Raw genomic sequence first — 142,966 nt, 5'->3', positions numbered from 1 at the left:
TTTATATGGGATATGCAAAATTTTATAGAGAAGGTAAAAAAACTCTCATTTACTATTGATAAAAAAACTTTCAAAATCTTTATGTACTAAACACGCAAAGATTTAGGGGGCTACTGATGGATCAATATGTTGTCTTTACTTGAAACCTTTTTTCAAAAAAGACCAAAAAGAGGGTGATAACCTAATCTCTTTGGTCTTAGTCAAGCGCTGAACGTGAGCATACATGGGTTTGACGAGTTGCCAAACCCAACGTTTTTGGCCTCAGCCAAGCGCTGAACCCAGGCATATATGGATCTGGCAAGTTGCTAGACCCATCGTCCCTCGGCTGAGCCCAAGTATATTTAAGTCTAGAAATCTTAAGCTCCATGTTTGGACCAAGAGATATTTTATCCTTTGACACGTCATAGACGTTACCTTCTATAAGTCAAATATATTTTGCCTCGGACAATGAGTAAAAAATATTTCTTCCCTTTAGCCTCTCTTTTACATTAAAAGAAAGGTAAGCTATAAAAATGAGAAGGATCTCTTTTTTTAATATTTGACAGAGCATTTTTCATTCTCCAAAATATGAGTTTTTTTTTTCTTCTAAAAATATATTTATTTAAGCTTTAGAAAGTCTATAAATTCATTGAATGATATCTTTTATAAGTATTAGAAACCAAACATCGGCCATCATAGATAAAAAAAAATAAATGAAATGATGAGAACTAAAAGATTAACTAATTATCTACACACAAACATTACCCCAAACTTCTGGAAGTTGTTGAAGCATCATCAGCAAGTTTCTCGAAGTGTCGTCTGTCTGAGGAAGGTAACTGTCATTTGCTCTGCACAGTAATTGTAAATGCTAATTTTTTATGCCGAGCGGAGGAGAGGACAAAATTTCGTTCAACTTCTCTGGTGAAAAAATGTCCAGACGGTTTGGACGCCCTGAAAAAGATGAAAAAAATTCATTTGCCATAACGGCCCATTACTCTAGGAACATGTGGGGGACAAGTGCCACGTTGTCAAGCTTCAAGCAGCAATTGCAATTTGCGGACCAAATTAATAAACAACAAATAAACCAAATGAAGGGTATTAATTAATAGCCACAGGGGATCGGTCCCTCAAAGGCTCAAACCGTCCAGCCCTTTCTCAAGCAATTTAACAACCACAGGGGATCGGTCCCTCAAACCGTCCAGCCCTTTCTCAAGCAATTTAACAACCGCAGGGGATTGGTCTCTCAAACCGTCTAGCCCCTTCTCAAGTTGTTGGGGTCAATTTAACAACCACAGGGGATTGGTCCCTCAAACGGTCCAACCCCTTCTCATTTTGTCGGGGGTCAATGTCTAATCAGCACTTCATTACAACCCCAATAACAGCTAGAACTAATCATTTAAAATAAAAAAATAGATTTTCAAAAAAACACATGGACGCCTTCAAACAATACCTTCGTTAAATAACATTTGGATACTCATAAATTTTATGATGGGTACGCATGAAACGTCACTCGTACAAGGCACATTGAAAATAATTATTCTTTTAAATTTCCAGTACGGCACGCCGGCACGGAACTATTCATGGACTCCTGGGAGCGTTGAAAGGACAGTCAACAGTGGAAACACTGTTCCTGGAAGATGATACAGGGGCTAGGCTGTGGGTTCAAATGCAGCCTGTTCATGCCAAACCCCTTTCATGTTGGTTTGCCACAATCTTACCACCCATCAGTTCCCGAGGTTGCTAAGGTCATCCCACTCATGTCCCATAATTCCATCTGCCACGAAGTGCATTAACGAATTTTAACCGAAAAAAAAGGGGGACTGAACTTACTAACCCTAATTTTGGAGGTGGTAGTGAAGGGAGAGGAAGCAGGGTCACGTGACCCGTTAACAGGACCAGTGGCTAGTCTTTGACCACAGTAGTTCCATGAAGTGCATGCTGTGCCTTTGTCTAGCGTCGCAACTGGTTTCTCCATGTCTGAACTGAACACACAGAAGTTGCGCCGAAGAAGTCAGAGGTTACTGAATCATGGCTGCTCTTGGAGAGGTTTTGCTAGGCCCAGTAGATTCCAGGCTCTTGGGTGGAAATAAGATCAAGATTTTATATACACTGGTCTAACAAACCCAGGAAGCCCAGATATTCCAAATGGGAACCCAAACCTCTCTGTTTTTTTGTATCTGTACGTATTCCTCTATCAATTCAACGAATTCTTCAAAGTTTACGCCCAGATGTCTACATATAGTCATCGATCACGTCTCCACAATTACATCCAATTAGGCTTTAATAGTAAACGTACTTCCAAGTATCTTGTTAATTGTTGCTGAGGTAGATACTAGCAGCCATGTTTCTCCTATTTTTAATGATAAATAACATTCAAAGTGATGCCTAGCCCTTGAATGGAAGTGCCAGTGCTTGAACAAAGAGAGAGTCGACGAGGAGTAATGTTTTTTTTTAATATATATTCTTCTTCTTGTCTCGCTCCTTGATACACTAGAAAATTAACACATCCATTGTAAAATTCTACATTAAATCGAATATATGATTCAAACTCTAAAACTTAAAAACTTCCATTTTTATTGATACACTGCCATGCTTTATGCTTTGACTAGTACCGGAAATTACAAGTATTTGGTTAGTTCCAAACAATAAAAGAAAGAGAAGTTAATTAAAAACAGTAGATTGACAGCTTGATTTGGGTTTAGATCATGACGAGAAGAGAGAGATGGAGACTAAAGAAACAGAAATCATGTAGAGATAGAAATTTTGATATGTTGTTTATGGAGGTTTCTGATGTATGATAAATAAGAATAGTTTGACCTTTTATCTAAAATGAAAACATGTTCTCAATTTTTCTTCTCTTCTCTCCGCTAGAAATCAATTGCTGTTATAAATTTTATATCTTTAGATTACACACTTGCTAATAGAGACTCGTTTTACATTATTGATTTCAATAAATGTTAATGTTAATTAGTATGCAATTTTTTAATTTTTATTTTTTTTATTAACTTTAGTGTCCGGATCAGTTTGCGTGCACCTCGATTAATTTCACGGATCTTGAAGTTAACTACCATATAAGCCTCCAGTAACCATTATATTAGCAATCACATGGCTCGAACTTGAGATTATAGGGAGAGCAAACCTCTTGGTCTCAAACTTTTATTACTGGACCATCTGCTATATGGTTAATTAGTATGCAATTATTGTTTTGAGCATAAATGTCTTATATTTATAACTAATATATATGTCAAATCATAGAACTCAATTAATAAGAATTTTCTTGCAACTGTTTTACTTGTTTATATAGACTACTTTACTATATCTCTATTAATTAGAATGTTATTAGATTATTGGCTAGTATTCAATTGTGGTTTCGATTAATTTTTTAATATATAAAAATTATTGGATGATATAAACTTAAAACATAATGCATGCTGGAAGAAATTTTTTTAAAATATTAATACAATGATATATTAATATAATAAATATCAACCCTGGTTATAAATCTAGAACTAACTCTAAAAAAATAATAAAATAAAATTCTAAATCATCCAAATATTGAAAGATAGAATTAAAAAAATATAATAAAAAGAGGACCCAAAACAAAAGAAATATCAATTACAAGAATAAGGATTAAGTTTAATATAAAAATAATTTAAAATCAAATACTAAGAGATGAAATTAAAAATAAAATTCAATTAGAAAAAATGATAAAAACAAATAAACAACAATAAAAAAAATAAAGACTACATTTAATATAAAAATTAATAAAATCAAATAATGAGGGGTAAAATAAAAAAAAAATCAAATTAAATGGCACATTTATATTTTAGCAAGGAGAAGAGAAAAAAAAAGAAAAAAGTTCACCACAACCTAATCACCGTATACACACTCGACACCAATGAAAAAATAATAATTATGTGCTTCCAACATTACCTTGGAAAGAGTTGGTTAGACTTGAGACAATGCCTTATGCATTGCATACTCACTTACTCATATAAAAGATATTTTAAAAAATAATATTTTTATTAATTAATAGAACAAATCACCACCTTTCTACTTGTTTATTAAAAAAAAAACAATTTGAAAAGATTAAATTGCAGCACCCATTCAGCCTTCTAAAAAATTCTGTCTTAGAACAACATAGTCATTACACAGTGTATTTAAAAGATAAAAAAACTGCAATTATTTTCAAATTGAATACGATGATAACCAATAGATCAAAGACTGTTTATCTCCTATAAGAAGTTTATCGAACAATGGATTTACCATGGTTTTCATGTGTATATATATTTTTTAATAAAGAGCCTCATGGTAAATCAAGTGTGCTCCTTTCCTTGTATATGCATAGAAACAGTAGGGTAAATGTGGCCCCACAACTTGATGCATCAAGGCATGTTATTCCTGGGATTGACCCATTTTTTTTTATATATATATTTTTAGTGTTTGAAAATGCAGTAATAATTATTTTTTTAAGTGTATTTTTATTTAAAAATATATAAAAATAATATTTTTTATTTTTTAAAAATTATTTTTGAGATTAACACATCAAAATAATTTTAAAACAAAAAAAAGTTATTAATTTTAAAAAATAATGAATGTTTTTTTAAAATACAAAAATAAATATGCATTAATTTTTGATAATGATATGCTTGCATCCCCTTTTTTCATGTGATGAATAGAAAAATACAATCTCTTTGTACAGAGTAACTCCGCCTTCGTATTTGATTGCAAGCTTCAAAATAGCCCTCTAATTTCCATCTGCTAACATGGCCAGAAGCACACATAACACCCCCCCAGAATGGCCCTAAATGCAATCACCCATTCGAGCCAGGCCCAATAAACTTCCTAATTTTAAGGCCCGTTATCAGCCCATCTAGCAGCCCGCCGTCTCTTAGGGCATGCATCATCACTGGTAATGGCGGTGTATTTTAGTAGCACCAGAGAAGGGGTTAATTTCATGTGCGTGCGGGGTGAAGTGATTTATTAACCAGAGGAAAGAATTGAATGGGTCCTACTTGTTTTAATTGTATTGGCGACCGTTGGATATGCCTTGTTAGGTGAATGGGTGTGTGTGACAATGATGATGAGGTACGAGAGGAGGACACGTGGCGGAATGGGATGCACATGCCACCAGTGACTAGTTTTGCTTGTATCGTCCTCGCAGTATTCTATACATAGTATATTTCAAGAGTGTAAAATGAAATTAACCAAATAAAACGCAAGAAAAGCATCAATTTGATGGGAAAGGGCCAGAATAGTAGCACTACATTATCTGAGGGCTCAATAATGGTTCAATTTATTTTTATTCAATTTTCTATGTTTTTCAAATCCATTAAAAAAAAAAAAAAACTTCTGAGGAGTTAGGACCCTCCATGATAAATTGATCCACCTACCTGGAAATTATATGGAAGGCCTCCTAAATAATCTTATGGCCCACCTCACTGTTCGAGAGAGGCTGCTGTCATCAAGTTTTATAAAGACGTGGGACTGGGTTGGATCATTTCTTTCCAGGCTCAAGCTTGTTAATAAATGCAGGGTAAGTTTTTCAACGGTCCACATTTTCAAACTATTTTATTTTCTCTGACCGTGTGGTCACAAAAATAGGTCACGTGGATAGGAATTAGGAAGCGTACTCACTCCCCGGGTATGGGTAAATTAATATGCTTCGCAACGAAAATATACCCAGCTTCTCACCCTTTTAAAATTATTGAGTTCATGTTATATGTATGTATCCGGTCAGCAACATTACATGTGATGTACCCAAATAAAACTAATCAGGAAATCCTCCTAAATAGGTTAAAAAAAATTCATTGGACTCCGACTTGGCAGTCCGAGTCCATGCGCCGAGAGCACACATCAGTCACCACCTAGGCTTTCTATATCAAGTCACCAGACATCTTAACTATAGAGAATGAATCAGATTGCTTAAATTAAGAGATTAACTAATTATCCAACACATCAACCTTATTCCTAAAAATCTTGGATTTTAGAACTCATCAGTTGACATCGTTTGTGGGAAACTAATAAAAAAACCATCAGTTTCTAAAACTTATTTTTAGCACTTCCAGGTCATTCCATGGTATACAACCAAAACACACCTGAGTTAGGATGCATAACAAATCTACACGTTACCACGAACACTTCTACCAACCAGACCTTCAACAACTCACTAGTTAGGAGCGACTCCTAACTCAGACCGTATTGGAAACCCAAGATTAAAATCAGACATTGCCACCCCAATAAGTTTTGATACCCTTGGGAACATACTACGCGCCAATGCCACGACCAACAGTCTCACCTAGAGCCTGTAGATGAACACATAATTGTCGTTCCATGTCAAAATCCTCAGGATCCTAAGAGCCTAACATAAAAATGACTAAGAGAAGGTTTGTACATGAGTATACTCAAGAGAATGACTACAACCCCAATTAGTGGAGGGGTTGTTCCTTGTCCAAAAAAGTATTGAAAACTTGACTCTTCAAGGATTATATTTTCATAAAAATGAGCTTGGACAACTATGTTGGTCTGGCTGACCCAAGAGAGTATGTAAAAAATATGTGCGGTAACTTGGAGTTGTTCATATAGGATAATAGCTTAGTGTGCAAAATCCTCCCCACAACTTTCTGAAGGTCTGCACATATATGATACAATAATTTAGAGACAAAATCCATCAAAGAGTTTAATGACCTCTACGCTAAGCCAGTAGCATGTTTCAGCATTAGTATACCAGCCCATAAAAGCTCTATAAAGCTATTTGGTGTTACCTAACAAGAGAGTGAGTCCACACAAACATATTTAAAGAGATTCAATGAAGAGATGCTCAATGTGAAAGAATTCCTTGAGCTAGTAGCCTTAGAGGCCTTGATAAGAGAGGTAAGAAAATATGCCCTCTAGAAAAACTTTATGCCTTACCAAATAGAAGTTTGCTCAACATGAAACAGGTTATGGAAAATCATATACGGGTGGAAGAGTTCAATTTGTTACGACATGAGCCTCTTTATTCTTACATGGAAAACTAGTATAGGTCTTCCAAGCAAAATCATTCTCCTAATAGAAACAAAGGCTTGAGGAAAAACCATAAAGGACCAATTTATAAGCACTTGATGTAGCCTAAAGATTTACTACCCCTTTGAAACAAAATGGGATCACCAATTCAAGGCTATTATGGTAGCCAAGATGAACAATTACCAACTCCGCGACATGTTTGAAAAAATCTCCCCTATACTTAGCACTTAGATCACATTAGGACCATAATTTTTAGAGAGAATGTAGGTTTATTTTTGAAATAAAAATATTCTATCTGATATACATTTCTTATCTATAGATCTCCAATGCAATCTTGGACTGACACATTCTTCAAGTGATGTATAAAAACATCTCACCAATTCACTAGGGGTTGATATGGGATCCTCCATTCTTTAGGTGATGCCTAATGACCTCTCATTAATTCATCAAGGGTTGACATGTGATCCCTCATTCTCTAGGTGATGTCTAAGGATCTCTCACCAATTCATCAAGGGTTGATTTTGGATCTCTCGCCTCTCCAATATAGTCTCAGATTGGCACTACTGAAAGCCCCCCACACCAGAACTAGAGAGGTCACATACCTCTCACACTTTAGTGAAACTACTCTCTAAGGGATGAACTTGGTTTTCCTAGTACATTAAAATCACCCTCTTTGAGTTCCCCTTAGCCCTTTAGAAAATTTTCGAAGTATGGACGTCCTCATAGTTCACTCTTCTTGGGTTCCTTTCATCCTTTTAAAATATTTACTAAGTATAGGCTTACCCTCCATGGGTTTCCATCAATCACTTAAAATTTTTTCTAAATATAGGTTTCTTCTCTATAAGTTTCCCTGACCTCTTAGAAAAATTTTCTAAGTATGGAGTCTTTTATATCTCACCACACTCCTTTAAGAGTTTTTCTAAATATGGGTTCCTTCATGGTTTCTCTTTATATACTTAGAGATTTTTTCAAGCATGGTGCACGCCCCTACACACGGGCTCTCTAGTTTATTACCCAAGTTTTAACTCATCTTCTTATATGAAGAAAATTCGACGATCTTGTTATGGTAGCTTAATATTTTTATAAGTCTTTGTAGATTAATATGAAAAAGCCTTGGGAGGCTGCTGGTGGATCCAAATAATATGGACCTAAACCCAAAAAAAATAAATATACCAAAACAATCCTCCAAAATAAACCTAAAAAAGGGATGGGCTTGGGCTAGGGCTACCAAGCCCGAGCCCATGCTAGGATGGGTGTACATCCAGCATGTAAGGTGCTGGGAATGCATCTCAACACCTTGTGTGCTAGGTATGTGCCTTACACTTGGTTGGGCATGCTGCCCAGCACACAAGGTGTTGGGTGGAAGCCCAACAAAGGTGCTGGGCATGCACTTCAGCACCCTCTTGGGCTCGGGCGCGCACCTCGAGCACAACATGCTTAGATCACGGTAGCGCGTCTAGACCTATTTTCTATTTTTAATGAGCTCAAACACCTTGGCCGAGCCTAACACTCGCCAAGAATTTTTTTTGGGACCCCACGTAGTATTCTTCACTGATCCTATACATATTATTTTGAGTAAAATATAAATCAAAATATCATAATGGTGAAATTATATTTCAACCCCTACACTCCATATAAAGACAAGATCCATAAGCTATAAATACACCATGAATCCTTCAAACTCAAAATTTACAATCTCTTTATTTTTAACACTTTCTGCATACATATTTTCAAATCTTATTTCTCTAAAATATCATTACACTTTCGCTCTCTATAAAGATACTAACTTTACCATCAGAGAGTCCCTACGTCGATAAAAGAGAATCCTTTTAAAGTATCAACCACATTGGCTTACCAGGCATCAACTATTACTGGTATAACTACTAGTCATCTTGGCTAACTAGACATCACCTCCTACCACCTAGATTTTTTATATCAAGCCACCAGACACATTGACTAAATAGAATATATTAGATTACTTGAACTAAAAAATTAACCAATTATCAAATACATCAATTTTATTCCTAAGCATCTTGAATTTTAGAACTCATCAACATGAAACTTATCAATAGTTTTAAGTCAGCAAACAAGGTTAAGAAGTTTATGTTGTGAAGCATTTTTCAGTGTTAACCACCAATATTTGATTAGAGATTGTTTTAGATGAATTTACGAATTAATTGACTAGGTATACTTGTCAAATCACCAATATTTTTCAGTGTTAACCACCATTATTTGATTATAGTTTGTTGTAGGTGAATTTACGAATTAATTGACTAGGTAAACTTGTCAAATCATTAAATTTTCAAGACGCAAACTCATAAAATCAAAGAAATGAGTTAATGGCTTTGACTACTAGATCTAACTACCCTTTTAAGGCAAACTATATTGAAATTGATTGAAGAAAAACATGCAATACTGAGTTGGACATCACTTTCTATACGTGTTCAACTCAAGTTTATGTGATTAATTAAATTAGATAGAGTAATTATATTATAAAATCACTATTTTCGTTAAACAATAATGCCTTTTATGGATACAAATAACATTCCTAATTAATATTCGAATCCTTCTTGAAGCTTCATGATGTGGTTTGGGACAATTTAAGAAGGGAGATTATGCAAAAATGTTTCCTAAATATGGCAGCATGATTGAAGTATTAGGTTGGCCTGCCTTAATTGCCAGTAATGACTCCCGGCGGTATTAGACATTTATAAGCACTTTAAGTTTGTTTTCTTTCAATAAATTATCTGATTGTGAGTACTGAATTAAGCTAGCCAATGATCAGCTGCAAGGCAATGAAAATTGGAGGCATGCATCTCACGAATTTGTATTCTGCACATTTGATCAATTGAAACTCTCAGGCCCTTGAATTATATAGCTGAGACTCTCAGCTATATAATTCAAGGGAAAATCGAGAATAATATTGGTTCAAACTTCTTAACCACAAGATATTGACCTCATTAGCAACTTCACTAGTTATTCAAACCATGAAATGGTAAAAAATTTAAATTCTTAAGCAACATGGACAAAAAGATTACAAAAAGATGAATTAAAAAAGCCCTCCTAAAACATCAAATTCTCTATTATAAACACAAAAGTCTACAGCATAGAAGACATTAACTAATTAATATTCATATGATCTACAACCAGGTAGAGTGTTAAGCTCATGAAATACCGATGGAGGCGGCCGTAAACCTGTCGGATACAGTCTTTCTTACCAGTGAATTAATCTCAGGCGAAAACCCTCCAAAATCAATTTCAGGCACTTCAGGAATGGTTGTAAGAGCTCCGGACTTATCATAGATGACGTAGTATTCATCTTGCAATCGCTCTTGAACCCGAAACATGGTGCTAGAATTTTGTTTAGATTTGAACATGGATTTCAGGAATTTGTTGAGTGACCGCGAAATCTTTGATGGTTTCTTAGGTGGTGGAGGAGGAGGAGTTAGTACTTGACGATCAGGAAAATGAGGCATGGATAAGGTTCTTGAATTAATTGCTGAATCAAGTTGACGCTCGAAAGACTTAAGCTCAAAGGAGTCATATAGTGAGCTTCCACAATCCCATACAAGAGCCTTATTATTAGCTTGTAGGTTTTTTTGGTTTTGGTTTTGGTTTTGGTTTTGTTTCTGTTTCTGTTCTTGGCGTTTATTCTTTCCTTGAATCTTCTCCATAACGCAAGAACAGCAAAATACAAGCGAAGAGAGTGAGACAAATCGAAGGGGATGGGTATAACTAGAAGAGAAGATTTGAGAGAAAAAACAAAGAGATGGGAAGGTTGCAACTGCACTTGCTTTTCTAATGGTAGGTAAATAAGCAAGCGCGTTGGCTATGACCTGAAAAGAAAGCAAGAGTTACAATCTTCACGGCCTTCACACACGGACCATTGAATTTACCATCTTCCTAGTCTGCATTTATTGAATGATGGTCGCCTTTAGACTATCTTGGAGTTTTCTGTATATTTAATAGATTGGTTTAATATATAAAGCAACATTTAGTCACATTTTTAAGATGCTCTTGACGTGACCTTAATCCTGCCACCAAAAGTTAAGCATACAATTATAATATATAGTCGATCACATGATTATACATCCTTCTTCCAATATCTGCAGAACACAACACCATCTTGTCCTTTCTCGAGGTCTTGTTGGCTTAGTTTGATTTACGTTAGAAGATTTGTAAGGTATGATTTGATTATATGTGAGGTAGCTAGGCGGCTTAATAATTTTGATTTGCTGGGTGAGCTACGGTTGTACAAGAACTCCTGTGAATAAGGGGCATTTTGAGGGGGACTTGTAACCAAATCTTCAAAGATCTAACTTGGTTAATTATGTCTTAATGACTCTCTAATTAAATTATGGCATTGATCATTATTAAGCATGAATGCAGGGACTGAACAGCTGTTTTCTTTGTTTTTCTTAATCAAGGATGTGGATCCCCTGTTTGATCATGCAGATAAATACTGTGATATCCATTTAATCTTTTTTTTTCTTCATTTCATGCAATTCTGATGTGAATATCATATTATTTTTGCTATTCTCTGGTCAATTATTACTCTCTCTTTTTTGTTTATTTTATTTGCGTTCCATATAGTGGCCCTCTGGCCTGACACTAAGCCTTAAATTAAGCAAATTGTGTCCGAAGTCACTTGAGGAAAATAAAAATAAAAATTGAAACCTAGCTGGCACCGTGTGACAGTGAAAGCGGCTCATACGTGCATGGTTTAATCTTCCTCTCAAAATGGGAGTTAGGTAGGAAACAAGAAATGCTAGGTCTTATTTCAGCACAAGCACAAGTATATGCAACCTTAATTTGCCAGATCTAGTCAAAAGGATAAAAGCAAGGATCATCATAGAATAGCAAAATAACGTTACTCCTTATAACACCTTCGAATATTTAAGCATTTGTGAAAAAACTTCACATAAAAATTGAATTTTTCATGGGCTATGATCTTGAACCAAGGTGTATGGACTTCATGTGTGGGATTGGTTATATCCGGAAAAAACAAGTTTTTCATGGAACAAAAAAATCTCTTTTCAATACTTAAGTTAGTAAGCGTGGAAGAGAAATGAAAATGATATATAAAAGAAAATACGAAGAGCTACAAAAATATGTTGCATTTAATCGTTATATTTGAGAACCTATAATGTTTATCTAATGACCTAAAATATTTATTGATTTTGAACACATTAGCTTACATCGAAACATGAAGAATTATATGATTGGTTTAAAGGTTAGTGTCTATCATTGGTTATAGTTCATGCTTTGTTATTGGTGGAGAGTTGATAATTGACGGTATTATGTTAGCAAGAAATAATCATAGATGAGAAAAGAGGCACTTGCTCTACGTACAATATGGTGCGTGTTCGCATTGCGATCATTAACAAGAAATGTGATGCTAACCCCACATAAAAATGTGTACTTGCAAAGTATATGTCAATAAAGCATTAAATTGTGCCCGAGTATGATTTGTACAACATGTGTGGTAGTAGGAGATGAATAAAAGTGGGAGGAGGAAAGAGAATTTGAGCAGCGAGTCTAGCCACTTGGGCTTAGACCCAAACAACTCAAAATTTATTTAAAAAACCATGCACCATCATTTGCCCTCAAGTTTTATAAACAACATATTTAAAGGACTTATCTATCATGTGTACAGGGGAAGAAAACTTATTTTGTATCGTGAATGTGTCTGCACGAGGGTTATCCTTATAATTTTGTTAACATTTCTGTAAAAGAAATAAGAGTTTAATTGTCTTGCTTGTTAAGAGAAGCAATCTAATAATAAAAAAATAAGCATACAAATAAGTGATATGATTTGTGAATGAATTTTAGAGGGAAGTGTCCTATGAGTAGTCACATAAACTAAAGAAGGATACTTGATTTTTTTGGAGATACATGGTTACAGAGATTTAGATAAGGATATCTGATTTTTAAAGATAGATAGTCGTAGATAGAAACCTGGAGAAGGATATCTGATCCTTTTTAAAAATATTGTAGAAACATATAGAGATTTAATGAAAACATGGAGATTAGTTATAGAGATTTTGCATGAAGATATATTTATAGACATCGATTTTAATGAGGATTTTTGTTGGTGAAATTGAATATACGAAGAAAAATTAATGCTTTTAATTGAGCAATTCAAAATTAAATATATAATATAAGCAATTTTAAAAATATATCCCTCACATCATTTAAACACGCAAAATAATAAATTGAAATGTCAAGATTGTGGTTTTCCAATAATTTAGGTATACAGTCTCCTAGCATGTGACATATTTCAAAGGATCTGTATCAAATATTCTATAATCGTATAAACTTAAGCTTTAAGATGAAAAAATGCGAAGGGTTGACCTTTCACAACGTTTTCTCACCTTGTACTTCCCACCTTTTTAATGCCTTCTTTGACGGTTAGTTTGAGTTCTTTTTGTAACAAGTTATTTTGAGTTGACATGTTAAATTTACGTATTTTGACAGCGCATACAGTATACATTAACAAAAATTAGGTGATTAGTGTAGGATTTTGAGATTAATTTTTTAAAAAGATTCTAGATTTAAATCATGTGATTACTAATATGATGGTCACTAAAAATTTATATAATTATTAATTTTAGAATTCATATGATTAATTAACCTAAACATTCATGTTAATTAAAAAATAAATTAAACAACACAGGAGTGTAAAAAATTAATACTAACTATTAAAAAGTATTGAAGGTTTACACATTCAATTAACAAAAACAATAAAGAAACTCAAATAGAAAATATCATAAAATCTGCATGCTAAAAATATAATAATTCTCTACTAAAAATAGGAAACGAATGGGCTTCATAATAATGATTTAATTAAACGAGGAATAGGTCCTTTAGTATATGTAAATGGTAATTTTGTTGGCTGGTGCTAGATAGGATAAGTTTGATTCACCCCAAAGAGAAAACTCTCTCTTTCAAAAGCTTTTATCTCACATCACCGAGGGCTGGCCGTGACGCCACCGCCCAAAAAGTCGTCTTTTATTACCAAACCCACTGCGAACTTCATGAAATCCAAGAATCAATTACATGATTTGCGAACCCTTTAGAGGCTGAAACAATCATCTGTTTGGACACGAACCCTATATGATGTGACCGTTCCCTGCTCATGGAATAAATTTTATTTATTTTATAGAAACAAAGGTATTGCTGCCTGATTTTCCAAAACAATCATGCGGTAAGGATTAGTTTTTCTCCAGTTTCTGAAGAAACAAAGTACGTGCTTACATAAGCTAATGTCGTTCTATGTGAAAAATAATGGCCTGAGATCCTCACAGGGAACGATTTCAATTAGACCATGCTCTACGGCACTCTTATATATGCTAATTTGCTGTCGCATATCTTATCTCATCCTTTTTGGCTAAAATACTATGCCTTTTATGCAGTGACAGTATACAATTTATCAAGTTATCCAGCTACTGATTAGTATGTTTGGTGCTATAAGCTGAATGCCTTCACTTCAACTTTCTTTCATCACCGTGTAAATGATATTTCACTTCATATTGGCATGTAGCTGTGCACTTTCTGGATCTTGAAGCAGCTAATACCTGTTGCATTGGAGAGCATGAACACCGGTTTCATTTACTTTCAAGTTAATCTACGACATTGCTGCTAAATAGCTTGAACTTTTTGGCATCAAGGACCAATTTCCTTGTTGAGGAGAATGCACCCATGAGTCCTGCACCTGTAAAGACAACCATTATGGAGAGATTGAGCCAGTAGGTGAGGGATGATTTCGGAGGTTTGAAGGTCATGTTGTAGAGGAGCATTGGAAGTACGAAATCTAGAGGGATGAAACCAATAGCTCCTACGACACCATTGATGTCTCCAAAGAAAGGAAGCATAGCCGCCATAAATCCACAGAATATCATATAAAGAGTTCGAAGAACTATCCTCGGAATTAGATTCCTTTTGGAGAACATTCCTTGCTGGACATCAGCAGATTTCTTTTCCATGATCTCATATGCTACTTGAGAATAAACCTGCATTATGTTGGGGAAATGTTACCTCAATAGAAATGAGAGTCTGAAACCTAAAAAGAAATGGGAAATGGCTATTCAAATTTTCTATAGATTATTTGAAGAGTGAATCTGTGAACTTACGAGGCCAATAGCAAAGAGCTGAAGCAGAACAAAGACAACACCCATGCCAAGAACCCATGTTGGGGCCAAGGAAGGCTCCTCATCAGGCATTAGGCTTTTGAGAATGTTTGAGTTAGATTTGTTACCAAACACCCAGTATCCAGACATTGCAGTTGAGTAGAAAGTAACAAGTATTACAGTATAACACATCAAAAGGCCTTTTACCATCTTCCCAGTAGCAGGTGGAGCCAAAGTAGCCTGTATTCATGGCGTAGCAGAATTGTATCAATAAAAGCATGTATCAAGACCATCAAGTATTATTCATTTTTCTTATAGAATGATCCCTCAACCAAATTACTATTCACACAGAATTAACACCAACGGATAGGTCACACCTCATTCAGCGAGAATGATCATGCAATTTAGTTGAATCAATCAAATCTTATAGTCTAGTTGGTTCGAAAGTGTTCAACATAGGATTTATGAAGTATGAGCTGAAATTTACTTGTATTTCAGGCAGTATTCCATTCCCAAAGATTGCAGCTATTATGGAGATGGAAGTGAATGCACTGAAGACCCTTGCTGACTCTGAAGATTCTAAGGAATAGTCCCTCGGAGGGGCATTTTTTGACAGACCTACAAGGCAAATGCAAGGTGTGAAAAACATTTTCTTATTTCAAATAAGATTTAACTCTTGCAGGGTCATTTTAGTTTGTCCCCAAGATAACAAACACAATTTAATAAACTGAACGAACACATGCTGACAAGTTCAACTACTTCCTCTGGATAGTAGCCACCTGGAAATTATTAGGACCAATAGTTAAGGATCACAAACCAATCTACAAGTCAGGTTCCATATCAAAATTGGCCCATGTCTGGCCTAGCACCATTTCAATCATAGGTTGCACTTTCCAAGATGCACATCACCTATTCACTACACATTAGTAAAGGAGGGATGGCCTAGGATTTAATTCCTATCCTATTCCCAACGTGTAATCTTATTCATCTTTCATTTCATGGGTTCTGGTTAGTTTTAAAAACAGGATACGGTGGTTGCAGCTACTCCACGAGGCGAAAACAAGTCATAAATCACAGCTAGAATGAACATTAAATATCTATTTCATTATGGGATTTGAGTTGAAAGAATGCAATCAGGAATTCTGCTTTGCTTAAAAGTACATCCTGTGATTCAGGGAATGAGAGAGGCCTTCCTCTACTTTCACTACAACTGATTTATTTTTTTAAATACAGCGTCGAATGGCATTTCGCACATAGTTTTATTTGTTTTCATACCATCTAAATGCTTTTGATCAGGCAAATGACATAAATGAAGATTGAAAGAAAGGTCAATATACCTGCATGAATACAGGCACCGACAACAATGAAACTGTAGCCCAAACTGAGAAATAGTGAAGCCAGATTGATATGTCTGAGGGAGTGGAACGTTGGAAACTGAGAGAGAACTATCATCACCACTGTCACCATTGCTATGAACTCGTACAGCTTCAGGGGTCCATCAGGAGAAAGACTGGAGTACATGATCTTCACAACTCAAATTGGAAATCGGAAAAGGAACCATCAAGTTAAATTAGCATTAAAAATCCAGGATTACATTTAGCTGTAAGAACTACAAACAGGTGCAAGATGGTATTACGTCAAAAGTCGGCCAAAACCCTGTCATTTAAATCTGCAAGAAACTAATGATTCTCTATATTCACAGTTTGCCCCAAATAAACACATATTATTAATGAAGGTTCCTTCAAGTGGTATTTCCCTAAATAAGCAGTAATATTTGGATTTTGCTCAGAACACAACACGGAATCACTCGATGGAAGTGTCAATGACCTTTTTTTGTTTTTGCTGGGTGATCAAAACATTTCCAAATGTCTCCAAACGTTAATTCTGTGATAAATATAGACTGATCTAGTGTCAAAAATATCATGAAACTGAATTTGGCAGGCACTGATGCTTCAAATTCATACTTTTTCTATTGTCATCGTGTGAAATGAGAGTAATCAGATTCGAACAAAAACCACTACAGGCCCACAAATATGAATGCACTGGCCCACAAGTCCCCCACTAGAAAAGAGAAGCATAGATTGGCTTGCAGAAAAGATAAAGCCTGTCGCTATTGCAAGAAAAAGATAGGGTTTAGTCAAATATAACAAGCAAAATACCAAGACTATATTGGAAGGGAACATTTTCTATCAGTTTCTGCATTATAGAAGCATTAAGAGATTGAACAAAACCTGAAGGCATTCCCCTGCAAGCAATATTGCTCCTATACCAACTCCCGTATTGATGGCTGTTTGAATGACTATGACAAAATAAAACATCCATCCGGACCCTGTAAGAACATAGAAGGCAAAACTTCAAACTTCTGTTTTATTAGTTCTTAGGTTAAGCTTTAAGCTTCAAATGATTGACAAAGAGTTACATTCATCAAAAGAAATAAAATCACAAGAGTTACAATATGCTCGTTTTCCCTACTTGAAATACTGACATCAAAAGGAAGCAGCTATTCTAGACATGTAAACAAAAAGAGCACCAAAGAGAGTTTTTTTCCCCCGTCATTTTCTAACAGTTGCACAATCTAAATTTGATATACAACATGTTCTGTCATGAAGTCTTAAATCTCTATTTAGCCTTCTATGCTGAGCTTCAATGGAAAGAGTATTGCTAATTAATCTTGTTCTGAAATCACTTTCCAAAAAGTCTAATGCATTGAGGATGGATTCCATAAATCCAATGGTTAAAATTTCTTTAAGTGATTATGAGAAGAATATTTGGGTAAATTTAGCATTCCATTCATTAATAGTTCTCCAGTAGCAAGAAGCGCTGTAAAGAAACAGAGGACTGCTCTCCTATGTATGTCTTCAAGTAATTTCAAAAGAACAATAATCATCACTTAATTCATTACATGTTTTGACATAAAGTAAAACTAAATAAATTACTAATGAGAAAAATTCTAGCTCAGCGTGAGTGTCGTATGGACATAAGCGATGACAAGCCCTGTGAAAAACTGGACTTTGGCTAGACACATTGCTTATGGATATTCTGACCAAAAAGATCAGCTAGTACCCATGGCCGGAAAAAATGAAAGAAAAAGAAAACAGATAGCATATTGGCAAAGAAGTGGATGTTTCATTATCCTCCATTGAGTTTTTTTTTTTTTTCAGGATACCTCCAATGATTTTAATCATGCTAGATATTGCTTCCACTTATTAAGGCATCTTAGGTCCTAGAGCATCGTCTAGATTCCTCAGTCATTCCATTTCACAGCTTTATTGCAGGCGGAAGCAACAAGGGTAGCAGCAAACACAAAAAGAAGGAGAATGAGCGGAAATAGAGTTAAAATACATAAAATTCTAAAATCTTATTTTATTTCTGAAATATTAATCTAATAAATTTTGCATCTCTAGAGGTTTACAATGTTGAGATACGAGAAGGATTACTTGATCAAAAATTCTAGTATTTGCGGTTTAAAATCCTCATTGAACTAGTATTTAGAACCCTTGTTCATATAATATATAGTTTAAACTTATATTTATCCTATAACCTCCCAATAAAAATATGTGTCATGTATTCAGATTTTTAAGTGTGTGTGTTGTATATCAATGAATAAGAGCATGAGAGGTTAAACACTTGAGTGTTTAATATGTTTTCAATAATCGGTAGAAGAACTTGGAAGAAAAGGAGAGCAAGACAGCAAGGAAATTATTTTCGAACATCTACGAATGTTATTGAATGATTGGTTTAGGGCTAGTACTAAGAAAAAGAAATTTCTAACTACGAGGCCTCCTTTCTTTATATATACTGCTCAAGCAGTTTTTCCATTTAGAATCTTTATTGAACTAGTGTTTAAAACCCTTGTTGGAATATGATAGTTTGACCTTATCTTTATGTTATAATCTTCTTTTAAATATAAATGTCATGTGTTCAGAGTTTTATGTTGTTTTCTTGTAGATTTAGTTGAGATAAAAAGAAGTATGGGGAAACTGACCTAATTGAGGATATTTGCATAGTGTTGAAAGCCTTGTGAAGAAAGAAAAATGGAGATGAGATCTCTGTAAATGTTTGATTTTATAGGTCCATTGTGTTATCAATCGAGAATGAAAGATATAATTAATTTTCAATAGTTTCTTTTAATTTATTTTATTGAACAACAATAAGGGTTGTTATTCTTTATGCCTATTCTTCTTCTTCAGCATCTCCAACCCCATCACCTCCGCCAACATTAGAGGATTCCAGTAACGTGTTGGCTAGGTTAAAACAGCTACACCCTTGGCTCATCATTTCCTTGAAAACTATAAAAAATAAAATATTTAATTCATAGTAATGGTGATGCAGACAACCTTGCTGAAACTAAAAGTTTTAGATATTTGGACGAGCATATGCCAGAACTAAATAAAAATACGCCACAAATAAGAGGAGGTTTGGTTGTGTCAAATTGGTTGTGTCAAACAAGTGTAGTGGCTTAAAAAGACTATAACAAGAGATCTAATCGTTTGATTGGGTTCAAAGTTTTCTAAGTGATTCTACAGGCAGTTTCCCATTAAGAATCACTTTATTGTTCATCATACCATTAAATCTCCTGAAATTAATCCAAAAAGTTGTTGTTTAGACCAAATTTGTTATTTTTTCTAGGTTTGTTTAGATACAGTCACAAGTTTGCTAATGAGCTGGCACTGAACAATATCTCATTCCTGAAATGTGACTCGTCGATTAAGTGCTTGGCGGGCACTACATGCTTCATAAGTTGGGGACTAGGAAGCAAGCTAGGGATTTGCTCCTAGTCGATGCTCGATGCCGCGGCGAACACATAGGTCACGGTGCGGGAACTCACCATCAGCAAGCCTTCATTCAATTCGAGAGCTGCTCCTCGATTCAAGGTGTATGAGGACCCTATAACTTTGTTTTAATTTGAATTTTTTATTTATTTCCTTTATGCTTTTGAATTTTTATTTTTTTCTAGTAGAGGTAGGGTTTTTTTGGCTTATTTAAAGGTCTTGTAAACTCTAAGGAGGCACATATTACTAGACTTAACTATGAATTTAAAGTTTACATCTGCAGCTCAAAGAGGTTTCAAAAAAGGAATGGTAACACACTAGTATTTTCCATTCTACGTGTATCATCAAGAACAAAGTCTACAATATGATAAAAGATAATGGCAGCTGCGAGAATATAGTGTTCATGAAGGTAGTGAAGAAACTGCAACTACCAATTGAAAGTCATCCTAAGCACCATAAACCAACATGATTAAATAAAGACATTGCAATAATTATTAATAAGCACTATCTTGTTTCCTTTTTTATAGTACAAAAGTATTTTGATATTGTTTAAAGTGATGTGGTGTCGATTGATGCATGTTACATTTTATTAGAGAGGTCATAGTAGTTTGATAGAAACATGGTGTATGATGATAGAAAAACATTTATATCCTTAGCATTAAAGGGAAACGTATAGATTTGGCACCTATAAGAGAGAAGGTGGAGACGAAGACTAAAAATATAAAGAATTTGATGTCTTTATCATAGTTTATGAAGGAAATAAGGGGCGAATGAGTAATATATACCTTTATACCTAGTAGTAGCACACTTGAGGGAGAGAAAGATGATGCTAATGACAATCCTAAAATAAGTACAAGGCGTGTTGGCAGAATTTGCAGATTTGATGTTATAAAAGTTACATTAGAATTACCTCTCATGAGCTCTCTCTCGATCGAGAGAGAGAGAGAGATCGAGAGAGAGAGAGAACACCATATTGATCTTATGTCATGTTCTAGTCTTCCAAACAGTCTAATTTACCGACTTAGCTTTAAGAAAGCCAAAGAGTTACGGAGATAGGTGGTGAAGTTGCTAGAGAAAAGATATATCTAGGAAAGTATGAGCCTATATGTAATTCCAGCTCTTTTAGTCTCTAAAAAGAATGGATCATGGTGTATACGTATGGATAGTCGAGCCAATAATCAGATCCTAATAAAATATAGGTACCCAATATCATAGCTTGATACCGTGCCAGATTAGTTGGCAGGTTCAAAGGTGTTTTTCAAGATTGATCTCAAGTGGCTACTATCACAGTAGAATCAAGCTGGGAGATTAATGGAATATAGCCTTTAAAACACAACATGGATTATACATATAGATGGTTATGTCATTTGGTCTATCCAATATTCTTATCGATTTTATGACGTTCATGTATTAGGTATTGAGATCATTATATTCATAGACAATTCATTGTGGTTTATTTTATGATATTATTTTAAAAAATAACAAAACTTGAATATAACTATATTTCTGAATATCAGTTCTATACATAACCGTTATTCTAAATAGTAGATATTTAGTCATGTTTTAAAATTTATATCTTTTGAAAATTAATTAACCTTCATAAAAGTTAACCTAAAATTTTTGAAATTTTATTTTTTTTATTTTAAAGTATGTTTTTATAAATTTAAAAAGTTTTGATTTATTGATATCAAAAATAAATTTTAAAAAATATATTATTTAAATATATATATATATATATTTAAATAAAAAATATTAATTTTAAAAAATAATTAACACCGTAATCTCAAGCACTGACTTATTAAAACGAATGCAGCGGCTTGATTGCCGTCTAAAAAGGCGGAAAGCAACATGCTCTAATTATTAGATTCCACCGAACAAGAATGCTACATGTTGTCTGCTCTAGAAAAATTTAACGTAAAAGGGATTCGAATGATCAAGTAGCTAGGCTGGAAGAAACCTCGGCTAAAACAAGAAAAAGTCAATACTATAGTTTAGCACCTGCTTGGTTAGAAATGGTAGAACTTTCAATAACCATAAATTCAATTAATTCCACGGAAAACATGTAAAAAAAAAAAACAAGAACAAGAACGGCGGTTTATAGTTACCTAAAACGTCGGCTGCTAATTCCCGGAATCTGATATGCCGACGACCGTCCCTTTCACAATAGTCTAGCACCTTAGACATGAGATAATAAGCGTAAAAGGTCACCATTCCCATCACCGTTAAGCAGAAGAACCCTAAACCCCATCCTAGCCCTCTAAACGCATACGGTAACGTCAGTATTGTAGGCCCCACTATAGCCGTTGTCAAATGAAACCCGGCATGCCACCACTCCCCTGCAAAGAAGAATTATAGAAGTTGCAGGATCAGGCTCAATTTCCAAACAACTAAAAAAAGGTCACGCCAAGTGTTTTTGCATGTATTTTTCTTTTGTTTACCTTTGGATTCGAGGACGAAGACGGCACCGGCATCAACTTCACGTTCAGAGTCAGCGAGGAAAGGATCAGATTTTGGAGGTGGAGCCATAACTAATGCTTTGTTTGGTGGTGTGGATGTGATAAGCAAGAGACGTTCGGACGTAAGGCCGTCAATATTGGAGGCGTTGAAACCAAGCTAAAATGCAAGGGGCAGCATATTGCCGCCCACAGTGAAAGAGATAGATGTGTATAATGCGAGGAGAGAATAGGATATCAAAGTCTCTGATGGGTTACAGAAAAGGATAGGATAATAGTTTTAATTGTGTTTAATAATAAAAAAATCTTTTTAAATTTTGAATTACCTGTCTTTGGTTTCCAATGATTTTGTAAGGTGATTTAGGTAGTTAGTACCCTTTCAGGATTCCAGGAATTAAATTAAAAATTAAAAATTAATTAATATATACATATCATGGTTTCGCTTTAGGCCATGTTTGTTTCCCGGAATTCATTTTTCGGGAAACCACTTTCCAAACTTTCCTGTGTTTGTTTGCCATTAGGAAAGTTGGTCAACGGAAAACACTTTCCGGTCAACGGAAAACACTTTCTGGTCAACGGAAACACTTTTCAGTCAACGGAAAACACTTTCCAGTCAAAGAAAAATTTGGTTTGATTTCTAGGAAAGTGTTTTCCCTTTTGGCTGTGTTTGTTTTCAGGAAAGTGGTTTCCGGGAAACCACTTTCCAAACTTTCTTGTGTTTGTTTGCTATTGGAAAAGTTGGTCAACGGAAAACACTTTCCAGTCAAAGGAAAATTTGGCTTGGTTTTCAGGAAAGTGTTTTCCTGAAAAATTTGGGCGGAAAACACTTTCCGGAAGTTGTGAAAAATTTAGAAATGTCATTATTTGCTAATTATATCAAATTTAATCCTCAAACTTTTGATTGTTATATATAATTTGTTTTGAATATTTATTTTTTAATTTCATCTCTTAAAATTTAATTTTTATATTAATTTTGGTCCTTATTTTTATAATTGCTATTTGCTTTTTTCTTATCATTTTTTTATTGAAATTTTTTATCTATCAAATTTGGTCCTCATTCTTTTGATTTTTACTTATTTTATTTGAAATAATTTATAAAATGTTAATTATTATTATTTTAATTTCTTCACCTTTTATTTTTTTTTATTTTTTAGATTTGATCTCTATTATTTTGATTATTATTTATTTTATTTCAGATAATTTATGAAATTATATTTTTTTTTCAATTTCATTCTCATTCAACTTTTTAATTTGTAAGATTTGTTCCTCATTATTTTAATAAACTTGAAAAAATAAAATATTAATAAGTTATTTTCCAGCTCATTTTCCATAACATAACCAAACACTGGAAAGTGTTTTCCAACTTATTTTCCATTACACTACCAAACATCGGAAAATACTTTCCCGGAATTCACTTTCCCGGAATTCACTTTCCCCGGAATTCACTTTCCAAAAGGAAACTACTTTCCTGCAAACAAACGGGGCAGCCCTAGACTAAGTGCACTACATATTATAATAATCCATTTATCATTCACAAACAAAATTATTCGACTGTCTAGGGATAAGGATGATTCAATCTTTTATATATATATATAAAAGATGGTTAATTAGTCATTATCATATTAAACAAGGATAATTAACTATTTTTATATTTTTAAAGAACAGGAAAATGACTAAATGATTTTTAAAAACAAAAATTATTTAACTGATATTTAAGAGCTTTTTCATGTTTACTTTTTAAAAACACAATAAAATAATTAAATTATCATTTTAACTGACATCCAGGAGTTTTTTTATATTTTTACTAAAGTTTTTAGTTATAACCAAGTCGATCAAGGGATAATTTGATATTTCAATAAATAAAAAATATAATGAAAAAATTACGTTGAGCATCCTATAGCTTAGTCATTTTTACATTTTGTTTCCATACTTTTAAATTTACATTTTACATCTTGGTTCAACTCAATTTTTAAATTTAGATGAAAACATAAATTTACTCTCATATATATATATAACATAACATAACATAACATAAACAACTATAATTTTCTATTAAAAAAAACACTCAATCAATCAAAATGAAATTTATTTCTTCTCTCCTCTCTAAGAAAACAATCCCTAAACCCCAAATTAATTTTAAACCCTGGTTTTTCCCTTCAAAAACTTCAATCTAATCTATCACCAACCACCAACATGTCAAGATTAGATTCATGATGAGCCCACCAACTCCTTGGTAAGATGCCTAAGGTTACCAAACGCCTAACATGTCAAGATTCAAATTGTTCTTGGTCCTAGTTGGAGACCATTGTGTTCGCTTTAGCGGTCCAACAAATATGCGAAATGGTGGTCTCTTTCTCTACTATGGCTCTTAGCCTAAATGACTTTTCAGGAATCTTTTTTCATAAAAGACCGAGGCCGACTCAAGTCAGGATGAGAAGAAAAAGGTAGGCGACCACAAGCCGACCATTACAGGGGACAAGACAAAAGGAATGAATTTGATTCATCTCAAGGTGACCATTTTAGTCACTCATAGATCAACAAATTCGTTTTTTTCTTTTTTTATTCATTCTTTTTTAATTATTTAAGATAATTTTTAAAATTAATTTTTATATATATAATTTTATCTTTAATGTTTTCTTTTCAAATTTTATCATTATTCTTTTGATTACTAATTTATTTACTTTGAAAGATTTTTTAAATTAATATTTTTTCTCTGATTTTATTTTTTAATATTAAATTGGTTGGAAATTTATCTTCTTCATTGAGTCCAGATTTAGGATTTCATGAGTAATGAATTTAGAAGATTAACCCAAATTTAGGAGATTTTCTCAGGTTTACTTGGTTTTTTCCCTTTTTTTAAACTTATATTTTTTCAGTTTCATCATTCAACATTTATTTAATTGAATATTAAGCTCTGTTATTTTTTTTATTTGTTTTTTATAGGATCTTTCACTAATTTTAAAAATGATTTGGGTTATCTCTAGTCTTTTAATTGTTAAATTTATCTTTTTGAAAATAAGATTTTTTTAATTAAATTAATTTAATTGATTAAATATAAACATGAGATGCTCACTTCATGATATTTTATTTGGTTTGTTTTCCAAGTAGTTGCTTTGATGACGCATGTGATCCTTTTTTGTGTCGTCATATAGTTTTTCACAATGTTGTTAGAATCATCTCACTAAGCTTCTTCTGGTGGTGGGGTGGTGTCCATGGAAAAAACAGTGAGTCTCCAATGGATGTTTTCTTTCTCCTCCTCCCGAACATGATATTAACAACTCATTTTTATAATTAATTGTTGCTAATTTTATGTTCATTTTATTTATTGTCAATGTTGTTTTTTAATAATATTATTAAATTAACCAAGCTTATTGAACCCAATCAAGTCAATAGATCTCATATTTTTCTTACTTCTATTAAAACATTAACGTCGTTTGAACCTCTTGTTTTTATATTAGAAATAATCTAAACTGATTTGTAGTGTAGCATAAGCCACCTATATAGTAAACTACTAATAGTAGTTCCATAACTTAAATGCTAAACATACCAAAATTTTATGGCAAAACAAACAAAAAATGATTAAACCTATTTTTTTCCCTACTTCGCTTATCTATACGATTAAATCCCTTCTTACTAGTGCAGTTTGTATAGGAGAGAAAAAAGTTTGTTTGATATTGATGTGATCCAAGCAATACCAAGACACACGTTAGATGTTCTAGTTGATCTAGTGACAAGACTTAAGGCTAAGAGGTTTGAAGAGGCTTTCAATGGATTTTTTCAGGATACATGGGTTAAGGTGTACTTCAAGAAGATATTAAATAATAAAAAAACAAGTCTTGATTAATTTAATTCATATTCAAGAAGGACTTATTAGTGGGCATTCAAACATTATAAAAAAATGGAATAAGAAGATTCAAATATGTTAGTTTTGACCTTTTACTTTTTTAGTCATAATTGGAGCTACAAAAAGAATTTTAATGTGATTCTAGCTGCATTTAAGATTAGACATCCATGAATTTTCAGCGATATATGACACGCCTTCTAATTCATTAAGATAAGAGAGAACCATGCATTTGAAGTTGAACTTTGATTGTGCTAGCAAATTAAAAAAATGAGTTTAGTTTTATTTAAATTAGTTAAGATATTGTTTTATTTATCTTTTGTTCAATATTAGTTAAGATTAAAATATGTTAGTTTTATTTAAATTTAGGTTCATTGGATTATTATTATATATTAGGTTTATCCATATCCATTAGGTATATCCTATTCGACTTTGGATTCCTTATAGTATAAATATTGTTTTGTAGAGACTTTTTGAGGTTAGACTATTTTTAATAAATAAATTCGCATCTTTGTTATCTTTTGTGTGGTTGAGTAATTCTCATACTAAGTTCTTGATTGAACTTAAAATCTCTTTAGATGATTGAACAACTCCATTATGATTTTATATTACTCGTTCACGTCTCTTTATAAGTGTAAGGTACGAGTGATCATTACATATAACTTTGATTATTCAAGGCAAGTTCTTGTTAGGTCAAGTTTTAAACTATTCAAATTTGATTTTAGTGTATCTTGGAAAGAGTCTGCATCAGCTGGTATTAGAGTTTGTGCTATTATCAAATTATATCCCTTTAGTCTTTAGTTTGTGTCATTTCTTTTTTTTTCTTCCTAGTTTAGACTGGGGTCTTGTTTCTCTAAAAAAAAGAGTATATTATTCTCTTATTATTTCAAAGTTTGTGTCAAACCACGTACTAAAAAAATCATCTTGCTTAGATTCTTAATTTTGCCGAATACATCATAGAAAAATTATTTTCTTGATCCTTATCTTCTATATTTCTTATTTTGGCCTAGAGTAAAAAAAAAACCAAAGAAAAAAAATTCATGTTCTTGCCAAATTGTGTGGATAAAAAAAATTGAAGAAAACATTACAAGAATTGATTGAATTAACAAGTTATGGCTTGACCGAATACAAGCCCTTGAATTTTAGGGTTGGCTGGAATTTTCTTGAATATTTTCTTGATTTTTTTCAAATATGTACATACCAAATCTTGGTATTGCTGAATTGAATTCTTGTTTTTCTTATATTATCTCGCCTTGTTTTATTTAAATTTAGGTAGTATAGTTATTTATTTATTTTAATTGTTTACTTGAAATTCTTGAACTTGAGTCTTGACTTCTTGAATTAATTAGTTTTCTTTGAATCTTTAACATAAACTTCATTGCTTTTATTTCATGTCTTCTTTTTGTTATTATAGTTTGCATGAATTTGCATTGATATTCATAAATTTATTCTGGAGTTTTGTTTTGATTAGTTTCATATATTTCTTGATTCTTCATTATTATAAAATCATTATGTTGTTTTGATTGATTATTTGATAAGTTGTTAAGTTATCTTTAAGAACCTAAGTAAGGTAATAATGAGGTAAAGGCATAATGTGATTATTAGAGTGAAAAAACCCAATTAAATTATGTAGATAAGTTAGGGTGACTAAATATATTTTAATCTCATTCTCAATAAGGAGATATAAGATGAGGTTTTATGTAATGTTATTTCTATGCATGTTGCATACCTATTGTTGAGGAGACGTTGAAAATTTGATAGGAAAGCCAAGCATGATGGTTTTAAAAATAGGTATGCACTAGAAAAGGATGGAAAAACATACATGTTTGCATCATTGTCATATAGACAAGTGTATGAAGATCAGTTGAAGTTGAAGAAAGCAAAACAAGTTGAAAAGGCTTTGTTACAAAATAATGGTGAGGATGTAAGGCTGATTGAAAATAAGGTAAGTCATAAGTGTAAAACACTAAAGGGTAAAGTTTTGGCCATTAAAAAAAATTAAAGGCATTGACCAAAATAAAAGGGGGGGAGAGGTTGAATGTGGAGAGAAAATGAGTGGAGAAAGAAATAAAAAGTGAGAAAAGAAGTGTGTAGAAAAAATGAAGGAACACCTTGATTTTTATGTAAAACAAAGTGATCCTGCACATGCTTATTTTTCTGATATACCTATGATTTTACTTTTGTATAAGAAGGAATATTTTAACTCTAATGAACTTGATTCATGTGTTCTTAGTGTTTGTGTTCTTTATTACAAGAATTTAAAGATGCATTTCACGATGAAATTCCAAATGGATTTTCACCTATAAAAGGAATATAATATCAGATTGACCTAGTACCAAGTTCGACTATTCCTGATAAATCAGCCTGTAGAAGTAATTTTAAGCAAACAAAGAAACTTCAAATGTAAGTAGATGAGTTAATGTCAAGGGGGTACATTCGAGAAAGCATAAGCCCATGTGTTGTTCCTATATTTTTAGTACCTAAGAAAGATAATACTTAGAGAATGTGTATTAATTGTAAAGCAATCAATAATACAACGGTAAAGTATAAACATCCTATCTCTAGATTAGATGATATGCTTGATAAATTGCATGGATCTTAAAAATGGTTATCACTATATTATAATGAAATAAGGTGATGAATGAAAAACTGCTTTTAAAAAAATAACACTTTTGCATAGAAAATATTTTTTTTCTTTGATATGTTATTAGTGTAAAAGATATTGAGATGGATGAGACTAAGATTAAAACTATAAAAAAGTGGTCTACACCTAAGACAGTAAATGAGGAAAGAATTTTTCATGGATTGGTTAGTATCTATAAAAGATTTGGAAAAACTTTGGTACAATAATTGCTCCATCACCTGAAATTGTAAAGAAGACAATAGATTTTAAATGAGAAATTGAACAACAAAAAGCATTTAATTTGTTAAAAGAAAAGCTTATTTTGACCTCATTACTTGTTTTGCCTAACTTTACAAAAATTTTAAGATTGAATGTAATGCTTCCGGTATAAGTATTGAAGTTGTTTTAATGCAAGATAAAAGGAACATACCTATTTCAGTAAAAAATTTAATGGAGAAACTTTAAACTATCCAACATACAATAAAGAGTTGTATGCATTAGTAAGAACTTTGAAGACCTGACAACATTACATTTAGCATAAGAAGTTTGCAGTTCATACCAATCAACAATCTTTAAGACACTTGAAAAGTCAAAGTAAGTTGAATCCTAAACATGTCAAGTAGGTGAAATTTATTGAGATATTCTCATATGTCATCAAATACAAGGAAGGTAAGGAAAATATAGTTGTTAATGCATTATCATGAAAGTATGTTCTTCTTAATAATTTAAATATTAGACTTTTGAGATTTGAATATATGAAATAATTATATCTTTATAATATTAATTTCAGTGAATTTATTTACAATGTGAACTTATGACAACTAATGGATTTCTTAGGCATGATGAGTTTTTTATTTAAAGATAAAATATTATGTGTGTTATAATTGTTCAATGCATGAATTGCTTGTAACGGAAGCTCATGATGGCTGATTAATGGGACACTTTGGAATTATTAAGACTTTAGAAGTTTTACATGAATATTTTTATTGGCCTAACATGAAAAGAGATATGCAAAGAATTTGTGATAGGTCCATAACATGTAAATAAGTTATGTCTAAAGTGATGTCATGAGGGTTATATACACCTTTATCTATTCTTAAGAAATCTTGGGTTAATATTTTTATGGACTTTATTTTGGATTTATCTAGGTTAAGGAAATGAAAAGATTTCATATTTATTATTGCAAATAGATTTTTTAAGATGACACATTTTATATCTTGCCATTAAATTGATGATGTAACGAATATAGAGGATTTATTTTTTAGAAAGGTAGTTCGATTACATGATATTTTAAGAAGTATTGTGTTTGATTGAAATGTTAAGTTTTTGAACTACTTTTAAAAGGTTATGTAATGCAAGTTAAGAACTAAACTTTTATTTTCTACTACTTGTCATCCATAAAAAAAACCATTAAAAAATTAGGAATATTTTTTGTCATTTATTGAATTTGCATATAATCATAATGTGTATTCTATTATTATTCATCATTTAAGATTGTGTATGGTTTTAATCATTTAACACTTTAAGATTTGACTCATTTACCTATTAATTAAAGTGTTGGTCTTGATGGTAATAAAAAGCACATATGGTGAATAACTTAACATACAAAGATATGACAAGAGATAGAGAAAAAAATTAGCAATATGCATTTTAAAGCTAATAGAGTACACAAATTAATAAGGTTTGAATAAAGAGATTAAGTTTGGGTTTTTTTTGTTATTGGGTCAAGTTATAAACCATTAAAATCTAATTTTAGTGTATCTTAGAAACTGTCCTTGTTAGATTACTATGTTTTATTATTATTTTTATTATTATTATTATTATAGAGGAGAGGTTTGAACTAGAACTTTAGTTTGTAACTTTGTTACCGGGTATATGATATTTTTGTGCTAATTATATATTATGAGATTTTATTAGGAAGTTTGAATCGGGAATTTCTATGAAGTTGAGGTTACAAGATCAGAGAGGACCAATTATGCAATATCGTGTTGGCATTCTTAAAGGGAGTTCAATATTATTACTACGTTGTTATGTGGATGTTTTATTACAAAGCGAGGTAAAAGCAGTGAGAGCCTTCTTACCTGCCAGACTTGTGTATGATATCATTAATTTAATTTCTTGCTTGTATCAAAAGTAACTTGCAATTCCATATCCTTCAATTTCAATCTCAAATTCAACATCGAATGAAAACAACCAGAGACTAGTTTTAACTCCTTTAGATACTAGATGTTCAACCAACAGACACTTGAACATCATCATCATCCACAAAAGAGTTTGTGATTTTGACTAACTGCAGCTATCTATTAGATGAAACAAGCCTTTCGCTACTGCTGTTTGTCAATCTAAGTTGCAGCAACAGATTTGTGGTACTCCTCCAATTCCTTCTTGTATGCTTCCATGGCTTCAGCAGCCTTGCAGTTCCAGATTTGCTTCTCTTCTTGAATAAGTTCCTGCAATCCCACCAATACAAAATTACAAAATCAGACACTTGAATTGCTAAGCTGACCAATTAGCTCAACAAAAACGATGAATTTTACAAAATGAATACCTTCCACTTCACAGAAATCATTGCAGTTAGAGTGGAATTGTTAATTCCAGGGTGCTCATGCATTAAACTTTTCCTTGTTTCTTTGCTGCATTGAAGAAAAACAATTGCTTAGTAACTTTAATTGCAAATGCCTCGTTGTAGAGTGTGACTCCTCGAGAGAGGCTTTTTACCTGAACAGAAGGAATGAAGATGCAGGCTTCTTAGGCTTGTTGGGATCAGCATTCTGCTGCTGCTTCTTCTGGCGTTGCTCTTTGGTTTTCTGTACATTTTAGCCATTTAGCCACCAGAAAGGCTCCAAAAATAGCATTCAACAAACACTTTTAAAAGCAACAGATGAAAAACCTAACCTTGATAATGTTTTCAGTTTTCTCTTTCTTCTTTAGCAACTGCAATGCTTCCTGTTTCTGAAGTTTCATCAGTTCTTCCCCTTCTTTCTTGAGATTCATAGCTTCTTCATCCTTGTTCTGCTTGTAAGCCTCCATTTCTTGCGTGTACTTTTCCTTGTTCTTCTTTGCAATCTGCAATTTCCAAAGGCATCTAAGAAACCATACCGAGTAAAGAAGCTCCCAACTAAAAAGAGTATGTTGTGTGCAGTATAAACCTCTTCGTAAGGCCTCTTTTGCTTTTCTGTCATGTTCTTCCATTCTTCACCAGCAATCTTTGCCACCTCCAGAACATTCTTGTTCTCTGCAAGCAGAGCAGCTCTTCTTTCATTAGAAAACAAGAAAAATGCAGACAATGGATGCTTTGGTTTCAATGGATCCTTTTCTTTCCTGCAAATAAACAAAACAAACAAATAAGTACTTCTATAGTCAACAAAGTTAGGAACAGACACTAAGGAGTGTTGCTTCTGATTTACTTGGTCTTGTTCTTCTTGTTCTCTTCCTGACCTGCTTCCTGCTTGAACTGGAGGTATTGTTCAAGCAATTCCATAGCAGTCTTCTGCTTCTGTTCCTCTTCCAAAAGCTTCATTGCTTCACTCTCGCGCTTCTCCTTTGTCATCAACTTCAGATAAGCTTCTTTTTCAACCTGATACTTCTCCTCATAAGGTTTCTTCTCCTCTGCAGTAATGGTCTTCCACTTTGCCCCCAAAATGTGAGAGATATCTTTGAACTCTGCATCTGGGTTTTCTTTCTTGACCTGTACAACAAAACCCCTCAAATTAATCATCAAGATAGAAACAAAGCATGCTTAATTGAAAATACTAGAAGATATCACGTAGCCCAATTTCTATGTTTACCTCATTCCATTGATCTTTGCACCAGAGGGAGTAAGGTGGGCATGGCCTTTTGATTTCATTGCCACCCTTCTTTTTCTTCTTGTCTTGCTCCTTTTCATTCAATACTTGAACGAATGGGAGAGTCTGTGCAAAGATTCATTTAACAAAAACCTATCAATTCAAACCCTATAGAAATAAAAAAATTCAAACCCTATAGAAATAAATAAATAAGAATTCTAAATAATAGTCTTTCATGCTTCCTTTGTATTACCCAAGAAAATTAACAGCTCGAACCTAAAGTTCAACATTAGGTCAAATCATCCGGACCCTAAAACTCACATCAAGAATCAATCAAAAACATAAATCGAATCCTCAAAATCCGGTACAGTCCCCTATTTACCCAACCTTTAAGACAAGAAATAAAAAAATCCACGAAATCAAGAAAACTGACCATGATAGGCTTAAACTCCTTCAACTTCTGCAACTTCTTCAACTCCGTCTTCATTTTCTCCTGTTCTTTACCCTTCATTTCAATCTCCTCATCTTTAGCCTTCAACATCTCATCTTTCTCCTTCAACAACACCTCAGTCTTCTCTTTCTCAAGCTTCAACTGCTGCAACATTTCTTGCATTTCTTGAAAATCCTTCTCAAAAGAAGAAGCCGCAGCCTCTTTGGTCTGCTTCGCTTTTGCGGCCTTGGATTTCCCTTTCTTGGGTGAAGACCGAGGTTGAGAAAGACTGTCAAGGTTTTCTTTTGAAGAGTCAGTATCTGATGGGGGCAAAACGCTGGCTGGAGATGGCTCGGGGAGCTTTTGAGCCATTATATTGGCTTCATTTGTTGATGGGTTCTTTTGTTTCAAAGCTTTCCTGTTGTTTCTTGATTTCTTTGGAACTGTTGGGGCTACAGCAGTATCAGCCATTCTTGAGTGTTGATTTTGAGAGAGAGAGAGAGATTTAGAGAGAGGGTTTTAGGGTTTCTGAGACTGAGATCAGTGAAAGAATTGTAGATTATAAAAGGAGGGAAGGAGAGGAGCCAACGGCTACTATTTTTTGAATTTCAAACGACTTGTTGGAGTTTTAAGAGAAAGTTGAGGTCCGGAATCGGAAATCCGAAATCTGATTCATCGGTTCAAAAATCTGACCGTTAAGGAGGAACGTGTAGATTTTTTATTTTATTTTTTACCACAAAAAGTGTAAGTGTTCCAATTTGGCCAATTTCTCCATTTTAGGTTTTGTTATTTTGATTTTAGAATACTTCCTCTATTAATTAACTTGGCAAGTTGAGCATTGGGGTTGGTGCCATAGGTGGAGTGGGAAGCTAAAATGCATAATTTGAAGGATATATATATATATATATACTCTTGTACTCTATGAAAGCAAGTTTTATTTGTTGGGAAATGAAGAATGGTGCATGCTTCTTGCTGAGGGGTGTGAAGGTTTGGAGGTGTGAACATTATTTTTATGGAATTCACATAAAAAAATATTTTTTTTTTTGTTTTTGTAAGGTGTCATTTGTGTTTTAAAAAATTACATGACAAAATTATATGATTGGGTTTTGTTTTTGTAAGGTGTGATTTGTGTTTTAAAAAAATTATATCTTTGAAAAAAAACCATCACACCTTCAAAAGCTACATACTAAGAACATAGCAAGCTGCATGATTATGATTTGGTGGGTGGGTTTCAAAGTACTTTGATCCTGTTATGACAATTAAATTGATATGTCATCTTAAATTATTTAGTACGTTGTTAATTATTTGTGCCATGATTTGATAACTAACATGGATAATTGCAAGTGAAGTCTTTTTTATTTTTTTATATTTTATCTTTTTATTCCATAATATTTTTTTTTCCTATTAAAGGAAGATAAATTCATTGAAAAAAAGGGTGAGAGGATAGACAGCTAATCACACCCTTTACAATACAAAATATAAACAAATAACCTTCCAATCTTGTTGAATATAAGCTAAGGGCATGTTTTGGAAAAAGCTCCATGTTAAAGGCCAACATGAGGGAGTTCAACGTAATATTTTATTTATAAACAAATTATTCACTGTGAAGATGTATCATACAATTTTAAATTAAGAGTAAAATAGTTAAGATATTAATTCAATTCAATTCTATGTATTTCAAACAATTTAATTAAATTCAATTATGTGAATTAGTATTAAACATAAGAATTGTAATAAGTTATTAATTAAATTCAAATCACATATGAAATTAAATTCAATTTTACATGTGATTTGGTTCTAAATAATGTAAAGGTGTATTTCAAAAGTGTTGAAAACACTTTCAAGTCCAAGCTCTTGTCAAACCTTGAACAAAATGGATGTGTGTGAGTTAAACCCACACTACTTTATTAGATTTATTTATAATCCTTTAAATTTTCATTATATAAAATATAAGAAGAAAAAAAATTATTTGGGATAGAGGATTTTAGATTCACAAAAATATGTCAACTTCGGATTTTTAAAATTAAATTTTTATTTACCTAGAATTTATTTTAATCATGTTAATATTATATATTAAAAAAATTAAAAAACAATTTACAACAAAATTTTAAATATAAAAGTGAGTAGAGTACGGTATAATTTTTACCTCAAAACCATTTTTTATTAAAACAATTCCTTCCTAGAGTTCAATAATAAGTGCGCAAGGTAGAATGATGGCGCACACCGGTGAGAGTGAACGAAAAACTCAAGAAAGGATCATATATTATTTTTGCCCCTGTAAATAAATTCGTGTGTATTTAAAAGTATGGTAGTGGTTATTTAAAAATATATCAAAATAATATGTTTTTTATTTTTAAAAAATATTTTTAACATCAGCACATCAAAATAATCTGAAAACATCAAAAGAATATTAATTTGAAATAAAAAAAATAATAATAAATAATCTTTTAAAAAAACGCTTTCAAAACCTCAATCATATGATCTAAAAATTTCCAATTTAATTTCTTAAAAGTTTAAAATTATCCATGATTATTTAACTTACTTTTTTTAATCTTTTTTCTATAATTATTTCCGATTCTTTTTCCATTTTATTCTCTCAAATCGCATATATGATAATGTTTAACAACAAAATAATTAAAAGTTGTAAAAAATAAGCTTATCATTAGAATTCGTTAGCTATTGAATTGAATAACATAGAAAAAATTAGAAAAAATTTAAATAATAACGTTAGGACATAATTTTAAGATTTTAAGAGTAGAAACTGATTAAAAAAAACTAAAGGATTTCAGTAATTCATTGTGGATTATAAGGTAATCCATTGTGAATTACAATGGTATTTGTTTTATTTTTTTGTTTTGATCATTTTCTTTTATCTAATTTTTTTTATTTTTTATTTTATCTTCTAATGTTATGTTGATTGAAGTTTAAATTTAATACTTTTTTTTTCTTTTATATGATTATTTAGTCTTGAAAAAACAACTCATCATAGAGTTAGCGTCCAATTTGACCAAAAACAATTTATTTAATTGTTTAAGTGAGCATATCAAAATTGAAGGAAAGGAAAAATACCATGTGCCTTATATATATAAGTGTCAATTATGGCCCTTTTTCTTCTTTTTTGGGCCCTGTATTTATTTATTTTTAATTGAATCCTTTAATATTGTGTTGATTGGGATTGGAATTTGAAGTTCATAATTTATTTTGATTTACTTTTTATATGATTATCTTGATCATAAAAACACGTTTCGGTTTTTTTTTAAGCTCAATTTAACAAAAAAAAACAACCCAATTTTAGTGAGAGCACCAAAATTATATTAGTGAAATATTTGAAGGTCATTTAAAACAAATGTGTAGTGCTTTTGCTTTTGGGTTTTGTCAAAAAAAATCTTGATCCCATTAGTTTTGAAATTACATGATTAGGTTCAAAATTTTATTTTCTTTTATTTGAGTCCCTAAACTTGAGAGTCACTGGATTACGAGGAAAGAGAGAGAATGTTAACAAATACCAATTCTTCGATGATGAAACTCGTTGTTTTTAGTGTTAATAGGTTCCATTTACTTAAGGGAATTCCATTTAGGTCTTATTTTTTATTTATCTTGTCTAAAAAAATATATCATGCTTCGGTATTGTATATTGATTTGAGTTGATTTTTATTTTTTAATCGATTACAAGGTGATTTAATTCCTAAAATGGGTTTTTTTTAAGGCCTATATGGAATTTCTTAGGTTTTTTGGCTGAAAAATAGGTTAAAATATATTTTTACTCCTACAAGGCGGTTGGCTAACGTTCCGGCCACCACAATTCATTATAGCAGGCGAGGTGTGATCCATCTCTCTCTCTCTCTCTATATATATATATATATATATATATATATATATATATATTAGATTTTTTTTATTCAAAAACAAATTTAGTGTGGCTTATCACATAATAACATAATTTTCTCAATTCTCATACTTAGAAAAAAAGGGATACAATTAAAGTAATAATTAGTTACACTTAATTACCAACTTGTCCACACACTAAATAATAGAAGATATGTGAAAAAAACACAATTTGGATTAAAATAGCATAATATAGAACCCATTAACTATTAATCTAAAATGCGTGGGTTTTTTACTATGCAATGCTCCATTGTTCATCCTCACACACATTATTGTGAATGGGTTGTGCAAAATTTTATATTTTTTCAATTTGATCCTCAAACTTTTATTTCTAGCGATTTAGTCCTTATTGAAGACCAATTGATTTTGATTTTTTATGAAAAGATGGGATTGAATAAAGAGAGACCAAAATGAAAAGGATGTCAAACATAGATGACATGCCATAAGTTTTGCAAAAGATGCACTCTGGTCCTTGGATTTTAAAAATCACGCAAATTATAAAAATTCAATACTTTAATATTTTTCAATTCAATTTTAGTACAAAAGTTTATTTTTGTTATTTTTTAGTCTCTAGTTGAGAAAGAAAAGAGAGAGGTCGCTGGATTCTGATAGTACATAGAGAAAAGTGTTGCTAACACCGATTTAGGCCACCAAAATAGACTATATTTATGTCAAATAGTTCCATTTGATGAGGGGTTATGTTAAGTGTTTTTATACCATTAAAGTTTGTGAAAATTTTGATTTTTTAATTCGGGTTGATTTTAGTTTTTGGGTGGTTTTTTGGGTTTTTTAAGTCATAGATAGGTTTATCACAATTCCCACAGTGTTTTATAGGTGTTTTGGATCAAAATAGGTTAAAAATGAATTTTGGGTAAAAAAACTTAAACCTCGATTTTTCAACCACCAAAATGGTCGGAATCTGAGCAAATAAAACGATGCATCATTTGATTTTTTTCAAAAGAATTTGGGGTCGACGACATGTCGTCCACCCCAGTTAAAAACAAAAAAAATAAAGGCTCAAACATGCAGGTCCTTACAAAATGGGCCAGGTGGGCTGGACTAGCCTAGCCTTTGCTCTTTTTTCTAATTTTTTTTTAAATTAATAATTTTTTTATGGTTATTTTCTCTAAATTTTTATAAATTATAATTAAATTAGTACTCCTTCTCTGTTTTATTTTATTTGGAGAGTATTTTAAATAACGATTATTTTTTTAGTTATGCATTTAAATTTAAAGAGTTTTTCTGATTCATCTATATTTTTTTTATCTTTTGTATGGATGAATTTTATTTTTGAAAATAAAAAAATATTTTCAAATAATATTTCTAATATGTGCAACCTTGTATGATTTTCCCCCCTTATTTTATTTGATCAATTTAATTTGTCTCTATTTCTAATATCTTTTGCTTAAGTAAAAAAATTATTTTAATAAACAAAATTAGAACACACAACCAAGTAAATTTCTCTGCCTTTAGATTTTTTAAATTTTATTTTTAGGTATCATTAATGACTTTTTATATATTTATTTGCATACTTAGTTTTCGGTTTATTTGATTACATGTATTCATAAAAATATTTATTTGAACTTTGTTTTTTAAACTACAAAAATGCATTGAAAAAAATACATATATAATTTTTTTATAAAAAATAAAAATATTTAACCTACAGCAAAGCGCGAGTTATAAAAAATAAATATAACTAGTCACATAACTAGTTATATTTATATCTTATTTTTATTAACATTGTCTATGTATAAATTGATAATTTAATATATAAAGCATCATTCAGTATGAAAATTAACTTTTATTTTCAATCATAATTTAAATGATTATTTTTTCACAAATAGCTTGTGATAGAAATTATTGAAATTCAAAATTTATATAAAAAAACTACTCAAAGTAATTTCTTCAAGAAAAAAGATGACATGAACTAGAATCGTTAAATTAAAAGTAAAAAATTTTAACTTTAAGTTTTAACCAAAAGGAGAGTACAGTTTTGATTAAAAGTTAGAAGTCAGAACTATATTATTTAAGTAGAAAATTATCTCTAATAAACCATTTTTTTCTTTAATAATAAATAATAATAAAAAAAACAACTTAAATGAATTCACAAAAAATTAAACCACAATTGGTCAAAGTTACCTGATAATTTATAGGGCACGCGAGTTTGCTACGTATAACATTTGACATCATATTTAGTTCAATACTTCAACTTTCAAATAGTTAATCTTAGTCCCTTAATTTTACTTCCAAGTGATTGGATCACGTGCACCGACAGGAAGACAACACTTGACTGCCATATAATAATCAAAAATTATATATATAAAGGAAGGAGACCCTTGATCGAATATCAAGAAGTGGAAATCTTATATGAAGCAACGGTGAATAAATCTGAAAAATTATAGATACAAACAACATGGACTAAAATTAAGCTTGACTATCTCCTTCTCCACTATCTCCTTCTCTGCAGTCTCAATAGCTGAAAAAATCTGCTGGCTGGAATGGTTGATGAGCTCCAGGTAAAGCCAGTTATGTGACAAATGTAATTGACAATGAAGACCATGGACCACCACATATACACAAGCTCCCAATGCTCCCATAACCAAAAAAAATGTAGAAGAATATGGTAGGTTTTAATCATCTACTTCTAGCTAATCTTCTCAACCATTTACAGCCATCTCCATTATCACATCATTCCAGTAGTCAATAGGCCCAGGTAAACACCAATGTAAACAATCATTCTGAACTTTCGCATTTTTGTCCTGCGCAAATGGATGAAACTGCCTGTATGGACCCGGATGGCCATCAGGTCTTGATAACAAAAGATTTGTGAAATCGAGGAGTTTAAGATTTACCCCATTTTCAGCAGCTTTCGCAGATGCCTTCTCAAACTCAGCTAATTCAACAGCACGCAGAATCTTGTTCAAGTCCTTCAATTCAATCTCACCTTCTTTAGCTGGTGTTGTTTTCGTACAATTCCCTCCATTGTGCCATTCTCCATTCTCAAAATGATCTGGTGTGGATGTCCTGAAAAAGATCAATCCCTTGTGTTTGGATGTTGCAATGAAGTTCATTGCATATCTCAGGGCTTTCTCATAAGCAAAGACAAATCCCTTCTCTGTCAGGTTCTTTCCAGGACATATATGACAGCCCACCTCTGTGTCATTCTCATGGTAGATAGCAGCTTTGAGGAACCATTTTCCAGTAGAGATTATCATGTAGTCAAAGCTCTGGTAGAGATTTGTCCAGTTCGCATCAAGTTTGTCAAGCTGCAACTGAACTTCAGATGATGAAACACCATTATTATCTTCAAAGATGGCAGCTTTTACAAGGAAAGGAGACCAGATGTTTGACATGGTAAAGTTGTGGGAAGGAAAGTGCCATCTTTTGGATTTGTACTCCTCATCGTGGTAAACTTCAACTGCTTGTTCAACCTGCAGGATCATATAGTTCAATCTAACAAGCTTTATAATTCCCTTTGCCTCTTTTTGATGACTACAATCACCAAAAGAATTGGTACACTTATGGTTCCCTCATTCAACAAAAGCTCACATAGCATAGCATGCTCTTATTACTTTAGCAAAAGGAACATTTTAGGTGACAGTAATAGTGACAAAGTAAAGCATCCTGCCTCTCAAGAGTGCAGTACAGCGGTGGAGGTACTGAGTATCGGTAGATTTCATAGTAAAAATGGTTGTCGAGCGTAAATGTGTTGTGATGACTGAAAAAGGCAAGAAACAATTCAGGAAAATTTATATTTTAAGCACCACCATATTGTGACAGAAACTTTTGAAGTGTTCGGATAGACAAGAGTTCTAATGACTAGAGGAAACTCCAAGCATCTTCCAAGAAGACTGCACACTCCTAGTACATTTTGGACATGTCTAACTAGGAAATCAATTCTGATTAACATTCAACTTGGAAACGTGATGAAATGTTTCTCCATTGACCAGCCAACATTTTAAGGCCCATGTGTATGTGTGCGTCAAATTCTTGGGATAACTTTCAAGTGGTACATCATGCAATTTGCAGAAGCATTATAATTTATAACTACACGGTATAAAAAAACTAACATGAAGCAGAGTAAATTATGCATGCACTAGTTAGTAAAACAACCTCATGAGCTAACAAAAAAAGCGCTGGGTTCATTATGATTTGGCTGGTGAAGCACTATAATAGTCTTGTTAAATTCACTGAACAAGCCAGAATCCAGTGACAGAGCATGATAACATAATGAATACACACATAAACAAACCACCGAGAGTCAAAGAGAGTATGGGACATGCAGAAACACTCATGATAAATGCTATGGGACATGCAGAAACACTCATGATAAATGCTATGGGACATGCAGAAACACTCATGATAAATGCTTATCTATTTAATAATTTCAATAGCATTCATAAAAGAATGAAGGTGAAGAATCAATGGTGCTCAATTACAGAGCAAACAAAAGATAATGTCAGGCAATGAAAAAGCTACCAAATACCCAAATACAAGATATAACAGCAGCCCAGAGAGGAGATCAATTGTTGACACCAAGATCAATGATATAACGAGATTTTTAGGAAAGGCCACATACTAATGGGAAATTAATGAGAACAAATTACTTGGGAAAAACAAGGATCTGAATGTCCCTAAAAAACTGTCCAAACTGAAACAGAATTCAGCAAACCATCAACCATGTAAGCATTAACGGATCTCGGCATCGTCTCAAAAACCATAGCATAAAGATTTCATTAGGATTTAAAACACTGAAACTAAAACAGTTTATTGTGTCAATTCTGCTTTGGTTAACTACATGTTTATTCTACTCTATATAAATATTCTAGTAAATCAGAAGGCGCAGCAAGGAAAAATGTGAAGTGTGGTTCAACTGTCCAAAGCCAAGGTTCAAGCTTCAAAGTGCTTAACCAACCCCAAAACTTACTGTTGAGAGAATGCATAGCAACGACTGCACATGGTTGCGGGATATTGAATCACCAATCAATGCCCATCTTTTATTCCTCATCACCTCAAGAAACCTTTGAGCATCAAATGGAGGTAACTCACAGTCTCGCGGATTCCACCTCCAGAATAGATAGCCTGAATCTGGTCGTCCATTCCTCATACAATTCTGATGACCTTCAATCAAGGAGCAAGTGGCATTTGTGTACATTGGTCCGGATGAATTGGGAATCCAATCCCCAGTGAAAAGATCACACTTTCCATCATTAAGTTCTGTAAAACCAAAGCTCAGTCTCAATAAAATCTGTGGTGAGAGATTTTATGGAAAGTAAAGGGGCATTAATCTTCAAAATAGATACTAATAGATTCATTTATCAAACACGCAGCTAGAACAACACCAATGAGCACTCAATTGAACAAAAAAAGAGCAATTAACCATGCAATACTAGACGAAAGCACTCATAATTATTTCCAACAATTTGTATAGTAACAACCGAACCCTGACAAAACCCACCAAAAGTTTCAATCTTTTTAATCACAAAAACTTTTTTCTGTGCTTGGATCTCATAGTACACTCAATGATGAATAACTTTCTCAAAAGCATAGTCTCTTTACTCCCAGCTTATCTAATTTTCATGTACATTGCGTGAAAAAAACGGAAAAAGAAAAGATACAAGAACAAAACAACCCAAATTTGTTACCTTCTTGAGGTGTCTCGTCTTCGTGTTCTTGTACACCAGAAGATAGAGAAGTCTCTGAAGTATTCACGGAAGCAGGTGGCTTTGGAATATCAACAGTAACAGGTGGTGGTGGTTTTGGAATCTCAACAGAAGGAACAGTTTCCTTTGACAATTCAGTGCTATCAACAAACGGGGTTTCTATATTTGGTTCAAAACTTGAAGATTGATAGAAAAAGAATCTAAAAGCAAAGCCCAACAAGAGAACTGCAATTGCTAGCTTAAATATCCAATTGTTGTACTTATTAAGAGAATTTAGCCTCCAAATTAACTTCATTTGCTTGCTTTTGCTACTCTGCTTTGATCTTTGTTGCTTCTTCTAAAGCTCCCTTGATATGATCAAGATCTCGAGCTTTAGTAATGGAAGTGTCAGGCAGGAATACAAGTATTCAAGAAGAAGAAGACGGTGAAGTGGATCAACTAAAAGTAAGTGACCGACATTGAAGACTGTTTTTTATAACATAAGCAAAGTTAATTGAGGGAAAAGACAAGATTGGTACAAACTACAAAGAAGGTGAAAACCAGAAGATGGGGTTGTCGGCTGGCAGTTGTTTATTCTTTTCTTTATAATTTCACTTATTTTCTTCTTCTTTTTCCTCAATAATTTTATTATGGACAGTCATAATACTTTACTTCAATTATTGTTCTTTTACTTATAAAAAAATACTGAATTCAGTTATCAAAAAATAAATAAATTTGATTAAAGTGATGGGTACTTCAAGTTACAAAAGAAAATCAATTTAAGCACACGAAATCTGAGTTTTTTTTTCCTAAAAAAGATATTAAGCAAATAATTTGTATACAAGATAGTGTTTTCAAAACAAAACAAAAATAGAATTATTTTTTTTCCCTTACTGATATTCGTATTTATTATGATAATGAATGAGCAAAGTATTACTTCTTGTGTTTTTTTTTAGTTTTTTTTTTAGTTTTTTTTTTAATTTCATTCTCATACTTTTTTTAACCGCTATTCAACTTATTCTTTAACCGGTTAAGTTGATTGGATCATTTCAAAACAACTTATACAATATTTAATTTTAAACTCGAGTTAAACAAGTAGTTTAATTGAGAGGTTTTTTCTATTAATTTTATTTTTTGTCTCAGTTTTATCTTTGAATTTTTGTTATCAATTGATCAAGTTATTCATAAATCAACCAAGCTGACTGAATCATATCATAACAACTCCTATACAATTTAATTTTAAACCCAGAGTAGATAAGAAGTTGGGTCGAAAAATATTTTTTTTATCAATTTCATCTTTTTTTCTCAATTTTATCCTTATATTTTTTTTTACCGATTGGTCAAATTATCTTTGGACTGGTCCAGTCGACTATGTCACTTTGAGTCAACTTCTACATTGTTTAATTTTAAATATAAACCGAGAAAAAAGTCGGATCGAAAGGTTTAGGTTAAACCATTATGTTGGGTTTAATAACAATGTCAAATAGTTATTGATTCAAACGGGAACGAAGGATAAAGGATTTGTTACCTGTCAAAATCTTCAAATATCAAAGATACCATAAGTATAGGAATACAACAAAAATATTTAATTTTTATTCATTTTCACTTACCAAAAAGGTATTGCAATTTTTTGATGTAGAAACAACTAGAAAACTCTTATAATAGTGAATAAGAAAAAATAAACTACGAAAGATATTCCCTTTGAATATGAAAAAAAAAACTAGAAAAACATCATAATAAAAAATAGAAAAAAATATATTTTCATAAAAAAGTTCTTGCATTAGTCTCCTAGGTGGAAAGAAACTCGTCCTCGTATTCAGTCTTCAGTTAAAAGTTTTCCTCCATCAAAAATATCATTTTTGTATATAAGTTATCCCATGGTGGATCCCTAACACCTTCGTGCAAGCCGACTCATCATGAGTCTCTAACACAACTCCTTTGTATAAGTTGCCCCAACATGAATCTCACCACTAGGATTTTGAATGATAATAATTTTCATATAGCACTCTAGTTCATGGATGTATTTTTCCCAATAAGAAACCTCTTCATCCCCTTCAACACAAGCACATCATGTTTTAAAACCTCTTTCAATAATGATTGTTCTAAAGCATATGACAAAACAAAATAATCAACAAGGATCGTTGGACTATAATAACAATTGATATAAACGAGAGCAAATAATAAGGGAGTTTGTTACAAGTCAAAATCCTCAAAGATCAAAAACACTACAAGTATGAGAACACAACTAAAATATTCAATTTTTATTCATTTATGTTTTAACTTGACAAAATAATATTACAACTCTTTATATATAAAAAAAACTAGAAAATCCTAATAATATTGAATAAAAAAATAAATTAGAAAAAGTATTTCAGAAAAAGATTATAATAAAGAATAAAATAATACATATTTTTCAAAAAAAAATCCTAACATCATTTATGGATGTCCGGAATATATTTTTTGAGACATTAAAAAAAATTATTCAACACTGGTCTGTAACCCAGCGCATTCTCTAGAAGGGTTATTATCATTCCAAGTGCGGCAACCGGCAAGTGAAAACACTTTCCTTTTGTCTTGAGAGAAGCGGGGCGTGGCGTTAACCACAACTATGGTCACTGGTTAAGTCTCTTTTCTTTTTCTTTTTTTTAATAAAATCAAAAATTTGAAGCCCACGAGTGATTGTGTAATAATTGTGAATGATTTGTGATTAAAATAGTTAATGATTGGAAAGGTATGATTCTTTTTCTTAAATAGACAAGTAATTATTATGGGAAAGTGGGCGTAGGGTTCCAAATTTTAAAAAAAAATTAAAAATGCAAATCTCCATTGCTTCTAACTGTGTTTTAAATGATATTTTATTATAAAAAAATGAATTTTTTATTTAAAATTAAATCTTTGTGTATTTTTTTTATTGCTATGATGTATGGATATTAAAAATTATTTTTTAAAAAATATATAATATTATTTTAATATATCTCTAAATAAAAAATAATTATTACCAAATAAAAAATAATTATTACCAGAGCACAGTCACCTCTGACTGCGTAATAATGCGACCGGTCTCCTGCTAAGCTTTCATCTGAATAGAATAGGAGAGTTTCCTGCCGCAAGAATTTATGTCGCCGCAAAGGATGCAGATTTACCCTAAAGTTCAAGTAAATCACCAAAGCCAACAGAAGAGGAACGCTTTGCGACTTTGGTATTTCTGTAAATTGAGCTTCACAGTAATATTAGAGTATATTGTAATGGGCCCACCCCCTCCCTCCAGCTTCTCACTGGGGCAATTTTGGAGGTGGGAAGACAGCGAAACAAACAATGCAGATAGAATAAATTATTCTTGAGTCCATTGGTTTTAAATACTATTATAACTTAGTCCCTTTTATTTGACTCTTGTTGTTATATATATATATATATATATATATATATATATATATATATATATATATATATATATATATATATATATATATATATATATTCAAAATGTGCCTTTTAATACTTTTAATTTCTTAAAGAGAAACCAGCGTCGTAGAGGGTTAAGAAAGAGAAGACGTTTTAATAAAACAATGGTCTGTAAGAGTCAGGCACTAGGGACTAACAGTCAACAAGTAAGAGAGTCAAATGAGTAAGTTATGAATTCTAAAAAATCAAGGACTAAGCTATGATCAGATTTAAAACCTAAGGATTAAAGAATAATCTGCTCATCCATATATCACCGTGGGTGAAATAAAGTGTTTTTTTATATATAAAAAATTAGCACAGTAAATGTAAGAATTTGGCGAAATAATACACTTTAACATTATTGCGCTTCTGAAGAGTGATAAAATAGATGTCAGCTTGAGAAGCACAACATTTAGTAAATTTCACGTTTCAAACACACAACAACTTAAGATGTATGTATTTAATTTACCCGACGCTCCTGAAAGATTTTGACGCCATCCCCACATATAGTTGGAGATATGTTGTCTTGCATATTTGTTCAGACATCTATGTCTTGCATGCATAAAAAGAGCAAACAAGTCCGGGGGATGTTTGCTAATCCAACAAGTATTAAGCGAGAAATATTATCTAAAACTTTAAATGTTTGTTGTTAACACAGTTAATTCAAAAGGTTTTATTTATTGAATAACAGTTATAGTCGTGGGAACATCTTCATATGGGCAGACCTTAGTTACCTTGATTGCCTTCTATGAATGTCCAGACTATCAAATTATTGTTGTTTAATATTTAAAAAATTTATACTCTACAAGTCATGTGAACACCTTACTCGGATGACAGATTGACAATTGCTCCAACAGTTTGCAATAACATGGTGGTCATTAGTGGCCTCACTGATATTTTTTAAGATGATCGAGCTATATTGCTCAAACCAGGTAATTCAACAGTTTGGCTACAGACAGCATATTCTAATCAACATCGACATTAGTAATGCATTGCACGCCATAATTCATCAGGGTAGAAATGATGATTACAACTAGTTAAGCCAACATGAAGCTTATGTATCATAATGGGATACACAGAGGAAAGAGATATTTACAGAGATGCATCTCATTATTATAGATAAGAGGTATATGATTTGGTACATGAGTATCACATGTTAGGTTATTACTCCGAATCTCGAGCAATTCCACCACCTAGATACATGTAGTAGGGGCAATTGTCCAGTGGATTCAAAATCTCGCAAGTATCAAATCTTTTCATAATTATGAAATGCTAAATGTTGGGTTTTATGCATTGATCTTCTAATTTAAATTTAATGTTTTATTAATGTTAGGTTGGTTTCATATTAAAGGAGGGTCGAGAGTCTGCATATCATCTCCGTAATACTAACGAAGAAAACAAAGTTCACACCGTTGCGTCCCTGTGGTTAAATGCTTGTCGCACTGAACTCAATAACTTTGGAGAGCGGTTAACGCTTGAAAATGTTATGGCAGAGAACAAGGTCACTCAGGCATGTGTAAGAGCTAGATTCAATTGTGATACCAATGAGTCGAGATTATCCAGTAGACAATGTAGACGTAGATAGATAGATGTTTTATATTTTTATATTTTGAAATTACTTGAATATTGTATTATTGAATTATTTTTGTATTCATTTAAAATGTATATGTTTCTTTTATTCATGGGGCTACTTGTGGTTATGAAATGTGAGAATTTGTTGATTGTTATGATTTTTTACAGGTCTTTTTAAGTGATATGAAATCTTAGGTATAGTTCATATATAGAGAAAAATTTATTCAAATTTTGTTAAAATTAAAATATTTTTAGCTTTCTAAAATCATAAAGTAAATTAAATTTCAAATTAACAAAAACTAATTTTATGAACTTTTTCAGGGTCAAAACATAGATTTTTCAAAATTAAACAGTAGCCAAAGCAATCCGAAAAACAATTAGATTATTTTGGCTACTGTACAACTTGTTTTCTAAAATATTTAGTTGTTTCTCAAAATAATTTGGTAATAAATATCTCGGTAAAGGAACCACAATATTTAATCATATATCATGGTTCTAAAGTGTAACATTACAATAATATTGTCTTTTAGAATTATAATAAAATTATAATTAATGTTATGATTCTAAAACACGATATTATTATCGCTCTTAAGAACCACCACATCCTCCACAAAAACTGTGTTATAATCTTTTCATCCTGTGTTACTTACCTCTTCTTCTTCTTTTTCCTGTGCTATTTATCCAAATAAAGCAGCATATGATTTTAAAGCCAAAAGCATCAAGTGGTTACTGTGTAAAGAATCCTCAAAATCTTACTAAAAGCATTACAGTAGCAAGTATTTTATTAATCCTATCGTAGCAGCATTGTTTTCACTTTTCAGTTGACAAATGATGGGCCACCTTCCTACAGGGACATAAAGTCTGCCTATGTGCCTACGCCCTAATCTGCCTGCTAATCATACATTAACTTCTGAATGGAACTATTTTGATGATCATTAAATTAAACCCTGTAGCCTTTTTTTCTGAATAACTTGCATTCCTGACCATTGACAATAAACAGAAAGGCATCCAACTTTACATACTAGGATGTACAAGAAGACTTCATGAATACCATGTTGCGTGTAGACATTGGGATGAATTTGACATTGCAAGGGCAAAGACAACTCAGGATATCAACAAAACAACACACCTGCAAATAATGTAGGGTTGATGACCTCATAATCCCCAACTGATCAAGGTCCTTGATTACAAAGCTTCCTTGGAACCTTCATGCCAAAGCCACGTTTAGCCTTCTCAACTCTGTTCAAACAGTCAGCAATCAGTTTGCATCAATATACATTGAGATCCAGTCTCCTGAAAGCTAGCAAATGTAATTAGTAAAAAGCGTGAGCTGCCAAACAAGAAGTATTCTACACTTCCAACATTTCAGGCCATGGGCCTTTTGATGGTGATTTTATGCATATTGATCAAGGCAAGGCAGAAACGAAAACCAAGCAGTGTCAACAACAAGAAAATCAATGAAAATTTTCCTTCCTTTAGTTTTCAGACATACTTGAGTTGATATTTTGTTCTTATAGAACAAAGCAACAGATTTCACAATATGTTCCTTCTCTTCCTTTTGACAGTCCAGGCACATGATGCGAACATAAGCGATGGCATTCATAATAAAAAATTCTCCAGATAACCACAATGGCAAGACCTTGAAGAGAAGAGGCAGGCAAAGTTGATTGACATATATGTTTCCGAATCTTCTTGTGACTGGTTTTAATTAATTGCTTTTTATTTACAAGAATCACAAATTTTGGGGCAATTTTTAGGAGTGACATTTTTTAAACTTGACTTTATCATATTGTCCATATGATATTGAATCATTTAGAGTTTGATATCCATGATTCTGGTTAGAGAACAAACTGTTTAAGTTTCTATTGTGTTGGAAAATTTATTAAAACATGATTAATGAATACATTTGACGCCAAAATAAAAGTGAGCTTCACTCACTTTTTAGGTTAAAACTTTGTTGAAATTTAATCCCAACATAAACTCTTTAAAACATAACATTAATATGATTTAAACAAATTATGGTGAATAAGAAATAGATCTGAAAGAATTATTGATTTGCATGCTTTGGTGAAACTAAAAACTCTTAAAAAAAACTTTATCTCACATAAAAAATTTATCCCACATAGAAAAGAAACAAAACTATCTTGATGTTTATAAAGTAGAAAGCTGGAAAGCTAAAATTATACCCAAAAAGTACTCAGGATTTTAAATAGAAAAGGTCCTAAGAAAAGTGATGAGTTGACTTAAACCAACATCCGACTCATGCTCGGGATGAGTTTAGGTTTATTGTAATTGTGAGAATTAATTCTTGAGCTTTGAAGAGTTTTACACAAGTTTTTTCTATATTTTTATAGCGTTTTACTTCTCTTTTTATGCTTTGTTTTTATCATCATTAACAGTAACAAAAGTTTTATTACTTTAAAGTGCTTCAACAAGTAAATATTCTACTTTGTTTTAATTTAAACATAGATATTTTTATTATTAGTATATATGCTAAAACTTTAATTTGATATCAATTGTAAGTTTGAATATATATTTAACACATTCTAGAATTCTATTATTATATTTATATTAAAAGCATGTTTGTCATGAATTTTATTTTACATGCGTGAAGATTTGAACTTATATGAACTCTTGGCTTTCCTTAAATATATTATACGTTAAATTATGATAAACTAAACATCAGCACAGTCTAAAGCATTGTATAAGTCTTTAGTAAGCAGTTGTGGTAAAAGAGGAACTTACGTTGGGGCAAGTCTGCCAAGGCTATCTAGCTCTTTTCGAGTATCCTTGTCAAAAACTCTCCCGGAAATTTCGACGACGTAGAACTTCTCTCTCGTGATTGGCAGTCCTCTACTGGAAAGTCGGTCAAGATCTTTCTGATGCAGCTCTCTCCCATTAACAAAGACACTTGTGTTACCAGCAGCACAATTTTCTGGCATGGGATGATTAAATTCTTCAATGGAAGGCTGCAAGAGAGCAAAGACAGTTAGCCATGCGGAAACATTAAAGTTGTCATCTAAAGAAGAAATATCCAAACCAATGATATCTTGATCTCACAGGAATAATGCCAAGGCAAGGCTGTCCAGTCACGCCCCAAAATCCAGCTCGAACGTCATACCTGCTAAAGGCAGATTCAGGGAAAATATTAGTATTTTGTGTATGAAAAACAAAGGCCATTTAATCTCTCATATTCATGCTTTGACAAGAAGAAAGACATCAACAAACGGAAACTACATGGCTCTATTGTAAAGAAAAATCCTCAACATCTTTTACATGATAATTTACCCAGCTAACAAATTTGGATTATAGAGGTGCTGTAAATATGTAAGCACAGAAAAAATGGTACTCTTTCCTTCTTCATTTCATTTTTATGTCTTAGCCATTCACTCATGAGCCATTTTGTAGTATACTACAAGGGAAACACAGATATCTAACTATTACTATACAACACTAATGTTTTGCTGTCAGCAGGGTGGCATCATTTACAGTTTACGAGCACTATGTTGCTTGTACAAGTAACGCAACAAACAAGATGCAACAGAAAGCAAATACTAACCAGTAATCTCCAGGCTGAATTGGCCCGGCAAGCTTTTCAGCCCTTTTGACCAGGCTATCTGGAATAGGTTTCCCATTAATTAAAACGTTGGGTTTTTCATTATGCATGTGTTGATTAGATCTTGAGAAATCCCTGAAGCTCTTTTTAATAAAGCCCACCAAGAATGGTTCAGTCCCCTTGTTGCTCCTCAATTGATCTTTGCTTACCTTCACAGAGTCTTGAGATACACTGGTATGTAGATACTCATTGAAAGGAACTTCCACTTCAGTTGCCATTGAGACATCTTTCACAGAGCTCTGCCGAGAAATACTCTTCTCAAGTATTACATTCTCCTGCTCCGTCCATCCAACCCTGTTTCCTTTATCACATTTGTTTACTGCATGACTAGATAAGACATCACCAGAATGATCTTGGGTAGGTGAGCTTTGAAATGTTGAAGGCACTTTATCTTTTATGGGCAACTCAGCAGCATAAGAAAAATCTCTCTGAACAACCATGCTATCCAGGTTCTCCTCTTCCTCAGAAATAATAGAAGATGACAAAGTAAGGCCATGCCCTTTCTCACATTTGCTTGGGTTTAGCTTCTGTTCTTCTGATAGTACATCTTTGAAATCTACCGACTGGAAGTCATACCCAGGATTATCAAAATCATCAGAACAATTTGTACCAACAGCATTCAAACAGCCATCAGAATTTAAGAATACTTCTTTAGACACCTCATGTGAGGCACTGTCAGCCCCGACCAGTATTTGCTTGCTTTCTGCAGGAACAGAAATAATCAGCCTCTTGTTTTCTATTTCAAGCAAGATAAGTGCTGAGCATGCACCACATCGCAGCTTTCGTAGGTTCTTCTCCCTTGCTTTAAGTTTTCTAGGCAGTTTTAGTAACTCAAAGCACTTATAACAACTTATTAATGGGGCCCCGCCAGCTACAGGACAGCAAAGCTGTTCATTTCCACGGGCTACCACCACCGTTCTAGGACGACTCTGGGGAAAGCCATCCATATCTGATTCAACATCAATTGGCCATCTTAGATGTGGCTGTGGATCCCGTGAACTCAATGCATGGGGGTTTGCTTGAGGATGGTGGAAAGGCGGACCATATGTTACTGGATTAACATGGTGATTGAAATTGGTTTCAGTTGAGGTCATTGGGAATTTTATATTGCCAGGAGTAATGAGTGAGGCTTGTGAAGGAATACGCCAGTTCTTGTTGTAGCAATGAAAACAGGAGCACGCAGGTCTGTGATGCAAGCTTTCATGGGGATACGATACTAGAGGTTCATGACTGTAATCACCATATTGCCCTGCAAAGTTGTCACGAAGTGGTTGATGCAAGTATTGTTGGGGTGGTTGATGGATACGCATCCTGGGAGTTTGTTGCTGGTATAGATCTGCATAATCTGGCATTTCATTTGCAGAATGCTTTGATGGAATGTATGAGTTCTGCATATCCATGTCATCACTGCTCACATAGGGAGCAGGGCCACGGCCATAGTGCTTGAAATAAGGAAGACTCGCAACATGGTTATCAGTAGGCAAGGGATGCATCAAACTATTGTAAGCATCACGACCGTGGTAATGATCAGGAGGAGCTATTTTGCTGCCCATAGGAATCCTTTCCCTCTGTTTCACACCCACGGAACAAGATTGCCTGAGTTGCTCTTGCAACCCATCCAACTTCCTAAGAAGCTCAGCTGGATCCTGTTCTAAATATGCAATTTTGTCAGGAATGTAATAATTCCTCACTGGCTGGCTGGATTCATAAGGAGAGGAACTCAAACGACAGTTTGAAGGTCCCTCGTCAGGATAAGCAAAATTTGGAAATTTACTTCGTTTGACAGACGTTCTATTCCTTCCCCATAAACCCTCTGTATCTGAAACCCATTGATCCATCACCCTTGCTGGCCTCAAAAACTCGGCAGAACTCTTAAATTGTGCTGGAATTTCTCGAATACCTTTCTCTCTACTTGAATCAACTGACTCACGTCTATTCATGTTCATGTTATTACTATCTCCGTGAATCCTATCATCAATCAGGGGCTTCAAAGGTTTTTCTTTATCTGCATAACTTTGATAACTCATTTCCCGTTCCTTCACATTTGTGTTGCTATTAGCAGCCAAAGCCTCTTTATTCTCTGCTTCCGACAGAGGCATATTAACAAAATTCACAGTTCTTTCTTTAAAGATTCTTGATTTTCTACTTTTGTTTATAATCCCATCACTCTCCCTCCCTGTCTCAGATGCATTACCTACCTTACCACTTTCTTTCTCAGATAATCTCTCCAATATCCCAAAACCCTCTTCATCCCTCTCCACTCCAGACTTCTCCAATATCCCACCATTAACAGCCACTTTCTTCTTTGCTGTTTCATGAATAAAAACAAGAAAAAACGATTCAAACTCCCTTTTTCACCAAAATTCGACCTTTTATTCACCTACTTTCATTAAAAGAAGTGCCCAAAGGGAGAAAACCTTACAAAAATTGAAACTTTGAAGCTATTGTTCACAGGTTGGAACTCGATGGAAGTTTGTTTTCTCACCAACCAAACAAAGAGGAGAAAACAAACAAAACCAAAATCAAGACAGATGGAGAGTAAAGCAAAACTAACCTCGAAGAACAGCATCACAACCACCACACTGGTACACAGAGTAGTCAGTAAGCTCTGGTAAGAGATCTTCACACTTTGGACAACGAACTAACCGAACTTCTGTTGACCCTTCAGCCATTATTAAGCCTCAAAAACTAAAACCCAGAAACCAAAACACAACAAAACAAGCTCACCCCAGAAAAAAAAAATGCCCTAAACAAGCCTCAGCAACATCAAAGACAACAAACAAAAGCCTCGGAACTACTTACTTCAAGACAAACCAAATATCAGAATCATGGAATAGTGACTAAACCAAGACTATTATACACGACGAGACTTCTAGTTTTGAAGCTTATTATTATCCTTTTTGAGAGAACTTTGAGTTTTCTATTGCAGTATAAAACATTTAACATTTTTCTTGCTTTGGAAACAAACAGGAAATAAGACATAGAAAAAGAGGACATTTAAAAGAAACTAGGTGTTGGGGTTTGTTTAAAATCTAAGAATCTGTGGTTCTCAATAAAAATGGAAGTTTGGAAGGGAGGGAGGGAATGAGTTGGAGTGTTGGACCGATTCTCGACAGCACTGTTCTTTTTTTTAACCTTTCTCCCGGGAAAGTAAGGGAAAATGTGAGGAAATGTGGAAATATGTGTGGTAGTTTGCTTGCAAAAAATGTTCATACGAACACGGTATTGTTTTTACTTTGCATGTCCTGACGCATGTTAAAGCAGACATGACAATGACACTAGTTGCCATGTCTTGTTTCGAGTAAGACACTGTTCAGATTTAAGGTTCTTCTTTGCCCGTTCTTCTATACAAAAAAAAAAATAGTTTTATTCCTTTCTTTTTTTCTTTATGTTAAAGATAAAGATTAGTAATCGATCACGCTAAGGTGTATTCACTTATGAATACACCTTAGCATGCTAAGGTGTATAAAGATATTCTCATATAGATATTCTTTTTTTCTTATCTTAGAATGTATTAACTTAGTAATCGATCATGCTAAGGTGTATTCAATAACAGAAAACTATTTTTATTTTTTAGTTTTTCTTTATCAGTAAAAAAAACAAATAAAAAAATTTTCATTTGTTAAAAATAAAAATGAAATTTTAAACAAAAAAAAATGAAACACATCAAGAATATAACTATTTTCATTCAAAAAATAAAAATCATAATTTATAATAGTCATTTTAATATTTTTTATTTTTTATAATCTAATTAAAAAAAATTATTTCATTCAAATTAAATATGATCATGAAAAAGCTATGTTATTGATTACAAAAATATCTATATTATAGTTATAATAAAAATTAAACTTATGACGCTAATTAAATATAAAAAAAATATTTTTCATCTTTTATATGGTTAAAAAGTGTTTCTATATAAAAGAAAAAAATTGTATTATTTTTTTTCATTCAAAACAATGAAAAACTTATATTGAAAAACAATGGAGAGCCTCTCAAATATGTTTTTCAAATTTAGAACAAAGTTGAAAATTTGAAAAGTTAGTTTTTTAAATAGAAAAATATTGTATTTGAACAAGAAGTTTTAGTTTTTCTTTTTCTAACCTTTTTTAAAATAGAGAATTGTTTTGTATCTAAGAAACTAAAGCTTCTAAAGAAAATTGTTTTCTTTCTAATTTCTTGAATTAAAAAAAATAATAATAATTGGAATATTGGTTTTACTCGTGTGTACACTATGAATTTCAATTGTATTTTCTCTTCTTTTTTTATTTGTCATTTGAGAAATTTCTATTTTTATCCCATTAATTTTTTATCTCAATTTCATTCTTTTACATAGTATTGATTAGGATTTTGGCTTGAAAAGTTATTTTTATTTGTCTAGAGTTATTATAGAATTGAAAAAATAATTTAATATTGAGTTGATGCTTGATCTTATAAAATATAATTCGGCTTTATTGCTTAAAAATAATTAAAACTATGAGGATCAAATTTTATAGTTAGGTAAAAGAAGGCTTCTTGTTCTTTTTTAAAAAAAAAATGTTCATGGGCTTTTTTGAACAAATTTTAGCCTTTATATATATTTTTTTTTTGATGCATTTAATTTGACACTTTTATATATATATATATATATATATATATATATATATATATTTGTCTAAAACCATTTTGTTAACAATATGATCCTAGTGTGTGCAAAAACAAAAAAGAGAAAATCACTAAAAATTAACAAAGAAAAGAGAAAGTTGTTGGATAGTTATATTTCTTCAACCATAAATATCAATTTCAGCAACCACACAAGGGAGAAAAATATAATCTAGGTGTTTTTGAGCTTTCATTCCTACATATAAATGTTTAGGTGAATTTGAAGGGAGATTTTTTTTTTGTTTAATTTTTTTGTTTATGAATCAGTTTAAGGGTATTTTAGGGTTAAAATTGGTTTATTAAGCTTTATTACTTATGTGTTTGTTTGTGTAGCTAACAACATAATTGAGAATTGAACTAGCAAACAATGTAATGCTTGCCTCTATAAACAACGCATTCTATTCACACCTACATGCGCTAGACCTTCTTTTATCAAGTTATGAGTTAAAGCATATTTTTTTTAGGTCCAAGTGTTTGGCTTTTTCTATATATGTATTGAAATACATTATAAATAAAATACCTAGCATGACATCTGAATTAAATAAAAAAATAAATTCTAAAAAAATAACATTATTAAACCCGATTAAATTCATGATCTAAATCACTTGTTAGGTAAGTTGACCAGTATCAATTAAAAAACAATGTTGTTTAGAATTGTTAAATAAAATAAATTTTAATAATATAATTACATTGGAACTTCAACATCGAAAATTATGAGGTTTTTAATTATTTGATAGGATACCAATAAGTCTTCATTCAATGACATTCTTATATCCCCAACTTGCAAATAAACTTGTTTTAATTGAAAAGTAAAATTTTTCTATTTTCTTCTTCTTCTTGATTTTTTTTCTTTTTTTCATATATATAATTTAAGGATGAAATAAATCTTACTCAGTAGGATGTAAGACAGTGTTTCGAATGGAGTTTTTAAAAATTTTGATTTATTTTGTTTTAATTTAAAATTTTCAATGTTTTTAGATCGTCTTGAAATGCTAAGATATAAAAATAAATTTTTAAAAAATATTTTAATATATTTTTTTTAAAAAAATTAAAAAATAATTGTTGGTAATGTTTCAAATAGCTATTAAAAGAGTGTGTGTGTTGACACGGTAGTAATATTTATAGAATGATTAGACATGAAATGTGGAAATTGTCAAGAAACATAAATGTGATGTGTGTGTGAAATAATCTGTCAAAGCAAGAGGGAAGGAAAGGAAGAGGATAAGTCATTTAGTAGAACGTGAAATACAAGCTAGATTGTCGACGACCGGCAGTGTCAATAAACTTCCATGGATTCTCTCCTGGATGCCATGAATTGAAATTAAGAAAGCTACACTTTAATATTCTTATTACAATAAACTTTCAGAATAGACCCTTCTCTTCAGCAAATTAAGGGCAAAAACTATGACTTTTCCCCCTTGATTGTCAATAAGTATTACAGAAAAGAGTTTACGCATGATCATGCAGACTGCTATATACGTGTGTGTGTGCGCTGTTCAATTAGCAGTGGTAAATTTTTTAAAAAAAATTATTTTTTATATTTTAATATATTTTTCAAAAAAAAAAATAACTTAAAAAATAATTATTATTACAACCCATATAATATAAAAAAATCAAGAAGTTAGAAGTCAGAACTGGTGTGCCCCCGTTCTGATGGTGGCCTGTATTAATCACAGTTGACCTGTATTAATCATGGTTGACCTGTCAGAAAATAAGGTCCAAGAGCTTGCCTGTCAGGACGTGAACCTAGCTAGGCCTAAACCTAGAAGAATTTATTGGGCTAAAAGAGGCTGAATGAATATTAATACACATGCCAGTTCATTCAGCATGACACGATCCTAGCTAGCATCCGGTTGGTTTGGATCATCCAACCCAATTGGTTTTTTGAACTCCATTTGGATTTCATTTTAAAAATTTTAAAACCAAATAAATCCATAGGTCATCTAGCTGGGTTTTTATTTTTGATAAATTTTGATTTAAGGAGTTGTCTAGCATTTAGTTTTATAAACTAGACTGATGCTCGAGCTGCACCATGGATCCGTATTAGTTTTTGATAAAATATTTAGGCTTTATAAATGCTTTTTTTTTAAATCCAGGAACTTGACTTATAGTCTTGACCAATAAAAAAGTTGGTTATATATATATATATATATAATAGCATGAGAAAGATATCTTTATCCAAAAACAAAAAAATAAATCACTTACTTGGTTGTGTTTAATGAATCTATTTATTAAAATTAAGTTTTTAATAAGAATGGAGACACACATAAAATTTATTAAAAAAATAAAAGGAAAAAAATAGTATGCAATACTACGCATATTAAAAATATCATAAGAAATAAATATTTGATTTATATGAAATATAAAAAAGAATTATGAATTATACTAACCTCTTAAAATATTAAACACGCCCAATTTAATTTAAAAAATTGCTATTTATGAAATGATAAATAAGACAAAATAAATCACAAAGAAAAGATATTAATTAAAAATTATTTTAAGAAATACATATAAAAAGTATTAATAAAGATTGAAAATTAAAAAAAAAAGATCAAGCATTGTAGCCTTAGTAAACCAAGCTAAGCACCCGACCCAGTAAGAAAGGCCTACAAGTTTAGGCTCATGCAAGTAGGCTTTTGTTTTTTATTTTAAAGTTAATGGAGCGGACGACATGTCGTCCAATCCACTGCATTCTTTGATAAAAAATTATCAGTATTGGCAGACGACACGCTATTTATAATTCTCTAGATTCCAACCACTGTAGTGGATGCAAAAATGGGAGTTTTTAGTTTTTTTTCCACCAAAAAATCTATTTTTAACTTGAAACACTCTTGTAACCTTATTAAATCAATTTATAGTCTTAAAAAACCACTCAAAAACTCATAATCAACCCAAAAAAATAATCTTTTTAAGGTAAAAAAAAACAGTTAATCTTAAACTCCTCTCGTCATATAAAATCATTTGTTATAAAAATTGACTACTTTAGTGGCTAGAATCATCTCCATCATAAAAAAATTTGAATTTTTTAGAAACGCAGTTTGCACCGCGTTCCCAAACAGTTCCTAAACCCAATCTTTTTTTTTTTAATTCAATTTGGATTTAGTTTTAAAAATTTTAAAACCGAATAAATCCAAAGATCATTTAGCTCGGTTTTTTTTGTGACAAATTTTGATTTAAAGTATTTGCAAATATTACTCAAGTCAGCAAATATTCCATGTATTTGCATCTACAGATGAAGTTTATTGAGTGGGTATTTGAGAGCTTGATAGTTAAAGTTTAAAGTATTTTTTTTTTAGAAATGTATTGAAATAATTTTTTTAAAAAAAAATTATTTTTTATATCAGTATATAAAAAAGATATGAAATTATAAAAAAAATTAATTTAAAGTAAATAAAAATTAAATTTTTAAGAAACATGATTTTAATCACGTTTAATTTTAAAATTATTTTTGATTTATTTTCTAGTCATCCTTTTAATTGCAAAAAAAACTCATTCTACAGTCAATTTTCAGAACTACGAGTATCACCTGCCAACTCGATTCTGGCTATTCAGGCATCATTTTCTGCTATATTTATTCTTGTAGTTGGAAAATATTTTTGTAAAAAGTTTAATTTTTTTTTCAAGTTATTTTTTATATTATTTTAATATGCTGATATTAAAAATAATTTTTTTAAAATAAAATATTTTAATATAATTTCAAATAAAAAATATTTTTAAAAAGAATCATTATTACAATTTTAATCCATAAGTATTTCTATTTTCAGTCTAAGAAACTTTTAAAGGGATGGGGTTTAATCAGTGAACGAATAAATCAATAAGGTTGTTTTAGTCATTTTATATAAACAAATTGCGTGAGGACTGACAGCCAATCCAAACTCGTGAACATAAATGCAGACCTTTTATCTGTAACTGTAATTGAATTCTCAACCACTTATACATGCTGTCTTCGTACAAGTGAAAAGAAAAGGGAGGCTGGTGGGCAGCGAGCAGGTAATGATAATATCCGGTGAGTCATCATACGCTCAGCTCGTATCAACGTATCACCCAATTTCATAGAGCAACTTACCATAAACTCAGAAGTTTTGGGTTCCAAACCAAAGCCACTAGACAATTTACCTTATGGATGGATTCTCTTTTTATCTCTTGAGGCCTCAACATGTTTATTTTAAAAATAATTTTTTATTTTTAATTAATTTTTTAAGTGGTTTTAGATCATTTTTATGCATTAATATCAAAAATAATTTTTTAAAAATAATAAAAAATTTATTTTGATACTTTTTTAAGTAAAATATACTTCCAAAAATAACTATCATCACACTTTTAAACAATTTACGTGTATCAATCCATTCTCTATCTCTTGAAGCGACGAATTTCCCATCTATCAATCCTTTGTCCAGACTTCTTGGTTGGAAAACGGCTACAAAATAAGGACCCATACTATGACATTACAGGGACTTTTTTTTTATCAAAATCAATAGAGGCCGGTACTTTTTTTATTATTATTAATATGATTGTCGGGATTAATTTCTATATATCTCAATTAATTTTATAAATTCTGAAATTAATAATCATGTAAGTTTTAATAATCTTGAATTTTATAAGACTCGAATTAATAATTTCTAAAAAAAATTTAAAATCTAATCAGATAAACTATAGTATTGGTGACGGTTTTCTTTAATTACCTAGAAAAAATGCTTGGAATGGGCGAGGAGTGTTAGCATCCACACAAATTGAAGCTTTTCTCTGACTGTCGCTTCCATTGATGTTTGAGGGCAGGTGTGCTGTCTTTGACATCGCCAGTCCACAGAATTTGTGGACCTGGAGCATCAAATTACCTTCTTTTTTCTCCTTATCGATATGGACGTTATGGATAATTCGTAAACCGAAAAATTTCTCTCCACATTATAGGGTTCAGCAATATCAACGATCCTAGTTTTGATCAAATTAATGATGTTGCTTAACAACTAGATGGTGAAAGCCAATATATTCTTTTTTTTTTTTTTTGTGTCAAAACATATCCGGAGGACTCTATTTCCTGATTTGTTGATAAGATAATATTTTTTAAAAAAATTAATTATTTTTTTATATTTTTAAATTATTTTGATGTGACGATATCAAAAATATTTTTTAAAAATAATTATTTTGATGTATTTTTAAAAAATAAAACCTTAAATTTGAAATCAAAGGTGAACATACCAAAACAAATAAAACCTTAAAAAATAATTATTTTGATGTATTTCGCGCATCCATTGATCTTGTTTGGATTTTATGCTAAAACAAAGTAAGATACCTGGAATTTATTTTTTCAGGAGCTTCACTATTTCTTTTTTTTTTCCTTGTAGGCTAATGAGTTGAAATCAAATTTGAAATTATGGTGAACATACCAAAACAAAAGACAAAGGACTGACATGTAAAAAAAAAAAAAGAGCATGATCAATTCTAAATTTGCAATAATTTTTATTTTTATTTTGTTTATTTTTCAACCCATTTAAAAAATAAAAGAGAAACTTGTCGAAAAACAATAGAAAAGACAAGGTTGAGGATTGTCATGATTCTGATAACCAAAATAGCAAAACTCAACGTAAAAAAACACATAAATTCAAAAGAAAAGTAGGTGTTAAATATTTTTATACTCATTCAAATAGCATTGACAACTCTTTTATAGTTGATCGATTCAATAATTTTTAAATTTATTTTACTAAACATATATAAATATCATCTTTGAATTTCTCAATTAAAAAAAATTGATACAATAAAATGCATCCATAACATTGATATATTTTTCTATCATGTTAAAAATTAACTTGAAATCCTACCCGTGACATAGTACGGATTTTAAAACTAATAACCAAACTATATCTTAGATCATTTTCCTTCCATGCAAATTATAAATTGAAGTAAAAGTAAAAAAGAAATTTATTTTTTATTCTTATTTTAATTTTTTATATATTTTTAAATTATTTTAATATGATGATATCAAAAATATTTTTTAACAATAATTATATTTTGATATATTTTTAAAAAATAAAACCTTAAAACAATGTTTACCACATTCTTAAACATGTCTTTATTAGTAATTATATAGATTTCTTGAATAATAAGAGGGGAGTATTTACAGGAGATTGTTTCAATCTTATATGATGAGGTATAATATGCCAAATTTTTATATTTTTATTTTGTTTTAATATTTTTAAATTTATTTTTATAATTTTAAATCGTTTTGATATGCCGACATTAAAAATAATTTTTTTATATATATTTTTAAATAAAAAATACTTTAAAATAGTTTCCATCATATTTTTAAATATGCTTTTATTAGTGATCATATAGATTTCTTGAATAATAAGAGGGGAGTATTTACACGAGATTGTTTCAATCTTACATGATGAGGTATAATATGCCAAATTTTTATATTTTTATTTTGTTTTAATATCTTTGAGTTGATTTTAAAATTAAAGAAAATTATTTATGTCCAAGCTAGTATATCCATGGAAAATTTTCTTTCTCGAGTCTTTATTAAAATTTGATTATTTTACGGGGGATTGTTAGTATGTTATATATTTTTTAATGTACAAAATATTTCTAATTTAATTAAAATCTTGTATCTTTTTGCTAGACCTAAAGTTTTGGTTTTGGATTTCTAGGCTCACTCAAAACTTTTGAATTGACAAGGTAGTTGCGAACTCTTGATCAAACATCACCTAAAGAAGATTGTGCTATAAGAAATCAAACTAGTTTCTTTTGTTTTTTTTTTATCTTTTTATAATAAAAAGAAAAGAATAAAATAAAAATCTAAATACATTTTCAAGTTAAAAATATAAATATAATAATGTAAAGAATAAAATAAAAATCTAAATATATTTTCAAGTTAAAAATAATTTTTAAAATCAGTATATAATTCAATACCAAACTCGCCATTAAAAGAAGAGCATGGATATGTGGTAGCTGGCCTTTAAAGATGATAGCAACAAGTTATATGCATGCACTGACTAAAATTGTTGAAGTTATCGTATTTTACAACTTCTGACTTGATCACTGACAGATAATTAAATAAAAAAAAACCTAGGATATAGAGTTTGGAATTACGGAGCTGTTGTTTTTTAAAATAATTTTTATTTAAAAATAAATTTAAATAATATTTTTTATTTTTTAAATTTTATTTTAAATATCAATGATCTAAAATTAAAAAAATTAATTTTAAAAAATTAAATATCTTTAAAAATATTTTTTAAACACAAAAACAAACACAACCCAGAAATATTTAACTGGAAAAAAACACAGTGGGAAATGATGATACCTGGAACAGGAGAATAAAAGAAGATACCATGTTGATATAAAAGGAAGAGTAAAGGGACCCAATGGACCATTAACCCACGAAATAATGAGAGGACGTGGTAGTTAGGGACCACGTATAAATGGAACAAAATCATTCTCCCTTCGAACCCTTCCTCCTCTCTCTCTCTCTCTCTCAAAACAGACGCCTCCATCTCTCTCTTTGTTAGCATATGCAAAAGCAAACCAAACCTTCCCCAAATCAATCAATCAATCAATCTTAATAATCACACCAGTCAACGCCGGAATTCTGACCGCTTTCCTAGGGTTCCGGTGATGGCATCAGAGGACGTGAAAACAAGCGAGTCTGCTGTTTCTACGATTGTGAATTTCGCTGAAGAGGCTAAACTCGCTCGTGAAGGCGTTAAAGCACCGGGACCCGCTCTTCTTAGTATCTGCAAGTCTCTTGTAGCCGGGGGTGTAGCCGGTGGCGTGTGAGTTCTATTCATTTTTTTGGGAGTTTTTTACTGAATATTGTGTTAAATAATCAACCTCTTTTTATCTTATTTGTGGAAATGATTGTGATTTTTATTAATTTTTAGGATAATACTGATGGTTTTTTTTTCTATTTTTTTTTGTTAAGTAAAGATTGTTGTTTGTTATAGATTTTGTGAGAGAAATGACGGGTTTTTTTTTGGGTTTAAAACATAATCGTTATAATTAGGCAGCGAGGGGACTTTTTTTTCATCGTAATGATTTGCTTTTTTCCTCCTTAAAGAGTAAAAAACAGGATAGTGTTTTTTGGTTTTGCATTAAAATATGTAAAAATATACTTCAAGGTTAAAAAGCCTGCTTTTTTTTTTTAAGATTTCACTGTTCTTTTTCCTTGAAAAGGTAAAGGTTTGACTCCTTATGTTATGATGGGCTTGTGAAAATCTAATTTTGGGTGTTCATTGGTACTCTGTTGGATGTTGGTGGCAAATAAGGTGTATAACTAAGGTGTGAGTTTTTGTATTGTTAGTGAAATCCATGGTTTTTAGATAGTTTAACTTTCTGTTTAGATATCACTTGTTAGTTGACCGGAATCATTCAAATTACTGAGAAATAGCTTAGTTATACAATTCCTAGTGCAAATGAAACCTGGTTTTGCCATCACCAATCATTTGTTCTGTTTACGAATGAGAAATTTTGGTATATTGTTAATTTTCTTATCTGTTAAACCAGATTTAGATTGGCTCTGATCTATGGTTGCGAGTTTTGGGTCATGGGTGGTGAATAAACAGCATATATGTAGAATGACCACAGATAAGCGACAACACAGAAATGATTTAATGAAAAAACAAGGGCATCCGTATGAAAATAGAGGAGGCAACTGTTGAAGATAAGGAATAATTGTCTAATATTTATGATCATTTTTCAGCAGGTTACGATCATGTAGTGTGATTGGGGATGTTCAGATTGATTAATCTGTACCAATGCCTAAATATGAATGGATAATTGCTGTCATCACTGTACATTAGCAACTGAGTTTTGATGTTTCGCATACTCAACACTTGATTGAGCATTTTCCTCTTTGAATAAATTATTGTATGTGCTATCTGTTTCAGGTCACGTACAGCTGTTGCTCCTTTAGAAAGACTAAAAATACTTCTACAGGTAGTTTTTGTTATTATTATTAAGCAATTTAGTTCTGACATTCTGCATCATGGACAGTTACATTGCATACTGAATTTTATATTATTTTTAGATTTTCTCTATTATCATTCTGCATGCATGACTCTCTGTTTAACTAGAGTGATGTGTTTACTTTTGGAATATGCAGGTTCAAAATCCTCACAGTATAAAATACAATGGAACCATTCAAGGTTTGAAATACATATGGAGAACTGAGGGCTTAAGAGGGATGTTTAAAGGCAATGGAACTAATTGTGCTCGAATTGTCCCAAATTCAGCAGTCAAGTTCTTCAGTTATGAGGAAGCATCAAAGTATGTTTTGGCATTCCACCCTGATATTTTGTCTATCTGCTTCCAGCAGCATTCATTTCTACGTATAAGTCTGCCTACATAAATTTTCTGTGTTTTGCTCTTTTTTCCTGTAAACAGGAGAATATTATGGTTTTATAGGCAGCAAACTGGAAATGGTATGGCTGCCCCTCTATTTTCCTCTACATGTTACTCTATTGTATTTGTGAAGTTCCTTTGCTGTTGAAATCCATTTGCTATTTTCCAACTTTTCGTCACTATTTTATATGGAATTCTTATCCTGATTTTCCTTTTGGTGGGATTGTGTCGAGTTTATGCATGCATCATTACATGTTTTATCATGTGTGCACTTACACAGCATATGCTCGTCAATTCAGTTGCACTGAACTCTGGTATTATCTTTAGCAAAGCCTTTTTTGGCTTTTAAATTATATTCATTGAGGTTAATCAATTTCCAGCTCAACAATCATCACGTATTAGTTTCCTTCATGCAGATGATGCTCAGCTTACTCCTCTTCTACGTCTTGGAGCTGGTGCATGTGCTGGAATTATTGCCATGTCAGCAACTTACCCAATGGACATGGTTCGTGGTCGGCTAACCGTCCAGGTGTTGTGATCTATATATGCAATCTTTGTGAATGTGTGAAATGCTTTGTCATCTTACTATTTTGATGGCATAAGATTGTCCATATGAATACTTGCAGACAGACAAGTCTCCCCGTCAGTATAGAGGAATTGCTCATGCTCTCTCGACAGTCCTTAAGGAGGAAGGTCCTCGGGCTTTATACAAAGGCTGGCTGCCTTCTGTAATAGGAGTTGTAAGTAAATGGCTCCTTTTCTATTGCTTTCATTTGCACGTGCACCATAGAAATCCATGTTCTTATGCATAGATACTCACAGATTTCATCAGTGTTGGGGTTTTCATTTCCTTCATTAGGTCACTAAACCAAAAGTTCTTGTTCAAGCTGCACATATGCCATTTTTAGAGAACCATCTGTGCCGTTCATCTAATGGGCTGAAGTATGACATTTACAGATACCATATGTGGGTCTTAACTTTTCTGTATATGAATCTCTTAAAGACTGGTTACTCAAAACTAATCCATTTGGACTAGTTGAGGACAATGAGTTGGGCGTGACAACAAGGCTTGCTTGTGGGGCTGCTGCTGGGACTGTCGGCCAGACAGTGGCTTATCCTCTTGATGTTATCCGACGAAGAATGCAGATGGTTGGCTGGAAGGATGCTGCTTCAATTGTCACTGGTGATGGAAGGAGCAAAGCACCTCTTGAATATTCTGGTATGGTTGATGCCTTCAGGAAAACAGTTCGCCATGAGGGATTTGGAGCATTGTACAAGGGATTGGTCCCCAATTCAGTGAAGGTCAGTGCACGAACTTAGTTTGATCATCTTTATTTGGAATGCTTTGTTACTTTATCATTTTCATCCAAGGAGATCCTTATCTTTTTCTCCATTTGTAGGTGGTCCCTTCGATAGCAATTGCATTTGTGACATACGAGATGGTGAAGGACGTTCTTGGAGTTGAGATGAGGATATCTGACTGAAGTAATGAGAAGAATAAATCATCAGAGTTTTGTTACTTTCATTGCGAGGGAAACGAAAGTAATGTTAGAGGGTCAGTTTTAGCCTTTTAGGGATTATCTACTTCGAGAGAACAAGAAAGTTTAGAAGCCAATCTTTAGCCAGTGTTGATATTTCTCCCGTCTTATACACAACTGTCTCCATTTAAACCCATCTTTAGTTTCTAGATTTCTTATTCTTACTCCTATGGCAATAATTATTTGTCGAAATGATATGCATATCGGGTGCCTTTCTACTAGATTATTTGAAGCCAGTTCTATTTGTGACAAGCTTGTTCAATTGATTTCCGCGAGTTATTTGGTGCTTCATTTCACTATCTGGTTTTGTTACTTTCCTTGGTTTTGCTGATTTCCTCTTCCTGCTCATAAACAAGGGCTGTATTTGTCAAATGCGAATTTAAGTTCTTTGATAGATGATGATTAGCAATCGTCGTTTTCATCAAATTCCACAATCGTGCTTGAAATTAAGTGGAAACGGCAACATAAATTCTATACAATCTAAGTGATGAATCCTGTGCATTCCAGCTTTGACATTCTTACTGGCTAACAAAAGGATATCGCAACAACAAAACTCTCTGAAGGGAAAAAAAATTAAAATCAAGTAATGAAGAGTATCTCGTTGCAGTTTACCCAAAAAAAAAAAAAAAACCCAAATGAATATGAATATGCTGGAATGAGAAATGTCACTAGGGCTCCTAAGATGCCCTCTGGCTTCTCATGGGCATCTTTGAGAGCATTTCCCTGAGATAATCATGGCGACTTCGGTGATATTCAATCCATAAGCATAGCTGCCTTATGGCTTCCCTCTTCTCTTCGCCGAGGTCTGATATCCCCTCATCCTTCTCTTTCAACATGTTCTCCAGCGCTGCCGCCTTTTTCTCCAGGTGGTTTACAGCTTTGGTCAAATTCTCCTTCTCCGCCCCTTCCATCCTCAACTTGACCTCTAATTGCTCAACCTTCTCCTTCAATGCCGATTCACGTTCTTTTGCATCTTGTAGCTGCACAACTAAATCACCCACTTCCTTTCTCAATTTTTCCTTTTCATTATTTGTCTCCATGAACCAATTCTTTGCAATCCGGATCTCCTTTGACACTACCAAAATACAGTTCTCATACCTGTTACAATCTTCTTCGAATTTCATGGTCATAGCATCCAGTCCTAACAAAGAACTGTTCACTTTTTGCGAGATATCTGCAACCATCCTGTGATAAGCTTCGTTATTTGCAGTGATTATCCCAGACAATAAAGCAGCCCTTTCTTTGAGCACTCTCTTCTCTTGTTGATACCTCTCTTCTGCTTTTCTAAGGCTCTCCTCATTCTCTGTTAGTAATTGTTCTGTGATGCGGAGCTTCTGGTTTGATAGCCGGAGCTTAACTTCTATATTTCGGACGTTCTCAACCAAGGTGTTAATTTCATCTCCTTTTACTTCGAGATCTCGCTTCAGGTCCTCGATCATTTCTTCCAACTGCTCTACCATCTGATCTTTAGAACCCGCATTCTTTTGGAATTCTTTTGCCATGTCTTCAATTTTCCTTTCTGCTACTTCGAGACTCACCTTGCACTCCTGAAACCAACCTTCAACTTGCTTATGCTCCTCATTTAGCTTTTTGCGTGCCTCCTCCTGTTCATCCAGCACTCTCTGCTGCTCTGCAATCTGACTCATGAACTCGGATTTCTGATTTTCCAATTCGGTTAGCTTTTCTGAAAATTCTTCTCTCTCTTTCTCAAACTGTGATTGCGTTTGGTTTTTCTCAGTCCGCAAAGAATCCAATCCCTGTTGCAGATTGCTGACCTGTCCTGTTAAAGCCATTATCTGAGCAGAAGCTTCATTCTCTCCAGTTGTTTGTCTCTCCTGGAGAGAAGAGAACTCGAGATCTCTCTCTGCCCGTGTCTTTTCTAGTTCAAGGATCTTTTCCTGTAACCGAACCATTTCCTCTCCCAATAGTTCCCTCTCCTTGATTTCAGTACTTATTTGCTCACCAAGCTCAGTGTTTTGGTTGCATAGAGCCTCCACCTCTAGTTCCAGATCATTGATTTGTGCTGTACTACTTTCTTTTTCCGCCAGGAATCTCTGCTGATCTGCAGTCTTGCTCACCATCTCCTCTTTCAGATTTTCTATTTGAATAAGATAGTCTGAAATTTCCAGAGTTTTTTTCTCGAGTTGCACTCCCAGTTCAGCTTTGTGGCTGTGTAGGAACTCCAGTTGCTGTTCTAACACGTTGACCTGATCCATAAGCCCCTCAACATGAATCGATGTTTCATTACCTCTAATTACCATCTGTTCCTCCAATTCTTCTTTCTGGGCACGTATGGATTCCAAGTCTGCTAACATAGTATTGACCTGCTCTGTCAAAATCTCTGTTCTAGATGATTCGTTCTGATTTTCCTCAAGTTTCTTTGTGAGAGCAGAAAGTTCATCTCCTCTCTCTTTTGACATCATTTCAAGTTCCAAAATCCGGGCTTCTAATCCATGATTCTGTTCTCCCAGTTGCTTTGCTTCAGCCATTTTGCTCTCAATCTGCACCTCAAGATCTCTATTCTGGGCTTGCGATGATTTCAGCTCTAGTTCCAGACCACTTAGTTGTACTTCCAATTCCTTTATCCGATCTGATGATTTGTTTCCATGTATCTCGTGCATCTCTGCAAGAGACAAATACTCCCTTTCCCTGCTATCCAATTTCTCCTTTAATTGACCCGATTCACCTATGAGTCCATCAATTGTATTTTGTGCCTGCACCATATCATTTGAGATTTCAGATAATTTCAAGGTAAGAGAGTCATTCTCTTCCTTGGTTACTTTCAGATTATGGATAAAATCTGCAACTTGCTGTTCTGCAGATTCCAGCTGCTGCTTTGTGATTGAAAGTTCTGCTTTAAGAGCTTCTAGTTCTTGCCCTGTGGCAGATTTTTCCTCCTGCAGCCAGTCAGTTAAGGTTCTTAAGTCTTCTGTGATCTTCTCACTCTCTTCATTGCTTTGCATGGCGGCCTCTTTCTCCAAAATCAAGCTATCTTTTTCTTTGTTCAGTTCTTCCACTTTTTTATACAGTTCAGCTTCTATCATGCCAGCAGTATCTAGTTTTTGCTTCAGTTCTCCATTCTCAATCAACAGTTGTGCCTTATCAGCGTCTGACCTTTCAACTTCAAGCTTCAAATTTCTGATGATCTCCTCTGCTTCTTGTTTCTTGATCAAAGCTGTTTCATATTCCAACCTCAAAGCTTCTGCAATCTTCTCACTCTCTTCAATGCTTCTCGTGGCAGCCCCTTTCTCCAAAATCAGTGTATCTTTCACTTTGTTCAGTTCTTCCAATCTTTGATTCAGTTCAGCTTCTATCATGCCACCTGCATCTAGTTTTTGCTTCAGTTCTCCATTCTCAACCAAGAGTTGTGCTTTATCAGTGTCTGATCTTTCAACTTCAAGCTTCAAATTTCTGATGATCTCCTCTTCTTCTTGTATCTTGATCAAACCAGTTTGATGTTCCAACTTCAAAGCATCCTTCTCTTCACCTGTAGCTGTCAACTTACTCTTCAGTTCAGCAAGTTCTAGATTCGTAGCTTCAAGTTTTTGCTTCATGCCATCTATTATCTTTTGGTATTCGCTTTCCAAACGACCATTTTTATTGCCTTTGTGCTTAGAAGAATCATCAGATTCTGAGTCTGAGCTGGATGAAGAAGAGGTATCTTTTCCATGTTTGCCATGAACTTTCTCTCTCAGCTCTCCTTTCAGGTGATCATATTGTCCATAGAGCGAATGGTACTGTTTCTGTAAATCCTCAATTAACTCGATAAGAGGCTCTTTTTTGGAGTTTTCTTCTGAGAGACCATCTTGTTCTTCAAGATCTTCCTCCTTGATAAGCTTCAAGATCCTTTTCACCTTGTCATCAATTTCTACAGAACAGGAAATGCTTTTACAGTTAAACATTGATCAAGATTACAATGGAAAGGACAAGCTTAACGCACAAAACAATATCATGTAAAGACAACTAAAAACATGATGCAAGATAGGTCATAGATTTTCGTTTTTCCAGTTTCCACAATGCCATTTCACAACCTCCAGAATTACTGATAAAAGAAATCACCTGTTTTAGTTTCTTTTAGCTGTTCATCTTTCTCCGGATCAATGTGACTTCCAAAGAGGGATTTTAATGATTCTTGGAAATGGTGCTTCTTCTTTGTCATCTTCTCTTCAAACTTTCAATCAACTTTCTTTGAAAGCTATGCTTTCAGAAATGCATTCTCCATCTTCCGCCAAAAATTATAAAAATCTGCATATCGGGGTTTAGATAATTAAACACAACAAGCTTCCAGCAGCTTATTCATGGTTTACCAAGTTTTAACGTGTATAAGCATTTAAATGAAACGGCTCACCTGTAAGAAGATAAATGATCAATAAACGGCTAGCAAGATCAGGCATTCAAAGAAAAAACCACACAAATGAAAGCATTCAAGCAGAAAGTTAGAGATCTTGTTAAACTATTCAAATAGCGCTCACCAGGTTGTATTTGTGAAATAAATCAGTAAAGATATTGACTTTGACCTATTCTAGGTTAATAATATTCTTTTGCTGACAGGCTGCAGCTCTTGGTTATCCGAAGTACTAACATTATCGATAAAATCTCACCATCATCCTAAAAACAGGATAACAGTTCAGATTTGATGTTAATTTTGATGAAATTCGAAATACAGAATCATATTTTGCTAATGAAATGAAAATCAATCCGGTCTGAATTGATAAATATGATCGTTGCTTTGCTAAACCTAAAAGGCTCTATCTGCATGAGCTGCTGGTTATATAGACTATTGAAACTATAGCTGTTAAAATGGATATGGCCGGTCCCCACCAAAACTCAGCTATTAAAGCAAATTACCCCAAACATTCACTGACATCATCATTTCATTAGATAAATTCAAACTCAGAACAAAACTCATGTCACATTTAGATTCCCCAATCACAACCAAGCTGATAAAATTATCCTCTGCTAAACAAATTTCAGATCTACCCATTTCCAAAAATCCCAACTTCCTTTCACCTTAACAAGTCCACTAAAAGAGTCTTCCCCCCCACCTCCAAAACCGTGGACCTAACACACCAATAAACTTCCCCTTTTTTTAAAAAAAAAAAATTCATTTTTCAACTAAAAAATGGATAATTAAACAGCCGAACATGTCATTATAGTCTGGCACCACCTCATCACCACTGATAAGGAATCAAATCAAAGCACCCCCAGAATAAGAAGTATATCCAATTTATAGAATTCTTTCAAAAAGCAGAAAAAGACAGCTTAATATTATTAAAGATGAGCAGTTGTTTTTGGTATTTTCTATTTCCAGTATATAACCACGGAAATATTTATGGTGCATAGTAACTAATATAAAAAACCAATTTAAAAAACATTAATAATATAAAAAACCAATTCAAAATCAGAAAATATCCAATTTTCCAAGATTTTAAACTATTTTATCGCGATAGAAAGCTACAAACCACGTAAAGTTAAAATTACAAGAATTTTTTTTGACTTGCCACGAAATTTCCTTTGCTTTCGGTTTCAATCTTCCCTAGTAAGCTTCGCTTAGGCCTGCCAAAAAAAATCCGAAATTCGAACTTAAAAAAAGAAGGAAGAATTAAACTAAACAATTAACCAAAGAGATTCTCAACAAAAAATACAATCAATCTTTAAAAAAGAAAAATTGAAGAACTTTACGAGAACTTCAAAAAATCATGACCCTAAGGTAATTCCTCTTAATCAGACCAACAACACAGTTAATAAAAAGATTGAAAAACATGAAACCAAACAAGCTAGCGAGCCAGAAACGATTAGCATGAGCTAATCAATCACTAATTAAATAGTAATTAACCTCATCTACTAGAAACGACCCTCAAAACATCAAATTATCAAAAGCAAGAACTTGATCAATAAAAAAACAGATAAAAACAATTAACAAAGGAAAAAACAAACATGAAAGCAAGAAAAGATGAACTAGCATAAGCAAAGGAAGTAAAAAAAAAGCTGAGATTCTTAGTCAAGCAAGAATTACAAGCTAAAGATAGTGAGATTAAGCAGTTTAATCAAGAATTAATTACCGGTAATTCACAGCTCAGATGAAACTTGAAAAAACGAAACGCTCTAATATTTGAAAATGAAAAGAGAGAGGGCGAGAGAGAGCGGGGGTCAGAACAACCGGCAGAGCATTTTCTAGCTTTTTTCAATTGCTACGTGGAGGGATGGAGTCTTCGGGGCCTTCTCTATTGATTTAACTACCTTTGTGGTTTTTTATTTATTACGATAATGCCACCGAGAGGTTACTGGAGGTGAAAATATCGTGAGTTGTCGCTGAGCAACGCGAGAGATTTTAGTTTTTCGGAAGGAAATGATGGGTAGTTAAGAGGCCCGCTTGGTTGCAAGAGTTGTTTCCCGCGCCTTAGTTGTATATCTTGTCTGGATTTTGGGTTTTATTCTCTGTAGCCACAGAACATTCTGCACTAATCATGCCTTGTTGAGGCCCACGTGGCCCACTTAGATTTTAATTTCGAGTGAGGAAAAAAAAGAAAATCAATTCTACAAATTTCATAAAAAAGTTTCGGTAATGCTCCGTAACGAGGTATTCTTAGATAGCAGCTATAAGGTAAAACATTAATGAGAAAAAAATGTTCAGTCAATGCATCTGTATTAAAAAAAAGAAAAAAATTAATGTTTAATAATAAAAATAAAAAAATAAAACAAACAATGGCATCCTCAGTTTAACTTTTTAAGTTTATAGTAATTTAACCAGAAATAATAAATTTGAATAAAAATTAAAATCTAATTTTCAACCAATCAAATATTAATAAATAAATTAAAAAAACAAACAAAAAAATAGCAATTGTTTGAAGAAAAAAAAATCTTGAGTCTACCCAGGTTAATCCATCAAATTCATGGGTCAAACTATAAGATCAAGATAACAATATCAAGAAAACCACAAGGTCTATATTTTTAAGAAAAAAATTAATGTTAAATTATGAGATGTAAAAAAATAAATTAAAAACAATTTGATGTCAGCTCTTGATTAGAAACACAGATACAAGAAAATCACTAAGTCCAATTATGAATAAATCAAATATTAAAAGGTAAAATAAAAAGAAAATCATTTACACAAAAACAATAATTGAAAGCAAAAAAAAAAAAAGATGCGAGCTTACGTGAGTTAACTTAGCAAATCCACGAGTAAAGGCAGGAGATTGAGATAACCTTATATTAAAGAAAAAAAACATGAAGCCTATTTTTTTTTTTTTAAAAAAAAATCAACATCGAGTAATGAGGACGAAAAAGAAAATAAGTAAAAAAATAATGTCAACCAGTGACCTAGGTCATTTGACTTAGGGTGAACAAAAAAATAAAAAAACTGATTAAACCAAGATAATCGAAAAAACTGAATCGTGAAAAAAAACTGATAAGAAAAATTAAAAAATAATTTGCTTTGATATGGTTTCAATTTTAAAAGTTTGAAACCGAATAAACCGGACCAAACCAAACAGGTTCTAGTAAAAATAAAAAAATCGGTGGTCCTATAAATACCTTTTTCCCCATCTACTTTTGAGTTTTTTCTTCTAATCCTAACAAACTCAACCCCCCCCCTCCCCGCCTACTCCTTTTTGTTCAATCTCGTAATAAAAATCTTCATCTCTAAGTTTTTTGTCCTTAAAAAGTTAGTAGTCACTCCTTTAAGTTGGATGAAAAATTTGATGCTGCCTATTTTCTTTTTTAAATTGTTTTTTCTTCCTTTTATCATGTTAAAAGTCTGTTTTCTTGAGTACTAGACATCAGAAATAGTTTCTAATTTACAGCTTTTTTAAATCAAACTGACACATGTAGCCACTCACTATTAAATGCACGACTTCTAAGAGATTCATCTTAACATGCTTCTAGATTAGTCATTCACTATCCTTAATTATCTTTAATTGATCTTGTGATATAACAACTTCTACTAAGTTAATATTGTCATATCTATATTGAGACTTATCGTATTGTTTAAAGTAACTAATAATTTTTTTTATTTTTGTAGATCTATTATATATTCATTTCCCATATTTATTTATGAGATTACTAGTTTGCTATAATGTAATGCGACTACTATCATGGATGTTGCGAGAATTATTTTTTCCAAATCTTCGTTTAACACTTATCCTTTCTAGCCTTTTATTTTCAATTTTAGAAATCTGCTCGATATGCCTGGCCAAGATGAAACCGGTTTTTTCTCATTTTTCCTTTCAATTAACCAAATCGAATCGAATCGAACTGAAACTGGTCGATTTGAACTAGTTTCAGTTCAGTTTTGGTTTTGATTTTTTTAAAAAAATAAATTGGTTTGGTTATTTTTTTAGGTGAAAATCAGACCAAACTGAAAATGCTCACCCACAAGAAAATAAAAAAAAACCCCAAAAAAAATTGAAATCAAGGGTAAGTTAGTCAATTCAAAGTGCTTTGAATTTTTAATTTTTGAAAATATAAATTTACCCATCTACTCATCCAATTATAACAAAAAAAAGGATAAAAATACAGAGATACCCCCAAAAAACTTAATTAATCTTGAGACCAGGACAATTTAGTAAGATTATTATTCCACAAAATATACAATTTCAAAAAAATTCTAGAAACTAAAATTCTAGAAACTAACAATTTTTTTTTTAAGGTAGTGAAGGTATTTTACTGCTCAAGAAAAAGAAAAAAGATTTTTGTACCCCTAAACAAAATAAAAATGACAAATATATCACATGTAAAAGACTATTTTATCCCTGAACTTGGTCTTTTTATCTGATTTAGTGAAGAGAAAAATCATCAAATCATTATCATAATCTATAATAATATCTTTTTAGTGCTATAGTTTTTTTTTCACACCTTATATATTTTGTTAAATGTGTGTGTGTATATATATATATATATATATATAACATCATGTATATTTTTTTATTTCTCTTAATTATTACCTAGTTTTTTTCTCTCTACAAAATATTTGTTTCTATATTTTCTTTAGTAGCTTCCTAAATTATTCTGGTTGAACATTTATTGTTTATTTTCTTTAAAAGTTATACCCCTTTGTAAAAAAAAAGGTGAGAGTATCCGTAATATACTAGAAAAGCAAATTTTACAGTCCTCATGTAGTAATTAGTATTATTCTACTAATTATTTTTATAGATCCATTTTTTTAAACAAAGATAGACATATAAAAGGAAACGAAAATAAAATACAACACTTCAAAAAATTATAAAAATATCTTTGCAAAAGCTTTTTCTCTTTTTATTTTGTCTCTTTCTTTGAAGTGAACCGATAAAAATAACTAATAAAATACTATTATTTACCCACCAAACATTATAAGATTTCTGAAAATACAAAACATTTATATTTTATCTTTTTATCGGAAAATCACTACATCAAGTTAACTCATACTAATTCTATGGAGAATTTGGCACTAAATTCTTGGTTTTTTTATTTGATTTCCTTTACTCGGACTTATATCTCCTTCAATTCCTAAGCTAAAAGCGTAAATAGGTCATATTACATATATACTAAAACACACGTAGGTAAAACTTTACAGCAATCCACACTAACTGAATTTTCTTTCATTTTTATCCTTGAACTCTCTCTCTTTTTTTTTTAATTGTAGATTTCTGTGCCTAAATTAATGATCAATTTATTAAAATTTGTTAAAAAAAAGTTTCAACAAAAGATGACCGAAATGTAAGCTAATGTAGAAGGGTTTTTATAGGAAAAATCATTTGTAAGCCTAATAATTTTATTTTTTCTTGTTTGTTTAGGATTTTTATTATTTTCTTTTAATTTATCTAAATACAAAAATTAAACGAATAAAAAAACTTTAAATATCCTAAATTACCCTCCCGACATAATTAAAGAGCATTGAATTTTTCTTAAAAAAGACAAATTTATTAACACCAAAATTAGTTTTTTTTTATTGTTAGAATGTCCTCATTCAAGCAATTTTTCTATCCTCAATATTTTCTAAACGTAAAAATAAATAAATTTGAGATTGAAACTTGAAATTTCAAAACAACAAGGCCCAAATAAATAGGTAAACTAAAATTTTAGGGAGCAAATTGGAGATTTCCTTGACAATATTCAAATGGGAATTTTTTTGTTTGTTTTTGTAAAATTTTATCATTTTTCTTTTAGTTTTTTTTAAATACAACAAAATCAATCTTTAATTTATCATCAAATTTTTTTTTACATTTTATAAATGTGAGAATACGAGATGAAAGTGATTTATAAAAAAATCAATCATTTTTCCTTTTTCTCTTTTTAATAGGTGATGTACTTCTATTGATCTTGTCAAATATCTTGTGCTAGTTTAACATTTCAATGTTGGATTGCAAACTCCATGAGAAGAGAAGGATGGAGTTCAAGCCAATTCCAAAATTAGCCAAAAGCAGGACAGGCTAAAAAGAAAGATGATTGAACAAATATTGGAACAAATTTACATGCTTCAACGAGACATTAAAGCTTAACCAATTTGCGCATATGGATTGTTCAAGGTAAAAAAGTGAAAGAATTAATGTTGAAACAAAATGACAGCATTAATAAAGAACAGAAGAAAGTGTCTGCAGATCTCTTCTAAGCCATTCTCTTGATATGAACAGTCTTCTATGATATTGCTTCTCTGAGATGATCATAGCGGCCGCGATGATAATCAATCAAGATGCATAGCTGCCTTATGGCCTCCCCTTTCCTCACTGAGACCTAGCAAAACCTCTTCCTTATCTTTTACCTGCTGCTCTAAATATACCACCTTTCTCTCAAGCTGGCTAACAGAATTCAGCTTGTCTCCCCCTTCCTTGCACAGCTTTGCTTTTAGTTTCCCCACCTCTTCTCCTAACAGAAGCTCCTTCTCTTCCTTGCCCTTGAGCTGGAGCTTCAAACCATCCACATTATGTTTCAGCTTTTTTATGTCATCTTTTGTTACAGTGATTCATCTCTTCGCAAACTGAAGCTCATTTGAGATTCGGCTAATAGGGTCCGAGAGATTTTCATTGTCCTCGTTGGGTTTCTTGAGCACTGCTTCTGCTCCTGAAAATGCATCTTCTACTGGTTCCAATAACATCTCCCTTATCTTCCTGAGTTCAGCTTCAAATGCTGATGCTTTGTTATTAAGCTCTATGTTTTCTTGATCAAGTCTCTCTTTCATCTTCTTGTAGCCATCTTTGGTCTCAGCATGTATTTGTTCTGAAACTAAAATCCTCTGATACAGGATTTGGATATGATTTTCCATTTTCATATTGAAGTTTTCTGTCAGTTCTTCCATCTTTCTTTCTAAAGATTGAGGATTTGTCCTTGGGGATTCCAGTGGCCGATGTTCGGGGGATCCAGCAAATGATGTTTGACTAGTTTAGGCTCTTCAGCGAGCTTTTTAATAGTAACCCCCTCTTCTTTCAGGATTTTCTGCTGCTCTTCAATCTCGCTTGTTAAATTGTGGATTTGCCTAGCGTCTGGCCTTAGTCTCTCGTTTTCTGTATCCAACAAACTCTTCTCACTCAGCGAGGAATCCAAATCCTTTGAAAACTAAAAACCTCTGATCTCAAGGCAATAATCTGAGTAGACGCTTCATTGACTCTGCTCTCATATTCTTTCAGACAAGGAGAAAAAGAACCTCCTCTATCTAGCAAGTTACCCTCTAGTTCAAATATTCTAGTATGCATCCTCTCCCCTTCTTCTCGCAACTGATCTGCCACTTGGTTCTTACTTCTTATCAGCTCTTCCATTCTGTTCTTTTGGTTGTGGAGAGAGTTCGCTTCTAGTCCCTGGTCATCCCTCCGCACGAGAAAGGTTTCTTTCTCTTTCAGTTCCTGTTCAGTCATAGCCTTCCTTGCTATTTCACCTTCCAAAGTTTCTGTTCGAAGGAGGTTTTCAGAAACTTCATTAGTTTTCATTTTCAGATGAGATTTCTCACTGTGAAGGGATTCCAATTGCTTTTGCAAAACGTTAATTTGGTTCTTGAAGCCCTTGGCTTGAGCTGATGCTTCCTTCTGCTTACCTGCTTTCAGTTTACCATTCTGAGAATGTAAAGAAACCGTCTCCAGTTGCAGAATCTTGACCTGTGTCATTAAATCTTCAATTCTAGATGTGAAGTTCATCTCATTATCCTTCATTTTCTTCTGGATTGTAGATATCCCGTCTCCTTTCTCTTTTGACATCAGTTCAAGTTCCGAAACCCATGAAAGCAGCTGTGAGTTTTTCTCTTGAAGCTGTTTAGCTTTAGCTGCTTTGTTTTCAATCTGTACCTCAAGGTCTTTTTTCAGGTTGTACAAGGAATCCATCTCAGTCTTAAGTAGCTAACTGTTCCTCCAGCGCCTTCATGTGAGCTGATGCTTGAGTGTCATGGAGCTCATGCACCTTTATAAGAGCTGAAAGTTCCTTGTTGTGCTCATTGGCAGTGCCTGCTTCTTGTAAAGCTGCACTTTATTTGGCACGTAAAGCTTCATTTTCAGCAGTATCAGAGGCCAATCGATGCTTCAGCCCAGTAATTTCTAAGCTTGCAAGATCAAGTTCTCCAGTAGTTCCGTCTGATGTTTCAAGATGAAGATGCATATTTATCACGGGGCTGCTCCCTCTGTCATCAGGAGAATAATACTCCGAGTCAGAGGAGAATGGAGAGGAAGAACTTTCCTTTTCTTTTTTGCTATCAGTCTCTTTCCCCATCTCTGCTCTAAGATGATCATTTTGTGCGTAGAGTGACTGGTACTGTTTGTGAAAATCTTCGACAAGTTCAATGAGTGCCAATCTTTTCTTTCAATCTTCAAGGATCTTACCCTTTTTGGCTTGGCCATTATTATGTATAAGCTTCAAGATCTTTCCCACTTTATGTTCAATGTCTGCAAATAACAAGAAAATATGAAATTCATTATTTCAACATTCAACAACTGGCAATAAAAAGTATGCCAGCAATTCAAAGCAGGAAGCGAACATTTTTGAGGAATGAAACCACAAAGCTCAAAAAATCTGTGAAGAACAGATAGTGATTGAAGTATCGGTAAAGGCATGCGAAGAAATGTACTTAAGCTTCAGCCATTCTTATGAGATTCAAATTTGCAACTTTTTTTGCATAATTGTCTTGTTCAGTCTACTCCAAATAGCAAGTCAAATGCCGACATAACTGGTAAAATGCTGATATTCAGTTTTAGCAGAAAATCTCTTTCTTGATCTCGAACTTGGATGCTTATAGGTACTGAAAATGCATTCTTTCGGCCTCAATCCTTGAGTGTCATAACCAGCAGCACTGCAGATTTTATGGAATTTGAGTTTGTACATCAGAGATGCTGCACCTCTTTAGTCACTTTCATTTGTTCAATGTTTTCGGGATCTCCATGGCTACCAACAAACTCCATCACCTCCTGCACGCCGCTTGATTTATAAGTGGGAATTTACAGCCAACTCAAACAAGTTAATGAGCATCTAAAGAGCCAATGCACTCTTCAACTGCAGCATATCAGCTGGAGATCCTAAAGATACAAAGCATACAAGAAACAACGCTGATTGTTATTATGAAACTCAGTATTCATGTGTTGAAGAGTGAAACATGCACAAAACTTGTTAAATGATCATTCGTTTCTGAAAATCATTCACAGTTCAGAATTTTCTAAGGTTAAACATCTACAGGAAAAAAATGTGTATGAAATTGCAGTTTAATGTATTAATTTTATTGGACTTCGGGCCACTTCAGGAAAGTGCATGGCTTCTCTGGTTACGAGATAAGGCTTCTTCAAATAACATTATATTGGAAAACTTTCAACCAATAATCTTCAAAAGTTTTGTTTTGTGGGTCTGCGTATAAAATTAAATAACTTCAAGCTACACTATTCAAGGTAAACATGTTTTGTATGCAATCTTTAAAAAACTCATTGCCCTGAGTCCAAGGTTCCTTGATATTAATTAAAAAAAAAAAACCAAGAGGGTATTGAATTTAAAACCTGGAGAAGCTTAATCAAGGCTATTGGTATCTAAATTTCTGGTCCTTGATTGCAGCAGCTCAATTGACAATAGCAATATGGTAAGCTTTCCGCCCGCGCTTCACTGCGGATAAGATAAAAAACATATAATTGTTTTAAAAAATATAAACAGAGTTATTTTTGTCTGTTTGCGATGAAATATTGAAATGATTATTAACAACTTGACTAAAGAAAGTTGGTGTGACTTGTTCGATGAAGTGGACAAATAACAAATTAGCTGTCTAACTCAAATGGTGATCTGGTTAAAAAAAAATGTATCTGTCATTCTAGTCTTATCTAACTTTAACTTAAATGTAAAAACAAGAACTGCCAAAAGATTAAACCAGAAAAATAAAAACCAAAGGAGTCAAATGAAAAAACAAAGACAAACCGTATCGACCAAAGTGAAAAAAAATTAAAATGGCACTACTCCGGTTGGCAAACAAATTCGGATGTTTAAGAGTTTTTGAGAATCCAGGTGCTGATAATGAGGGGAGAAAATAATATCCATGGAGCAGTGATTTTGCAGTAATTTCATCGAGTGGGTTTGTCTGATGGTAAACACCTCGCCTTATACAATATAGGCCGCATGCATGGATGGATTCAAACTCTCCTCGCTCCATTGAGGGCTGGCTATGCCCTCTTTTTTATAACCAGAAGAAGAAGAAAATTATGTCATTAAAACCAATAAATAAGAGATGAAAATCATTAGATAAATGAATCTGATGATGTGCCAGTCAATCAAATCCAAAGATACATGCACAAGGAACCCAGATGGAAAGATTGAGGATTTTAGGTGTTGAGATTATTTTCATGTTCTTGCCCCTTTCTTCTCACGTTAGAAAAAGGAAGGATGGCACATTTCTCTTTTCCTTTTCAATCATATTGTAACTCCTTAGGAACCAATCACATGAATTTCCTCCAAGTAAATAGCAAGAAACTGTAACAAGAGATTTACCTGTGAGACAGGAAAGAGGATTTCTACTGCAGATCGGAATCCATCGGAGGACAAGAGATTATTTGTAGTTAAGAAAGAGACGAAGACAAACGAGTAAGAAAGAAAGCGGAGGACATTTTGACGCTTCTTTTGAGTCTCATACCCTTCTATGTTCTATTTTATTACCATAAAACCACCCAAAAAGGACCGCAACTTCTCGCCATGTCATCAAATAGCAAACTATCGCGATATATTGTTTCTTCAACGCTAGAAATTATTCGGTGCCAATAATCTAACGACGAGTTTACCACTTCCCGCGCTTAAAAAAACTATCCGTTTTTCAGAGCCCTTGTTTTCCGGATTAGAAAATTTAATTGCGGATTGAGATTGTTTTTTTCTGAAAAGAATTTATGATTTGTTTAAATAACGAGAGAAAAGGAACTTATTTGGCTTTAAATTTATTTAAAGTAATTGATTTTTATGATAAAATAATTGATTTACAATATAGTATTATAGAGGTCATCAAAATAATAAAAAAATCGATTAAATCAAGAAAATAAAAATAAAAAAACTGAACTATAAAAAAAACCGATTAAAATTTAAAAAAAAACCGACCGGTTCTCTTTGATTTCTGTTTTATAAACCTGAAATCAAAAAACTGAACCGAACCCAAATCGAAAAAAATTAGAAAAAAATCGAGTCAAACTGGTTTGAACCGGTTTTTGTCCTAAAAAACTAAATTGAAACCGGTCGGTTTGAACCGGTTTAGGTTTTAAAAAAAAAAATTGGTTTTATTACTTTTTTGTTATAAAAATCGAATCGAACCGAAAATAATCACCCCTATCATATATCATAAAAATCAGTGCTAGAAAATACTTTAAACTTAAAAAAAAAGTTATTAAACCATACATCTTTTGTCAAAAACATTATAAGAGTAAGATTTTTTTAGACATATGACTTTATCTAATTGTTTAAAATACGGAGTAGTGGGTACTTAAAAGATAATAGAATATTCTTGCACATCAGAATCCACCAACCAATAAAAAGAACAAAAAATAACAACTAGAGCAGTAAAGGCTCTAACCTCTTCAAATTGCTGGCTATGGGGTTCGAACCCATGCGCACTTATGTGCAGAAGATCTTAAGTCTTCCCCCTTAACCTCTCGGGCAAACCAGCTGATGGTGATGAGGTGGTTTGTTTATAGTATTAATACTAAACAAAAAAAGCATAAAGTCTCTCTGTGTGTTAAACTATTTAAATACTTGTCATTTACTTAAATATCATCATCTTACAAGCTAATCTTCAAAAATTGTTTTAATCTAACCTTTTGATTAAGATGGGAATATTCTCAAATATATTAAGTCGCTTAACATGAACGGTTTTAAAAATACTTAACTTCACTAATCGACCCGTAAATCTTTTCATAATATATTAAGATAAAGATATAAGATATGGTGTGTATAGATAGATAGAATATAGATGGTTTCTATAATGCCTTAAGATCAATTACTTTTTTGTCATTAAAATAAACACGAGGCTTTATTTCCGAGCCATTTAATTAAAGAAGAAAGTAGTAATTTCCAACTGAAATCACCAAACTTTCCTATCTTCCTGAGTTCTAATGATGATGGTAATAGAATATAAGAGAAAATAAATGGAAACAATTCAACAGTTGACTGGATAGGTTAAGAGAGTCAATGATTTTGTGTGCTGAATAGAGAGACCAATAGATATATAAAGGGAAAAAATTATCAAGAGATTGGTTAAATAGCGGTGCGATCCCTCACAAATCCCAGACAGTGTAATAAAATTATTATTATGAAGAAAAGAACGAGGAAAAAAAAAACCCAACGGAGCCTAACAAAAATTTTGAGCCTCCCAGCTTTTAATTTGGGTGTTGTTCATGAACAATATCAACTGATTCAGGAAAACACAAGTACACGCTACAAATAGCAGTTTGCTTCAAAACTGTGTTACAAGGACTTGCCAATTACATGCTTAGGATCTACTAATCTGCCAACACAGACAACGCATTTTGAAATGAATGTCTAACGGGTATAATTCCTATCTAAACCCCAGCATCAAATATGCAGCCAAAGTACTTGTTTTTAACAATGTGCCAAAAGCATTTTGGATACAGCTCAATGTATGTACAGAATAGGAAAAAAACAAAATGGTACAAAACTGAAAGATCTCACTAGTCCTCAGCACCGGATGCAAGCTTTTGCCTCTTCCATTCACGTGCTTTTTCCAAGATTTTGAGATTATGGGCATGAGCTTCTTCTGGAAATACGTAATCTATGTATTCCTCGTACCTGCAAGAAAACATTGTTAGTCACACTGATAGGAGGACAGGAGGAGAACGTAGACAACTGAATGGCCAAAATCAGTAGCATTGAAATGGTGGAATATCAGTTCATGGACATTATATAAGGGCCAAGCTAAGCGAGCATGTTAACAATCAATCTCAAGTATAGACGTATGTATGTGACACCCAGTTTAAAAGGGGACTTCTATCAGTAGTATTGCTCCCAACATTTAAGTGACTGCTGGAAATTTTCAAAAAACCAACTAAATCCACTTGAAACTCAATCAACAAAAGCATTTGGCCATTGCAGTTGAAGTTACTTTTGCAATGTGCTTTTTTAGGCCATAGAGCATCAAAATGATGGCTTTTGGGGTTTGTTGTTTAAATTCTTTTGGCATCAACAAACAAAAACTTCAAAAAGCACCTGAAAAAGAATCAACAGCCTAAAACAATTTTACAAAGACACCTTTAACCACAATGTAAGGCTCCTAACTTGTATCTGAACCACCACCTCCAATACATTCACAAACCATACATAAATCACGAATTAAAACACTGCTGCCTTTGGCATCATTGTGGTAATTAAAAAAGAAAGAACAATGACAGAAGATAAAAGCACAAGTTGATTTACATACCCAGCCAGGCCATCTTCAGAAGCAATCTGCTTTCTCTTTTTCAGTTTCTTAGGCAGTTTAGGCTCAACAAGGCTAACATCACCTAGCTGCCCAAAACTTTTCTCCATGTCCAACCATTCATCTAAGAGCATAGCTCTTTCTTCTTTCAGTTCAGGCGCGGACATTCTGAAGTAGTTTAATGCTTTCTCAAAAACCCCTAAAGAAAAATACAAAGGGTAAGAACTTAACTAATTAGATATATAAGACCTGATTAAAGAGGTCCGGATGCCTTACTTCTTGCATTTTGAACACACAGCTTCTGTTCTTCCATGGCAGATGCCTCGAATTTAGCACAGCTGATCCAAACTTTTAGATGCTTTGTGCGATCCAAAAGTCTCTTGTAAAGTTCCCGAGTTCTATCATATTCGCCCTCAGAGATTTCAAAATCAATGTATGCCTGCAGTCAGAGGAAAAACACACCATCATCAGTACTTATGATATCCTCCAACTCTTTAATCAATCAACGATAATACTTTCTCTAAACAAGAAAAGTAATCAAATCAGACAGCTCGGAGTTCTAGGTTGACAACAACAATGCTCCTACTTTACACAGTTTCCAAAAACAATGTTTTATAAACAAACTTTCACATTTCCTCCATTAAACTATATACTTAAAATAAGAGGAAACCTCACTGGCACACTGTAATGAGAAAAGATGGTGAATAACAGCATAACAAAGGCAACAATGGATTCAAAAGGGAATCACGTAGATTGATTGGTAAAAGGAATGGCATTGAACTTGAGATAAACCAGCCAAAAGCAACTCAAAGCAGTTAAAGCAGTGCTTAAATGAGGAGACAGAGAAGGATCAGTGGAGCCAGGAACTGTACCAAGTGTTAATTCTTATCATTGGTAAAGGGTATATTGTTTTGCACCTAAGCTAAGTTCCTGGGCTAATAACAAAACCCCTGCTCTCTACAAACAGCACAGCTTTTTATGTGGTGAACTAGCAATGACTTCAAAGAAGTTAAAGCAGTACGTAAATGTCTGAAAGAGAAAACAAAGCACAGATATGATTGAAAGAAAAATGTGCTTTGCTACAGTTAAGTTTAATGTGTGAGAAATAAAAGATGGGGAAAGCATATATCAAGTGTGGGAAGCTTAAGTTGTTTGACAAAAATGTCTTCAAAACATACAGAGAGGACTAGATTCAAACAAGCCATCAAATAAATATTAAAACTTACCATTACATGAACAAAGACACCTTAAAAATACAAATATCCATCTTGTGCTGTTTTTTTCATCACTAAGCATTCATCTATTGTTTCTAAATTTTGAACATGAAGGATCAAGGAAGCATAACCACTTCTGCACTGTAGATTTATGATTATTCGCTCTACAATACACTTTCAGAACACATAATGAAGAATTCGGGTTTGACAGTCAACAAAGGACATGAATTACAAATATGAACTCCTTAACTAAAATGGTGACAACAGATAAATTACCTTCCACAACAACTCTGGCATATCCAAGGCTGGCTGTGCTATAGCAAGCTCAAAAATAGATCGGGCCCGTTCAGTTTCACTCAAGGATCTCTCCAGCTCAGCATATTTGCTCCAAGCATAGCAATTCTCGGGCGACCACTCTAAATATTTCTCATAGAGTTTTCGGCAACGATCGATATTTCCAAGCTGCAGCTCAATCTCAATATATTTCTTAAATATCTGTTTGTCATCATGTAAAAGTGTCAGAACATATCAACATAGTGCAATAAAACTCATCAAGCTCTATTATCAGCCTAGGTTTTACCTTATCCTTGGGAGCTTTTCCAATAGCGTTACCTAAAACTTGTCGAGCTCCCTTCAGATTCAATTGTCGGATCTCAAATTGGGCTGCTAAAAGCCAAATTTTTGCAAATGAAAATATCTCATGTGGGATCAGATTCAAGCATTCCCTGAAAACATTTAAAGTGAATTAGAAAACTCATCAAAGTCAGTTAGATGTACGTAAAAATGCACCAATCCCTTTGTCTTATAGTTATGAACCTATGATTATAACTATTTTTTCTTGTATCTTTTCAATTATTGACAATACAATGCAAATTTTGTAATCATAAGACAGAGAATGATAAAAATAAGTGTGCAAAATGCATGTGGGAAAGTATGGAGTGACCACTTGTACGCCAAATTAGAGACAAGAAAATAATCCGCTTTACTTATGCTGCCGCATATAGTTGGCGTGTGCCATTAAGACAGTTGAGCTGTGTAAAGGTCTCATAGAGAGTTAGAAAATGCATGCAATATATGTTGCCCCCCAAAAAAAATAAAAAATTCAATGATATCATAATGATCCTATCAATAGACAAAGCACTTGAAAACTACATAGATTCCTATCAGACCTGTCCTGTGTTAGCAACTCATTTGACAGATAAGACAATAACATATCCACCTGTTCCTTGTTTAGTAAAGGGAAATCAAGAGCATTGTACCACCACCATCAACAGAAGGAACAAAAAAAAACAGAAACCAATATAATCAGAATAATCACATTAGCAAAAGCAAGCATACCTATATACCTCACGTGTTCGTTCTATATCTTCTGCATCGAGCTCTTCATAAAGGGCATAATTTATCCTAAACCATGCAAAATCAAGACATCATTAACAATTAACCAAATAAACCAGCCATCATAAAGAACAAAATACCACATTTCAATATAAATTCCAGCTCCAAAACTTACCACAGATAAATATATCTCTGCCAGTATCTCTTCTCTTGGGCAGGAGGGACATTAGCAATTGCACGTTCATACACCTCTCTAATCCTCTCCTTATTCCCCACACTCTCCTCCAACCTAATATAATCAAACCACGCATCATAATTCAAAGGATTCTTCCTCACTTCATCTTCATACTGAAACCTCCTCTTCCCCACAATCGCATCCTCAATCCCTTCTTTATCACCATACTGTTTCTCAAATGCGACAAACTTCCTATACAAATCCTCTGCCCTCCCTTTCGGTATATGATCCAATGCAAATTTATAAATGCACCTCGCCCTCTCCGTTTCTTTGCACCTCTCTTCAAACTCTGCAAACGCAACAAACAACATCTCTGCCTCCTCGTCATCAGCCAACTTCTCAACCGCCCTTTCATATACATTCCTTGACCTCGCAACCTCCCCATTCTTCATCTCAAACTTGGCATACCTAATCCACGCACTCACCTTGGGATGACACTGAACAAACCTCTCAAAAATCCCCCGTGCACGTTCCACCTCATTGTACCTCAATTCAAACTTTATATAGGAAAGCCAACCTTGCTGGTCCGGCATCCACCCCATCCATCTCTCGAAAATCTGCCTAGCTCCAGCAACATTCCCCAACATCTCCTCCATATGAATATACTTATACCAGAGCTGATCAATCCTGGGGAGAAGAGTGACCGCCCGGTCCCACACATTTCTGGCATGATTTATAAACTTGTTTTTCATCTCCACCTCCGCGTATTTTAGCCATAGAGTATGATTCCGGTAATCCACCTCGAGTGCACGCTCCCAAACTGAACGCGCGCGATTGAAATCCTTCTGCGACTCTTCCCACTGCGCGTACTTGATCCAAACACTGATGTTCCACCTCACTCGTCTAATTAAATCCTCGAATTCTTTCCTCTTGCGGAGACGGTAGTCGGCCAGTTCAGTCGAGTCTGTGATTTTCTGTTTGGGCGGTCGAATTTCAGCTTCTTGTCGTTCTCGTGCTTCGCGGAGGATTTGCTCCGCTGTGATCTGGATCGGGGCGGGGGTTTTGTTCTTCACTCGGGTCGGGCGGGGAAGCTTTACCTCAGTGTCTTTTCGGGTTAGGTAGCCGAGAGAAGGATCTCCGTCCCTATTGGAAGCCATGATTGGATAATTAGGGTTTGAAAAGAGAAGAATTTGGGGGTTAGGGTTAGGGTTTCTCTGTTTTGTGGTGTGTGTGAGCGAGCGACAGAGCAAGGAGGAGGAGGAGATTTTAAAGACTGGAAACGACGTAGTAACTGCAGTGCATTTTATGTGAAATCGAGAAGTAGAAGTTGGAAAACTTTCGAGTAAATTATTCTTTGATCCCTAGATTTTTAATGCTATGGAAGCTTGGTACATTTTGCTTAGAAGCTTACAATTTAGCTCTCGTTTAGGAATACTGCTCAAATAGAGATTTGCTAAAATTTAGATTTTTTTTATTAAAATATTTTTTTTTATTTTAATGTGCTATATTAAAAATAAATTTTAAAAATAAAATATATATTATTTTGATATATTTTTGAATAAAAAATATTTTAAAAAACAATTATGATTGCTTTTAATTTTTATCTTATTGAAACATTTATTAATATTTGTCCATGTAACTTATATTAGGTTGCTTAGTATTATTATAGTGATTCGGATATAAGTGGTTGATTTTTTTAATTTTAAATTTTAAGGTATAGGAGCATGATTTTGACATGCTCATCAAACACGTAAATATAAATATCAATTAAATCTAATAATTTTTTATTATTCGTAATTTTTGAAAAGTACTTGTTTATTTTTGTATTTTAAAAATATTTTAAAAAAAACTTTAAAAAAATTTCTTTTTTCTTTGCTTCAAATTTTATTTTATTTTTTTTGTTTTCAAATTATTTTAATATACTGATGTCAAAAATATTTTTTTAAAAAAATATTATTTTAATATATTTTCAAGTGAAAAGCACTTTAAAAAATAATCATTATCTCAATAACAAACAAGCTTTAAATATTAAACCCAAATTTATCATACTAATTACATTAGTTCATGACCATTTTGTATTATTTGAGCTCAAATGTCATAAAATGCTATACAATTGATTGTCAATTAGTTATTATTAGAGAAAATAATCTAATGATTGTCTTGTAAGTTATTCAATTTTATATTTTACCTCTGTTGTTTTAAAAATCATAAAGAATATTCTTGATCAACAAATATTTTCAAATGAATTGAAATGACCAAAATGACCCTATATTATATATATTAAGAAAAAAACAAGTGACAACTTAAACATTGCTTTCTTTGATTTATGATCTATCTCTTTACAATCTAAACTGAACATAAATCCATCATAATTTGTTATTAGTGAGTTTAGTTATTGTTCAATATTATTATTTCATTAGAAAATAGGTTTTATGACTCGATTTAACCAAAACAGTTTGAATTTGCAATTGTTGAACCTTAAAGATCTAGAAGCTTAAAAACCTTAAAAATTCAAGGTTTTTTGTTCAAACTTCAATATTTAGCCTCTATGCCTGGAGACTAGTTCATGGTAAGGTCTGGAGTCTTTGACAACCAAGACTAAAACCCCTTATGGTGAATATCTTTTAAAGCCTCCTAGATCTTACTGGATTAAAAGGCCCACTAAGATTGTATAGGTTTTGTAGAATCACAAAAACCATGTGAGGAAGGTTATTGATGAAGATATTCTTTATAGAAGTGAAATGCAAAAATTTTATGTGGCATATTTTTGAAGGCTCTTATTTATTATAAAATTTCTTTTAATAATTGTTTTGGAGATTTCATCCCATGCTTGTAATACATTTGTCATGTTGCATAATATATTTTTATCAGTGACATTTTCCTTATTAGTTCTAGAATTACTAAGTAGAGATTGTGTCTTTATTAGCTTCTAACTCTTTTATTGTTGTCGGTTGTTGTCTTAGAGGATACTTGAGATTGTAGTAGTATTTACTTTTTAAATACGTTTTTGCTCGGACATCCATTAAAATAATATTTTTTAATTTTAAAAAAATTATTTTTGACATCAACATATCAAAATAATTAAAAAATTAAAAATAAAATAAAATTTTTTAAAAATATTGTTTGAAACGCAATTCCAAACAGCATCTTAATGGTTAGTACCTTGTTATTTCTTGAAAAAGAAGCGAGAGAGAAAGCTTTGAGTGCACTATATTTTGGCCATAAAAAAATAATCAATTTTGGCCTCGTCATTTTAAAGAAGGAAATTTGATATATTTTGAACTTTAACTATACTGAAGAAAAGTTAATCGAAACCCGAAAAGTTTTTTTATTTGATTTATTTTTTATTTTAGATTGATTTGAGAGTGTTTGGGTTGAAAATAGAATTATTGAGATTTTTATAATATTTGTAGTTTAAAACATGTCAAAAATTAAGTTTATTCACCTACCATTTTTTAATCGTCTTGCGAGTTTTTTTTTTCAATCAAGCACAATTAATAAAGTTTCAAGAAATAGCATATGTCATTAAAAATAAAAATAAAAATCAGTAAAAAATAAATAAATTAATCTATTCCTTTGATAAAGCTCAAATGGTTATCCTATCAGGAATAACCAGTCTTTAAATTACAAAATAAAAAAAATATAAGATACTACCAGAAGCATAGTATGATAATAGGTACTTTCCTGTGCTATATTATAGATCAAACTAATTTTTTTTAATGAAAAAAACTAGATGACAAAAAAAAAATCTAAAAACATAGATTTTAAAAAAGAAATTAACACAGAGGCGAATTGAATCGTTTTGGGTCAATCTTGATTAACTTTTTAGACTAAAGACTTGATTCTTGAGATAATGATAATTGTTTTTTTTAAAAAAACTTGTGATCTAGATTATATACTTCACTAAGTTTAATAATATTTTTTTTAATTTAGTTTTATGATAAAAAAAAACTTTAAGAACCAAAACACTTGAAAACATGCTTCTTGTATAGTGAAAAAAAAGAGGTTGAATTTTTTTATTTCAATTTAAAATTTGATTTTCAAAGTTTTAATTTTATAAATCAATAAAACTAATTTTATTTTGTTAAATCGAGCATCAATTTAACATCAAACGGATTTTTTGACATAGCAAAAACCTTATATTAACTTAGTTTTATTTATAATTATAATTATATATGTAAACCCTTGGACTAAAATTTTATGAATTTGTTGAAAACATTACAATGAATTAAAATAAGTATTAATTGGACAAAATGATTACAGACATTAAAATATATATGAAGTTTATCAAATAGTGGCAAATCTTGATGGAAAAAATAATAAAATAAAATAAATATATAAAAGATTAAGGGAGAAATTTTATTGAAAGACAATTGTGGAAAATAAATTTTTTTAGTGAATTTACAGTATAATTTGTACCAATAGCCGGGAAATTATTCAAAATACTCAGGAAAACTTTGTCTAATGGAAAAACTATAAATAAACATAAAACTTTTCAGCACCCCCTCTAAATTAAGGTCAATGGCCATTGGAGAAGAAATTAAGCTCTCGTCCTCTCATTTTCTTGCAATTCTACATAAATCTTCTCTAAAGTTAGGGTATTAAGGGTATTGTAAGGGTGATAAGTGAGGGATAAACACTTTAACATAAGATTTGAAAAGGTTTAAGAGAGAGAAAATTATACATTAATGAGAGAAATAACACAATTTTGACAAAAAAAAAAGATCAAAATGAGAGCTTTGCAAAGGAAGTGACAAAATTGGTTTCAAATTTGCTTAGTAAAGTACCTTACACCACTTAATTCTTCTTGATTGAGTTTTGGTGTGTGTGGGGGAGAGAAGTCCCTAAATTTATCACCCAAGATTTACGATGAATGCTAAGAAAAATATGTAATTAGTTTTAAATTGATAAAAATAAGTGTTGAGTAATTGATGTTCAGTGTGGCTCTTTAGGGCTAGCCATATAGAGATTTTCGAGAAATAACATAATTGATTTGATAATTGTTGGATTTTATGTTACTACATACACTGGCATGAATAATTATGTTTTAAAAAAAGAGTTTTGTGATGATATACATGTGTTGTATATATGAATATGGGCTTAGCAAGGATATAGATCTTAAATTAAATACTTTGTGATATTATATATAGCGAAATAAATTGAAAAGTTTTAAAATTAATAGATTATATAATTTTATCGTTGAATACATATTGTTATGATGCAATATATATTGGAAGGGGTATGTGTGAATGTTAGGGAATTAGATGTGGGTATGTATTATTATTTTGTTATAATATCATGTTTGAGTATGTATTAAAAAAACTGAAAATATTTTAGTATTGTTTCATATTCATCGAATAGTTGGTATATAAGTTAATGAAAACTTGATTTAAATGGTTTAAATATTTTATATGAAAGTAAAATTTAGTAAATGGAATATAACTTAAAGTTGGAAATAACAGGAAATTATGTACACAAATTGGAAAGATATTGACTTAAATGGTTGAATTAGTTGTTATGATCAAACTATAAATAATTAAGGGTTTAAGTGAGATTATATAAATTATATGATCTATCATGGTATGATTTAATTAAAATTCTGGTGATTCTTTATTAGTATGGAAAAAACTTGGGAATCAAAATAGTGTAAAGGAATTATATGAATATAAATGCATATATAACATAATGGATGAATAATGAAATGGAAAATAAAATATAATAGTGTTAAATAAATAGTTAGAGGACAATTGTTGAGATTTCAATATGTTAAAGTCAAGGATGATAATTATAATGATATAATAGCAATGATGAAATTGTGATAGTATGAATATTAATTTATGTGATGGAAATTAATGATGTACTAATATTGATATTAGTATATCATTAATTAATATTTTTATGTTGTTGTATTATGTTGATAAATGTGGTTGGAATGAGAATAATGAAGTTATATATGTGAAATGGAAAGATGTTAGGTTGAAATAGAAATATATGGAATTAAATTTTGGAAGAGTTATATGAATTAAGTATAAAAAAGATATGCATGTAGACTTAGTTAGTCGGAGATGACAACTAAGAGATTGTTGATTACATAGTCGGTCCTGATGTTGGGGACCATGGACTTAGTTAGCTAGGGATGACAACTAAAGGATTGTTGATTACATAGTTAACTTTTGTGACGAGAACGATGGACTTAGTTAGTCGAGGATAACAACTAAATGATTGTTGACTACATAATCAGCTCTTGTGATGTCAATTATAGACTTAGTTAGCTGAGGATAATAATAAAGGATTATTGATTATATAGTCGACTTTTGTGTGTCGGGACCATGGGTTTAGTTGGTTGGGAGTAGTAACTAAAGAATTGTTGATTTCTTAGTATTATAGTTGTTCATTTGATTGAAAAGTAATGTAAATATTTTATTTTAAGGTTAGTCATGCGAGGAGTGACTTACAAAATAAGTACTGGCATTGTTATGTGAAATTCTAAATTGTTATTTAAATAGAATAGTTTGCGATGGAAAGTAATGATAAATGTCATGATAGACATGTTTAAATCTTTATTCTAGGAAATATGTATATATGTCTTATGGGTAGCTAAAATCTCTTATAATATTATATTCGTGCATATCCATCACATACAACATGATATTATTGATTTAGTTGGTATTATTGAATAGTATTTTTAGATATATATTTTTATGTAAACTATATAATTTATAAAAAGGGGAAGACTCTCCTTCTCAGATTTAATAATTTCATTTTGTTATGTATTAAATTCTATAAATTTATTTTTAGCATTATGTATTTTAACTTCTTTTGTAACATATGTGCGTGTCCTATGTTTATATTACAAGTGAATGATGTATGGAAATGTGATGGAATGATTATGTAATAGGATGTGAAGTGAACTAATGAAAAAAATAATGAACTAAATGATAAGTTGGAGGCTAAATTATGGAGAATTATTGTTGATATGGCAAATTGTTAGAGGGGTTGATGTATGAAATGTTGGAAAATGTTCAAATTAAAGGGAAACCTACTAAAATCTTCATAAAAAAATATGTGTACACATATTCATTTCATGTTATTAGAGTGGATCCCAACTAACAATGTGATCGGCTAAAAATTAACTGATGGTTAATCAAGATATGCATGTAATGTGACTATGACTCTCAGCTATTTAGAAAGTGTCCGTGAGTGAACATGCTAATTTTTTTAAAATATTTTTTATTTAAAAATATATTAAAATAATATTTTTTATTTTTTAACATTTATTTTTAATATTAATATATCAAATTAAAGCAGTTCTTATATAATATCTACATCTTACCTTTTTTTATTTTATTTTATTTTTTTGAAAAACAAATTCCACAGCTAGTCAATAGGTTTAGGATAACCAATACGCCTTGCAAAAATCAAGCAATTAAGCATGGAAAACAGTATGGTATAAAAATTTTTAAAAATAAAAAATATTAATAAAAATTAAAAAAATATTTTTTTATAAAACAAATAATTTCAGCATCAATACCAAACATCTCCAAGTTGCACGCCTGTGCATCACGTTGGAGCTACGTGGTTTTGGTTTATTCGCATTTTAAGAATTCACAGTCATTGCCTAATTTGCCGATGCCACATGCAGTGCCTTCATGTTCATTGAATAATGAGCTCAGCAGTTAATCTGTCACCATTATAGGACATTTGCAATGCTTTTATATATATATATATATATATATATATATATATATATATATATATATATATAATTCAACTGTCATGGTTATCTAGTTTATATATAAAAATAAGTTTTTTTTTTAATTTCAAAAAACTCTAAAAATATATATTTTACATCGTATTTTAAAATTTGAATTTTAAAAATCAAAGATGGAAAGAGATATCGTTTGTTTTATGTTTCAAATGAAATAGCTGAAAATTTTAATGATATGGTACGTCAATATCTTGTTTTGAAGTCCTGACAGAGTATTAATGACTTGAAGGGCTACAAATATTTTAAAAAATAATTATAACCACTCACCGTAAAGAAAAAACTCATCAATTTAATGCTGATGCTGATGCTGATGCTGCTGCTGCGGGACCTTACCAGCATTGTAGACCACTATGCTCAAATTGACATGACCTCACACTCGCCCCACTCCCCTCGTTGCAACCATTGAGGTGTTTAGTGAATGAGTTTGCTTCTTCAAGTTCAAGTCCGATAACAAGTTGCCTCAAAGAAAAATCTCACTAGTGTTACGAGAATACGAATTGGATTAATTTTTTTTAAAATATAAAAAAGATATTTAAATTATAGATTTTTTTTTATAATTTTATTAAATTCAACCTATTCTATTAACTTTAAAATTTTTTGACCCGATACTTTAAATTACTTGGATTTCAAATTAAATCGTACATCTCGACAAGATCTGATTACCTAAACATGTCAAAAAACATTCGACACTAGTAAATAAATAATATGATTTAACTTAAAAAATCAAGATATTATATTAAAAAAAAAATATTAAGACAACAACATATTAGATCGACTTGAGTTTTATGGCTTAACCTGCTTTACCTGAGTCGTGGGTCTGCAACCCTGTTATAGACTTTATTGAGTTCAATAAATTTTTAAAGTATTTTTTATTTAATTATACGATAACAAAAATAAATGTTTATAAAATTAAATATTAGTTCAATATCAGAATATTTTTTTAGATCATGATTACCCCATAGAAAATAACATGAAACAAATATTGAATTATAACTCTCAATTAACTCAAGTTAACCCACCAAACTTGAGATATTTATCATGAACTCTTAATAAAATTTAAATTAAAATAAAAAATAATATTTAATTTTCAATCATATCAAGTTAACTTGTGAAACCTTTTATCCAGGTAATAAGCTTAATAACTTTATATTTTCAGAATTTTTTTATTTAACGGAATAAAAAAACAAATGTGTATAAAATAAAATATTAATTAAATAGTAAATGTTTTTTTAGATAAGTTTTAAAAATAGCAATGATTTGAATCCTGAACCATGAACACTCTATGGGCTAGACAGTGATCAAAAGCAAAAAGCTAGCGAAGGTCCATGAATGGCGTCCTAGTAAAAATACAGCAATGTATGATGCTAATTTCAAAGAGCTAGAATTATTAATTAAATAATTCCCTGAAGAAAAATAACTGGCCACCCTTTCTCCAGACCATTTGAACCTTCCTTTCATAGATCTACATGCAGAAAAAATAAAATAAATAAAAACATACTTAAAACATAATTATTAAATTAACATCTAATAAAACACATCCAAAAAAATATCTTAAAAAAATAATAAAAAAAATATATCGTCTTAATTTTTATAAACTGGTACAATATATCCAAAATTTGAAGCTGCGAAATTAGAGGCAGAGAGAGATATCTCATCTCCATTACAGGCAAAGCAAGGGTCTCTTCTATTACTCCTATCACTAATTACGTCCTTCTAGGGTTTTTTTCAAGGTCTAAAAATTTCCAGGTTTGCCCTTTAAGTTCATTACCTGAAAGAATGTTAATGCCCTATTTCAGTAAGTTTTTTTTTTTTTTTAATGTATTGGGTTATCCCTTGGTTGCTAAGAAAATCAAGAGATATCAAAGATAACATTTTGTTGTGGGTTTTTTTTGTGTTGTGGAGAAGCAGTTATTTGGTTAAATGTGTTCGTTTTTTGCTTTCTCTGATTCTTAGTTTCCGAACAAGTTTTTCTTGGATTTACAAATGTTAAAGTGGAGAACTTTTAACATTTTGTTGTGGGTTTTTTTTTGTGTTGTGGAGAAGCAGTTATTGGTTAAATTTGTTCGTTTGTTGCTTTCTCTGATTATTAGTTTCCAAGCAAGTTTTGCTAGGATTTTCATTTTGTTAAAGTGGAGAACTTTAAGGATTCTGGGTTGTGTTAGAATTTGGAAATTTTGATTATTTGAAAAAAGTTTTTTGATTTTTCAGTTTTGGTGAGGAAGTGAAGTTTATAGCTAAGTTTTGTGGAGAAGGGATTGTTTGGTTAAGTTTGTCCCATTTCTTGCATTTACGGATTCTTAGCTTTGAAATAGAGATTTGCTAGGCTTTCATCTGTTTAACTTGCGAACCTTTTGGATTCTGGATTGGTGTTAGAATTTGGTAATTATTTTAGAAATTTGTTTCAATTCTGGCATTTAGAATTTCAGCTTCCAGATAGAGAGCTTTGCTAGGCTTTCATTTTGTTGAAGTCTTCAACTTTTTGAATTATGGGTTGGTGTTGATTCTTTTATGGAAGCATTTCTTGATTTTTTATTTTAGTGAGGAAGTGAAGATTATAGCTGAAGTTTTTGTGGGTTTGAAATTATTTAGTGATTTATGCTCAAAGCTGTGAAATTAAGTGTAGTAAATGAATGCCATTGCTTTTTATCTTGTTTTTAGCTTAAGTAAGATCGATGATAGGCATGTGGTTACTGAATGTTTGACTGAAAACAAGTCCTGTTTACATTGCTAGATGGATGCATGATAGACTAGTCTGTTTTTGGATGATATGGACGAAGGATTGGGTGATGAAGTGGCTTCAATGGACGTGGTGGAGCAGGCCCACCTCCGAGGTAAAGAGAGTGAGCATTCCGTGAAACCACCTGAAAGCTCCAACTTGTTGGAATCTCGTGAAATGGATATAGCTGGTGTGGATGATTGTCGTGAGAGCTCCTTTCATGTACTTGCTGATATGTTGGAGGGTAAGAATGAAAATAGGAGTGCAAGCCCTATGGATGCATCTGAGCAGCCATGCTCTAGCCCTCGCTCTATAGATGATGCTGGGAACATGAATGAAGAATTAATGGTGAGAAATTTTGATGGTTCAAATTTAGCCATTGTTGGTACACCAAATAATAGGGAAAGGATGCAAACTAGGCAGAATCAGTGGCCGCATCTTTATCAAATTGGAGGGGGATCCATGACTGGGATTTCTCGTAGTAATATCTTGTATAAGGACAGTGGTCAAGCAATGCTAGATGTGCGGCACTCATCTTCATCTGACATTTTGGCTCAAAAAACCTCGAGCAATGAAAGAAATGAAGTCTCAGAACAATTGACACATCCTGACTTTAATGGGTTGTCAGGCAATATGAGCTCGCATGCTAGTATCCGGACAAAGATTCTATCGAAATCAGGATTCTCAGAATTTTTTGTCAAAAACACCTTGAAAGGTAAGGGGATTGTTTATAGAGGGCCTCCACATGATAGCTTCAAACTTCAACCAAGATACCAGAACAATGAAAGGGCTGTTGGTGGACCTTTGGCAGCTTCTGATACCCCTTTGAACTTGAGTGCTAAAACTGTAATGATGGCCTCTTCACATGGGATTGCTGGGCCGAGGCCTGCTGGTTCTGATCATGATGGAGTGAGTTTGAGGGAATGGCTGAATGCTGGACGGCACAAAGTGAATAAAGTTGAGAGCTTGCATGTATTTAGACGGATTGTTGATCTAGTGGATTATTCTCATTCGCAAGGAGTTGCATTGCCTGACTTGCGGCCATCTAGCTTTAAGTTGTTGCAATCTAATCAGGTTAAATACCTTGGTTCAGCTGCTCAGAGAGATTTGGTTGAAAGTGCCAAGGGTCGAAATGCACCCTACTCCGACAATCATGTGGTCAGGAGAAGGCCGTTGGAACAAGGAATGTTTTCTTCTGTTGCTGCATCTGTGAAGAAGCAGAAGTTCAGTGAGAGGATGAACTATACCAGTCGCTGGCCTCAGTTCTCTGCAAAATATGGCTTGAAACTTGAATCTACAAGTGATGGGGACATCGATGCTACTGTTTCACAAAATTCTCTAAATGAAGCTACTGAACATAACTGTAATTCAGAATATGGAATTCAGGCCAAGTCCAGCAGCCATCAGCCATCTAAATTAGGTCAGCGCCAGTTGACATCTATTAGTGACCAGTTGGAAGAGAAATGGTATACAAGTCCCGAGGAGCTCAGTGAGGGGATCTGCAGGACTGCATCAAATATTTATGGTCTTGGTATTCTTCTATTTGAGGTGCGAAAATGTTATTTCTCATCTTGTTTATTGAGCACTCTCGCTGTGCATCTATGAAATTGTTTGTGCTTAATTATTTGATAAATGCTATTAATGAAACATCTTTTTCATTTGTCTGATGATTCTGATTGTTACTTTGGTTTCCCATGGTGCATAATTTATCTCCATGTATAAATGTTTTCAAAAACAGTTTATTTCTTATAAATGCATGTTTTCATGAGTCTTGAAAGCTGGCACATCCTTTTGTGTGATAAAAAAATCATTTGTTTGTTGCTCTATCCCTTTTCCCAAATGCTACCTGTCCATAACAAATATAATTATTGGGGCTTTTGTAAGCATTGGTGATTCACAATCTGAGAAGATTTTTCTGCCATATGTAGTAGAAATTACAACCATGAAATTGCTGTCATTATCCAAGTGTAGTAGCAGTAGCATTCTTTTGTTGGCTATACAAGCTTATCCTATGCGTCCTGCTTATTTTTGTTTGTCATTCTCTCTATGTTTGTTTATTTTGTTTAGATTTATAAGTTTGGATAGAAATTTTCTTTTTTATATGATTAATTAGGTTGTTTCTTTCAGTTGCTTGGTCGTTTTGACTCTGACAGAGCACATGCAACAGCAATGTCAGACCTTTGTCACAGGATTCTTCCTCCACAACTTTTATCAGAAAATCCAAAGGAAGCTGGATTCTGCCTTTGGCTACTTCATCCTGAACCCTCATCACGCCCAACAACAAGGTAATCCTAGCTTGTTTTAAATTTGTAAAATCTTGAATTTTATTGGATATGAAGACCTTAAAAGCTTGACATTCCATTAATCAATAGTCTTGGCATTTAAACTATTAGAGGACTAAAAATAAATTGAGTTACAAGAGTTGTTAATTTGTGGCAAGATTTAAATCTGATTGCGAGACTTTACCTTGAACTCAATGTGATCCAAGCACTTTGGAAGTGTCAGTACCAAACTTCCCTTCTGTTTTGTTTTTTTCATTTAACTTTAATTCATGTTCATTTCTTCATTAATAAAATATTTACATCCATGGAAAGCTAGCCTCTTGCCCCTAAAAGAGGCTTTACACCATGTTTTGTGCTTCTACGAGTGAGCAGAGGACTAGATCATCGAAGCTCCTATCTCACACCCTCTCACCAACATTAAATCTCCCTAAGCTTTGTCTGAACTCTCTCTCACTCTCGATCCATATTATGCATATGTAGTCTACCCTTGCATGTAGTTGGTGGTGTTAAAGCCATGAAATTTGAGTTCACATCTGACGAATTAAATGGGTTTTATGGACCTTAGTGAACTGTGGGGATTTTTGTTCAATCTGGTAAATGAGGAAGAAATGAAAGGAAAGCTGGATGGTTGTGACTTGTGTCTGGATGTTGGCACATTGAACCACTTATAATAGGTTGATATTAAAATTGCTCCCTTTTAAAGAATGAGGACCTTAACAAGATTTTGGACAAAATATGGGACGAAATTGCACCTGCATCAGTTTGTGGGATACGTGGGGACATAAATGTAATAGATTTTTGCATTGGACTGATCATCGATTTTCTCATAAGAAATGAATTTCAAGTATTTTATGCTTCTTCTTTTTCTTTCCCAAACTAGTGCATTAGTTGATTGTAAAACATTCTGGCTTTGTTACCAGGATGGGTGCCTGCTAACTCATGCAATAGTTCTGGTGCAAGTTGTTAAATTCTAAACTTATGCCCTCGTGTGAGATTCTATTTTGCTTGTATCTGGCAGGGAAATCCTACAATCTGAATTGATTAATGGATTGCAAGAGGTGTCTGCAGAAGAATTGTCATCCTCTGTTGACCAAGATGATGCCGAATCAGAACTTTTGTTGCATTTCCTTGTTTCATTGAAGGAGCAGAAGCAGAAGCACGCCTTTAAGTTAGTGGAAGATGTTAGATGCTTGGATACTGATATTGAAGAGGTTGGTAGGAGAAGCTGCTCAAAGAAACACTTGCACCATTCTTGCTTAGAGAATGACTTTATAAATGAAAGGCAACCTACCTCTGAGCATAAAGAACCTTCCAGGTTGGAGGCACTTTCTCAAGTATCTCCTGATTTTCAGACAAACAATATGAGGTTGATGAGCAATATCAGCCAGCTTGAAAGTGCTTATTTCTCCATGAGATCCAAAGTCCAGCTTGCTGAGACTGATGCTGCCACTCGCCAAGATAAGGACTTACTGAGAAATCGTAAGAACTGGGATTTAGCACAGGAGGATGAAGAAACACAGAATACCACTGATTGCCTTGGATCCTTTTTTGATGGTTTGTGCAAGTATGCTCGTTATAGTAAGTTTGAAGCACGTGGGCTACTAAGAACCGGGGACTTCAATAATTCTGCAAATGTTATTTGTTCTTTGAGTTTTGACCGTGATGCAGACTATTTTGCTGCTGCTGGAGTATCAAAGAAAATAAAGATATTTGAGTTTGATTCACTCTTTAATGACTCTGTTGATATTCATTATCCAGTCATTGAAATGTCAAATGAGTCAAAGCTCAGCTGCATTTGCTGGAACAGCTACATCAAGAGCTATCTGGCTTCAACTGGCTATGATGGTGTTGTTAAGGTGTGTATATCTTGCATGCTAGATTCTTTACTGTTGAAGAAATACCTTTCTGTGGCTATCTGGCTTCAACTGGCTATGATGGTGTTGTTAAGGTGTGTATATCTTGCATGCTAGATTCTTTACTGTTGAAGAAATACCTTTCTGTGAGTATCAGTGGGTTGACCTGATGCGGGACAACCTTGTCATATCTGTGGCTTGGATATGGAGTTTTCTGCATCAGCTTCTGAATTTCTTGGGGTTATAAGGGATTCCAGTGTCATATTCTTTAGTTTTCTTACTGCAGCTTTCATCTTGTCCCCTGCAATCATCTTTGATCTTTCTTTTATAAAAAAAAATAAGCCCTAAATATCCTCACTTCTGAAATTTTCAAATGTCAGCTTAAAAAAGAACATCATATTGTTGCTAATCTATAAGTTTACATTGTATTTGTTGAGGTTTCTCAACTTCTTGAATCACATTGGTTATCCTTCTCTTACACTGTAATTATTATCTTCATGTGTGCTCAAATTTGTCCGTTTATTTTTATTTTCCACTGTACATTTTAGATCTTGTGGTTGTATTCTTAAATTCCCCACGTTGCTCTTTACCTGATTTGCTTTGATGAATTCCAGCTATGGGATGTGAATACTGGTCAAGTGGTTTTTCAATATAAGGAGCATGAAAAGAGAGCTTGGTCTGTGGACTTTTCTCAAGTATATCCAACAAAATTAGCCAGTGGAAGTGATGATTGTTCTGTGAAGCTGTGGAGCATTAATGAGGCATGTTCTCCCCATCTCTTTTGTACTTTGTAATAGTTTGGGATTCCTAAAACCAGAGTTGGAAGAATGTTCCACTATTTAATGAAGGCCATTTGAGTTAAAATGTGATGGTGCTGCTTGGTGTTTCTTTAACTTTATATGTTTATTCTTCTTTCTTGCAGCACTAGCTATTGCTCAAAGAATTGAAATTCTTTGTGCAATTTGCTTAATAAAAGCTTATGCAGTTCAAACCTTTTTGCAGAAAAATAGTACAAGCACAATCAGGAACATTGCAAATGTCTGCTGCGTGCAGTTCTCTTCTCACTCTACTCATTTGCTGGCCTTTGGGTCTGCAGATTACAGAACCTATTGCTATGATCTTCGGAATGTTAGAGCCCCCTGGTGTGTATTGGCTGGCCATGACAAAGCTGTGAGCTATGTTAAATTCTTGGACTCTGAAACTCTGGTTACTGCATCAACTGACAATACGTTAAAGATTTGGGATCTCAATAAAACCAGCTCCAGTGGTTTATCCCCTAGTGCTTGCAGCTTAACCCTTGGTGGACACACTAACGAGAAGGTCAGTGCTTGTGTTTAAGGAGCTAGCCAGTTTATTCTTGTGCTGCTTTTATTTTATTTTATTTTAATCATTTCCTCTTACGGGTATCTCTTGCTCCTGCAGAACTTTGTGGGTCTATCTGTTGCCAATGGTTACATAGCATGTGGATCAGAAACAAATGAGGTATGGCTTCAGTTTTTTTTGGCAGAATTATTTGCTTGATAATAAGTGAGGATGAGAATTCATCACTGAAAGGGGGTAAAAAATGAAAGAGAAGAACAAGGGTTCCCAGCTTTCATACGCGACCTCTACCATTTTTGCCAAAGTACATCTACTCTTTAACTTACTGAAGTGATGTTGTCTCCTTTCAGGTTTATGCTTACCATAGATCTCTACCTATGCCAATCACTTCTCACAAGTTTGGTTCAATTGATCCTATTTCTGGTAAGGAAACAGACTGTGACAATGGGCAGTTTGTTTCAAGTGTCTGCTGGAGAGGGAAATCAGACATGGTTGTTGCTGCTAATTCAAGTGGGTGTATAAAAGCATTGCAAATGCTATGAAGCAAAATAGTCAATCTGAGATCAATTGGAAACCACATTCGTTTGGCTTCCTTATTGCACGGGGACCCAGAGCCCTTCTTTTTTCCGGACAGCATGTTCATAAACTGAAACTGCAAATTTGCTTGGCAATATCTTCGATGAATGTCATCTGCTCAGCTTGCTCAGTGATACAGGGTTTCAGTTGGCTGAACTACTGACTGCACTTAGGGAAGCAAATTCCGGTTCCAGATCTCCAGATAAGAAAGATCAGATACCAGATCTGAGATATTTGCCGGTGAAAGCACCAGAATATCATATGATTCATATTGTTTAAGAGGATACACTGCTTGTAAATATAAAAAAAAAATGATTGAGATCAATGTGGTGTCAAGATGTGCTGGATTGAAATAAAACTCTCCAAGGAAGCATCGGGCATCGTGATGCAACAAGTTACGTTGGTCATAACAAGGGCTTCTGACCAATTCCGGCATTTGTGAATTGGCAGGCAGCCCTTCAAAGTTTTGGCTAGGACCTGCATATATGCGCACTTGAGTTTTCAAGTTCTATTTAATAGTGGAGCCTATTTGATGCCAAGTGGACATCTACACCAATTCCATCTAATTCCTTACTGAGTTGTATCTACGGATTGAATCTTGCAAATATAAAAGCTAGCTCATGTAAATTTTATAGAAAAAGGAGCGGTGTATATGATAATATCGTTTTGAAAAGATTATTTTAGTTGCCACAGTCTGCGTTTCTGGCCTTGCTGATAGCTTGATGAAGTAGTTCAATGGCACTGTTGATAAGAAAAACAGCTGATTTTCCCAGCAGGAAACAGAATGGTATCATACTGCTTTTTAGAGTTTGACACGAAACATAGCGGGATGGCCCATGAGGCCCGCCCATTTGAAAAATAACTGTTAATACTCCCAAACACCCATTGAAACAGCCGCACAACAGTCGGCCCACTCAAGATCCTGTGCTAAGAACTACGGCTAAAGCTTGGTTTAGAAGTTTCTTTAATTTGGAGACCAAATCGAACTTCTTATCCTGTAATATTTATGGACGTAATTATAATTATAAACTCAAATATTATTATCCAAAAACAAATACTAGTAGTAGGGAAAGAAGAGAAAGCAAGAGTAGCAGAGTGCGTGGAAATCGAGGAGGACGAGGATGCAGTGGTACTTCGTCGCCTTACTTCTCACATTTCTCACCAGCTCTCAGGTCTCTCTCTCTCTCTCTCTCTTCCAAATCCCTATCAAATCTAGAGATCAATCAAAGTTTCCAATTTGCTCTTAAGTTTTGAATCTATAGCTTTTGATTTCATGATTATGAAAATGTGGAAGTACCAGAAATGTGTTTGTGTGTGAGAGAGAGATTAAGCATTTTGGATTGTGTGATTCGAGGCGTAATTAAGAATTTATTATAAGAAAGGCGAGATAGATTAGGCGTTTGGGTTTTGAGGCGTGAATAAAAAGTAAAAGGAAAATGAGAGTTGAGATACGAAAATAATAGCAAAATCGGAGGTATTTAAAAAGCAATGCAGAAACTTGTGATCGATTGAATAAGATGCTTTGGGTGAATTGGTTTCGTATCCGAGGAAGTTTTGTAGCTTCGAAATACTGTCAGATCTCTGTATTCGAAGATTTTTTTTTTACGCTGAAACAGATAAATTAAATTAACCTATCCTCCTCCTTTATTTACTGGCAGGGCATTTTGACTACTCTATCTCAAAGTAATGGAAAGTATTTGTACGACTATGCCACTGTACCCTTTCTTGCTGAAGTTTTCAAGGTATTCTTAGCTCTTGAGTGGACAGACCATTTAACATAGCAATGGCGGTTTTTTCCATATGTAAATTGGCTTTCGTTTTAATGTTGTGTTTATTTGAACAACAGCTGGTGCTTTCTAGTTTACTTGTTTGGAGAGAGTGCCAGATATCACCATCTACAAGGATGACTACAGAATGGAAGAGTGTGCGCTTATACGTTGTTCCTTCCATCATTTATCTAATTCATAACAATGTTCAGTTTGCTACTTTGACTTATGTGGATACATCCACTTACCAGATAATGGGTAATTTGAAGATTGTTACCACTGGCATATTATTCAGGTGCCTATTTTATACTGTTCTTTTTTATCATTCGCTTCCTCGGTTGGATGCCTTTTGGAATGAATTTAGCCTTGTTTCAGCTAATTAATTATGATTTTCTTTGCCTTCTCTATGATTCATTCTTTAGGCTGTTCCTGAGGAGGAGACTGTCTAATCTGCAGTGGATGGCAATTATTCTATTAGCTGTTGGAACAACCACAAGCCAGGTAGGTGGTTATTTGAATTGTTAGCAATTTCTCCTCTTCATCTTCATGCTTTGTTTAGTTCTTTGGTTATTTAACTTATGCACTGCAAGTTTCTGTTCAGATTTTTATTTTACACCAAAATCGCTGTCTTTGTTATATTGCAGTTTTTTCACGATCCTAATTATCATCAACTTTCCCTTTTAATTCATTTTATCTATAACCAAAAAAAATAAAAAAATAATTAATGCTTTTCTTTCATTTATTTTAGGTTAAAGGTTGTGGAGAAGCATCCTGTGATTCTCTATTTGCAGCTCCAATTCAAGGCTATATGTTGGGGGCAGTATCTGCTTGTCTATCAGCGTTAGCAGGTGTCTACACAGAGTTTCTGATGAAGAAGAACAACGATAGCTTGTATTGGCAAAACGTTCAATTATATACGTAGGTATCTTTTCTCCAATCAATGACTTTTCCCTTTTGAAGATGCTTTTTTAGTAACATTGCCTGTAAATAGTCATGGTAGCAAACTTGACCTGGATATCTTCTTCCAAGGCTCTTAGGCCTATCTCACACTCCCTTATATATTCCTGACCCTGCTGTATTTACATACTGTTTGCGATAGAGAATATGGAGTCATTGGTTGGCAAAATACATTATTACATTAATTATGTTGATGATTTAGGTATTTCCTTCCACTTCAGATTTGGCTCAATATTCAACTTGGCTCGGCTTGTCCTGGATGATTACAGGGGTGGATATGAGAACGGATCCTGGTGGCAACGCCTTTTCAATGGCTACAGTATTACAACTTGGATGGTTGTTTTGAATCTTGGATCCACTGGCTTGCTGGTTTCATGGTTGATGAAGTATGCTGACAATATCGTGAAGGTAAATTCTCTTTTTATGGCTTCCTCGTCATATATCTTTCAGAGGATGCACACAATCATGAAAATATCCATCGATGCTGTGCGTCTCATAGATGCAGATGATGAGAATTCCATTGACTTAACTATGAAAAGATTTATAGAAACCAGAATGCTCCCTTGATTTTTCATTTTCATACTTCAGTATTGTTCTATAATATATCCCCTTCTTTTCAAGCTAGAGAGGGCAAGGGAGGACTCAGACCCAGGATCTCGATGGATCCCGGCAGGGGTGCTTGCCACTAAGCTACCCTTATGTGTCATCATTCTATAATACCTATTTGTTCACGAATCTGCCTGAAACCATGATGGAAAAGGGCTTCATGAGAACTTTATTTTTTCAGCTTTACACGCAACTAAACAAGCCATTTCCTTGTTATATACAGGATGCTCCAGCTTTATTCATTGTAGTTTTCCATTTACACCTCAAAGTTTGCTATAGTCATGCTCATAAGACTGCTGATAAAATACAAGGCTCCAGTTTTCTGACAAAATGACTTTACCTGCCACCATAATTCATGGGCTATGGAATACACAACAGGAGTTTCCTTATGGGACACACCAAGTGTTATAGGATGTATGGAAGTCTCAAGTGTCCTTTTACTTGTAATTTCGGTCCTTTAGGCTCAAATGCCTTTATTACAATATCTTGTTCCATGCCTCCCTCTCTCAGGTGTATGCCACATCAATGGCAATGCTGCTAACAATGGTTTGGTCTGTGTACCTCTTTAGCTTCAAGCCTACTTTGCAGGTATTCATGCACTCACTGGTCATCAAATAATAGAATCCTTTCTGCACATACGCTGGTTGATTTTGATACCATCGATAAACTTGTTTCATTTTCCGTGTCTTGCTGCAGCTTTTCTTGGGTATTATCATCTGTATGATGTCACTGCACATGTATTTTGCCCCACCAAACATGCTTTTGGATTTGCCCACACAAGTCAGAGCCGCTCCCGAGAGCCTGAAAGAAGTAACGGTTGAACGAAGAACAGATTCCTGATCTTTCTTGCACATCTGGATACGATTAGTCACTGCCAATTTCTTATTGAAAGTGGCATTAAAGCAATGGTTTCTGCACAGCACGCATGAAGAGGCCTAATATCCTTGAATCAGAACCAATTCTACAAGCAACTGGATTCTTCTCCACTATTAGCAAATGCTATATAAGCCATCTATTGAGATTTTGGCTCTAGTTTCGAAAGAAAACGGTGCACCTGCTTATCCACACTGTCAATTTAGTCTAACTATTGGAGTTACCAGCTGAATATGCACAACGTTCCAAGTAGAATTATGAGCCATCCTCAGTGATAAGATTCTTGTAATGTAATTCCTCTCATGTCCATTTTTCAACTGATCGCTATCATCTACAAGTTTAATTGTACTCTCCGATGCAATCAAGGAATGAGATATTTGTCGGCTCTTTTGTTCAGATTTTCCACTTCAAATTCATGAAATTACTTTGGGTTGGATGAACGTTGAGTCTTCTAGTTTCTGATCTTGACAGCATATAGACGAGATGCCGAGTCCGATGACAAGAATTGAGCAGAAGAATAAAGAGGGTAGCCTGAAGAGCTTGCAATCAATTCCTTCAATTCAAAGTCAGGCCAGTCTGTTCAATCGAGTACGCCTGGCGAAGAAAGGACGGCTCATCAGCAAGAGAGTCGGAACAAAGACTAGCATAAGCAAGGCACAATCGAATCTGCTCATCTCGACGTGAAAATGAGAATCTTTGTATTGTACAAAGGAGTCTCGCATGGAGAAATAATTTCGACACTTAACATGCAGGTGACAAGGTCGAGTTAAGCGGCATTGGGTTGCAATCAATGTTAGGCATGTTTTGAGATGGGCTTTTTTTCAAGCCCTTGAGTTAAAGACACTTGAAGTTGACATGGTTGCTGAAAGACACTTGAAGAGTTGGCATACATCATGGTTCCAGGACTTGGAGAAAATCGTGAAATATTATAGAATTTCAAATATGAGGAATCCAAATATTCTAAAAGGTATAATAAACATAAAAGCTTGGATGATTTGTTGTTCTCTAGGCGATGTAAAATAATGGCCTGCTGAAGTTATAAAAACTCGAAAGAAGGGTGGATATATAGATAGACACCAAATGTGATGTTGAGTTCATTGGTTGATGTAAGCAGCAGGGGCAGGTCTCTTGACATTTTGGTGCATTTAATAATAATGTTTATCAAAACCTTTTTACCTGTCGATTTAAGAATATTGCTGACATAAAAGCAGACCCCATTGATTCCTCTAAATTGTTGAAAAACTGTCAATCCTACTCCCATCTCGTCAAAAAGGTAAAAAGATCAAATAAAATGTATTAGCTGACCATCAGAGTTCATGGAGAATAAATTCTTTCTTGTGAGGCCAGCTGGAAAATAAAGAAAATATAGGATTGAAAGGTTCCGAACAATGACTTGGAGCAGGTATCTTATTATTTCAAACAAATCTAGGAGTCTGAATTTTAGGAGTTTCTATGCAGTCCTGCTGCTCATCCGAGGATTACAACATTGAATGCAAAGGCCTGACAGACAATTCATGTTCATATTCCTTGCCATACTCAATCAGAGTTTGGGAGAGAGAGGCGTGAGAAAGAATGCCAAATTCTTTTCTTTCTTTAATTGTTTGATATTTTGAGTCATAGTTAGTAAATTACTCTACCTTTTGATTTGATGAAGTTTACTTTTTTTATGGTTTAATATTTGTCCATTAAGGTTATCATTAACATTCTTTTATGCTTTAAAAATTAAAAAAAAAAACAAAAAAAAGAACCCATTTGACGTTTTTATCTATTATTTATTTTAATTTTTTTCTTATCAACCTCTTTTATTATTAATAGTCAGCATCTATTTTTTTTTTGTTAATTGTGAGTTTTTGCTTGTGATATTGTATTTGATTAATTATTTATATTAAAAAATAAAATTAACTTTATATTTGTATTGTGATTTTAATTTAATTTTAAAATTAATGTTGTATGTATTTGCGTCGTGATCATTTAGTGTCCAACCTTAATTATACAATTACCATGTACTTGATCTTTAATAATACCCTTAGACCCTTCAAGGGAAATTGAATCTTATGCAAACTCAACGATCAATTTGTCTAAAAGAGTTGAATCTTTAAAGACTTTTCAAATAAAAATTAAATTAATAATCATTGTAGACAATTTCATCCAAAACACCACCAATATAGCAATCATTTAGGTTATTCTAGCTATGATAACCATAATAAATGAGTCATGAGATCAAATAACATAAAGATTAATTCTACTTTTGACGATCGTTGTGACCTTTAAATTTTTAATATGTGAATTTATGACCTGGATTATTTCTTTAAGTTACATAATTTATATGATAATAAAATAGTTAGACTAGCTAAAATAAAGTTGAACCTAAATTTATTGGGAAGATATTGAGTATGGTTTAGAGAGGACATGTAAACCTTCCTTTACTGATTGTAGTAAAATAAAACAAAACTACAGCAGAAATACCTACCGCACCGCCTTCTTACATGAATAAACTCCTGGAATAACAACAAAACTTAGCTGTGTATTTATTTAAAGTCTTGTTAAATACGAAGAGAAAACAGTGAGTGAGTGAGTGAATGAATGAATGAATAATAATAATAATAATAATAATAATAATAATAATAATATGGTGGTGCTGTTCCAGATAGACGTTCTATACGCTGTTCGTGTGTTGGAAAGTAATAACAATGGTAGCATTGGTCTCGCAACCAGCTGTGGAGAAAAACAATAATGCCTCGTTAGCTTTGAAGATTCAATGGCCTTCATGGGCAAGGAAGAAGATATTCTCAAAACAGGAAGGAATGTTGGTTGGCATAGGCTGTCGTGATTAGGTATATATTAGTGATTTTTGCACCAAAATCAGAATCTTTGCTGCTGGCATTTGCTGGCTCTCGTATAAGATTCTAAGAGCATATATCAGCTTATATATGTTGTTCCATTAGGAAAGTAGCAGTATAGGATTCCCATCGAAATTTCAACCGTTTCCACTTTGCAATTTGAGCAGAAATTACCTAAAACCCTCCCTTGAAACTTTGTTTTTATGAAATAAAATGAATCATTGCAGGATATTGCACGCCTGCAACATAAATTTTATCCAAAAGCATGCACTTTCTAAAGGGTGTTTTTTTTTTTATGCAGAGAAGAAGAGCATGGATATGATTGCCGGATAGGAGCCCGCTACAGTACTCGCAGCTCACCTTATTAATCATTATTGTTCTTCTTGACATTATCCTTTTAACGTTCCCTTGGACACACAAGCACTGTTCAGTGTTCACGTCATTGCAGAGTTTCTTGCAAAAGTTCACTTTGGTCTCTAGAGTTTTTTTCTTTTTTCACTTTGATCCTTGGATTGTTTCTAGTTTTATATTTGCTTTAATTCTTAAACTTCATTTTCATCACTTTTCAATCCCTAAATTATGATAGATAAGAGACAAGGTCGTCGGGAAATGGCAATGAGAGGAGAATAATTTAGCGGCATACATCTCTGACATAAAAAATATCAATATTAATGTTAATAGGTGAGAGATTCAATGATGATGGTTTTTTTTCTAATGATCAATGTCGGGAAAGGTAGGTTAGAGCTCGTAAAGACTTTTTGGATTTGATTTTTTGAGTGATTTTAGAATTTTTTCAAGTTAAAAATGGAGTAATCTAAATTTCTATGATGTATCAATGGTGTTTTCTAATAAAAAAAATGTTGGAAATTGAGCTTTAAATTTTTTAAAAATAATCTTTATCTTAAAAAAACTATTGCATTAGGCCATGCGTCACATGTATTTCTTAAATCAATATTTTTTTGTCTTGAAAAAAATTAATTAATAAGGAAATGAGAGTTTTACATTTAGAAATAATTTTTTTTCACTTCTTTATTTAAATTATTGAGATTCTAGCCAATATTTATTTTACTTATCCTGGATTTTATTTTTAAAAAATAATGTTACCGGTACAAAAATATATATTTTTTATTAAAATAAAAAAATATATAAATAATTATTAAAAACCTTGACTTAAGAAATATTTTTTTTCTTCCAAAATTTAAATCTTTCAAATATTTATTTTAATCACCATATAATTGAATAAAAACTAGCTTTGAGACTTGCCATGAACATCGCACCAACATAAAATATAGTTTTATACACAAATATATTAACATAGATATATAGATGGATTTGATAGACTTGTGTTATTTAAAAAGAGATAATTTTTTCATTATAAATTTCACTTTTTATGTTGATGGGAAAAAATAAAAATTCTTGATCAAGATTTTCGAATTACAAGGAAGAACTTAGAAAATCGAAGCATTAAAATCCAAAATATAAATAAAGAGCATGTTTGGTAACCATCAAGAACGTGCATGTAATATGGCTGAAGAACAAGGAAAAGGGAAGAATTTTTTTTAAGAAAAAAAGGGTATTAAAGTGAAAATAAAAAAGAAAACGTGGACGAATCAGAAGTGGAGCATATGGCGCCAACTAATAAGTTGCAGGAACATAACCTGTCAGTGGCGGGAATCCATCGCCAGACGGTCACATGGCTCTTCTCTCCCCCCCTCACCGAAACATGCGCCTGGGCCCCACACGACTTTTGCTACCGCCTTACCGGATTGACTGGTTTTCTTACGAAATATATAAACCTAGGCAAGATCGATCCAACAACGGAAACATCATCACATCATTCAATCGTAGCATCCTTGTCCTGAAAAAGGCACAAACTCCTTGTGATTCCTTTTCTTCTCTCTGCGCCGGCTCTTCATAACAGCAGAGATTTTTGAGAGGTTGCAGAGAGAGAAATCAAAAGAAGAAGAAGAAAAATGGCTGGTGTTTCCAGGATTGCTGTAGCTGTTGTTGCTCTTGCTCTTGCTTCTGCCTTTGTTCTGCCTGTTGCTCAGGCCCAAGCTCCTGCTCCTGCCCCCACCAGTGATGGTAAAAAAACAGAACTTTCGTTATACATTCTTGTTTATATGTGTTTGTATTTTTATATGAAGGTAAATCTTGGATCCATGAGAAACCTGTATTCTTTCACACATACATGGGCATGTATGTAGATCTAAGGGTTTTTTTTTTTTTTTTTAATCTTTGGCTTAATGTGCTGCATGATGCATTTTAGTTTTTATGTTGTATATTCTCTTAATAAAAGTTGTGGTGTTACTTTTTCCAGAAGAAAGGAAAAGGAAACTGATAAACTGTGATAGAGATAAAGGGGAGATTTAGCTTCAGAATTGTTAATGCAAGAATTTTGGAGGTTTTGGAAAATGGGATTTATCAATCATTATTGGTAATACAGGAGTACTAGAGTATTTTCTTGAAAATGTGAGCCTGTGGGGATTTATTTGCTGGGTGATTTAGGTAAAGAAATGGCTCAGGAAGTTATTGGGATTAATTAGGATTAGTTGTTAGTTGTGAGCATTTGTGTTTATTTAGGAAATGAGTTCGAATTATGGTTAAGCATCCTGGATTTTCTGTTATATATTTGACCTTTTGCATTGAAGTTGTTTAGCAACAATTATTTATGGTCATGATTGTTAGGCGCTACGGGGAATTTAACAATAAAAATGCCATTGAAGAAATTATATTCGTTCTTGAACACAACGCACAACAAAATTAAAATGCCTGTATCAATGGATGCCTGTATCAATGGTGCCAGTGCAATTGTTCATGACTCTTGCCTTTAGAGGGAAAAGGTTGTTTGCACATCCAAAATTATCTGTACATGCTTTGATGTTTTAACCATTATATGTTTCTGTCTGAGAATTAAAGGGAGTATTTTTTTTTTATTATTATTATTATTTGAATCAGGGACATCAATTGACCAAGGCATTGCATACGTGCTGATGTTGGTGGCACTAGTGCTCACATACCTCATTCACGCGGCAGACTTATCTCACAGCTTCTGAAATGGGTAAACTTTGGATTAGGAGATAGAGATAGAGGTTTGGGTTAGATTATGGGAGTGATGTGCGTGTATCTTTTATTTTCGTCTGTTGATATTTGTATGAATGGAGTGTTTCTGAGTTGTGACGAATTTGTTGTTGTTGGGATCAGTGGTTGTTGCTAATGCTATCACCTTGTTTGGAGGCAGCCTTGATCTTCTTTTGCCTTTGCTCCCATTTACCCCCAAATATGGTTCAGCTTCTTGCCCCTTTGCAGCAATTTCACGTTTGTAAACATGGCATGCACATCAGTGTCGCGTCGGAAAATAGACGTTGCGTCTTTTGGGGAGACAGTGTTGACTTGTAAAAGTCTGATATAATTTGGTCGAAAATTGAGGATAGCCACGGTCAACTAGTGTTGGATCAATCCTATGAAGAAGCGGGGGTTCAGTGCAGCCTTGTGTCATTTATTGATTTTAAGCAAAATGCATAACCCTACAGACCTAGAGCTACAGACCTCCAAATCAACATCAGTGCGAACATGCAAATTTAGATTAAAAGGTATACCTGTGATATATGAAAATGCTTGGACACAAACATGGCCCTCGTAATTAGAAGACCATCGCCAGCCACCAGCCCTGCTGCTAGGACACCCGTTACAGAACATCTTCAACTTTCAAACTCGGAATGAATAATAGCAACAAATTTAGAAAATAGAGTTTGGCATTAATCTGTAGCATTCTTTAAAATTACAACTCAGCTTTCTAACTTCCAAATGGATTCCCAGTCAAAATCAAGTGAACGTAATCTTTTCCGGCAACTTAAAATGTTTTGTACGAGTCTAAAACCGTATGATATCCATTTGGCCTTCACAATGGAAGGAGAGAAAGCAGGTTCACAGCACTTAATATCCGAATAGATCTCAGACAAAACCCCACCAGCACAGGATTTTAATCAAGCTTTCTTGGAAACTGAATTTGCTTCTCGTTGCTCCTGATCAGTTAGTGAGAACAACTTCACTTTCTGTACATAAATATCACCAAAGAAAAAAAAGTGTAAGAAAACAAGGGTGTTTTTAGCACATGAATGTACAACAAATCCATATAATGCCATAAACCATTTGAACAAATATAAAATAAGGTCACTTAGGAAGAGTTGTCCCAAAGACATGTCAATGTTTATCTGTAGATCGTTTCTTAAAGTCTCAGGTTGAGCACTTATTTGAAGGTGCTTTTATTTAAAAATAAAAAATTGCAGCCAGCTAGCTCATAGCTTGATATTTCAGATAGTTCTGAAGACTACATCAACATTTGAGCAAGATATTTTTTATGCAAGAATTAATGATCACCCAGTTTTTTTTTTTTTTTCTACACCGTAATAACCAGTTCCATTGGTTGACCCTTTGAATTAACCCTCTATAGTTTATTAGCCTTGAAGATATATAGCATCTTTTCTGCCCTCACCAGATGCCAGAATTCGCATCATGCTGCCATTATTCCCGTGGGAATTTCATAGCGAATTAAAATTTAACCATCAAGTGATAAATACAACAAGGAAATCCTTTGATCAATGAACATTTTATCTTCCCCACCCTTCAAAGGGAGAAGAATCATACTCAGAGAAAGGGGAATGACACAGATCTTAACATTGAACTAGATTGATCCAGGAAGTTAATGTTCTCAAGAACAGTCAGAGACAACAATGTCACCCTTCTCAAATCAATGAGCAAAACAGCAGAGTAATTCGACAGTTCAAGAAGAAACAATTTAAAATCCATATTAAAAAAAATGAAGAAAGAGATCAGATGGGAGGTACCATAAGTAGCAAACTTGACATAGAAAGAAGTAATTGCACAACACAATTGCATGTACTTTTTGACATCTAGGAGGCCAAATTCAAGGCAAAGAAAGTTTCATAACCCAGTGCTAACCCCCAGTTCCAAAATAACATCAATCCCACAAATATAAAGCTCCAAACAACTCCAAAGTTACACCTCTCTGCTTCTTCTTTTTTTCTTTGAAGAATACATCTTCAAAGTTACAACCTTTCTATCAAAATTTACATACCAATTACGAGTCTTTTCCATAAAAGGATCATGAATTTGACAATTCTCAACAAACCCATGTCAACAAGTACACAAAGCACACACAGTCCTTCAAACCACGAACTCATGTGTAACAAAAATCTAAACTGAAACAACAACAAAAATAACAACTTGAAGTCGCAAAATAAGAGGTAAAACATACCGTAATGAGCACACACTGTCTCAAAACTTGCAAGAGACGGACACATTTGTCTTGATCATAAGGCGATTGTGCCACACAGTTTAGCAGATCCAGTGCTTCCTCCATTCCTTGTTTTCTTTATCAAAATCTGAGGTTTCAGGTAATGGTACGATAAACGGCTAACACCCTGTGTTTTCATAAATCCGTCACATAAGTTTCTGTATTTTCAATTCAAATCATATGTATTCCCAATTTCAGTTATTTGAGTATGATTTTGCAAAATTGACAATTGTTTACATGTTAGATCTCGAATAAAAATACAATATACACGAACACCACTTGTGAGTCCCACTCTATACGATTATATATATATATAAATTATCAATTTTGGAAAATACACTTGTTTAATTGATCGAAATAAAGGATATATTTGATGGAATTGTGAAAGAAAACACATGGTGTAAATAGGTGGATTTAGCCTAATATAAACCCTTGCTAAGGTTTAAACTTTAAACTTGCTGGTCTTCCTTTTTCCTTGTTGTGGACTTGGAACTGTTCGGTTCTAAAGAAAATTAAAAAGAAAAAATCGCATAAACTTTGGGGCTCCCGCCCTCGACTTCCACAGTAACAGCCCGCTGTCTCTCGAAAGTCACAGAAGACAGGTTTAGGTTGCAGAGGCCCAGTTTAGGTTTTCTTTGTTGGCCCAGGAAGCTTTAAGGTTTGATTCCTACTATGAAAATCAAATGGTGTTTTATCATGGGCTTTATATCTTTGAAATGTTTCTTTCCAACTACACAACAAATAAAATCCAACCGGAGGCCATCACTTGTATATAATAAATACATTAATAATGGGACTCGGAGCTCGAGAATTGATTGTGCATATACTCATATTTTATTATGAGGTTCGTGATGATTAGGCGAAGATTGAATTGTTTTTTCTCTTCTGCCCCCCCCCCCCCTTCTCTTCTCCGTAATTATGATGGCCCAGACAAAATTAAAAAACTTTCCTCTTATTTTGTTTTTATTTTAATTAGAATCCTTAATTTTGTATTGTTATTTCCTTTTTTATATATACTATTTTCTTGTTTTTTTTTTAATTTCATCTATTATCATTTTATTTTTATATTAAATTTAGTCATTGTGTTTTTTTTTCTTTAGCTTCTTTATTCAAATTGGTTTTCTTTTTTCAACTTCATTTTTTAAAATTGGATTAGTTGATAATTGAGTTTCGTGATTTTTTTAATTTAGTGATCACAATCTTATGACTCAAGTTATATATATGAAATGTAAACTTAGATTGATATTAATTTCTTTATTTCCTTACCAATTTTTCCTTTTAATTTCATCCTCTAGCATTGGATTTATTGAAGATTAAACTTTTTTGTTGTTTTTTTTGTTTGTTTACTTTTTATAAGAATATCTCAACCACCACCTTCCATCAATGGAGGATGTAACTGGGCAGCTTTCGGCACTGCTTCGGATACTGTTATGATCTGTTGGGACGAAGAGTAAAAGAAGTCAATCTTAGAAGAAAAGGGAGAGCAAAATACATGTGTGAGCGCCCATGGAAAGCTTGTTGGGAACATTATATATTATGTCTGATAATATATAATGGGAGTGGGCACTTGCAAGCGGCACAAGAAGCGCGTGCTGGAGAAGAATGCGCATTGATTTCACCCAGCAGGCACAAGCCGTCATGACATCCATATATATATATGTCCACACGACACGTACTACTTCCACTTGGATATCTATCTGTCTTTCATCACCAGAATCTCTCCAAAAAAACAAAACCTGGTCTCCTCACTTAGCTGTCGGTGGGTGATCGTGGCCCAACCTGCCTTCTTTTCCACCCAGAATACATGTATAATCATGTATGTATGTATGTATGTATGTACGTACGGGGGGTCTTGTATTTTTCATTTAACAGTCTTCATCGCCACGCTTGCATCCAACCAGGTCTCTGGACCCTAGAATTTTTGTGTTAGAAAATTATCCCCCATACATATAAATATTTCACGTGATCCACCACCTCACCCTGGGATATATTTAAATAAATAAAAAAAAAACAAAATGTTTCTATTATTCTCCCAGTCCCATGTACAATGAACTGTGAATGGAAACAGAACGATGTTTCTACTATCTTGCCTTTCAAAAACAAAAAAATCCTTGCAGGCTAATACTTGAGAGTAAGTAAACCATCTGAGCATTTTAGAACTGATCGACGATAAGATTAATATTTTTTTTATTTGTATTGTTGTAACCCAATTTTGGATCCACCAAGATTTTCTTGAATGTTATTTTATTTCTATTATTATTTATAAAAATCCAAAAAAATTAAGAAAAAAGTTTAAAAATTCAAAATATACTTTTCTCGAGTCAACCGCATCTTTCCATCAAAACCGAGTCCACCAGGTCAATACGGGTCAAACCATGTCGACCAGGGTAAAAAATGAGTTTCGGACCGTTTCGGGTCAAAACCGTCATTTTTGGTCAAAACCGAGTCCACCGGGTCAATACGGGTCAAACCATGTCGACCAGGGTAAAAAATGAGTTTCGGACCGTTTCGGGTCAAAACCGTCATTTTTGGTCAAAACCGAGTCCACCGGGTCAAACCATGTCGATCAGGGTAAAAAATGAGTTTCGGGCCGTTTCGGGTCAAAACCGTCATTTTTTACCAAAACCGAGTCCGTCGGGTCAATACGAGTCAAACCATGTCGACCAGAGTAAAAAATGAGTTTCGAGCTGTTTCGGGTTAAAAACCATCATTTTCGACTAAAACCCGGTTCACTGGGTTGATACCCATCAAAAGTTTTTTCCCGGTGTTTAAAATAATTTTCGGTCATTAAAATGGATTTTTAGTGGTTGAATCAGGTTTTTTCTAATACTAAATAGAGTTTTTTAATTTTACATGTATAAATATATAGTATTATACATAATAAAAAAAATATAATAAAAAAAATAATAATAATAAAATAAATTGTCAAACGGCGCAACGCGTTGCGCCGAAAGCAAACGGCGATTAAACAAATGATAAAAGCAAACGGTGATTTAAAAAATAATATTTGAAGATTTGCATGTCTCCTGTCATTGGCTATAAATAGCCAGTGATACTTCGACACAAGGAGAGGAAAAAAAAAAAGAAAGGAGGAAGAAAAAAAAAGAAAAGGGGAAAAAGAACAAAGAAAAAATCTTTACTATTCACGTTTTTTTCACTATTTCTTCATGCGAGTAGGATATTGATTTTCAAAAAAAACAATTTGAAAAATACCAAATATATCCTAACCGTTAGATCTAGAGTGTTTAGATCTGAACCGTTGATTTAATAGGGTACAATAGAGCTTACCACACCAAATTAAAACCCAAATCAATCTCAGCCCTTAAAACAATTCTCCTTTAGATCCGTTGCGCCACGTCATCCGGTGTACCGAGCGTTCGGTGCACCGCGACACACCAGATCAAGGCTCCTCTCATCCGGACCGTCCGATCAACTTCCAGATCCAGCCAATCGCAGCCGCAAGATCAGTTCAAAGGAGATCCAACGGTTCACAGCCTTCAGATGCACCGGTGAACCATGCGCGCGTTCACACCATAGCACAGCTTAGAGTCTCTCTCTCCTCTCGCCGGCGACTCTCTCTCTCTCCCCCGATCTCCCATCTCCGGCCGTCTCCAGCTTCCGCACCACCACAGAAAGTTTTCTCCCTTGATTTAAAGAAAAACCCCGGTGGTTTTCATTGATTTCGCCGCCTCAGTTGGCCGGAAAAGGGCCGCGATTGTCGGCGGCCACCGAAGCTTCAAGTCGTCGATTCTCCTTCGTCAGCCATCAACGACCGACGATACCACCTCCATCAGAATCCTCGTCCTCAGATCTACCAGGATCGACCGTCGGTTGGACAGAAATCTCGCCGGGAAATCTCGCCGCCGCCCACAGTAACCGCGCGTGTGCCACACGCGCCGCCAGTGGCATTTTCGTAATTTTTCGAGAAATCCGAGGGTATTTCAGTCCTTTACCTATACATTGACACTCAGGTAATTTTTTGGGTTTCAACTGGTATTTTTGATATTTTTTTATATATAAATGCTTGTAAATTTTCTTGCATGTTGTAAAAAAAATACAAAAAAACAAAGTCGACAAGTCTCCTAATTTTTAGGGACTGATGTCAGTTTTAACGCGTCTCCTATTTTTAGGGACCGACGTTAACCGTTTTTAAAAAAACAAGTTACCAATAAACCCAAAATATAATGGATTATATCCATTATTTCTTTTGGTAACCCAGACGTAATTCTCCTTTTTAGGGACAAACGTCAATATTTTAGACGAGTCTCCTAATTTTTAGGGACTGATGTCATTTTTAATGTGTCTCCTATTTTTAGGGACCGACATTAATCATTAAAAAATTTACAAATAAGCCCAAAATATAATCGCATTTGAATCAAATAGAAAACACACAAGTAAGGGTAACCTTTCTATTGAAAGGATGTTTTAAGGGTGGTGTCTACCTTCCCTTAATCATAACTAACCCCGTACCCGAATCTCTGGGACCAGTGTCTAATTTGGGATTTCTAGTTCCCTCAAATTACTAGATGGCGACTCCAATAAAATCTTTGTTTCCCCCAATCGAGAAAAAAAAAACCTTTTTGTTAAAATAAACAAAAAGCGGGAGCCGTCGCCCGACGTCGTGTATCGACAGAATGGCGACTCCACTGGGGACTTAGGGTTGAGCCAACTGCTTGTGTTTGCTTTTCATTTGCTCTTTCTTATTGCTATTTATTTTTGGGCATTTATTTTATTTGCATTATTTATTTTATGCAATATCTACTATGATTCTTTTCAATTTTCCATATTGCCATATGCATGCATATTTATTTATTTGTCTTCACACACTTCACGGTGAACCTAAAAAAAAAAAAAAAGCTCTAGACCCGAGCTCGTCCTGTTTAAGATTAGAAAAGAAAGATTCAGGTGGCAAGTGTGACTTATGTCCACTGATGCTCATTTGGACTTTCGCTTGGATTGTAACTCACCCTATGCAACTAGTATTGTGGAGTTTTTCTCCCCTACTCATGTTGTATAAGGTTAAGAGGCCGATTACTTCACGAGTAATTCGGGCAATCTAAGAACCAAAAAATATCTTCAAGGATAGACTAAACTGAGCCAAACCTTATGAGCTAGATCCTATCAAGTAGGATATACCCATTAGGACACGAACAAATGTCAATGCATGAACATACATGTTCATATACATTTCATATGCTCATTAAATCTCCACCGATCCTTACAGGAAGTGTGAGATGGAAAAACCCATTACTATTGAGGAATTTTTGACCAGATCAGAATTGAGCCAACATGATGAAGGGGATTGTTTGCCATCAGAATTTGAGTCTCAATTACCAGCACATGTTAAATTAGATGACAAACCACTTGGTACAGGACAACTGCTAGACTGCTGGGAAAAGTTATCCTCTAATGATCAAATCACTTTCCAGAAACAATATGGGGATCTGTCATAATTACTGAAAATTAGGGTCCAACATGCTTGTTTTGAGGCCATGATAGGGTTTTGGGATCCAGAATATCGGTGCTTCACATTTGATACTGTGGATATGACTCCTACTATCGAGGAGTATGAATCCCTGCTAAATTGTCCCAAGTCAGAAAAGGTGTACTTTTACACACCTATAGAGCATGCACTTTCTAACTTTGCTTGGATTACCCAGACAGACTGTCAACTAGCAAAATCACATGCAACTAAACGAGGAAATAGCCAGGGTTGGTTTTGGAATGAACTAGAGGCCATATTCAAGAAGAGATTACATGATGAAAGCAATGAAATTCGATTGAGAATTTTGGCCTTAGGGATATATGGTTTGGTTCTTTTCCCATCTGCCGAAGGAATGATCGATTTTGAGGCTGTTAATGTATTCAAAAATGTGGTGACCCTTAAAATTAACCCGGCTACAGCAATATTGGCAGAAACTTTCTCATCCTTGAATTACTGTAGAAAAGCCGGAAGGGGTCGTTTAAGATGTTGCTTGCAGTTGTTGTTTGTCTGGACCGTGAGTCATATGATTGAGGGGAAGATTTCAGGTTTGGTTGGTACCCCATGGCATCTTTATTCTCAGCTGGAGAATTTTGCTGAAAAACACTTGCATGAAGTAGGAAGAACCACATGGGAATCAATGTTCTTGAGTCTAAGTAAATCTCCATTTCATTGGAGAAGTCGATACTCTTATTTCAAATCTTATCTGGCATACTGTGGTGAGTACCCATGGGTCCCGTTGATAGGAGCCCGCTGCTGTATTAGTTACTGTCCCAACATGGTCTTACGACAGTTTGGATTTGAGCAGTTTATTCCAAGGACTACCAAACTGGGAACATTTTATGAAGATTTCAAGACCTCAAAGAAATTATTGGAGTCAGTGAAGAAGGCATGGAAACATCCTGGTAGGGTTACTTGTGCCAAGAGAGTAGAAGGAAAAACAACTGAAGGATATCCAATATGGCAAAAGAAGAGAGGGAAAGGGTACAAAGTTCCTCCTTTTGAAGGGCCACCCAGGTCTTTGATTCAGTCTGCTGAAGACATACACGAAGAAGTCCGCGCCCAGCAAGAATCTTATAACCTAAGTTTGAATGCTGAAGTAGAAGAGTTATGGGCTAAAAAAAGAAAGTTAGAATCTAATCTAGCCACTCGAGAGACAACTTTGGCTATCATACAACAAGAAAAGGATGACTTGTCAGCTCAGCTACAACATCAACAACTTCAGTTCCAGCAATTACAAGAAAAATATGTACTTTTTGTCAGAAGATAAAAGGAAGCAAGATGTCAACATGAAGAGATGGGTTAGAAGAGCATCAAAAGCTGAGAAAATGGTATTAAAATTGGAAGAGAAAAATGAATCACTTCAAGAGCAACATCAAAATCAAGATTTAGTCATTGCCAATTTAGATGAGCATGTCGACCATTTGCTTTCTGTTGAGCAAACCTTATCATCAGAAAAAGAAAATGCAGAAAGAGAAGCAGAACGTTGGGCTTCTGAAGCTATGCGCTATCATGTACAAGCAGATGATGCCAAGAATTATGCTTTAGGATTACGAGGCCTAGCCAACAAGTAGCAGATGGTGAGCCAATGACCAGAAATGAATTCCATCAGTTTTTTGGGTTGATCAGAGATGGAATTAATGAGATCTCAGCATATGACGGTCCAAGGTTTTGGAAAGATTGACTTGTTGTACTTTTAATATCAATTAATAAAAGGCAATTTCATCATCTTTTTGTTATAAGAAATGTTTATTTTGATTCTGATTTATGGCATCAAATTTCTCCCCCAAATCGGTTCAAGTTCCTGTAGGTTTGGAGTCCTCAGTGAGAACTTTCTTAAGAGAATCTGATCTGGTCTATTCCTCGTCATAAGGAAACCTTGAAACAAATAACAAGCATGCATAAAACATATGGCATTTTACATCCATTTGTGCATTTCATTCATTTATCGAGCATGCACACGGTTGAAACATACGTTTCCCTACCTGAGGTCTAATGGACTGATAAAGACAGAGGTTAGACAGAGGTTTGATAAAGGAAGTTGAGAGCAGTAAAGTTGAAGTAGCTCAACTCATAAATCTGTTTGAATAAGTGTTGAGCTTCAAGAATGGAAATGGAACGTTTGCACAATCTCTTGCTGGGAACACTACTTGCCCACGTTCCATTGAAGTTGCACCTCTCCTTTTTTGTCATGAACAATGACAGCAATGCCTTCAGTCATCAATTAATGACGACAACCCTTGTTCTCGTTCAACTGCACTGATAGTCGTTCAAAGCTTTCACATATTCTAAGAGCACATAATAACTGCTAGCTTTCTGTTCCTGGTGTATTGGCCTTCTTTCCAGACATCTCTATTGTGAACACCATTCCGGTCCCGCAGCATCGGATGCTGCTCTGAGAAAAAAACAAGAGCGGACATTGAAACTTTAACAAAGCAGAATTCCCACTATAGGTGTTTGTTTGCTGCACTGCTAGTGAGAAATCAAAGAGGAGACAAAAGGGTTTCAAATTCATCATTTTCTCTTCCAGTTGAGACAACGCGTGATTCCACACGTCGGCAGTGGTGGTGCTGCATATTTCTGTGCGTTCCTAAGATCACTGGCTGTTGGAAAGTTTCTATCAATCCACAAATAACCACAATAACATTGGAAGATTGACATGATGTTGTGAGGATTGTCGAAAGAATTGAACAAGCTATGAAGAGGGGAATGATTGAAGATTCTACCAAGAATTCTAGAACAATAATGAGAGATGAATCAAAGGATGACCCTGACGATGGGAAGCCTTAATTATGTGGTCCACCCAGGTCTCACTGTAGCATCAATTGCTCAAATGTCTTTGCTAAGATTGACATAACTCGACCACTCGAGTTTGTCTACCAGTATCTGTTAGACTCTAGACTTATTGCCCTGACTCCACCAATTTACCTCATTTTGAGTGCGCCTTTGTGCCCTCAACTCCATTTTGAGTGCGTCTTTGAGCCCTTATCCCTTAGGTAGTATGTTTTCTAACCCTACCTCCTTTTGAGTGCGCCTTTGAGCCCTCAACTCATTTTGAGTGCGCCTTTGAGTCCTCAACTCTTTTTGAGTGCGCCTTTGAGCCCTCACCTTTATTTTTGGGTGCGCCTTTGAGCCCTCATCCCTTTGGTAGTGCATTTTCTAACCCTACCTCTTTTTGAGTGCGCCTTTGAGCCCTCAACTCATTTTGAGTGTGCCTTTGAGCCCTCAACTCTTTTTGAGTGTGCCTTTGAGCCCTCATCCCTTAGTAAAAGATACATGAAATCATTAGGGGATTTTGTGCCATTCAGTTGAACAGTTGCAAGAGTTTCAAGAATCGAGTTGAGTTTGTGAAAAATGACATCATCGGCCATATTGTCACCTCAACATCCTCAGAATGACAAGTGATCGAAATGCTTGGCAAAACACAGATATCGCCAGAAAAGCTTATCCAAGAAGAGTGTTAAACTGTCGATTCTTTTTGTTATGAGTTTTGTCATTCTGCATTTTATTTTGGGATCACATCTCATCTTTTAACGAAACATGTCTTTTCTTTGTCCCTTTGTTGTTCTGAACGCATGAGATGTTTCTTTCAAAAGGTTATTTGACAAAATATTTTAATCAAGCTCTAACATGCGTTTAAGATTAGTCAATCCTGAAGAGTAAAATTATTTTGCTTGAATGACTCGATGCTTGTTGAAATGACATGAGGTGACCAAGAAACTTTTGAGCTCACACAAGAAATTGAACCATACACCATGTAGCTAAGTTTTAGCAGTATGCATAATGACACGTAGTGGATTCAGTAGTTATGGACTCATGAATTATGATTCGTACAAGTCTAAACCATTACATTGGGTGAGGTCAAAATTTATCGGTTCTAACCGACCTTGCTTGAAATGAGAAAAGGCCATTTTTGTTTCATCCTTTCACAATTCTTGAAATATATATCCCTTGCAGTTCCATTTTGAGCTGATAGAATATTTCTTTCATAAAAAACCCTGACTAGGATCACACCCCACACTGGGGGCAATGAGAGTCTTTTCCTAGAAAAGACGAAGACAATGTTAGAGTCGATGGATAAAGGGAAGGCTTAGAACAAAAGTCCAATAATTGAGAAAGGGCTAGAAGAAGAAAGCCAAAGATTGATAAAGACACAACAAATACCAAAAGTTAACACGAAAAATCAAGCGTTATGTCTTTCGGTGTGTCTATGGTAAAGCCTCTATAATCCTCAAAAGTTTAGATTGGCTATTCATCAAAGAAAAGTTGGATTTGGGTTATGACCTATGTTAAACAAATGTTGATTTTTGAGATTAACAAGGTTATATGTCACTATCTCTACAAAGACAACGTGAGGAAAAGAGATTGATGAGTAATTAATGGTGATCCTAAGTTCTTGAAACCCTCAAACACCTTTTGAGATTGTGAAATTCCTTTCTTTCATAGCCAGGAACCATAGCCTACATTACGTGCTTTAGAAAGTCCTTTTTAATCAAGTAAGCAATCTGAACCGATAAATGGCGATCTCAAAACTTGAAGAGTTGTTTTATACAGGTCGTGACTTTATGAATCAAGCTACTAATTATTATGCATGCTGATAAAATTGGTGCTAAGAAAAAGAAACAATCTTTCTTGATTAAGCCTCAAGTTTTGACTCGGGTACCTTGTTTTTTTTCTTGAAATTCATAACAGGTCACCTCATCACAAACAATCAAAAGATATACCCAAAATTAGAGTTTAAAATGGATACAAAGAACCATGAAAAAAGCCATTTTAATCTTACAACGAGTCAATTTCTTTCTCTAAAAAGACAATCAAAGGATTACATTGAATAGCGTGTGTTGGATCTTTGACCAATAAAGCTTGATTTCCAAAAATACTTTCAAAAATTGGCATCTCTCTGATTTCATTTCAACAATCAGACTTGAATTGACATGATCTTTGAAATGTGAGATTTGATTTCAAAATAAGAAAGATTTTCAAACAAGAAAAACATCGACCGAGTTTGCAAATTCCTGACAGAAATGACATCAATTCTCCTCGACACTGCTGGGGGCAATACAATGACCTTCAAGAAGGAAAACAAACAGTTTTTAAATCAGCTGGGGGGTAGAGATGATCAAATGATGAATCAATGAACTGAGGACAATATGGTTCAAAGAAAGATAATTAGTGAATGAGCACATGCAGATCAATTAAGGGCAATGATGTTCAAGAACAGTTTATGATCCAGTAAACCCCGACAACAATTGAGAACAAGGATGTACCTGAAAGACATCTTCATATCTTCATCTTGGTTTATCGTCTCCAATATGGCTATGACTTTGGAAGATATTATCACATGATTGCCTTTGAATGAATGTTGGGAGAATGCACCGCACCCACCTAGACTAACCGTGGGACCATCTGATTTAAAGCTCAAATGCGCATTGCACCACATGAGTATGGGTGATAAAAGCAACATCATTGATGAGGCTGAGACACTTCTTTTCACAATCTGATTAGATGAGCTGAGAAGAACTTATTGAGAAAGAAGCTGAGCATACAACGATGAGCTTTTTTACCGTAAAGTATGAAATGCAGGTCTGAATGACATGACAGTTCCATGAATCTGGATGACCGCATATCCTTGAAGGGTATGTTTTCAACTGGAGGTGAGTTCATAACTGATTGACAATCTTGATGGGTTTGGCACGATGCGCACAATCAATCAGAGAACAATTCTTGAAAGAATCCAGGAGATGAACGATTTGTTAAACTTCTTAATGATGAATCAAGCAACGCTACACTTGGGGGCATTGTCAAGCTTGATAAACAGTGAGAGCAGTAATTATCGCGGACAACCCAAGACGGGCACTGCATTTACAGCTGAGCAGATGGCTAGCACATGAATGAGCCAATGCATCGAAAGAACAAAGAAGGCTTTGAAATGCAAACAAAGCCACTCTATGACGATGAAGCATCAAAGAGGGGGGAACTTATATTTCAAAAACAGGTAAGATGCATTGCATATCATCTAACTTCACATGCATTGCATAATTGTTTTGCAGATATTTCATGAAACAATATCCCCACTGGGATCCAACGAGACTCACACGAATTGAAGTTCTTTTAAATCACATCAAATATAGCAATTCCACAAAAGCAAAATTCATAAATGAAGACAAGAAAGATGGATTTTTATTCATGGAAAAGGGGTTTACAAGTACAAATGCTAAACAGTGCGAGGACGATCAGGGATATTTTCATCTTGATGGTTAATCATGCCTCGAAATTCCTCAAATTGTTTATGCATACGCTCCATCTCTTCCTCGAACTCAAGGTGTCGTGTGTTAACATAGTCCCGCCAAAAGTCAACACGTGTATTCAGCTCTTGGTTTCTCCTCTCCAAGTTGTTTCTGTGACGTCTCTCATCACGGAGTCTATTCCTTAAATTCTCAATCTGATGATGGAGATCAAGAACCTGAGTATTCAACTCAAGTCTTCTGGCATGAAGACGCTCTGCAACGTTCACCAAAGACGAAGTAGCTCTGATACTGAGAGCAAGTGACTGATTCACCGCTTCAATATCGGTCCTGGCAGCTAGCATTATTTCATCACGAGGAAGGATCATGTCTCTAGCCACGGCTACAGCAATATCTTCATTGTCCATTACAGTATCCTCTATTGTAACCGGACGACCATTCACTTCAAAGGTAGTACGCCAAACTGCAGGCTCTACTGCTGCAGGAACAGGGTTTGGGTTAACATTGGAAGAAGAGGAAGACATGATTAAAGCTTCAAAAGTTAAGAACTTTGAGAGTATTGAAAATGCAAGAAGTTGATGATGTCTTTTGCCAAATACTGCGTGATTTATAAGGAATTTACTCCTACCATCGTTTTGAACGACAGCTCAAATCTCAACTGTACATACAAGACTTTCTTGAGAAGCTTTCCTCGTTTTTGGGATCCACTAATCGAATCCCAACCATACATACATGACTTCCTTGAAAAGCTTTCCTCATTTTTGGGATCCACAAATCAAATCCCAACCATACATACATGACTTCCTTGAGAAGCTTTCCTCATTTTTGGGATTTATAAATCAGATCTCAACCGTACATACAAGACTTTCTTGAGAAGCTTTCCTCATTTTTGGGATCCACAAATCGAATCGCAACCGTACATACAAGACTTTCTTGAGAAGCTTTCCTCATCTTTGGGATCCAATTACAAATCAAATCCCAACCGTACATACAAGACTTTCTTGAGAAGCTTTCCTCGTCTTTGGGATCCAATTACAAATCACATCCCAACCGTACATACAAGACTTTCTTGAGAAGATTTCATCATCTCTGAGATCGATTTACAAATCAGATTTCAACCATACAGGTATGACTTCCTTTAGAATTTTTTCATCAACCTTGAAGCTTATTACTGAAATCACTTTCATGTATTTCACAAAATTATATTGAAATCACTTTCAAGTTATTTCAATTAGACCACTTGCGAGTTTCTTCGCATTTTATCATCGGGCAGGTCGCCTGGAACAATTAGACCACTTGCGAGTTTCCTCGCATTTTATCATCGGGCAGGTCGCCTGGAACAATTAGACCACTTGCGAGTTTCCTCACATTTTCACCATCGGGCAGGTCGCCTGGAACAATTAGACCACTTGCGAGTTTCTTCGCATTTTATCATCGGGCAGGTCGCCTGGAACAATTAGACCACTTGCGAGTTTCTTCGCATTTTATCATCGGGCAGGTCGCCTGGAACAATTAGACCACTTACGAGTTTCCTCGTATTTTCACCATCGGGCAGGTCGCCTGGAACAATTAGACCACTTGCGAGTTTCCTCGTATTTTCACCATCGGGCAGGTCGCCTGGAACAATTAGACCACTTGCGAGTTTCTTCGCATTTTATCATCGGGCAGGTCGCCTGGAACAATTAGACCACTTGGGAGTTTCCTCGCATTTTCACCATTGGGCAGGCCGCCTGGAACAATTAGACCACTTGCGAGTTTCTTCGCATTTTATCATCGGGCAGGTCGCCTGGAACAATTAGACCACTTGCGAGTTTCTTCGCATTTTATCATTAGGCAGGTCGCCTGGAACAATTAGACCACTTGCGAGTTCCCTTGCATTTTACTATCGGGCAGGTCGCCTGGAACAATTAGACCACTTGCGAGTTTCCTCGCATTTTATCATCAGGGTGGTCACCTAGAAAATAGGACCAATGTTGAAATCACTTTCATGTATTTCACAAAAAAAAAAAATAATAATTTTGAAATCACTTTCATGTATTTCACAAGACTAAGGTTGAAATCACTTTCATGTATTTCACAAAAAAATCAATTTTTGAAATCACTTTCATGTATTTCACAAGACTAAGGTTGAAATCACTTTCATGTATTTCACAAAAAAATCAATTTTTGAAATTACTTTCATGTATTTCACAAGACTAAGGTTGAAATCACTTTCATGTACTTCACAAAAAAAAAAATCAATCAATTTTGAAATCACTTTCATGTATTTCACAAAACCATTGTTGAAATCACTTTCATGTATTTCACAATACTAATCTGAAATCATTTTCATGTATTTCACAACATTAATCTGAAATCACTTTCATGTATTTCACAAGATCAATATTGAAAACACTTTCATGTTTTTCACTTGGGCAGGTCGCCCATAAGAATTAGACCAACTGAAAATCTGTGCATTTTTCAACACTTCCATCGTTTTTCTTTACCAAACTTACTATGCAAAGTCAAAAGAAAATGAATTTTCCAATGCCTTTGCACCGTAAGCATTGTAAAGAGGGGGCAACTGTTGTAACCCAATTTTGGATCCACCAAGATTTTCTTGAATGTTATTTTATTTCTATTATTATTTATAAAAATCCAAAAAAATTAAGAAAAAAGTTTAAAAATTCAAAATATACTTTTCTCGAGTCAACCGCATCTTTCCATCAAAACCGAGTCCACCAGGTCAATACGGGTCAAACCATGTCGACCAGGGTAAAAAATGAGTTTCGGACCGTTTCGGGTCAAAACCGTCATTTTTGGTCAAAACCGAGTCCACCGGGTCAATACGGGTCAAACCATGTCGACCAGGGTAAAAAATGAGTTTCGGACCGTTTCGGGTCAAAACCGTCATTTTTGGTCAAAACCGAGTCCACCGGGTCAAACCATGTCGATCAGGGTAAAAAATGAGTTTCGGGCCGTTTCGGGTCAAAACCGTCATTTTTGACCAAAACCGAGTCCGTCGGGTCAATACGAGTCAAACCATGTCGACCAGAGTAAAAAATGAGTTTCGAGCTGTTTCGGGTTAAAAACCATCATTTTCGACTAAAACCCGGTTCACGGGGTTGATACCCATCAAAAGTTTTTTCCCGGTGTTTAAAATAATTTTCGGTCATTAAAATGGATTTTTAGTGGTTGAATCAGGTTTTTTCTAATACTAAATAGAGTTTTTTAATTTTACCTGTATAAACATATAGTATTATACATAATAAAAAAAAATATAATAAAAAAAATAATAATAATAAAATAAATTGTCAAACGGCGCAACGCGTTGCGCCGAAAGCAAACAGCGATTAAACAAATGATAAAAGCAAACGGTGATTTAAAAAATAATATTTGAAGATTTGCATGTCTCCTGTCATTGGCTATAAATAGCCAGTGATACTTCGACACAAGGAGAGGAAAAAAAAAAAGAAAGGAGGAAGAAAAAAAAAGAAAAGGGGAAAAAGAACAAAGAAAAAATCTTTACTATTCACGTTTTTTTCACTATTTCTTCATGCGAGTAGGATATTGATTTTCAAAAAAAACAATTTGAAAAATACCAAATATATCCTAACCGTTAGATCTAGAGTGTTTAGATCTGAACCGTTGATTTAATAGGGTACAATAGAGCTTACCACACCAAATTAAAACCCAAATCAATCTCAGCCCTTAAAACAATTCTCCTTTAGATCCGTTGCGCCACGTCATCCGGTGTACCGAGCGTTCGGTGCACCGCGACACACCAGATCAAGGCTCCTCTCATCCGGACCGTCCGATCAACTTCCAGATCCAGCCAATCGCAGCCGCAAGATCAGTTCAAAGGAGATCCAACGGTTCACAGCCTTCAGATGCACCGGTGAACCATGCGCGCGTTCACACCATAGCACAGCTTAGAGTCTCTCTCTCCTCTCGCCGGCGACTCTCTCTCTCTCCCCCGATCTCCCATCTCCGGCCGTCTCCAGCTTCCGCACCACCACAGAAAGTTTTCTCCCTTGATTTAAAGAAAAACCCCGGTGGTTTTCATTGATTTCGCCGCCTCAGTTGGCCGGAAAAGGGCCGCGATTGTCGGCGGCCACCGAAGCTTCAAGTCGTCGATTCTCCTTCGTCAGCCATCAACGACCGACGATACCACCTCCATCAGAATCCTCGTCCTCAGATCTACCAGGATCGACCGTCGGTTGGACAGAAATCTCGCCGGGAAATCTCGCCGCCGCCCACAGTAACCGCGCGTGTGCCACACGCGCCGCCAGTGGCATTTTCGTAATTTTTCGAGAAATCCGAGGGTATTTCAGTCCTTTACCTATACATTGACACTCAGGTAATTTTTTGGGTTTCAACTGGTATTTTTGATATTTTTTTATATATAAATGCTTGTAAATTTTCTTGCATGTTGTAAAAAAAATACAAAAAAACAAAGTCGACAAGTCTCCTAATTTTTAGGGACTGATGTCAGTTTTAACGCGTCTCCTATTTTTAGGGACCGACGTTAACCGTTTTTAAAAAAACAAGTTACCAATAAACCCAAAATATAATGGATTATATCCATTATTTCTTTTGGTAACCCAGACGTAATTCTCCTTTTTAGGGACAAACGTCAATATTTTAGACGAGTCTCCTAATTTTTAGGGACTGATGTCATTTTTAATGTGTCTCCTATTTTTAGGGACCGACATTAATCATTAAAAAATTTACAAATAAGCCCAAAATATAATCGCATTTGAATCAAATAGAAAACACACAAGTAAGGGTAACCTTTCTATTGAAAGGATGTTTTAAGGGTGGTGTCTACCTTCCCTTAATCATAACTAACCCCGTACCCGAATCTCTGGGACCAGTGTCTAATTTGGGATTTCTAGTTCCCTCAAATTACTAGATGGCGACTCCAATAAAATCTTTGTTTCCCCCAATCGAGAAAAAAAAAACCTTTTTGTTAAAATAAACAAAAAGCGGGAGCCGTCGCCCGACGTCGTGTATCGACATGTATAGTAAAATAACTTCAATGATAAGGATAAAAAATGCCTACTTGAAAATTCATTTATTGAATGGAATTGGTTAACATAAAAATCAATATTTTTTTTTATGGTTTTTTACTGAGATTATCTCTCTCTATAACTGGAACTCGATCACTTTTTTTTTTCTCAAAACAGGAATTAAGAAGTGATAAAAAATAAAGGTTTGTATCACAAACCAAAGTGATTTTTTGCTACATTTTTTAAACTGTAACTCGTTTCCTCCTATTTTGTTTCATCTATTTTGATTTTGTCCCTCCTTAAAATTCTTGATAAATTGATTATGAATTTAGACATAAAAAGGTGCAATAAAAAAAATTAAGAACTAAATTAAAAAATAATAATAAAATATTAATGTGAATTAATAAAGTAAAAACCCACTTGATTTAAAGTATATTTAGGACTGTGATTGATTTTTAAAGTATTTTTCATTCGGAAATGTATCAAAATAAAATTTTTTATTTTTTTTAAATTATTTTTGATATCAGCACATCAAAATGATCTAAAAACGTCAAAAAATATTAATTTAAAGTAAAAATAAATTTAAATTTTTTTAAATTATTTTTAAAACACAAAAATAAACTGCCATTGGATTTTTGTATAATAAATAAGTGTCACTGCCAAAGAGTTTTCTATAATAAATAATTTGCAGTACCAAAGCATTTATTGCTAGGCTTAGATATATTTCATGTACTAAAAAACCTGGGAGAAATTTTAGAGTGGTGTAGGAGTTGTTACCGATACATATTTTAATAGATAAATACAAGAAGTAAGCAGAGATGAATTAAAAAGATATTTTTAAATTTAAATAAAAATATTCTTATCACTTTTAGTTAATATAGATATAATTTTCTATTTCATAATATTCTACAATGAAAAACCACTTAAATTTAGATAAAAAGTATATTTCAAAAAAATATAACTATAATATAAAACAAGTATTGATGGTGACTCTCAACACTCTAAAATTCCTCATATTCTGGGATGGCTTCCTCTCAAACTTATTAAAAAAGTCAAATAATGCTTTTTTAAAATTTCTTTAAAAATATTTAAAAAATACAAGAACAAAACAAGCTCAGTAATAAATGTCTATTTTCACCACGGAAAATGTAGAAGGTCTATTTTAGACCCTGCGAACCACTGAAAAATACCAGATACCATGTGGCTGTGATAAGACAACAAGTAATTACTGGGCAATGCAGATAAAGAAGCCCAAATCCGATGGGCTAGTAAATGGGACAGAAGGGTTATTCTTATCCAAAACGGAGGGTCCAAAACAGTGGCAGCAGGACCACAATTCAAAACTGTACCCGTAAAAACAGTGATGAATTAGCTGGATTCAATAGGGACCAGGGGACCAGGAGAGGGCCTCGTTGAGACAATTGCACTGAACGAGGTGGTACAAGAGACAAAACCGTTAACCTGACATGACGTGTACGTCCATGATTGATTGTATTCCTGGAGAATAACAAAGAAGATCCTCAGAGATTGTTTTCTTTTTGAATGAATCTACAAATCTTGGACTTATTTGTTGCCAAATCTATGCACCAACTGGGACTGATTATTATTGTGTGGTTAGTCTGCCGTGACCTCCTACATATTCAAAGAGGTAGAGGAAAGTTACCAGTTACGAGCAAAGGTCACAACAAGGGATGTGTTTATTATTGGAGAAGAAAACGGCAAGATTGTTGTTATGTTTCCAACAAATCTTGACGTGGCCATGTCTCGTTCTGGAATGATAAATGACTTGGTTTGCAATATTCGTGACATGGATTTGATAGGGCATTGATAAACGATCGATAGCGATGTTGCAACAACGAACTAAGACATGAAAATCATGGAGTAACCAATATTTATCCTCTAAGCTGTTGATGATCTGGGAAAACAGAGACATGCATTGCTTCGATCATGGTAAAAACGTTCGATCAAATCGTCGTCTAATGTCTGGATTTAAATCCTATTATGCAGAGATTGGTGGCAATCCTTCCTGACATGCATTAGGCACTAGTTTAGTTCTGAAAGACGAGTTCCTCTCCTCCATGTTGAGCTTCTGTTGCTGTAGGTATCCACATCAAGGGATCGATTGCAATCTTGGCTGAAAAGCCTGTGGGAGAAAGAAAGGGTGGTTGTTTGGCTCGAATACATGATAAATAATCATGCAATGCGTATGAATCTGGGGGACCCAAGATTTAAATTCCGGACCAACATGAATCAAATACTGTCCTCATGCATCAACTGGGGATAATAAGTCGGGGAAAAAATCCCAGTTTTAGCTAGCCTATGCAAGTAGCCATATGTTGTCCAGCGTGAATTGTTCTCATCAGCCTGCATTTATAAAGCCGGAAACAGTGGCACCACAAATTAAGACAAAATCTACCAGAAAGTGACATCTCTATTCACCCTTCAACACCGTTCCGTTTGGCATGCCTTATATTTAAATCAATTGGCAATATGGGTAGGACTAGATTGGTAAGAGATATTGTCACAGATGAAAAGAGACAAATGTGGCTTCTAAGAGTACATTTGTCTTGTTGCTGGAGGCATGGTCACTTGCTCAGGTACGAGACGAGACGAGACGCCTTAGTATGAGGTATATCAGCTCATGTTATTGTTTGCTTTTGTGTGAGGCCATATATGGGTGTAGATCAGAGGAGTTTTTCTGTACTGCAGAGGTGTGCGGTCAAATTGCCAGAGTCTGGTGGCTTTCCCGGCAACTCCAGCTAATGAGATTGGGACCATAAGATATTATTGATCCTAGCCATTGAAAAGTCGCTACTGTCTTTCGGAGTTCTTTTTTTCGGATAAATGTCTTCTGGGGTTCTTGGAAATCGGGCTATTTATCATAAACATGATTGATTAGACCTAATTATCCTGCTTTATTCCTTTGTGGGTTGGTCCAATAGGAGTGATGATCAGCCCATAAACTGAATTACTCGCCATGGACTATGGAGTTGGTCTATTTGTGGTTGAACCCAGATAAGCAAAGTATTGCGCGCGGACAAACTGTTTATAACATATAGGTGTTTGTAACAGTGGATATAAAACGACCATTAAAAAAAATAATTTAAAAGGGAAAAAAATCAAAAAATTTTAAACCTCCAGTTAAAAGAACACCTTAATTTTGCGTTAATAATATAAGTTATTGTAGGTTTACATGTAAGGAATACTAAACAACATGGTAGTATGCATAGGTAAACGGTTGACTCATAGGCCAGTTTGACTTAAGAATGATTCCCCTTGATTTGCTGAATTTCACTAGAAGACAAACTCATGAGAAAAGGGCCCGAAAGGAGCCTCCCTCTTCACCTGAAAAAATGACCCAAACCCTTCCTGCACTTATCGTTGATTCTATATGTTCCATCGGAAATTGTCGTCTAAGAACACAATTATTGCCGTCTTTCTCCACTTTGAAATCTGAGAAATGCCATTTTAACATATCCCACTTGATTCAATTATGTTACATAAATATATATATATATACAAAAAAAACTTAGAACCTGGCTCATGGTTTGATTGGATGCTTTCAAAACTTTAGCACAGGTTACCAAACTTGGGAAAAAAACAATAAAGCTTCGTTTCCCTGAATCAAATCAGACTGGAAAAATGCCTGATGCAAGTTATGATTGGTCTATCTAGATTGTCCATGAAATTACCCCGGTGATAATACAAGGAAAAAAACTGACATCCTCCCGTTTGGGCCAGTTCATACGGCAGGGTGGCTGTCTGGGCGCCGTATTCTAGGCCCCGCGATGTCTACTTTTTTGCCGGTGGCTATTTCATGATAACCTAACTTTTTTCTCCAATGAATGCTATCCTTTCTTAATAATCCCCTGCAAGATCAGTAGACATTATTCATCAAAATCATGGCGCAACAATCAACAATTTTTTTTCAAAGGTTATTTGTAAAAAATTATTATTATTCTTCATTTTTTCTTCACTATCTAGCTATAAGAAGATAAACATATTGCCATTTTCAGGACTAATATTGCATCATAAATGATTTGAGCAGAGCGGTGGTGATAGACGCAGCTACCTCCAAGCATTTTTATGGCACCCATTGCCTGCCAAAATAATTTACAGGCATGGTTTTCGATCTCGGTTTTTCAACGCAAAGATCCATCATCCAACAGAAGGAGTTGTTTTATTCATGTTGGGTACGGTAATGCAACGTGGAGAAAAAGTCTGATACGGCAGTGGAAAAAAATAAAAAAACCATGGACACCACCACTTGCCTCACTCTGCATGACTGTCAGTACTGTTCTATGAGCTAGCTGGTAGGCTGTAGCTGCTGGAACGGCAATAACTGTATTCCGTGACTTACACCTTCTGCTCGCCGTCAAATTTTGCCATTCCGATACAGCAGATTTGCCTTTCTTTCGATTTCCCATGTATCAATCTAAACACGCGCTTCTTCGCTCTCCTTTGGTTTTGGCTTTTTTTTTAAGAAAAATAAAATTGAACGTATCTATTCTTGTTAGTTTTTTTTTTTTTTAACTTTAATGGAACATTGTTGTTAGTTTTTCATTTTTTATATTTCAAAATTCTCAATTAATTTTTATAATTTGTTTCAATTTTTATGAGATTATTATAATTTCAAACAAACATCTTGATATTTAGTTAATATTTAAATTTTATAAGCGTTTATTTTTATTATCATATCATTAAATAAAAAATAGCTTAAATTTAATAAATTTTTTAAACCCAGTAAATTTCATGATCAAGATCGCGAGTTTTGTGAATTAAATCGCAAAATCTAGGTCGATCTGTCATTATCTCAATATTAAAAAAATAAAAATAAATTATCTTGGATTTTTTTTTAACCCAAACCAAGCTTTTATTGATTTTTCGAGTTGTCTTAAAACCCCCCAAGTTAACCGGATCATGTTAAGTCAACTCTTATGCACGTTAATTTTAAACTCATGCTAGATAAGGAGTCGGGTCGAGAGATTTTAATGTTGATCCGTTGGGTCCCCTCTAATAAAAATGCCATATAGATTCATTTTTTAAAATAAAAAAAATCAATCTTCATATTTTTTTTCTTTTGATTGAATTATTTTTACTTTTTTTTACATATTTCATCATTTAACATTTGATTGATTTTGAATTGGTTATAATAATTTGTTTTGATTTACTTTTTATGATGTTATTGTAGTTTCAAACAAATATCCTAATATTTAGTTTATACTCAATTCGGCGAATATCTATTTTTATTACATATCATTGAGTAAAAACTTGTTTTAAAAAACAAAATTGTTAAACGCAGTGGAGTCTATGATCTGAATCGCGGTCAATCTAATATGTCATTATCTTAATACTAAAAATAAGATGTTGAAAAAAAAAAAAGTCAAACCACACTTTTATCGACCATTAGGTTATCTTTGGACTGATCAAGTTAATTGGGTTACTTCATAGCAATTCTCATAAAATTAATTTCAAACTGGGACTAGAAAAAACATCATATTCGGAGAGTTCAAGATTGACCCATTGGATCTAGTTTAATAATAATTTCAAATAGTTCTTGGAGTTTGAATATTTTATTGAGATTTTAAATTTTTTTTATCCAACTTGCAACATAATATATGCTAGAAAATAAGTGTATAAAAATTTAAGCTTTTTATGTTTTCATATTCTTCCTCTGATTATAATCGAGTAATAAAATTAACATGCAAAATTCAATCATATTAAAGTGAAAGATAACACAAGAATAAAGCATTAACGAACTAACTAACTCTCTCTTTATCTCTATTTATTACTTTTGCTACACACCCATAAGCATTATGGACTGGAATAGTAAAAATATAATTTTATCATTGACAATAACACACGAATGATCTTGACAGCGAGGATATAATAGTATTCTTGATGTTTATTGAACACTTAAATGACTAATGTGTCCCTGAAGGTAAAAACAACATGCATTGGTGGACAAGGTTATTTATTACTTTTTATTTTTATTTGCATAGTAAAATTACAATAAAGCTCTTGGGTGAGAATTTCCGTGGTCTAAGGGTTTTTTTGTTATTAAAGAGTTTACTAAGGGACATTTTAGTATCTTGCCATTAATAAAATATTATTGAGTTTGAAAAAGCGGGTTGTGCATGGTATTCACCTGAACACATGTCATTTCATTCTTGGTTTTTGAACGACGCATGCGGCACTGTTCGACGACCAAACTCTAGTTTCTATAATGGCATTTTAATCCCCACAGTGTCGCCTCTATTCATGGATGGTGCTTATGCAAAAAATATATTAGGTTCTACGTTGATGGTGATTTTTTTCCCTCTCTTTCTTTATTTTAGAGCCAATCAATATATATTTTCAAAACAACCATTTGATTTATTTTTATTTTAGATTTTGTCATTGTTCTTTTTTACTTGTATTTCTTTTATTTTAGATTATCCATGCAATTGGAATCTTCTTTCAATATAATGCTCATTTGATTTTTTCAGTTTTCAGTTTGATTTTCATTCTTTTCATTCTATTTTTTTAAAAAAATTTCTCTCAATTGAATTATTTTTTCAATTGCATTATATCACTCTTAACACAATTATTTTTTAAATTGCATCACTTAATATTTTAGTTTATTTTATTTTGTGTTAGATATGATCCTAATTCTTTTAACTGTTATTCATTTTGTTAGTTTACATCTTTATTTTTTTCAGTTTTTGTTTACAATTAATTTTTAATAGTATTATCTTTTTGCAAGGTTATCCCGATCTCGCTTTTATATATAAACTCAGCTTTCCTCATGACAATATATTTTTTTTAATTTATTTATTGTTGTTGTTTTATTTTTTTTATCATGTTATTAAATTAATCAAATTATCAAATTCCTCTTATGTTTTTTTTAAATAATCATCAACATCATGGACCACCAATCTAATCTTTTACTAAAAGAGAGATGGAAAGAAAAATCTTAATAAACTCGAGTTTTTTCACGAGCTAAAACTAAAACAAGACAGACAACTTTATCTACAAAGTCTATCTTACATAATTCATTTTTTGGTTAAGTTTGTCTTCCATTAGCTTCACAGTCAAGCCTGTTTTCTCTTTTCAAAAATGGTTACGAGTCACGTGCAGTGAACATGTGCCTTCACAAAGGTAAAAAATAGAACACCAGAAAAGCACACGTAGCCAAACTCTACCGTCACCGTTACTGTGACGAAGATTAATTTTTTTATATTACCAATACTCATATTTAACATAATTACCTCTTACATAAAAAAAAATTAAAAGCGAATAAAAAAAGCCAATCAGGAAAAACACGACCGATATTTGCTTCTCGCCGAAACAAAATTGACAATGCCAGAAAACAAGCAATGCCGATACGAGAACTGTCGTTCATCATCATATTATCATTATTTATCTTCAAAAAGCTATAAGAGAATCCGACCCGAACAAATCACCAATATCTTGAAAATGGTCTTGCACATTCCAACTTGATAAACCGAAGCCGAAATCCAAATCCATGTCCCTGAAATCATCATCTTTCAAAAAACCACCATCGGCAAAACTTGTTTCCTCGAAAATACTCCTCATTGAACTCCGAAGTTCACAAATGTCGGTTGTGGGAGGAAACAGACTGTCGATCGAGGAATAATACTCCGAAAAATCGGACAAGTTCTCCGATAAACAAGAGTCCTCTTTTACTTCAGGAACCTCATTTCCGGTATCTCGGATTTCTCTAATTGAGCTGGCACTTTGAGTCTCGGCCTCTTCACTAAACCGGAGCACTGAGATTGGAGAGCTCACATTAACAACACCGTCATTGTTAATATTATAGTTACTATTTGACTCGTCACCGGAGATGTACCCGGAGGTGGCTGCCAGCGGTGAGCACCTAGCCGGAGGAGTGATAAAGTTGGTGAGGGCGTCGGGTCCACGTAACTGAATAGCCGCGTTGTCATAAACCATAGCAGCTTCTTCAGCAGTATCATAAGTGCCTAACCACAGCCGTACACGTCTCAAGGGATCTCTAATCTCAGCCGCCCATTTCCCCCACGGCCTTTGTCTCACCCCTCTAAATTTCTTCCCCACCACCGCCGTTGCCGTTGCCTTCGACGGAAAACGTCTCGTCCGAGACCCATTATCGCCAACCTTCTTCCTAGCACTCCTCGACGGTCTGGTCCCCAAAACCGTGTCGAGTGGGACACAGTCAGCACTTCTTGATGATGATGGTGGCTCTATAGAGATTTCATTGACAAACTTTTTGACCCTTGTGACATGTCGTTTATGGGAAGAGACTGTTGCAACCTCGTTTTCTTCGTCACTTGAAGAGTCAGTTGCATAAGTGTCTGTTACTGATATCCGTACAATTTTTGGAGGTTTAGAGTGTTGGACTGGATTCGATAAAAATGAGGTTGTGAGTCTGGTTTGGTTTCTATGCTCACTAAACTTGACTGGATGATCCATTTCTTGATGGGTTTCTCTTTTTCTCGAGTGGTTACTATCAGATTCGCATTGAAAATGAAGCGGAGAGTATATAGTGAAGGACGGGGGTGTAAAAATATTAGAAAGACTTAAAAGATGAGGGAGAGATTCTTTTGAGACTGGACACGAGGAGAATAAAGAGAAAGAGGGGTAGGAGGTGGGATATAAAGAGACCCTGTTGTGGTTATTGAAGGACGGGAAATTTCAAGGAAAGTTACAAGGAAGAAAAAGGAGGAAGATGGTCTAAAGACAAGAAACTGGGTTGATAGGGGGGTATATATGAGTACGGAAACGTGAAGATATGGTCAGTGAGGACTGAGGAGACACCAAGAACTATGGCAGCAATAGAAAGAAGCAAAAGTGGGTTTTTTTTTTAAAGAAAGTTCATAGCTTTACCGGAGAGGAAAAAAAAGGGAGGGAATAAAGGCATAAAATGTTTAGAATCACCACCACCACTACTGCCTTCTTATGCCACCACCACCGTTGCTTGACAGACACAGACTGCTTTTCCACACACTTACTCCGATAAAGAAGTGAAGAGAAGCTTTTGGTAAAGAACCAAACGAATACCAAGTGGTTTTCTTGGTGTACTAGAAAGGAGATGAGAGGATTTAAGAAACAGGGGAGAGAGAGAGAGAGATAAAAGATACACAGCACACTTGAGTTTGTAGGCGGATACCAAAACAAGCTATTTTATAGAATCACAAGAAAGCCGCAATACCCTTCAAACCGGTTCGGTATCCTCATCTAATATTTTAATCTCTAATTTCCAGAGTTTTTGTTTTGTACACGCCTCATGCTAGTCCTTGCGTCATAAACTAACTTTCAATTCAGTCCTTTTATTTCTGTGAATATTTTTTTTAAGGGGCTCCGGTAATATATAAGATGATGTTGTTATTCATGCATAAACAAAAGATTTGGATAAAATGCATTAACAAATATAGATAAATAAAATTAATTGAAACTCCCTTTTCAAACACTCTAATTAAGACAAAAGATTTGTTCTTAGCATGGTTCGTTTTAGCTGTGGCTATGAATATAAAATAATATTCGAAATATAATTCAAAAGTCCCTTCACTAGCGTGTCGATTTAGCTATTTAATCATCTTTCAAATTTCAAAAATGAATTTTTAAATTAGAAATATATCTTTTCTTTTGGAATTGGATTGTAACAAAATCAAGAAGCCCTAGCTTTCTGGAGTTGGGGAGGGGATAAAGGAATTTGAAAACTTGATTGGAGATATCTTTAAATTCAGGGAGTAAATTAAGATTCGTGTCATTCGTTTCTACTACCGGAAGGAAGAGGAGAGGAGGGAGGGCGTGTTTAATGACTGAACGACAGGTCGTAAGCTGAGAAGGCGAGATATTTTTAACGAGGCGCCGCATAGAAGGGCAAGTAAGGTCCGTACACGTGGACAGGTGGACCCGGTAAAAGAGTGCCCATCCAATGGGAGGATGTGCTTTTCCCTGCTGACTCGGCTAAAGAAGGATTTCTTTTTTTGGAATTGAAGATTTTCAGTCACGTGAGACCAGACACTCAGTTCAGTGTTGCCTTTGACTAAGAATATTTTTAAAAACCCCTTTTAATGACCCTTAATTACTATACTTAAAAGGTGTTAAACTGCGGTTATTGAGGCTTAACCTTCATGGGTTGTTTTTGTCTTTTGAGATT

The 142,966-nt window shown here is 33.6% G+C and overlaps 12 protein-coding genes, 1 long non-coding RNA gene, 1 other non-coding gene and 1 pseudogene across 22 annotated transcripts; 4 read left to right on the top strand and 11 right to left on the bottom strand.

Moving 5' to 3' along the window:
- Positions 1-10,029: 10,029 nt before the first annotated feature.
- On the bottom strand, positions 10,030-10,878 carry LOC133680970 (uncharacterized). Its single transcript, XM_062104043.1, has one exon. It carries the CDS (start codon positions 10,656-10,658, stop codon positions 10,149-10,151), a length of 510 nt encoding a protein of 169 aa, XP_061960027.1. The 5' UTR covers positions 10,659-10,878; the 3' UTR covers positions 10,030-10,148.
- Positions 10,879-14,123: 3,245 nt separating this feature from the next.
- Positions 14,124-22,573, bottom strand: LOC133681031 (probable GABA transporter 2). Its single transcript, XM_062104118.1, has 7 exons — positions 22,324-22,573; positions 21,991-22,221; positions 17,345-17,442; positions 16,451-16,637; positions 15,601-15,731; positions 15,117-15,353; positions 14,124-14,996 (listed from the first exon to the last, which is right to left on the bottom strand). Exons 1-7 carry the CDS (start codon positions 22,409-22,411, stop codon positions 14,607-14,609), a joined length of 1,362 nt encoding a protein of 453 aa, XP_061960102.1. The 5' UTR covers positions 22,412-22,573; the 3' UTR covers positions 14,124-14,606.
- Positions 22,574-30,936: 8,363 nt separating this feature from the next.
- LOC133691978 (high mobility group B protein 13-like) lies at positions 30,937-33,560 on the bottom strand. Its single transcript, XM_062112615.1, has 8 exons — positions 33,021-33,560; positions 32,591-32,713; positions 32,210-32,490; positions 31,952-32,123; positions 31,698-31,868; positions 31,521-31,609; positions 31,351-31,435; positions 30,937-31,252 (listed from the first exon to the last, which is right to left on the bottom strand). The coding sequence occupies exons 1-8, from the start codon at positions 33,486-33,488 to the stop codon at positions 31,145-31,147; spliced, it is 1,497 nt and encodes a 498-aa protein (XP_061968599.1). The 5' UTR covers positions 33,489-33,560; the 3' UTR covers positions 30,937-31,144.
- Positions 33,561-39,193: 5,633 nt separating this feature from the next.
- On the bottom strand, positions 39,194-43,098 carry LOC133678713 (protein trichome birefringence-like 23). The gene is made up of 3 exons (XM_062101178.1): positions 42,548-43,098; positions 41,830-42,119; positions 39,194-40,333 (listed from the first exon to the last, which is right to left on the bottom strand). The coding sequence occupies exons 1-3, from the start codon at positions 42,858-42,860 to the stop codon at positions 39,560-39,562; spliced, it is 1,377 nt and encodes a 458-aa protein (XP_061957162.1). The 5' UTR covers positions 42,861-43,098; the 3' UTR covers positions 39,194-39,559.
- A 5,211-nt stretch (positions 43,099-48,309) lies between these two features.
- LOC133681029 (uncharacterized) lies at positions 48,310-54,366 on the bottom strand. Of its 2 annotated transcripts, none has more exons than XM_062104114.1 (5): positions 53,728-54,366; positions 51,117-53,481; positions 50,618-50,681; positions 50,303-50,526; positions 48,310-48,796 (listed from the first exon to the last, which is right to left on the bottom strand). In XM_062104114.1, exons 1-5 carry the CDS (start codon positions 53,843-53,845, stop codon positions 48,730-48,732), a joined length of 2,838 nt encoding a protein of 945 aa, XP_061960098.1. In that variant the 5' UTR covers positions 53,846-54,366; the 3' UTR covers positions 48,310-48,729. The 2 variants fall into 2 exon arrangements, with proteins under 2 accessions (XP_061960098.1, XP_061960099.1); XM_062104115.1 differs by having other exon boundaries at positions 50,618-50,678.
- An 8,872-nt stretch (positions 54,367-63,238) lies between these two features.
- Positions 63,239-66,934, top strand: LOC133678682 (mitochondrial adenine nucleotide transporter ADNT1-like). The gene is made up of 8 exons (XM_062101124.1): positions 63,239-63,577; positions 64,691-64,739; positions 64,906-65,069; positions 65,187-65,224; positions 65,561-65,673; positions 65,771-65,884; positions 66,102-66,446; positions 66,545-66,934. The coding sequence occupies exons 1-8, from the start codon at positions 63,420-63,422 to the stop codon at positions 66,626-66,628; spliced, it is 1,065 nt and encodes a 354-aa protein (XP_061957108.1). The 5' UTR covers positions 63,239-63,419; the 3' UTR covers positions 66,629-66,934.
- A 163-nt stretch (positions 66,935-67,097) lies between these two features.
- LOC133678660 (COP1-interactive protein 1-like) lies at positions 67,098-72,895 on the bottom strand. Of its 3 annotated transcripts, XM_062101081.1 has the most exons (4): positions 72,745-72,895; positions 72,184-72,238; positions 70,742-70,927; positions 67,098-70,550 (listed from the first exon to the last, which is right to left on the bottom strand). In XM_062101081.1, exons 3-4 carry the CDS (start codon positions 70,839-70,841, stop codon positions 67,360-67,362), a joined length of 3,291 nt encoding a protein of 1,096 aa, XP_061957065.1. In that variant the 5' UTR covers positions 70,842-70,927; positions 72,184-72,238; positions 72,745-72,895; the 3' UTR covers positions 67,098-67,359. The 3 variants fall into 3 exon arrangements, with proteins under 3 accessions (XP_061957065.1, XP_061957075.1, XP_061957083.1); XM_062101091.1 differs by lacking the exon at positions 72,184-72,238 and having other exon boundaries at positions 72,745-72,893; XM_062101099.1 differs by lacking the exons at positions 72,184-72,238; positions 72,745-72,895 and adding an exon at positions 71,031-72,130.
- Positions 72,896-77,086: 4,191 nt separating this feature from the next.
- On the bottom strand, positions 77,087-81,703 carry LOC133678675 (COP1-interactive protein 1-like; annotated as a pseudogene).
- A 959-nt stretch (positions 81,704-82,662) lies between these two features.
- On the bottom strand, positions 82,663-82,745 carry TRNAL-UAA (transfer RNA leucine (anticodon UAA)). The gene has a single exon. It is a non-coding gene; the product is annotated as a tRNA-Leu (tRNA).
- A 682-nt stretch (positions 82,746-83,427) lies between these two features.
- On the bottom strand, positions 83,428-88,522 carry LOC133678654 (uncharacterized). The gene is made up of 7 exons (XM_062101068.1): positions 87,234-88,522; positions 87,062-87,127; positions 86,304-86,448; positions 86,000-86,218; positions 84,786-84,948; positions 84,513-84,708; positions 83,428-83,884 (listed from the first exon to the last, which is right to left on the bottom strand). Exons 1-7 carry the CDS (start codon positions 88,388-88,390, stop codon positions 83,767-83,769), a joined length of 2,064 nt encoding a protein of 687 aa, XP_061957052.1. The 5' UTR covers positions 88,391-88,522; the 3' UTR covers positions 83,428-83,766.
- Positions 88,523-96,458: 7,936 nt separating this feature from the next.
- LOC133678623 (protein SPA1-RELATED 2-like) lies at positions 96,459-104,440 on the top strand. 4 transcript variants are annotated; one of them, XM_062101022.1, is made up of 8 exons: positions 96,483-96,731; positions 97,733-99,265; positions 99,845-100,002; positions 101,018-101,855; positions 102,467-102,613; positions 102,855-103,172; positions 103,275-103,334; positions 103,523-104,440. In XM_062101022.1, exons 2-8 carry the CDS (start codon positions 97,769-97,771, stop codon positions 103,712-103,714), a joined length of 3,210 nt encoding a protein of 1,069 aa, XP_061957006.1. In that variant the 5' UTR covers positions 96,483-96,731; positions 97,733-97,768; the 3' UTR covers positions 103,715-104,440. The 4 variants fall into 4 exon arrangements, with proteins under 4 accessions (XP_061957016.1, XP_061957006.1, XP_061956997.1 ...); XM_062101013.1 differs by having other exon boundaries at positions 96,483-96,796; XM_062101005.1 differs by having other exon boundaries at positions 96,484-96,747.
- Positions 104,441-104,707: 267 nt separating this feature from the next.
- On the top strand, positions 104,708-108,346 carry LOC133678641 (CMP-sialic acid transporter 1-like). 3 transcript variants are annotated; one of them, XR_009836014.1, is made up of 9 exons: positions 104,708-104,920; positions 105,407-105,490; positions 105,595-105,809; positions 105,937-106,015; positions 106,263-106,432; positions 106,693-106,879; positions 107,301-107,491; positions 107,588-107,665; positions 107,774-107,833. XR_009836014.1 is itself a non-coding variant. In XM_062101052.1 (8 exons), exons 1-8 carry the CDS (start codon positions 104,870-104,872, stop codon positions 107,915-107,917), a joined length of 960 nt encoding a protein of 319 aa, XP_061957036.1. In that variant the 5' UTR covers positions 104,714-104,869; the 3' UTR covers positions 107,918-108,346. The 3 variants fall into 3 exon arrangements, 2 of the variants coding, with proteins under 2 accessions (XP_061957036.1, XP_061957028.1); XM_062101052.1 differs by lacking the exon at positions 107,301-107,491 and having other exon boundaries at positions 104,714-104,920; positions 106,741-106,879; positions 107,774-108,346; XM_062101044.1 differs by lacking the exon at positions 107,301-107,491 and having other exon boundaries at positions 104,718-104,920; positions 107,774-108,346.
- Positions 108,347-112,590: 4,244 nt separating this feature from the next.
- On the top strand, positions 112,591-114,030 carry LOC133688350 (arabinogalactan protein 41-like). Its single transcript, XM_062107818.1, has 2 exons — positions 112,591-112,875; positions 113,749-114,030. The coding sequence occupies exons 1-2, from the start codon at positions 112,764-112,766 to the stop codon at positions 113,844-113,846; spliced, it is 210 nt and encodes a 69-aa protein (XP_061963802.1). The 5' UTR covers positions 112,591-112,763; the 3' UTR covers positions 113,847-114,030.
- A 497-nt stretch (positions 114,031-114,527) lies between these two features.
- Positions 114,528-116,481, bottom strand: LOC133688359 (uncharacterized). The gene is made up of 2 exons (XR_009841131.1): positions 116,069-116,481; positions 114,528-114,845 (listed from the first exon to the last, which is right to left on the bottom strand). It is a non-coding gene; the product is annotated as an uncharacterized LOC133688359 (long non-coding RNA).
- A 23,514-nt stretch (positions 116,482-139,995) lies between these two features.
- On the bottom strand, positions 139,996-141,972 carry LOC133695688 (ethylene-responsive transcription factor CRF1-like). The gene has a single exon (XM_062117615.1). The coding sequence runs from the start codon at positions 141,274-141,276 to the stop codon at positions 140,233-140,235; it is 1,044 nt and encodes a 347-aa protein (XP_061973599.1). The 5' UTR covers positions 141,277-141,972; the 3' UTR covers positions 139,996-140,232.
- Between the last annotated feature and the right edge of the window lie 994 nt (positions 141,973-142,966).

The sequence above is a fragment of the Populus nigra genome, chromosome 1 (genome assembly GCF_951802175.1).
Source record: "Populus nigra chromosome 1, ddPopNigr1.1, whole genome shotgun sequence".
In the NCBI taxonomy this organism is placed as follows: domain Eukaryota; kingdom Viridiplantae; phylum Streptophyta; class Magnoliopsida; order Malpighiales; family Salicaceae; genus Populus; species Populus nigra.
Note: the sequence above shows the minus strand (reverse complement) of the source record. Positions and strands in the feature narration are given on the sequence as shown.

Bases quoted from the DNA above. Each gene is read 5' to 3' on its own strand.
- LOC133695688 (XM_062117615.1), bottom strand. From the start codon at position 141,276: ATGGATCATCCAGTCAAGTTTAGTGAGCATAGAAACCAAACCAGACTC.
- LOC133681031 (XM_062104118.1), bottom strand. From the start codon at position 22,411: ATGGCTCCACCTCCAAAATCTGATCCTTTCCTCGCTGACTCTGAACGT. The intron at 22,222-22,323 runs GTAAACAAAAGA...TCTTCTTTGCAG, and splicing joins CTTCGTCCTCGAATCCAAAG to GGGAGTGGTGGCATGCCGGG. The intron at 14,997-15,116 runs GTAAGTTCACAG...AACATAATGCAG, and splicing joins AGCTCTTTGCTATTGGCCTC to GTTTATTCTCAAGTAGCATA.
- LOC133678682 (XM_062101124.1), top strand. From the start codon at position 63,420: ATGGCATCAGAGGACGTGAAAACAAGCGAGTCTGCTGTTTCTACGATT. The intron at 63,578-64,690 runs GTGAGTTCTATT...TATCTGTTTCAG, and splicing joins GGGGGTGTAGCCGGTGGCGT to GTCACGTACAGCTGTTGCTC. The intron at 66,447-66,544 runs GTCAGTGCACGA...CTCCATTTGTAG, and splicing joins TGGTCCCCAATTCAGTGAAG to GTGGTCCCTTCGATAGCAAT.
- LOC133678713 (XM_062101178.1), bottom strand. From the start codon at position 42,860: ATGAAGTTAATTTGGAGGCTAAATTCTCTTAATAAGTACAACAATTGG. The intron at 42,120-42,547 runs GTAACAAATTTG...TTGGTTTTACAG, and splicing joins AGACGAGACACCTCAAGAAG to AACTTAATGATGGAAAGTGT. The intron at 40,334-41,829 runs GTAAGTTTTGGG...ATGATCCTGCAG, and splicing joins TGCTATGCATTCTCTCAACA to GTTGAACAAGCAGTTGAAGT.
- LOC133678660 (XM_062101081.1), bottom strand. From the start codon at position 70,841: ATGACAAAGAAGAAGCACCATTTCCAAGAATCATTAAAATCCCTCTTT. The intron at 70,551-70,741 runs GTGATTTCTTTT...CCTGTTCTGTAG, and splicing joins GCTAAAAGAAACTAAAACAG to AAATTGATGACAAGGTGAAA.
- LOC133678654 (XM_062101068.1), bottom strand. From the start codon at position 88,390: ATGGCTTCCAATAGGGACGGAGATCCTTCTCTCGGCTACCTAACCCGA. The intron at 87,128-87,233 runs GTAAGTTTTGGA...TGCATGGTTTAG, and splicing joins CAGAGATATATTTATCTGTG to GATAAATTATGCCCTTTATG. The intron at 86,219-86,303 runs GTAAAACCTAGG...GATGACAAACAG, and splicing joins GAAAAGCTCCCAAGGATAAG to ATATTTAAGAAATATATTGA.
- LOC133678641 (XM_062101044.1), top strand. From the start codon at position 104,870: ATGCAGTGGTACTTCGTCGCCTTACTTCTCACATTTCTCACCAGCTCT. The intron at 105,810-105,936 runs GTGCCTATTTTA...TTCATTCTTTAG, and splicing joins ACCACTGGCATATTATTCAG to GCTGTTCCTGAGGAGGAGAC. The intron at 107,666-107,773 runs GTATTCATGCAC...GTCTTGCTGCAG, and splicing joins GCTTCAAGCCTACTTTGCAG to CTTTTCTTGGGTATTATCAT.
- LOC133678623 (XM_062101022.1), top strand. From the start codon at position 97,769: ATGGACGAAGGATTGGGTGATGAAGTGGCTTCAATGGACGTGGTGGAG. The intron at 101,856-102,466 runs GTGTGTATATCT...GATGAATTCCAG, and splicing joins GCTATGATGGTGTTGTTAAG to CTATGGGATGTGAATACTGG. The intron at 103,335-103,522 runs GTATGGCTTCAG...GTCTCCTTTCAG, and splicing joins GTGGATCAGAAACAAATGAG to GTTTATGCTTACCATAGATC.
- LOC133688350 (XM_062107818.1), top strand. From the start codon at position 112,764: ATGGCTGGTGTTTCCAGGATTGCTGTAGCTGTTGTTGCTCTTGCTCTT. The intron at 112,876-113,748 runs GTAAAAAAACAG...TATTTGAATCAG, and splicing joins TCCTGCCCCCACCAGTGATG to GGACATCAATTGACCAAGGC.
- LOC133680970 (XM_062104043.1), bottom strand. From the start codon at position 10,658: ATGGAGAAGATTCAAGGAAAGAATAAACGCCAAGAACAGAAACAGAAA.
- LOC133691978 (XM_062112615.1), bottom strand. From the start codon at position 33,488: ATGGCTGATACTGCTGTAGCCCCAACAGTTCCAAAGAAATCAAGAAAC. The intron at 32,714-33,020 runs GTCAGTTTTCTT...ATCTTTGCACAG, and splicing joins AGGAGTTTAAGCCTATCATG to ACTCTCCCATTCGTTCAAGT. The intron at 31,610-31,697 runs GTTAGGTTTTTC...TAAAATGTACAG, and splicing joins AAACTGAAAACATTATCAAG to AAAACCAAAGAGCAACGCCA.
- LOC133681029 (XM_062104114.1), bottom strand. From the start codon at position 53,845: ATGGCTGAAGGGTCAACAGAAGTTCGGTTAGTTCGTTGTCCAAAGTGT. The intron at 53,482-53,727 runs GTTAGTTTTGCT...TTCATGAAACAG, and splicing joins TTGTGATGCTGTTCTTCGAG to CAAAGAAGAAAGTGGCTGTT. The intron at 48,797-50,302 runs GTAAGTTCCTCT...CTGTTTGAACAG, and splicing joins CTTGGCAGACTTGCCCCAAC to AGTTGAGAAGGCTAAACGTG.